General features: G+C 38.7%; 2 protein-coding genes and 1 pseudogene across 2 annotated transcripts; 1 reads left to right on the top strand and 2 right to left on the bottom strand.

The window, feature by feature from the left end:
* Positions 1 to 40,373: 40,373 nt before the first annotated feature.
* On the bottom strand, positions 40,374 to 65,348 carry SEC22B (SEC22 homolog B, vesicle trafficking protein). Its single transcript, XM_077119719.1, has 5 exons — positions 65,121 to 65,348; positions 54,389 to 54,498; positions 51,515 to 51,675; positions 49,361 to 49,507; positions 40,374 to 42,297 (listed from the first exon to the last, which is right to left on the bottom strand). Exons 1-5 carry the CDS (start codon positions 65,193 to 65,195, stop codon positions 42,143 to 42,145), a joined length of 648 nt encoding a protein of 215 aa, XP_076975834.1. The 5' UTR covers positions 65,196 to 65,348; the 3' UTR covers positions 40,374 to 42,142.
* Positions 65,349 to 69,294: 3,946 nt separating this feature from the next.
* LOC143649771 (uncharacterized) lies at positions 69,295 to 118,171 on the top strand. The gene is made up of 2 exons (XM_077119718.1): positions 69,295 to 69,782; positions 115,877 to 118,171. The coding sequence occupies exons 1-2, from the start codon at positions 69,458 to 69,460 to the stop codon at positions 115,888 to 115,890; spliced, it is 339 nt and encodes a 112-aa protein (XP_076975833.1). The 5' UTR covers positions 69,295 to 69,457; the 3' UTR covers positions 115,891 to 118,171.
* LOC143649764 (transmembrane 7 superfamily member 3 pseudogene) lies at positions 104,591 to 113,430 on the bottom strand (annotated as a pseudogene).
* Positions 118,172 to 136,041: the final 17,870 nt, after the last annotated feature.

The following is a 136,041-nucleotide window of genomic DNA, read 5'->3' as shown; positions in this document are numbered from 1 at the left end:
CATCCTGTTATGTAGGATGCCCAGGAGGGGGAGAAAAGAGGACTTAAGTGGTGCTTCATAAATTTATGGTTGTGGGACCAACTTAGAGATTGACTCAAAGTTGTCATGAACAGGCATCCATGGCTTTGGTGGGGAGTGGTGTGTAAGACTGGTATAGATTCTGGAGAGAGCAGTACACTATGTAAAGGAATTAGACAGGCAGGAAATACTCTTGAATGAAGCAACAATGTGGGAGGTATTTGAATGATGTTGGTTTGCTAAAGCTGCCAGAATGCAATACACCAGAAATGGATTGGCTGTTTCAAAGGGAATTTTTTAAGTTACAAATTTACAGTTCTAAGGCCATAAAAATGTTCAAAGTGAGGCATCCAGTAAAAGATACCTTGACTCTGATGAACTCCTGCGGCGCCCAGAGTTCCTCTGTCACATGAGAGGCACCTGGTGGCTGACGTCCTGCTGTCCTTCTCTCCAGGCTTCTGGTTTCAGACGACTCTCTCAGGTACTGCGGGTCCTTCTGGCGTCTCCTGGGGCATCTTCTGTCTACATTTCCAAACGTCTGTATCTCGATTTCATCTCTCTGCTCTCTGTGTCTGCTCTGAGCTCTCTTCAAAAATGTTTCCCTCTTAAAGGATTCCAGTAAGCTGATTAAGAGACGCCTTGATAAAATCATTATTCTCCCCTACATGGGACTGACGGCCAGGGTGTGTTGTCCTGGCAACGTGACACATGACTCCCAGGAATGAGCCCGGCCCTGGCACCGTGGGCTCCACAAAGCCTTCCTGACCAGAAGTGGGGAAAGAAATGTAACAAAATAAAGTATCAGCGGCTATAACAGTTCAAATTGTTGAGAGGCTATTCTGGAGGCTACTCTTATGCAAGATATTATAATTGCCACAGTTTGCCAAAGCTCAACCATCATCCTTCCTGTTAGCCCTGCAGGATACCAGAGCTGTATCTTGAGATCCTACAGAAGTTGCATGTACTAAATTTACTTTTCAGAAACCTAAAAGCTTCAGATGGGACCTAGGCCGGATAGGTCTGGAAACCCAGAGGTGCCAGTGTCTCTAAGAAAACAATCAGTTGTATCACCCTATCCTACATTGTCAAAAACGCTTTTCGGGGAAGAGTAAAATGAGACAAAGTGTCAATGGCTGAGAGATTCCAAACAGAGTCGAGAGGTTATCCTGGAGGTTATTCTTACGCATTAAGTAGCTATCACCTTGTTGTTCAAGATGTAGTGGAGAGGCTGGAGGGAATTGCCTGAAAATGTAGTGCTGTGTTCCAGTAGCCATGTTTCTTGATGATGACTGAACAATGATATAGCTTTCACAATGTGACTCTGTGAATGTGAAAATCTTGTGTCTGATACTCCTTTTAGCTACTATATCAACAGAAGAGTAGAACATATGGAATAAAACTAAATAATAGGGGGAACAAATGTTAAAATAAATTCAGTTTGAAATAGTGGTAAATGAAAGCGAGGGGTAAGGGGTATGGTATGTATAGTTTTTTTTTCTCTATTATCATTTTATTTCTTATTCTGTTGTCTTTTTATTTCTTTTTCTAAATCGATGCAAATGTACTAAGAAATGATGAATATGCAACTATGTGATGATATTAAGAATTACTGATTGTATATGTAGAATGGAATGATATCTAAATGTTTTGTTTGTTAATTTTATTTTAATTAATTAAAAAAAGTTAAAAAAACCAAACAAACCCTTTTCAACAGGATGAAAGTTAGAATGGGCATAACTCAAATATCCCTAAAGATTGGGGGAAGGATCAAAGATGAAGGAGGAATTATAGCAGAGAAGTCAGGATTTAACAAATGAGTATGACTACTAAATGATTCTATTTGTATTTCTTTTTAATCTCCAGTGTCTTGGAGCAGCTAGAAGAATAAACCTGAAATTGTGAAACTGTAACCCATACCAAACTTTGATGTCGGTTCTGTAACTACTTGTTAAAATGTACTTTGAAATATATTGCTTTTTTGTATAGATGTTATATTTCACAATAAAAACTGTTATTAAAAAAAAGACCCACTTTGAATGGGCAGGGTCACATCTCCATGGAAACAACCTAATCAAGAGGACCCCCTAAAGAATAAGTCTGCCCCACAAGATTGGGTTAAAAGAACATGGCTTTTTTTTGGTACATAACAGTTTCAAGCCAGCAGAGACAAGAAAACTGAAACATAATTCTTAGTTGAGATAAAGGAGATTTGTAAAAAATAAAAAGAAAGAAAGAAAGAAAGAAAGAAAGAAAGAAAACTGAAACAAAATAAAGGCAGAGAGCACCACTGCCCACACTGAAGGCTTTGAAAGATAATAACTAATGTTATCCACCCAACACTCTTCTACGCTCCTTAGATATATTACTGCAATCTATCAGACAGGTACTGCTCTTATCTCCATCTTACAGGCAAGTAAACTAAGCCACAAGGCTTGCCCCACACCATATAGTGACCAAGTGATAAAGACAGCTGGAATTTGAAGCTTAAACTCCATTCTATACTAACATTTATTCAGCACTAACTGTGTGCCCAGCTTTACCTTTGTGCACACACCCTTCGATAAAATTTGTGTGTCCACATATTGTATGTGTGTGTGTTGTGTTGTGTTGTGGCATTTATATACTCAGATGCAGTTTACACTGGTCTTTAACATCACAGTATCATCGCCTCTAGTTTTTAGCATGGTTTCCATTAGCTATTACGGAAAGAAAATTGAGCTGGTTTCCATTTCACAGACGGTGGAAGTGGTTTAGAGGAGGTCACTGATGGCAGTAAGGTCTCAGACCAAGGCAGACACATTCGGCTTAAATCAGGATCAGTAACCTCTGTCCCTCCAGCCGGATCCTTACATGGTCTTCCTGCCCTGGGCCCTAGGCCACATTCCAAATTGGGTAATCTGGTACATGCTGCCTGTTTGAAATTCCCCTTGTGGTTTTGCTCACATCTGGTGTTTTTCACTTCTCTTTCTAAACACGTGCTTTGATCCTACTGCTGCTGCAGCAGAAAGTTGTCCATGGCTCCAAGGACCATAGTTAATAAAGTGAGAGGTGAAAGATACTCCTCTCACAGGGCTTCTGAAAATAAACAATCTCACCACTGCTTCGCCATGGTGTGCCTGAAGCTCTTTCCACAAACGCCCCCAATTTAGTAGCTTCTATAGAATCTCTCTGTAGCCTCCAAACCTCTCATGTGCCTGGACTCCTAGCTACCCCCCACGCCCCTCAGCTCCTGTCAAATGCCAAACAGGGTGGAAGTCATACCTGGGCGGGTGGCGAGTGGCTAAGTATCTCCCGTCAGAGCTCAGGGGCCATATTTCCACCGAGAGGACAGCTACATCTATTCATTTCCAGAAAACCTCACCTATGGTGAGCTTTCCTGTTTTATTGATTTCAGCAAACTTTTTTTATCATCCTGCCCCTTACCTTATCTTAGTCAGTCTGTTGCTTAATTATAAAAGTATCTTTCCATTACATTAAAAATTTCAGGGACACTGAGAAGAGGTTAAAAAAAAAAAAAAAACATTATCTGGTCCCTCTTACAGAACCATTACTAATTTGAGGGTTCATTTTCTTCTAAGGCGTATTTTCCTGGAATAGCTGAATAAGGAGAAGCAAAGCAGTCCAGTATTTTTGGAGATGAAGGATTAATCTGAAGTCACAAATAGTTAAATTCAAGGTTCAAGATAATTAATTTACCTCCTGTTGAGATAAGTCAGAGGAAAGACAAAATGCTTTGGTAACATCTACACAAACAGTCTCCAGAAAAGAACATCTTATCACAGCTGTGGAGAGCAAGAGGGATGTTTGGGGCATACCCCACCTTGGGAAGGAAAATCTTCACATGGGCTGTGAAAAGTTATAGTGAGTAAGTTATGTTGCCCTCTCCCATTCTTGTAGGGTTTTAAGAGAAGAAGTGTGGAGGCAGGGTAGACTTCCCATCAGAAGAAATTGTTTTGACTTCCTGGTTATGTTTTCTCCTTTGTCATGTTGGTACACCAGTCCTTTTCACTCACCCCATCAGAGTCCAGCATCCTAAGTATGCTCCATACCCCCACTCCAAACTAATAAATGCTCCCCCAAATGGGTTGTTAACCCTCTTCAACCAACTTTTCCCCAATCAATTGTTCAGCTTTTCTTTGCTGGTCTTCCCAGACCCAAGGCCTCCTGCCAGCTCCCACATGCCATCTCCTCTCTCCACATCCACCCTTACCACACACAGAGACCAATGCTGAGAAGCCTGCAGCATGCTCGGCCGAGTAGCGGCTGTGAAGCTTGTTTTTAGGAACTCAGTGGCCCCCCTAATGAAGCACAGGACACAGGCTATTAGTCCCCCTTGATTTGTTCGGAGCTGCCTTCCCTCCTCTAGGGAGCACCGGCTGATTTACTCTGTGCCAGGCACTAGGAGATTGGTGTGACTATTTCTCAAATTACAGATGAAGAAACTAAAGCACTGTGACTTGTCTATATAATACAATATTGTAGAGAACTGAGAAAATACGTAAAGGGACTGAGAAACGAACAATGCAAAATTATTCATAACTCACCCTCCCTTAAGAGCCGCTGATGACTCTGCATATATTTCCTTTTAGTTCTTTCTATACACACACCCAGATTTGTTTTACAAAGTTGGGATAATTCTATTATATAATATTGCACCTAACTTTCCTTTCTTTTACTTATCATTCTATTGTGAACATTTTCCCAAACAGGTACATTTTTGTCAGGGAAAGGGACTGGAATATGTGCAGGGTGTGGGCGGGAGAGAAAGCCTGAGTGAGGCACCACCATGGGAGCAGCTCAAAGGGTCAGGGGAAAGGAAGGAAAAGAGAAAAACATAGAGAAGGGGCCGGAGCGCTGCCAGAAGGAACACATCATCACAGTTTGCTTCACAGGTTTCTGAGGGCTCCTCAGAAGCATGGATCAGAAGAGGAAACCTGTTCGGACCACCCAGTCTCAGCACCACCACATTTCCTGACCCACGTATCACTTACCTCACCTGGAGCCGACCCCAGAAGGTGGACACAAGAGAAACACACAAGAGGGAGGAAGTGGGGGGAAGCTTTGGGAGGTGAATGTGGAAGATTTGGTCACCTAGGAAGCAATATAATATGATTAAAAGGTCCTACCTAGCGTCAGACAAATATTTTTTCAAATCCTGGCTCTGACATTCGTTTTCTGTGAGATCTTGGGCATATTATTTAGTCTCTTTCAGCTTCTGTTTCCTCATCTGAAAAAGGAACTGATAACAGTACTTATGTATAGGATTTTTGTGAGAATAAAAATGAGGTGGCATATGTAAATACTTAATGAAGAAAGCATTTTTGCTTATTCATTCATTTTTTTCAACAAACATTTATAATCCACTCCTATGTTTCTGGGGCCGTGTGAATTCTAAGCACGCAGTGATAAAGAAAACCCAGGCTCAGTCATTCAGGGAATACAAACCGTGGAGAGAAAGGTAGACATTTAAGCAAGTAAATATACAGTTAATTCTGTAATTATGAATGGTACAATAATTAGGAAGAAAACATTTCTAAGATGGAAATATGGGGAAGCTGATTTTGTTTGGGTGGGGAAGTGGGCATAAGCACTGAGTGAGGGGAAGTGATATTAAACTGAGACCTGAAAGTTGAGCTGGAAATAGTCAGATGAGGCTTGGTGTAGGAGGTAAGAAAGGGTGTCCCAGGTAGAGGGAACAGGACCTAAAAGAATAGAGAGCTCGCTACATTAGAGGAACTGAAAGAAACATCCGTTTACCTTGAATGTAGTGAGCAAGGGAGAAGAGGTCCACATGAGGCTGGAGACACAGGTACCAGATGCTACAGGGAGTGACAAAATCTCTGTGGACGTCTGTGTTTAGACAGTGAGGGGAAGGTGGCAGCCAAAGGAAGACTGTTAAGAGAGGTAGGGAAACGAGGAAATAGAGTCACAGGATACAAGAGGGGGTTAAGAGAGAGAAGATGAGAGGCAGAAAAGAGGGTTTAAAAGTCAAAGCTTTTGAGAGGTTGAAGAGAATAAGGACGAGGAAGGATCAAGGGATTTAGCAAGTAAGCAGTCCCTTGAGAGCCCTGAGATAGCAGGTTCGATGCAATGGTGATAGTGAATGCCGGACTGCACAAGGCTAGGTAGTGATGTGGTGGGGAAGAGAAGGAGGAGAAGGAAGTGAGCACTAATTCTTTTTAGAAGTTTGAAGTATTTTGTCGAAAGAAAAGAGAAAGTTGGGGTGATAGCTAAAGAATTTTTGCTTTATATATTTTTATTTTAGATTGGGGAATTTTTAGCATTTTTCTAGGCTGTGAAGAAGGGTCAGTACACCGCAAGTGAACTCACCGCCTTCCCACCTCCACACGGGACATGACTCCCAGGGGTGTGGACCTTCCTGGCAACATGGGACAGAGATCCTAGAATGAGCTGGGTCTCAGCACCAAGGGATTGAGAAAACCTTCTCGACCTAAAGGCAGAAGAGCGAAATAAGACAAAATAAAGGGTCAATGGCTGAGAGATTCCAAACAGAATCGAGAGGTTATCCTGGAGGTTATTCTTAGCATTAAGTAGATATCACCTTGTTAGCCAAGATGTAGTGGAGAAGCTGGAGGGAACTGCCTGAAAATGTAGACTGTGTTCCAGTAGCCATGTTTCTTGAAGATGATTGTATAATGATATAGCTTTCGCAATGTGACTTTGTGATTGTGAAAACCTTGTGTCTGAGGCTCCTTTTATCTACCTTATGGACAGATGAGTGAAAAATGTGGATTAAAAAAATGTTAAAAAAAATGGGTCAGTAGATAGAGATTGAAGACAGTAAGACAAGATAAGAATGACTCCATTTTCAGGAGATCACATTTCCATAGTATTTTGGCTGCAATTGAAAAGTGGTAGACTCTGGTGTTTAGAAATGGCCACCGACCTAACCAATGAGTTCTCAGTTGTAGATATGGTTAATTGAAAGACTGTATATAGCATCTCCATGTTTGTTTTAATTAAAACTGCAAATCAAAATAGTTGCATTTTAAAATTCTGAATTTTAAGACAATAGGTATTTACAGTAAAATTTCAAGAAATTCATATCCATGCACAATTAAGAATCTTTTCCATTGATGTTTGTGTTATTGTCTTCTTAGTGTAATCTTGGTTTCATTTTTGAACTCAGTAGACTCCTTTCTTGGTTATTACTTAATTTGGATCATTTCTTTGGGCCAAAACTCTCCTAGAGCAGCCCCAGATTTCAGGCCATTTTGGCATCAACCGCTCATTTAAAGTTTTTTAATCTCTTAATTCCCAATTTACTCATTATTTTTTTCTGCCTCAACGGCAGCTGGAAAGACAATGAATCTCTTGGGTTGATAGATTCAAAGAATAAGAAATTTTACCTACCCAGCTTCCTGTACGTTTTCTAGCTCACCACCTCCCTTTTTCCTACAGCAGAACAAAGAGAGAGAACTGATTTTTATTTAGTTACTTATATCAAAGTTAAATAGGCACATAGTTTCAAGAATCAAATCATAGTCCCTTACTCTACGCTGCTCACCCTTCACATATTTCTCACTCCACAGAGGCACTCATTTTTGTAGTCACCAGATCTCTAAATAAAAACCCTTGTTTTACTACTTCCTGGTTTTATTTATTGACTTTCCACTATGGAAGATGGGCAATTAGCTGTCGCCATCTTCCCATATTGCACACGCCACACCCATGGATTTGCAGGCCCTTCATCTCCAACTATACCTACACCATTATTACATTCTACTTGGTGTTTACATTATTATGATCAAATAAATACTGTTCACATTTGTGCTGTGTAATAAAGGAAGATCACTTTTTACTCCTGAAAAGCATTTTGCTTTCTCTGGAATTAACTTATTTGTTTAGTTTTTCTATGCATAGTCACCAATTTAATCCAAACTCTTCTCCAGTTGTTTCAACTTTATCTTCTTGAAGAAAGTTCTCCAGAGCCTTCTGCTGTGCTCCCACCTGGGCTGATTGACCTCTAGGATTGCTGGAACTGTCGTCTTGCAATCTCTTTTCATCATATCCTGGGGATTCCCTTCACTTCTTGTGTCGAATCCTCTGGTTCCTGGATTCCACATCTTCCTCTTTCTTGATTCATTCCATTGTTTTGGTGGAGCACATCCTCTAGTAGCATCCTAAGAAAGGGGACATGGAAGGTGTAGTAAGATGTCATCAGTGTCAGCACCCGTGTCTCTACCTGAGGGCATTCTCTGGACACTGAGGGTTTGCGTATAAAGTGCTGGGAAATTAATCCCTTCCTCTCTGGGAGTAACCCGTTAACTAATGACTGATGAGAGTCAGAGGATCAAAACCCCAGCTGCCTTGGCCCTGAAGTAAGATAATTCTCAGATGCATTTTCTACTCAATTCTCCCAGAGTTCTCTAAAGGAATCAAGTTTCAATGGTCCATGGTAACTTGCCTGTTATATTGGCTTCCTTCTCTTCCTTGTCTCATTTCCCCACTTTCCTACAGGAGGTTCCTGGGATCATCTCCAAATAAAATACTTGTGCTCTTATAGTTTTATTTTCCATTTCTTTCCTCCTTGCTTTACTTTGGTATTTCTGCTATCATATTTAAATTTCTAAGACCTCCTATTTGTGCTCCAAATGTTTATTTTAAATAATAGCATCCTGTTCTTGTTTCATGTATGTGCTATCCCTCTTATTTCTCAGAGGATATGAATAGCTTTTGCAAACATATTCTTCTTCCTTCACAGATTCTGTTGTTTCCAAATATATTTAGGGCATTTCTCTGAGTTATCAAGTGTTTTCTAGAGAAGACTTTCCTAATCTCCTGGCTGGTTGTCAGAGTTCTACAAGCTAAGGGAAGAAGGTGAGGGAGTGTCTCCAAATTTCTAGATATATTTTCACATAACCTTTGTTATTCAATATGATGTGCTTTCATATATGATTCCTCTCCTGTTTTACTGCTGCCACCTCCAGAATAAAATCTTCATTCTTTGGCAATTATGGGCAAAGGGCAGTCCACCTGACTGCAGTGACAGGAAGAGTCTGGGGCCTCATTGGTTTCAACTTTCCCTACTGTTTTTAGCCACACTTTCAGTCCTGTTTCAAAAGTACCTGGTGTCCACCCTCCCCGTCTACGTGGGAATGACTCCCAGGGGCGAGGACCTTCCTGGCCATGGGAGACAGAAATCCTGGAATGAGCTGAGATTCAGTATTGAGGGATTGAGAAAACCCCTAGAATGAGCTGAGACTCAGCATCAGGTGATTGAGAAAACCTTCTTGACCAAAAGGGGGAAGAGTGAAATGAGACAAAATAAAGTGTCAATGGCTGAGAGATTCCAAACAGAGTCGAGAGGTTATCCTGGAGGCTATTCTTACACATTAAATAGATATCACCTTGTTAGTCAAGATGTAATAGAGAGGCTGGAGGGAAGTGTCTGAAAATGTAGAGCTGTGTTCCAGTAGCCATGTTTCTTGAAGACGACTATATGAGGATAAAGCTTTCACAATGTGACTGTGTGATTGTGAAATCCTTGTGTCTGATGCACCTTTTATCTATCTTATCAACAGATGAGTAAAACATATGGAATAAAGATGAATAATAGGGGGAACAAATGTTTAAATAAGTTTAGAGTGAAATGCTGGTGATCGGTGAGGGGGAGGGGTGGGGGTGTGGTATGTATGAATTTTTTTTCTGTTGTCTTTTTATTTATTTTTTTGAATAAATACAAATGTTCCAAGAAATGATCATGATGATGAATATGCAACTATGTGATGATATTGTGAATTACTGATCAAATATGTAGAACGGAATGATCAGAAGTTACGAATGTTTGCGTTTGTTTGGTGTTTTTTTGGTATTTAAAAAAATTTTTAATTAAAAAAAAAAGTACCTGGTGTCACTAATTCCTGAGGATTTGGGCATTCTGAAATGTAAATTAGGTTGTGTTAGCTTTCTAATCTACTGGTTTAGGATTCAACTTTGTCAGGTCTCTTGATTCGGTTACTACTCATTCATCTACTTTCCGCTTTTACAATTGTGCTAGTGTTGTAACTTTCATAGTCTCTTTGTCTTTGTAGTTTATCCTTTAAAACTCCATTTACTAATTTCTTATTTTCTTATATTTGAATAAAGAAACTCTGTAAACATACATAAGAAACTAATAAAGTACTTACTTGTGGACAAGAAAAGGTAGAAACTGGGTCAATGTGACACATGGGTGAGGGAAAGTTTTTCTCTGTGCTTTTTCATATATATATATATATATATTTTTATTTTAGAGCCATGTGAATGTATTACCTAATCAAAACATTGAATTTTGGTCAAGTTCTAGGAGGGAGTGGAGCACAATGCATGTGTTTAATCTGCTGTCTTAACCAGATGTCTCACATGTTATTTTTCTAAATTAGCAGCTTCATTGTTGAGACTATTGAAAAGCTTCCCAACCAAAAGCCTTTCTAAGCAAACCCAGAAGCCATAAGCATAAATATAGACAAAAGTGTCTCCATGTAAATGAAAGATTTCTCCAAGGCCAAAAACCAAAAATAAAATCAGAAGACCAAAAACAAATTAGGAAAAATATTTGAAACACATAAGACAAAGGGCTAGTTTTCTCAAAGTGTGTAGTTCTTACAAAGCAATTTAAAACATACCAAATTTCAAAAGAAAACAACAAAGACATGAAGAGAATTCAAAGTTAGATACATACAAATGGCTTTTAAGTACTTGAAAAATGTTCAAACTCACTCATAATTTAAAGAGTAAAAAATCAAACAGTGAGAAACCATTTTCAAAAATCTGATGAAGCACGGTGTTCATGAGGATTTGAGGAGAAAAGGAATCTAAAACATTCTTAGTAGAGCTAAAAACTTGGTGCAATCTCTTTGTAGTTTGGTAACATCTGTCAAAATTAAAAACTTATATTCTTTGAGCCAGCAACTTCATTGGCAGAAATTTAACATATAAATATTTTTGCAATGTACACTAATGTATATTTACAGGCATACCTTGCTCTATTGATTTTTGCTTTCTTACACTTTGCATGCAGATATTGTTGTTGTGGGGTTATTTTTCCCCACAAATTGAAGGTTTTGGAAGAGGATACCATCTAGGAGTTGCCTTGCTAGAGAGAAGAAATCAATTCTTGGCTTCAAAACTTCAAAGGATAGGCTGGCTCTCTTGTTAGGGGTTAATGCAGCTGGTGACTTTAAATTGAGTCAATGCTCATTTACCATTCTGAAAATCCTAAGACTGTTAAGAATTATGCTAAATATACTCTGCCTGTGCCCTATAAATGAGACAACAAAGACTGGATGACAGCACATCTGTTTACAGCATGGTTTACTGAATATTTTAAGCCCACTGTTGAGACCTACCACTCAAAAAAAAGATTCCTTTCAAAATATTATTGCCCATTGACAATATACCTAGTCACTCAAGAGCTCTAATAGAGATAGATCTTTTCATGCCTGCTAGCACAACAGCCATTCTGCAGTCCATGGATCAAGGAGTAATTCTGACTTTCAAGTCTTATTATTTAACAAATACATTTTGTAAGCTATACGTGCATAGATACTGATTCCTGTAATGCGTGCATAGATAGTGATTCCTTTAATAAATTTTAGCAATATAAGTGGAAAACCTTCTGGAAAGGATTCACCATTCTAGAAGACATTAAGAACATCTCTAATTCTTGGGAGTCAAATGACCTCCTCCCATGAGGTCAAAGTATCAACAGTGACAGAATTTGGAATAAGTTAATTCCAACCCTCATGGACAACTTTTGAGAGGTTTAAGACTTCAGAGGGGGAAGTAACTATACATGGAGTGGAAATAGCAAGAGAACCAGAGTTAAAACTGGAGCCTGAAGATGTGATTGAACTGGTGCAATTTCAATCTCTTATCTCATGATAAAACTTGAATGGATGAGGAGTTGCTTTTTATGGATGTGCAAAGAAAGTGGTTTCGTGAGGGGAGCTGCTCCTGGTTAAGATGCTGTGAACACTGCTGAAATGACAACAAAGAACTTAGAATATGACATAAATATAGTTGATTAAAACAATAGCAGGGTTTGAGAGGATTAACTACAATTTTGAAAAAAGTTCTACTGTGAGTAAAATGCTATCAAACAGCATCATATACTACAGAGAACTCCTTTGTGAAAGAATTGATTGATGCAGCAAACTTTGTTGTCTCATTTTAAGAAATTGCCACAGCCACCCCACCCTTCAGCAGCCACCACCCTGATCAGTCAGCAGCCATCAACATCGAGACAAAATCCTCCACCTGTAAGTAGATTATGATTCGTTGAAGGCTCAAATGATGGTTAACATTTTTTAGCAATAAAGTATTTTTAATTAAGCAATATGCATTTTTTTAGACATAATGCTATTGTATACTTAACAGACCACAGTATAGTAAAAAAGTAACTTTTACCTGCACTGAGAAACCAAAAACAATTCATGTGACTTGCTTTATTGCAATGTTTACTTTATTGCAACAGCCTGGAACTGAACCTGCAATATCTCTGAGTTATACCTATAAGACCTTCATGCACCATTATTTATAGTCACAAGAACTATAAGCAACCCAACTGCTCACAATAAGACACTAGTTACATAGATAACAGTATATTGATTCAATGGGATAATAAGCAGAAAATTGAAAAAGAATGAGGCAGCTTTATATTCACGGGATTATCTCCAACATGTACTGTTAAGTTTAAAAGCAAAGTGAAGAGTAACAGGGCATACGGAATTATTCCATTTGTATGTATGGTCGTTTTTAAAGTGTTTTTAAAAAATTGTGTAGATATGTGTGCATACGTAGAATATCTTGGGGGGGGAATACATAAGAAATTGGCAATTACGGCTACCTCTAGAGAGGGCAACTGTGAAAACGAGGGAAAAGAAAGGAAAGGAGACAGTTTTTAAACCAAGTGCATGTTTCAGAAAATGATGGCTGTGTTAGTTAAGGTAGTTGGATGGTGAACAACTTAAGCCTGGATGCTGATCCTTGCTGCTAGATCCACCACCACTGCAGACTCTCGAGACTGAATGTGGTTATTGCAGTGTTCCACTCTTTAGAACAGATTAAGCAGTCTTTACTATTGGGGGTCACTAGTTTCTAAGTCCAGTCCAAGGTAGATCCTTATGTCTGATAGAGCCTTGGTTATAGCTGCAAGGGAGGCTGGAAAATATGCATCTGATATTTTCAGTTTCTATAGTGGGAGCTTGTCTCTATATCCCATCAGGGCTAACAGACGGAAGAAGTTCCCAAATGTAGAGAGTTTAGATAATTGGGGGACAGGCGGTGGATAGGGGAGGAGGAAAGAAAGAAAGAGGTGGGGAGAAAAGAAGGAAAGAAAGAAAGAAAGAAGGAAGATAGAAAGAACAGAAAGAAAGAGTCAAGGAAAGAAAAGAGGGAGGGAAGAGTGGAGGAAGGGAAAAAAGAAATGTTTCCCCTTAATTTTCACTTTGCTTTGGGGAAGAGTATGGAATTCTTTCTTGTTTCCATCTGACATACTCATTTTCCTCACTGGATTTTGGGCATGCTTTGTTATTCAGAATCATAAGACTTCAGAGTAGAAAAGTCTGTATGGGTCATTTAATTTAATTGTCTTGTTTTATAGTGGAAAAAGCCAAACTCAAGTTAAGTTATATGACTTGCATAATGTTACTCAATGAGAGTTTTCAGAGATGTGATTAGGGCCTCTTATATCCTAGTCCAGGGACCTATTTTCCATAGAATCTTTGTGCATAATCAGTACTTGAGCTAAACTCTAACGAAATATCAAGATGCTGATTTGCTTCTGGTGGAGACTCTTCTTGAACAAACTGGTGCTATTTATTACAAATATTTTGAAATAAACAAATATTTGAATCTGTTATGTACCCCAGAAAAGCCATGTCTTTTTTTCCAGATCCAATCTTGTAGGAGCAGCCACGTTTCTTTACTCCGGATTTAATATTGTAGGGCAGAAACCTTTGATTAGATTGTTTCCATGGAGATTGACCCACTCGGTGGTGGTTTTGACCTTTTGACTAAGTTACTTCCTGGAGGAGCTGCGTGAAGACCCACAGACACTTTGAGGGTAAACCACTGGCATCTGAAGCTGGAAGCAATGTACTGGGAACAAGAACCTGCAGATGCCAGCCACGTGCCTTCCCATGAGACAGACATCAACTTTTCTTGAGTCAAGGTATCTTTCTCTGGATGCCTTAATTTGGACATTTTTATGGCTTAGAACTGTAAACTTGTAACTTAATAAATTCCTTTTTAAAAAGTCGTTCCAGGGTGCATGGATGGTTCCAAGGTAGAATGCTCATCTTTCATGCAGGAGACCCAGGTTCGATTCCCGGACTACGCATCCAAAAAAAAAAGTCATTCCATTTCTGGTATATTGCATTCCAGCAGCGTTTACCAAACTTTGTCTTTAGTCAAAAAATAATTCCTAACCTTCTCAACCGAAAGGGGGAAGAGTGAAATGAGACAAAGTGTCAATGGCTGAGAGATTCCAAACAGAGTCGAGAGGTTATCCTGGAGGTTATTCTTACACATTAAGTAGCTATCACCTTGTTACTCAAGATGTAGTGGAGAGGCTGGAGGGAAATGCCTGAAAATGTAGAGCTGTGTTCCAGTAGCCATGTTTCTTGAGGATGATTGAATAATGATACAGCTTTCACAATGTGACTGTGTGATTGTGAAAACCTTGTGTCTGATGCTCCTTTTATCTACCTTGTCAACAGATGAGTAAAACATATGGAATAAAAATAAATAATAGGGGGAACAAATGTTAAAATAAATTTAGTAGTTTGAAATGCTAGTGATCAATGAAAGGGAGGGGTAAGGTGTATGGTATATATGGACTTTTTTCTGTTGTCTTTTTATTTCTTTTTCTGAATAGATGCAAATGTTCCAGGAAACGATCATGATGATGAATATGCAAATATGTGATGATATTATGAATTACTGATTATATGTGTAGAACAGAATGATCAAAAGTTAAGAATGTTTGCTTTTGTTGTTACTTTTTTTTAATTTAAAATTAATTTAAAAATTTTAAAAAAAGATAATGGGATGAAATATTTAAAGTGCTGAAATAAAATGATTGCCAACCAAAAAATAATAATAATAATTCCTTGCCTACAAATTCTTTTAGAGGCCCGTTCATGCTCTGAAGAACCCTTGAATGTAGGTGAATATTGGTAGTTTTTCATATGAGGATATTTATACTTTGAGTGGCACTGTGAGGCCCACAGGACTCAATACCTACCATTAAGCCTTCCATGGTACATAACACAGACTTTTTCAGGCACTGTGTTTCACGAGGTGCTTACTAAGCTGCCAATAACTTCCTGATTTATAGCCACCTGAAGTCTCAGTTATGCTCTGAGCATGTAGAGTGGAAAAGCAAGTTATAAAATATTATATACTGACACTCACATTTATATATCTGAATAAACATAAATATTTGTGTACATTTATACATAAAAAACTAAAAGTTATCCCCAATCGTTTTAACAATTGATTTTTCCTAGGGAGCAGGGAACAGGAGATGAGGATAGGAATTTTACCATTTTTTAAAAATTCCTTCTATATAGTTTGCTTGTTTTTGATAAACTATTTTAGTAATTACCAAGAAGTTGCTTTTAAAAAAATAGAGAAACACAACTAAGTTCATATAGATGCCAAATTCGTTTACTTAGTGACTGGCCGCTGAATGCTAAATAATGGGTGGGATACAGATCAGAGCACGACACATGCCCTGCCCTCAAGGAGGTTTCTCTCTGGGGCATTGTCTGCAAACACTTGCCATCATGACACTGCATCAGTTAAAAAAAAATGTTGAGCATGCATTCCCAATAATGGTATATGTATTACAAAGTACACATACTCTACTATACTATTTTTAAATATCAATAAGACTGAATTTTCTTAGTATTTTACATTTAAAAATAAATAGAAGCAGTTAATTACATATCTTTGCTCCATATCTGGGTGTTTCAACTTGGGCACCCCACTTTGGAGCCCAGGGTTCCAATAGAAGTATCAAAGAGACACCCCAAAATACTATAACCCAAGAGTGTGAAGAAGTCTCTAATATCTGGGTGAGCAAAGTATTCTCAGAGCATCAAGGAAACATTGCCAGAGTAAAAAAGCTGAGATTATTCTGGCTCCTAAATCTAGCATCCCTGGGCTTGGGCCAGGGATTAATACCAGGCTTGGTTTCCTTGGTTGGAATCTGCATAAAGGCTTGCATGACAAAAAGGTTGCACACGAAGACCCTATCTCACCCCCAAAACACCCATTTCTTGGCACCTCAAACATGTGAAGGCTTAATAAATACCATATGATGTTAGAGACAGACACATCTGACCTATGGCCCAGTGCTACCCTCAACTGTCTACACCCAGTGATGGAATGGGGTGTCATGGAAGTAGATCCAGGAGGCCGGGCTCGAATCCTGGCTCTCTTACTAATTAGTTGTATGATGTAGATATTGAACCTCTTGAGCCTTAATTTACTCATCTGTATAAAGGGGACTATAAATGCCTTCTGAGACTATTAATCTCCAGCATTATGAGTTTTTCACTGTGTTCAGTGCAGTACATGCATCATCTTGGAAATACTCATGGCAATACTATGATGTAGATGCTATGACTAATCCCATTTTGTGAATATGCAAGCTAAGAGTAGTTAATTTTCTTGTATAAGAATAGGGAGGGTGTGCCAGTTTGAAAATATTATGAATCCCAGAAATACCATGTCTTAATTCTGATTCAATCTTGTGGAGGCAGATGTCTCTTTTAATGCTGATTCAATATGTAGGTGGACATTTTTTATTAGATTATCTCCCCAGAGATGTGGCACACCCAAATGTGGGTGTGACCTTTTGATTAGATGGAGATGTGACTCTGTCCATTCAGGGTGGGTTTTGATTAGTTCACTGGAGTCCTTTATAAGGAGAAACACTTTGAAGAAATGTCAGAGCCAACAGAGAGAGCAGATGTAGACGCTTGGAGAACAGCTGTTTCAGACAGCAGAGACATGGATATGTGGAGATGCTTGGAGCCCAGCAGACGTTGCTGTGTGTCTTCTGATGAGATGTTAAGCAAGCCACAACCTGGAGAGAGCCAAGGGAAGCCAGGAGATGAAAGTCAGCCCTGGAGAAGCAAAGTGAGGAATCTCATAGGAACAGGAGGTTGAAAGTAATGGAGACCAGGAGCAAGGGACCAGTGGATGCCAGCCACATGCTTCCCAGCAGATGGCATCAGCCTTTCCTGAATGAAGATAGCCTCTTGTTGGTGCCTTAATTTGGACATTCTCTCAGCCTTAGATCTGTAAACTTGTAATTTATTAAATTCCCTTTATAAAAGCCATTCCATTTCTGGTATATTGAATCCTGACAGCTTAACAAACTAATAGAAAAGGCTAGAAAGTGCAGAGTCAGGGTTCTGAGGCTTGTTGGACTCTAAAGTCCATATTCTATCCATGCTATTCAGCTGCTCACTTCCCAATACTATCTAGAGGAGTAACTACATAGCGTGAACACATTGCATAAACTCCGAAGTACAAGTTACTATTATTATACACAGTGTACAATTTAGTTCTTGTCCTCAAGTCTGAATTCAAAATATGTTTTTCTGCACAGCCCTGAAGTTTCAGCAAAGTAGGATTTGGTTAGAAAGAAAAGACAGTGAAAGAGAACTCTAAAATTAGCTTCCCTGTTTTGAGTCCGTTACAATGGTGTATGGTAATCTGCAGGATCACTAGGTTAGGAAACAGGAGACCAGTTCTGCCCCATATCTACTCTCTGACCTAAGTAAGCATTATTTAACCTGAGTTTCCTCATCTATGAAGGGGCCAAATAAATGAGCTCTAAAGGGTCCTCTTGCCTGCCAATCTTCAAACTCCAATCTCAAAACTCTCTACAATCTGGAGTTTCCCTGCTCTTTGAGAACAAAGTGGGACAGAGACATGCAGGAAGGGAGGTGATCCTCTGGACAGTTAGTTCTACTCAAACAAGGCAGTGAGGGGCGACAGAGAGGGTGGATGTCCACTAAAGCCAGCGCTCCATTGGGATGGGATGGTAATTACAAGGAAACATTGCAGAGAAAGTTTCTGTTGTGGTTGCTCCCTCTGTTTACTTTGGGAAGTTCTGTCATTTTTTAACTGACCCTTCCCAGATGAGATTGTCAGTTTTCAGCTGAGTAAAGTCAGGGCCATGCAACTGCTGGGGTACTTGAATGTCTGTGGCTCAGTTGCTGGAGGGAGGCCAGGGCAGCTGACACCCCCTTCAGGGAAGTGAAGCCAAGGCTTCAAATTTGCTGACGGTGGCCGGTGGCCTACAAACCCAAACATCCTCCACTCCTCTCCCACTGCCTTGGTATAGGGATGGGAATAAAACAAGGGCAGGAGCTTTGCAGTAGAGGCGAAGGCTCTAGCCATTCCCCTTTGTGCTTCTGCTCACAGGGCCCTCTGTGCAAGGTCATAGTTAGGGTCGAGAAGGCATTTTCCCTTCTGATGTCTACTTTTTGTTGTCGCTTTAACAAAACAAAACAGAACCACTTTCCTCCGTGGCTAAAAACTTCACATACTTGATCCAAACCCAAAGGTGAACCATTTGCGTTACTTTTCTTTAGGCTGTTTAAGAGTCAGAGAAAAAGAAATTTCATCTGCTTAGGACTTTTTCTAAATTGTCCAGTTTCTTTTGGCCTCTCGATACCAAAGAGTAGAGCCTTTTTTTCTAAGATTAAAAACATTTGGCCAGCACATCTGAGTAAGGTTGGGCCTATAGTGGGACAAGGAAAGGTGGAATGGCCTGTTTTTTTAATTATGGAATATTAAGCATTCATGGGCCAAGAAGTTATTAAATTCAACCTCTTCATTTTATAGATGAGGAATGAGGTCTAGAGAGGTTGGCATATGCTTGATGTCACACATTCTTTAAGTCAGAGGTGAATCCGGAAAACTCAGGTCTCCTGCTCCCAGCCTAGCACTCTCTACATACATCAAAGTTTAGGGAGGACTTGTTTATTAAAAAATAAAATGTTTATAAATTTTCATAGTCCCTCTATTTGGCATACCCAACTATTTCCATTTTTGCATACTCCCTCTAATTCATATCCACTGGATATGTATGTAGTCTTACTTAGAAAAAAGTAGAATTTAGGTGCTCTATACTGTGTGCCAGGGGTTCACATATATTTTCTCAATTAATTTTGTGTGTGTGGGGGGCGCATGGCCCGGGAATCGAACCCGGGTCTCCCACATGAAAGGCGAGCATTCTACCACTGAACCTTATTTTTTCATTTAATTTTCACAATAGAACTAGGAGGGGGGCATTATTATACCTGTTTTAGTGATGATGAAACCAAGAGGTTAAGCAGACTTGCTCAAGTTCCCACACTAGAAAGTAGTGGAACCAGGTTTCTAACCCAGATCTCTCCGACCCCACAGCTCCCAGACTGTGCACGACACCACACTGCCACAGCCACTGTACACGTCATGGTTTGTATTTTTATTCTTTCCCACTTTCCAAATTACAAGCTATTTTTCATAATTATTACTTTTCTGCCTGTATTCATTCTTTCAACAAATATTCATTAAACAGCTGCTCTCTGCCAGGCACAGTCAAGACACGAGGATATAAAAGTGAAGAAAATGTGCATAAATCACCGCTCCCATAGAGCACAGATTCTAGGGTAAAAATCAGGCAACAACCCAAATAAATAAATTGGATATGTAGCATATCTAAAAATGCTAACAGCAATGAAGAGAAATACAGTGAGGATAGAGGACAGGAAATGCAGGGAGCTAGGGGTTGGGGGAAGATAGCAATTTTACATATGATAGTCAGGTAAAGAAAGTCTCATCTGTGACAGTGGCACAAAGATCTTAAGGTGGTGATGGAACAATGCAAACAGCTATCTGAAATAAGAGAGTTCCAGGCAGAAAGAAGACTGAATGTAAAGTCATTGAGGCAGGAGGAAGCCTGGTGTGTTCAAGAAACAGGAGGCCTGCATGGCCAGATTGGAATATGCAAGAGGGAGAGAAGTATCAGATGAGGGCAGAGAGGCACTAGAAGCCAGACGAGGTAGGGCCTAGGACCAATGTAAAGACTTTGGCTTTAATATGTTTCAGTTTTGTTAAAAGCTGCTGGGATGCAATATACCAGAGATGGAATGTCTTCTAAAAATGGGAATTTATTAAGTTGCAAGTTTAAAGTTCCAAGGCCATGAAAATGTTCAAATGAAGGCAGGGCTATAAAATGTTCAAACTAAGGCATCCAGGTAAAGATATGTTGGTTCAAGAAGGCCGATGACATTTGGGCTTTCTTTCTCAGCTGGAAAGGCATATGGTGAAGTCTGCTAGCTTTCTCTCCAGGTTTCTTCAAAGCTTCCCTGGGGGCATTTTCTTTATGCATCTCCAAAGGTCTCTGGCTTTGTGGGCTTGGTTGGCTCTGGAACCAAAATGGTTTCCTCTTAAAGGGTTCCAGTAAGCAACCCCATGGGTAGAGAATGGGTAGAGACACATCTCCATGGAAACCATCTAATCAATAGTTACCACCCACAATTGGGTGAGTCACATCTCCATGGGAACAATAAAAAAGACCCCACCCAGCAATATTGAATAAGGATTAAAGAACTTAGTTTTTCTGGGGTACAAGACAGTTTCAGATCAGCACAGTGGGGAACCATGGAAGGTTTTGAGTAGAGGGTGGATGCATTTAAAGGAATAGTATGGCTGCTGTGTTGAGAATAGACTGGGGAAGAGGGGTTGTGGTGGAAACCGGAACACCAGTCAGAAGGCCATTGCGATAATGCAGGTGAGGGATGAATGTGACCTGAATCTGGGGTTATAGAGAAGACAGTGGAAAGTGATCCAGTTTAGAGCATATTTTGACAGTGGAGTCTGTAAAATAATCTCTCATCTTTATGTGCCATAATGTCATTTAAAAATGCTCCAATTTTGAGCACACAATAAGAAAGAGATCCTTTAATTCTGTATAGATTATTTTAATGACTGCATATATCCTAGAGTATATTAAGCAGACAATCAAAAGTATTGGCAAAGTCCCCTGATGGAGGGGAGAAAGAATATGGAACTATTAAACCTTGCCATCAGGGAATCCCCTGGTACTATGTAGGTAGTGGAGAAGCTTAGGCTACCTATAGACATGCCTGAGAGTTACTCTGGAGGACCTCTGTTGTTGCTCAGATGTGGCCTCAGTCTCTCTAAACCCAATTCTGCAAGTGAAATCATTGCTTCCCTCCCTCCGTGGAACACATGACATCCAGGAGTGAATGTCTCCCTGGTGATGTGGGGGATCAATCCAGACCTGGCACCGTGGGATCAACAATTCCATCCCGACCAAAAGGGGGAAAAGAAATGTAATTAATAAAGTATCACTGACAGAGAGAGTTCAAATAGATTTGGGAGGCTACTCTGGAGGTTGCTCTTATGCAAGTTTCAGGTAGACCTTGCTACCTATCATAATCTGCCAACCCCCAACCAGGACCATTCCAGCCAATCCTAAAGAACACCTAGGGTAATATATAAGATTCCACAAGGGTTCCATGCACTTCAGTAACTTTCCAGAAACCTATAACTTCCAGATGGGTCCCTGGTACAAATAAGTCCTGAAACTTAGCCCAGCCTTTCCAGAACATCAGCCAGTTCCATTTCCCTACTACATTTTTAGTGACAGACCCTTCCAATATCAAAACTTTAGAATTGTCATAGTCCAAATACACCTAAAGAGAGGGATGGAAAGATCAAAGATGATGGTGGAATTATACAGAGAAGAAAGGATTTAACGAATATGAATGCTGAATCATTAAATTGAAATCTTTTTTAGTCTCTAGTATTTTAGAGCAGCTAGAAGTAAAACATAAAATCATGAAAGTGTAACCCATGTTGTGCTGGTTTGAAATGATGTATGTACCCTAGAAAAGCCATGTTTTAATCTTAATCCCATTTTGTAAAGGCAGCTGTTTCTTCTAATCCTTATTCAGTATTGTATGTTTGAAACTATAATTAGATCATCTCCCTGGAGATGTGATTTAATCAAGAGTGGCTGTTAAACTGGATTAAGTAGAGGCATATCCCCACCCATTTGGGTGGGTCTTGATTAGTTTCTGAAGTCCTATAAAAGAGGAAACATTTTGGAGAAGGAAGGAGATTCAAAGAGAGCAAAGCAGAACGACACAGCCACGAGAAGCAGAGTCCACCAGCCTGCGACCTTTGGAGATGAAGAAGGAAAATGCCTCCCGAGGAGCTTCATGAAACTGAAAGCCAGGAGAAGCTAGCAGATGACACTGTGTTCGTCCTGTGCCCTTCCAGATGAGAGGAACCCTGACCGTGTTCACTATGTGCCTTTCCAGATGAAAGAGAAACTGTGTTCGCCATGTGCCTTTCCACTTGAGAGAAAAACCCTGAACTTCATCAGCCTTCTTGAACCCAGGTATCTTTCCCCGGATACCTTTGATTGGACATTTCTATAGACTTGTTTTTATTGGACATTTTCTCAGCCTTAGAATTGTCAACTAGCAATTTACTAAATTCCCCTTTTAAAAGCCATTCTGTTTCTTGTATATTGCATCCCGGCAGCTAGCAAACGAGAACACATGTCAAACTGTGAAATACGTTCTGTAACTAATTGTGATGCTGTACTTTGAAATTTATAGCTTTTTTTGTATATATATTATTTTCACAAAAAGGGAAGGAAAAAAGTGATTTGATGATAAAAGATATTTAAGCCCTGTAGCCTCCTATATTCTGTAGCAGCTAGAAGGAAAAATATGAGAGGATTGTATGGTAGTCCATGACTAACTCTGGAGTCTGTCCTGTAACTACTTGTTGAAGAGTGCTTTGAAAACTATTGCTTTTTCATTTCTTTGCTTTGTATATATGTTATACTATACAATAAAAAAAGTTTAAAAAATGCTCCAATTTCGGAGATGTAAGTTGTTCTAGCTTGTGCTATTACAAATAATATTCTAATTAACATTCTCAAAATTTTTGCACATCTTATTTCCTTAGGATAAATTATCAGGAACTGGACTACTGCGTCAAAGAATGAGATCATCCTTCTGGTTCTTATTACTTATTACCATATTACACAGTAGGCTCCGTCAGCAATGCATTAGACAAGATATCTTAAGTTTTAAAGACTTAGGATTTCCTCTACTACCCCTGCATCCCTAACCCTCTCTCCCACTGTGGTTTTCTTCTTTCTCTTTCTGCTCCCTCTAGACTTGCAGGATCTTATAAAGGGTAAGATGGACAAGTTTAGGGCTGCCTTGGAGAGAGTAAGAAAAGCAGGGAGGCATTTATTCATTTTTTCTTGTCTTACAGCCCTGAGAAACGGCCAGCTGCTTCTCTTAGCTGGGATGAGAATCTTCTTCGTATGAATCAACAAGCTAACAATATTGCTTATTTAGACACCTGTTTTTCTTCTTTTTCTTCTGGGGAGATCAATGGACTTTACGATTTCAATTATCTTTCACAGTGTCCCCTGGTGCTAAATCAAACTGCTTCCTCAGAACAAACATTCCTCTCACCAGGTTGGGAAGTTTATCAACCTTCTTGGTTCCATCAATTTGGGCCTCTTTTCAGAGGACTCCTGCTCTCCCCAAATGCAAAGTGTGCCTACCAACTCCTCCTTATTCAATTTCGTCCTAGGTATGAAAGAAAGTGTTTTAATCATTTATTAAAAGTGGGGGCTTCCCGTATGAATTTTAGGATCAGCTTGTCAATTTCTGCTGATTCTAAAATTCACATGGAAATGCAAGGAACCCAGAATAGACAAAACAATCTTGAAAAAGGAAAACAAAATTGGTGGACTCAGGCATCCCTATATCAAAACTTGCTACAAAGTTACAGTCATGAAGACAGTATGGTATCAGCAAAAAGACAGACACATAGATGAATACAATAGAATTGGGAGTCCAAAAATGAACTGTAACAGTTATGGTGACTTGATTTTCTATAAAAAAGGCCAAGAGAATTCAGTGGGGAAAGAACAGACTTTTCAGTGAGGTGATGGGACAACTGGATATCCACAAGGAAAAGCATTAATTTGTACTCTTACCTAACACCATACAAAAACTTAACTCATAGTGTCTCACAGACCTAAATATAAAAGCTAAAATTATAAAACTTTTATAAGAACACATGAGAAATGTTTGTGACCTTGGTTAGGCAATGATTTCTTAGATGCAACACCAAAAGCACAAATGATAAAAGAGAAGATTGATAAGTTGAACTTCATCAAATTAAAAAACGTTAGTGCTTCATAGGTCACCATAAAGAAAATGAAAAGATGACCTAAAGAAAGGGAGAAAATATTTGCAAATCATGTATCTGATAAGGGACTTGCACTTGATTGGACTCTTAAAACTCAATAATTAAAAAGTCAAATAACCCAATTTAAAAATGAGCAAAAGATTCAAGTAGACAGTCTTTCCAAAGAAGATATACAAATGTATAATAGGCACCTGAAAAGATTCTCAATATGCAATTCAAAACCACATAAGATATCACTTCTCATCCACTAGAATAGCTATAATAAAAAAGACAGACAATAACAAGTGCTAGCGAAGATGTGGAGAAATTGGAACCCTCATACAAGACTGGTAGAAAGTTTAAATTGTGCAGCCATTTTGGAAAACAGTTTGGTGGTTCTTCAAAATGCTAAGCCCACAATTACCATATGACCCAGAATTCCACTCCCATGTACCTAACGAAGATAAATGGAAAAACTTGTACATGAATGTTCAAAGCAGCTTTATTTATAATGGCCCCAAAATGAAAAAATTCCAAATGTCTACCAACTGATGAATGGATACACAAAATGTGGTATATCCATACAAAGGAATATTATTTGACAATAAAAAGGAGTGAAGTACACATACATACTACAACATTACGCTAAGTGGAAAAAGCCAGTCACAAAAGACCGTATGTTGTTTGAACCCATTTATACAAAATGCCCAGAAAAGGTAAATTATGAATTTGAATTATGAGACAGAAAAGACATCAGTGGTTGCTTAGGAAGGAGAAAGGAAGTGGGTAGTGGAAATTGTAAGTGATTGGTAATGGGTATAAGGTTTCTTTGGGGGATGATGAAAAAGTTCTAAAATGAGATTTGATGATGGTTGCATAATGACAAAAATACTAAAAACCATTGAATTCAAAATTTTAAATTGGTGAGCTTTATAGATATAATTCATATCTCAATGATGTGATTTTTAAAAATTGGGAGTTCTTATTCACTATTAGGAAAAGAAAACACCAGATTGTTTGATTCAGTGCCCATAAAAAAATTTATTCATGTAATACATAAAGGAGCACGAGATGGGATTGGTCTAAGGGGTTTCTAGTGATAGAAGCTGGAAGTGGAGAAGGGCCAGGGAAAGAAGAAGTTGGAATAAGGGATGGAGGAGGGAAGATAAGGAATAGGCAAAAAGTTGCACCCAGAAATGAAGATAGAACTCATTCTAAGATTAGAAAGCCAGGTGGGGAAGGGAGAGAAAACGAGGAAGTAGAGTTTACAGGATATTTTTACTGCGACTGGGTAGGAATTGGGGGTGGTGTCATTCTAAGCAAATATGCAAAGCAAATAACTGAGAGGAGAAAGATTTCACTGATTTGTTGAGTCTACACTGCTGTGTACAGCAGGTGGGAAATATTTGGGAAAATCATGCAAGCACTGTAGCTAATGGAAAAGAATTATGATAACGGTTGCCAAGTTTGTATCAAAGCAAAATTATAATGCAATTCTGCAAATAGTCACAGAAGACAAAAAGTTCACCTTTCCTACAAACAAAGCTGTGAATTAACATTAGGAAAATTTCTACATATCTGCAACTTTGTCTAAGCAAAAATCCATGCATATAATCTTATTTGCATAGTTCCTTACTTATCAAGATGGGTATGTATTTTTCACTCTGGTAACATTTAAATTTCTAAAACTGTTTTCCTTAATTTGAGCTTTTTTTCAGACATGTTGCATTTGAAATGCTTTCATTTTTAATAAGAATTTTAAAATGAAAATATGGGGCAATTTAAAATATATAATACAATAGTAACTTATTACATCTAGTAAACACACATACACATACACACACACACACACACACCACCCCCCGAAGATTCAAAGCTTGTCAAGATACAAATCACACTGTCATTGGCTTCTCCCTCATATGTCTTAGCCCTGCCCACTCAAGAGTCCATCTCTTCCTGACAGTCATGTCATAGAGAAGAGGCAGAGACAAAACAGCTGTGACCAGGGCTTGCTCATCTGTAGTCACTAGATGCCAATGTTATAATAATTAGCATGTGCAAAGGGTCTTGCAGTGTACAAATACTGTGTACACGATTTTAATTTAATTTTGTCTCCATAGGAACACTTATTTTTCAAAATGAAGGAATCGAAGGTTAAGTGACTTGCTTAAGATCTCACTATGCTTCTTCTCCTCAAGCATATAAAACATAGTCAGAGCTCTCTCAACTTATAAACTAAAATCCTGCAACCAATCTGTGTCTCTCCTTTCACATATAAGGTTTTTCTAAGAGGAACTTGTAATTCCAGTCTCTCTCATTTTGCTCTCATTCTGCTAATTTTCCTGGTCTAAAAAAAGTGTGCTAAGTCAAGCCAGAAACTGAAAGATGACACGCAGGGAGCACAGTTGCCCAGCTTCTGCAGCTGGATCATGCTTCGTTGGACACATCTTAGAGGTTTAACAGGAGGAGTGTCTTGGATCACTGAAGAAAGTAGGCAAACTGTGGGCAGGCGATCAGGCTTGGAAAGATTGCAGCATTCCTCTGAACTCATTCTACGGTTACCTTTCTCTTCCCTTTCTCTTGGAAAGAAGGAAGGAAGAAAGGAAGGGAGGGAAGGAGCGAGGGAGAGGGGGTGAGGGGTCTTGGGGGAGGGACTGTTTTAAAACAAACTGTAAATGCCATTCTTCATCTGTTTCTTTAGCTCCCTCCCAACTCACTGCTGTTGGGATAGCTAACACAGGGCAGTTTTACCCATGGCAGCTCCGGCCTTGTGTGAGACTCCAAGGAGGTCTCTCTACTCCAGAATCATTCCCCTCACCTCCAATCACAGTGCCTAAAATTCCTCCATTTAAACTCTGTGAACAACCTAGATCTTGGAAGATTTTCTAGGTTCAAGAGAAGCCGAGCATGACCGAAGGTGGTGAGAGGGTTGTAAGGAAGGGGGCAAACCTCAAGGCACACTTCACCACCTCACAATGCTCCCTCAAATCAGGCCTGGTCACTTATAGGATAGAGCAGTGCAGTGCAGAGGCCAGAGAGTAACTTTCTGGTCTTGGGTACACATTAAGTTCTCTTTCCCCTCCCAGCTGCACTAACAGTATTTCCTGTTCTCTTATCTGAACTGTGAGGCTGGCACTGTGTGGGGACTCAAGTACCCACTTCCAGCCAAGCAAAGCAACCTTTCCTGCAGACTAGGGTGGTCACCTCCATTTTGCTCTGTTCTCTCCAGCTGCAAAATCAGGGCCCAGCTCTCATCTCCTAAGATTCTGAGGTAATGGGCCACTGTAAGGCTCTCTAATTCTAAAGAGTTCCCAAACTCACCAGGGTTTAAAATCTAGACTTGGTGACCACACATTTCCCCCACACTTTTCATCCCCTCCCCCAATAATTCAAACTGCTAAATAATTAGCGTCCCTTTCTATCGCAAAGGCAAATGGGGCCAAATATAGTGTAGGCCATGGGCAAATCATAAAGTAGATGGACTATGCCTTTGATGCTGCCATCTCCTTCCTTTCTCCTTCTCTCCATTGAAGCCAAGGTCAGAAAGAATCTGAAACGTCGTTTATTTCTTAGTGTGAATTTAAACTTCACTAACTCTTAGGGAGGCTTTATCTTTAGTTGTAAAATAAAAAGGTTTTGGTCACTGGTGGAAGTAGCCTTTTGGTCAGGCAGTGAAGGTATTTTGGGGGGCAGCATAGGGACCCTCATCGGGTTAGAAAGCTCTTTACGAACACTCTCATACCCAGGACCTCTGTGCTCACTGAGCTGAACTATGTGGGGAGTTTGAGATGAACAGATTCCAGCCATTCATTTCGGGGTCCTTTCCCCAACCTCTCTCAGGTAGCTTTTCTATCATCACCCAGCTTCTTAGGTCAGTACCTGGTGACACTTAAAGTGATCCAGGAATTCTGTATCAGGGGAAATGGATGGCAGGCTGTGCCAATGACTTAATAAGCTCTGTGGCTTCTTACTCCTCCACAAGGCTCTTCATCAGAGGGTGCGGCTTGGGTCACACTGGGCATTCAGCAGCTTTGTGGTGGGTATTGGTTTGTGCTTCCTCCCCTTCGCTTTCGATTCAATGCTTTCCCGTTGCAGTCTGAGCAGTTCTATTTAACCGCAGCCCCACAGCAGCTACCACTGCATGCAAACTGGATCTACCAAGGGGCAAGTGTAGGGCAACCAGAGAAGAAGAGTTGAGAGGTAAGGAAAGAGAGTGATAAAAGCCAACTGGAAATGAAGAAAAAATCCTAACCTAGAATAACAATGAAGAAAACATTCCAGTATATTTGAAAATATGTTTCAGTTTACATTCAGCTATGATAAAAATCAATCCTGATCTAAGCTCAAATGCATTTTCATTAGAACATACCCTTGGACATATTTTTCAAAGAAATAAAAAAAGTATAGGATGATAAAGGTCTAGTATCCAGAATTTATAAAGAGATTATTCAACTCAACAACAAAAAGACAGCCAACCCAATTACAAAATGGGAAAAAGACTTAAACAGACACCTACCAGAAGAAGAAATACGGATGGCCAAGAGGCACATGAAGAGATGCTCAATGTCCCTGGCCATTAGAGAAATGCAAATCAAAACCACAATGAGATATCATCTCACACCCACCAGAATGGCCATTATCAACAAAACAGAAAATGACAAGTGCTGGAGAGGATGCGGAGAAAGAGGCACACTTATCCACTGTTGGTGGGAATGTCAAAGGGTGCAACCACTGTGGAAGGCAGTTTGGCGGTTCCTCAAAAAGCTGAATATAGAATTGCCATACGACCCAGCAATACCATTGCTAGGTATCTACTCAAAGGACTTAAGGGCAAAGACACAAACGGACATTTGCACACCAATGTTTATAGCAGCGTTATTTACAATTGCAAAGAGATGGAAACAGCCAAAATCTCCATCAACAGAAGAGTGGCTAAACAAACTGTGGTATATACATACGATGGAATATTATGCAGCTTTAAGACAAGATAAACTTATGAACCATGTAATAACATGGATGGACCTAGAGAATATTATGCTGAGTGAATCCAGCCAAAAACTAAAGGACAAATACTGTATGGTCCCACTGATGTGAACGGACATTCGAGAATAAACTTGAAATATGTCATTGGTAACAGAGTTCAGCAGGAGTTAGAAACAGGGTAAGACAATGGGTAATTGAAGCTGAAGGGATACAGACTGTGCAACAGGACTAGATACAAAAACTCAAAAATGGACAGCACAATAATACCTAATTGTAAAGTAATCATGTTAAAATACTGAATGAAGCTGCATCTGAGCTATAGGGTTTTTTTTGTTTTTGTTTGCTTGTTGGTTTGTTTGTTGTTGTTGTTTTTTACTATTACTACTACTTTTATTTCTTTTCTTTATATTAACATTTTATATCTTTTTCTGTTGTGTTGCTAGTTCCTCTAAACCGATGCAAATGTACTAAGAAACAATGATCATGCATCTATGTGATGATGTTAAGAATTACTGAGTGCATATGTAGAATGGTATGATTTCTAAATGTTGTGTTAATTTCTTTTTTTTTTTTTTCCGTTAATAAAAAATAAAAAAATAAAAAATAAAAAAAGTATAGGATGATACAGAGTTAATTCTAGTTTTAATTCAAGAATTAAGAAAAAATTAACTATCTACTGTTCTGATTCAGGAATAAGGTAAATGACAATTTAGGGGTAGAATTTAGTCCAGATAAAAAGGACTGTCATAGTGTTGTAGGCAAAGGAAACAGCATTTGTGAAGGAACTAGAAGCAAGAGAATCAGGATGTGTCTGAAACACTGGCAGCCCAGCATGAGTGGAGTGTGCACTTAAGCAAGTAGGTAGATTCCTGATCATGGGTGCCTTTGAGCTATGTTAAGAAGTTTGGACTCTCTCCTAAGGATAGTGGGAAGCAACTAAAGGATTTTAAATAGAGGGAGTGAACTTATCAGAATTTGTGCTGGCTTGAAACTATTATGTATCCCAGAAAAGTCATGTTCTTTTCATCTTAATCCAATCTTTTGGGGATAGGCCTATTGTTTGGGTATGATCTTTTGGTTCCTGTTGCAGTCTGAGCAGTTCTACTTAACCACAGCCCCACAGCAGCTACCACTGCATGCAAACTGGATCTATCAAGGTGCAAGTGTAGGGCAACCAGAGAGGAATTGAGAGATAAGAAAAGGGAGTGATAAAAGCTGACTGGAAATGAAGAAAAAATGTTTGCTTAGAGATGTGACTCAACCAATTGTGGGTGGGACCTTTTGATTCAATGGAGATGTGACCCTACTCATTCAAGGTGGGTCTTATTCAGTTTACTGGACTTCTTGTAAGTGCTCATGGAGAAAGAGCTCAGAACCGATACAGAGAACAGAGAGACACAAATGTCTGGAGATGCAGGAGGAGGAAGGAGCCGCTTGAACCCAGAAGCCAAGAAAGAAAGACAGTAGACATCGTCATGGGCCATCCCATGTTGCAGAGAAACGCTGATGTGATCAGCCTTTTGAGAGACGTTATCCTCTTGTTGGTGCCTTAATTTGGAATTTTCTCGGCCTTAGAATTATAACTTGTAACTTAATAGATTCCCTTTAAAAAAAAGCCCACCCATTTCTGGTATATTGCATTCTGGCAACATTAGCAAATCAAAATAGAATTGCATTTATAAGAACCTTTTGGGAGCTGTTGGACAATAATCAAAGGGAGAAAAACTGGAAGCAGGAAACCAGCAAAAAGACTTGAAAAAATCCACACAGATGACTAGATCACCTAGGCATAATGGTTATAGTAGGCATGAGAGGTGAATAGATCCAAGATGTATTGGGGAAGTAAATATGACTGGACTTGATTTGTTATTGATTGATAATGTAGGGTGAGCATGAAAGTAATTAAGGATGAATCCCAAGTTTCTGGCTAAAGCAGCTGGGTATATGGGGGCGGGAGTATATATTTGGATAAAGAACACTGGAAGAGGAGGAATTCAGCTGAATAATATGGTTTCAGGAATTTCCAATTGGAGGGGTTCTAGAAGGCAGCTGAATATGTGAGTCTGGAGTTCAGGGGAGGTAGAGATTTGGGAGACACTGGCTTACAGATCCCAACTAAATACATGGAAGGGGTTGAGATTTCTCACAGGGAATTTGTACAGAGAAGAGGAATTGACATAAGACAGAGTCCTGAGGAACACCAACACTTAAGGAGTTAGTGGAGAAAGAGGAGTTTGCAAATAATACATAGAATCCTTGAGAAAGGTCAGAGAAAATAATAGTACATGGAAACCAAAAGAAGATACTAGTATATCAAGGAGGATGTGGTCAATAGCATCAGATGCCACTCAAATACTAAGTGAGATAAAAACTGATGTGTCCATTGGATTTAGTGATATGGGGGAAATTCGTGTCTTTGGTGAAAACCTTTCAGTATACTAGGGTCCAATGCCAGAGTAGACTGGGTTGAAAAGTTAGTTAGAAGTGAACGATTAGAAATAGCAAAGGTAAACAGCTCATTCAGCAAGGTGTACATACTATTCCATCTACCTCAAATGCTCTTCTCTATCTTTGCTACTTGGTAAAATATTGCTCATTTCAGGACAATGAAGTTAAAGTATTTCATAAACAGACAGAAATCTGGAGAATATATTTTTTTTTCAGAGGCAAATGCAGCCAGGGCTGGAAGACAGGAAGTGAGTGACTTATTCTGTGCTCACCAGACAAGAACTTCCAACCAAAAAAGAAGGCCTATATACTCCCTGGTGCCAATGTGGGGGTGTCGGCCTTCATTAAGCCAAGATTATGATGCAATTTTCAAGAACAGGAAGAGGTTTCACTGGAATGGAAAGAGGACTCGCACTGGGGGTGGCAGTGGGAAACAGGGCAATTTTTTCAGAAAAGCAAGGCCAGAAATGAACTGACAGCCTTCTTATCCCATCTCTGGTTGTAATAATGCAGACAGAAAAAGCATCAGATTCAGAATTGGCTCTGCTAGCCCTTCTAGAAAATACACTCTGTGAGTCTTTCCTGTCCTATGGGGCGTCCCCCACCATGAACTTTTCTCTTTAAGCAAAGAGCAACTATTTTGATTACAGATGAGAAAATTAGTCTGTAAATGGGAATAGAGGCTACCAGTCTCACAGAGCCCTGTTGAAGATCAAATGAAAACATGTATGTGAAAGCGCCTTATATGCTATTAAGAATTGTTCAAATGATAGCTGCTGAGGTTATTATGAGGATTCATTGAAGAAAGGTATAAAACCACAAGAATTTTAAGACAAATTTCAATAATGAAACAAAGAACAAGAAAGATTAGATATAGATAATATTTGCTCATGACAGAGGCACTCAATGACAGATATATTTAGACACTTTTGGGAATCATTCTTTGTGTTTATATCTTAAATGAATCAGGCCTGAATGCCTTACTTTCTGTTTACAGAAGGATATTTATTTAAAAACTGGTGCTAAAATCTAAAAATCTGGGTTTAAACAGAAAAACATTGCTCGGGGTTTCTAGTTATATAGGTCAAATAATAAAAATGAGGTTAAACAGCCCAAATTATTTTCTTCAGAGGATACAAAAAGGGCAAAATATTGTTTGAAATGAGTGAATGTTTGTTAAGGTATTTATTACAATGGCATTTGCCTAGGCACATAGTGCCTAAAGACCACAATTTCTTTTGTTATTCTCTTCACAACATTGTTGTTTTCCTGTCAAGGACAACTGAGTTCAACACAGAATTGAGGAAGTGGCAGAGCCTTTGGATTGTAGTTTTGCTGCCCTCTTCTGGGAACAGCCTGAGAAAAGGATCCTAAATACTGCAGTATAACCGGACCAGGGATTCTGCCCCATCAAGAGTAAAATAATCATGAAAGTAGGACTTTAGTTCCCAGAACAGGCTTAACTGACGGATCACAAATTCTTTCCTTGACAATTAGACTACTACTACTACTACTGGTAATAATACAGTGTTCTATAAGGACTCTTTAAGGTTCATAAAATCCTCACAACACACTATTGCATTAAAAAAATTTCTTTTTATTAATTAAAAAAAATTTTTTTAAATATGACAACAAAGAAACACAAACATTCTTAATATATGATCATTCTGTTCTACATATATAATCAGTAATTCACAATATCATCACATAGTTGCATATTCATCATTATGATCATTTCTTAGAACATTTGCATCAGTTCAGAAAAAGAAATAAAAAGACAACAGAAAAAAATTCATACATACCATACCCCTCACCCCTCCCATTCTTTTTTTAAACTTATTTTTTATTTATCATACATAACCACATACAGACATATTCTTATCATATGATCATTACATTCTTGTTATATAATCAATAATTCACACTATCATCACATAGCTGTATATTCATCATGATCATTTCTTAGAGCATCTGCATCACTTCAGAAAAAGCAATAAAAAGAAGACAGAAAAAAATTCATACATATCATACCCCTTACTGCTCCCCTTCACTGATCACCAGGATTTCAATCTACTAAATTTATTTTAATGTTTGTTCCCCCTATTACTTATTTATTTTAAATCCATATGTTTTACTTGTCCGTCGATAAGGTAGACAAAAGGAGCATCAGACACAAGACTCTCACAACCACACAGTCACACTGCGACAACCATATCATCATACAATTATCTTCAAGAAACATGGCTACCAGAGCAGAGCTCCACATTTTCAGGCAGTTCCCTCCAGCCCCTCCACTACATCTTGACTAACAAGGTGATATCTACTAAATGTGTAAGAAAACCTCCAGGATAACCTCTCAACTCTGTTTGGAATCTCTCAGCCACTGACACCACTTCACTCTTCCCCCTTTCGGTCGAGAAGATTTTCTCGATCCCTTGATGCTGAGTCTCAGCTCATTCTAGGATTTCTGTCCCACATTGCCAGGAAGGTCCACACCCCTGGGAGTCATGTCCCACACAGACAAAGGGAGAGTGGTGAGTTTGCGTGTTGTGTTGACTGGAGAGAGGGGCCACATTTGAGCAACAGAAGAGGTTCTCTTGGGGGTGACTCTTAGGCTTAATTTTAAGTAGGTTTAGCCTATCCTTTGTGGGATTAAGTTTCATATGAACAAAACCCAAGATTGGAGGCGCCGCCTATTGTTTTGGCTGTCCTCACTGCTGTGAGAATACCAAGAATTCTCCACTTGGGGAAGTTGAATTTTCCCCCTTTCTCACCATTCCCCCCAGGTGACTCTGCAAATACTTCCCTATTCACTGTTCAAATCGCTCTGGGATTTATCTGGGCATCACTCTGTACATACCTACAAAATCTCATGCCCTACGCAAGGTTCCAAGTACTATGGTGTTTGATTAAGCTGTCCACATAAGCTATATTAGGAAATGCACTAGTCAAAATATAAATGTTGTACCAAATAAACATTTTTTGCTTGTCTCACACATGCGTTAAAAGTTTTAAAATATTAATTACCATCTATTTTCAACACCCTGCATTATTGACATTCCTTTGTTCTTCCTCATGCAGAGACATTTTTAAATTTGCACATTTAGTCACTATCATTATACACTCTAGGCATTCCTAGGTTATACCATCTCAGTCTTTATTGTCTATCTTTCCTTCTGATTTCATTTGTGCCCCCAGCCCTCCTCCCTCTATCATTCTCACATTCAGCTTCATTCAGTGTTCTAACATTATCATATTACAGTAGTATTGTGCTATCCATTTCTGAATTTTTACAATCAGTCCTGTTGCACTTCAGTTTCAATTACCCAATATCTACTGTATTTCTATCTCCTGATGGTCTGTCACCAACCGAAATTCTCCAAGTTCATTCCCTAATGTCAGTTCATATCAATGAGACCATACAGTATTTGTCCTTTTGTTTCTGGCTAATCTCAGCATAATGCCCTTAAGGTCCATCCATGTTGTTGCATGCTTCATGACTTTATTCTTACAGCTGCATAATATTCCATCATATGTATATATCACAGCTTGCTTAGCCACTCGTCTGTTGATGGACATTTTGGCTTTTTCCGTCTCTTGGCAATTGTAAATAATGCTGCTATAAACATTGGTGTGCAAATGTCCATTTGTGTTCTTACCCTCATGTCCTGAGTAGATACCTAGCAACGGTATTGCTGGATCATATGACAATTCTATACTTAGCTTCCTGAGAAACGGCCACATTGTCTTCCACAGTGGTTGTACCATTTGACATTCCCACCAAGTGGATAAGTGTGCCTCTTTCTCCACATCCTCTCCAGCACTTGTCGTTTTCTGTTTTATTGATACTGGCCATTCTGGTGGGTGTGAGATGATATCTCATTGTGGTTTTAAGTTAAGCATCTTTTCATGTGCCTTTTGGCCATTTGTATTTCCTCTTCTGAGAAGTCTGTTCATGTCACACTATTGCATTTTACTTTCTTCTATAAGCCCACTTGAAGTAGATAGAGGAGATGTCATTTTCTTTTTTCAGATGAGGAAACTGAGGTTCATAGTACCTAAATAACTTACCTAAGTGCTACAGCTAGTGAGTGGTGAGCTGGAACTGGAAGCCATACCTTGAATCCCAGCTCACTGCTCTGTCCATTCTCCTTCATAAAACTATCGCTGTATGTAATGTAAATAATTTGTCTCTGTTGCAGTTTCTTATAAATCTCTATCCCCACTTCACTAACATCTATTTTAAAACATTTAATTGTTCAACTTATTAATGAAAATAAATATGCTGCTTTGTGTATGCTTCTAGCAAGGTTACACTCACTGTAATAAAAACATAAAAAACAAATATATCTACATAAATCCTACAAACAAGTGGGTAGTCTAGAATAGTTCTTAAACTTTTGCTTGGGAGCTCTTTACCATCTTTTTCTTTTCTTTTTTTTTTTTTAAGTCTTTAGCAAGCAGAGTTTTGTAACATTAAGTCCTAAGTCTGCAAGTGCGAACTTGAATTTGAGAAAGATGAAAGGAAAAGTAGAGTGTAAAGATGAAAAAAACAAAAAAATTTAAGAAAAACCAATTTGAAAGCCTAAATATTTTTATTATAAAATTCTAAGTGTGCTAATAAATACACTACCTATTAATGCATGATTCATTAAAAGGCATACAATTAGATTTAATCTTCAGTTCTACTTTTATAGGTCTCACTGTATGCACTTGCATATCCATTTCAACAAACCTTACTTCCTATACATTCTGCAAGGGAATAACTGGAGGAAAAATTTTGCAGGTGCAAACTACAGTAAGTTGGTGAAAACCAAAACAGTATCTCTTAACTGTAGCATGGTAAAGTATGTTCTCCCTTATACAGCACATTGGTTAGTGTATTTATCGTGGAATTGGAGTCACTTTTTCAGAGGAAAATCGGTAAGTTAACTGATATGAAAAGCTCATCTAATGTCAACATCTAACATTACCTACATATAAAAGCAACCATACGCATTAAGGCTCCGTGGTCTGCTGACAACATTCCGAGGATGAGATCTGCCAGTCTATTTGACTTTTGAGCTTTTCCTCTAATTTGCCTACAGGCCATAATTTCCTGTTCTTCATCTTCCTTTATCCTTCTGTTGTTTCTGCTCCAAAAAATCTATTTCATTTACTCTATTATCTTTTTTCAGTAAGTTTTTGTTATTCAATGTATTCATCCGTGACATCACACAGAATAACCACAGAGACAAATACACAACTGCAGATAATTTAAACTGGTAAGTTCCATACTAGAAACATGAAGTTGCTGTGGCAGGATAAAATCATAACTTCTTCCAGGTTGGGGGGAAAGAGGATGTAAGAAGTTAGAAAAGCTTTAATCAAGGAGATGGGTCTTTGAAAGATAAGTACAACTCTAACAGGTTTTAAGTTCAAAGGATGGGGATAGACAAAAAAGATATCTTGGAGACAAAGTACAGAATGAGTCAAGGTACAAGGTAAAGTCCTTGATTAGTTAAAGAAAGCTACACAATTTGGTATGCCTGAAGCCAATCACAAGTGATGGGAAAATGGAGTTGAGTCGGGATGAGTAGAATGGAGTCAGATGGTAGATGACAAATATTTGTCTTTAATTCTGTAAGAAATGGGGTGTGATTAGCTCTTTCTGAAGCCCTAAATGTAGTATAGAAGATAAGTTAGATGTGGCTTGCATCTTGAAGAATACTTGCAATGTTTGAAAAATTTTTAAAAGGGATTTCTTAAAGCAGGGGTATATCTATATCAACTGATACGTATTGAATAAAAGCACAAAATCAATACAAGGTAAGACAAGTACAGCCTAAAATTAAAAAGAAAACCACCAGTTGATTCTGAAAATCTCATTTACAGAAGCAAAGATGTATCATTATATTAACCCATAAGTAAAATAAAGAAGAAAGTAAAATAGAAAGGGATAAAAGCGGAGAGAAAAAGGAGGAAAAGAAGAGTATGGGCAAAGAAAACCTAGGAAGGAGGGGAGAAATATAAAAAACCAAGAAAAAACACCCTGCTAAATCCTAAGTGAACCAGTGTAAAAAAATGTTGAACTAATGGTTGACGTCAAATGAAAATGTTAAAAAAAAAAAAAAAAAGGGGAGCAAATAAGAAAAGACATATTGCAAACCAGGATGAAAAACAGCAACCAGGTCACAAGAGCATAAAAGAAAACATAAAGGAATAAACGGGGAAATGATATGGAAGCAATAATAAAGGGATTAAAACAAAGTCGTTAAAAATAAATACTTTCTCAAAAGCATAATAATTTGACAGGACAAAGTCAAATGTCAGTGCTTAACAAAGACATGTTTAATGTTTACATCATTATGTAAGAGTAGGCAGTAAACAAGAGTATAGTAGCTACATGTCAAGCAGCCCTGGATTTGAATCTAAGTACTTTTACTTGCTTGCTGTGTAACCTTGGGCAAACACAGAAAATGGTTATAAGGATTAGAATGAAACATGTACAATGACTAGTATATAGTGTTCAATAAATGAAAGTTGTGATAGCAAAATTAGTCCAGTGTTTATTACTTTATGGAAGTAAAAATTCCAACAATGTTTCTAATCTAAAACATGGATTCTGTTAGAGTACTTCATTTAAACTTTATTAGAACTGAATAAAGTCATTTGTTTAGTCACACATTTTATTAAATCCTATGTATGCAAAAATGACAATCCATTTGCCTTTTTTTTTTTTTTTTTAGAAAGAGGGAGGAAGGGAAGGAAAGACAGAGAAAGAAGGAAGGATGGAAGGAAGGAAGTGAGGAAGAAAGGGAAACATTTTTAAACATTTTCTTGTTTTATTATATTTTGTTTGTTTGTTTGTTTTTTACATGGGCTGGGGCCGGGAATCGAACCGGGGTCCTCCCGCACGGCAGGCAAGCACTCTTGCCCGCTGAGCCACCGCGGCCCGCCCCCCATTTGCCTTTTTACCTTCTTTTGCAAAGTCTCCCTACTGAAGAAAATATGAATTCCAAGATCCTTTAGTGTGACTTTGAGTGAATGAGAATCTTTTGATTCCTAAATGCAAATTCATAGGAAATTATGATTTGATATAAATTTTCTGTACACACAATTTTTCGAGAATACATCTTATCCACAAAGTTAGTTCAATTGTAGAATTGTTTCAATTTGCCATAGCTGGACAGTTTCAAGATTCTGGGATATTCACCTTTGAGTTCCACATCTTAAATTTATCTAGACTGTTAATTGGGGGATCATGAGCCAGTAGGTAGGTCATGTACAGGCTTTTCACAGTCCTTGAATATCCTGAAATCTATGTGATATTTAGTGTGCATGTACATATGGACACTTTTCTGAGGTAAAGGAAAATATATTTCATCAAATTTTCAAAAATTTCCCAAAAAGCTTAAGAATCACTGTTAAGATATTTAAATGACCTGATTTATGTACAATATGGCAAGTATTTCTAAATTTTGGCATGTGAGATTCTTAGCTAACACAGACCATGAAGTTCAGTGGTACAATAACCAGAATAACAGCATATTCACTTCTTAGTGATTCACACAATCTTCAACCCATTGCAAACGAGGTTTGTCCCCACTTCTCTGAAATTACTTCTGCCTTATTAAGTTACTAGTTCTTTAATTCAAAATACATTTGTTGGTATTTTATTTGACCCCTTGGAAGTATGGTAATAGTAGTTAAAAGTGCAAACTGGAATCAAACTGCCTAGGTTCAAACCTTAGCTCTATCACTTTTTAGCTCTATGACTCTGGGCAAATTATTTAACTCTTACGTGCCTCAGAGCAGTATACTTTGTAAAGTTTCTTAATTCATAAAATGGTGTAAACAGCACTTACTTCATAAGGTCAGTATGAAATTAAATAAGCTCCTCACACAAAGAAAACATTATGTGAGTATTAGTTACTATCTGGAAGCTCCGAGCACTCCCTTTTTGAAGTCACTTGAAACCTATCTCTTGTCTTTCATTCTGCTTTTGATGGCTCCTCAGTTTTTTCTTCCTAATTTCAGCTTGTCTAATACCTTTTACAATGGCCAGAATGACCATTTGAAACTATAAATATGATCTACAACTCTTGGCACAGCCATTAGTGTAGTCTAAATTCCTTAGCATGGTAGAAAGTCCCTTCACGACAGTGTACCAGCCTAGTTCTCCATCCTCTTCTCCTTTGCCAAGGCTTAAGTTAATCTGAACCAGGCCATTACAGTTCCCAAAGTGTGCTTCCTTCTCTTAATTCATGTCTTTGCAAATGTCCCTGTCTCCGCCTAGAAGCCCTATTCTCCTGGTCCAGAAAGACTTCCCTTTCCAACTCCATTCCTCAAGCAAATTAGAAGTCCTTCCTTAATGTGCCCCAGTAACACTACAAAGCATATATCATATTCTGTTTTAGATGCCTGTTTTGTTGCTGATACATTTCACCTGGTCAGATACTCTCACTACCTCCTATAAAGAACAGAAGCAGGAGACTTATTATGAGTCTAGTTCTCTCCTCTTTCTACCTCCCTAATCTTAACACCCTCTTGTTCCTTTGTTCATCATTTCTACCCTCCCATTTTAAAAATTAATCTACTGAGATTAGGTAGAACTATATTTGGAAAGGATTTGTGCATAGTAAGTTAACTAGAGAACAAAAATCCACACCGAGGAGAACATTCTAGAAATATTTATTTCGTTGCTGATCATCAGGTTGCAGCATGCAACTCAACAATGTGCTGCCATTCTCCACTCCGACAGAAGCACCAAATGCTATGGTACTGCTACTTAGGATTTCAGCTTTTCAAAGGTTTTTGTTACCAACATCATTACTTAGGGACAAGCCTTTTGGGGACTTAAAAGCACTAATTTTCTCTAAAAAAGTAACTTCATATTTCATGCACAAAACTCCAAAAACAGATTTAGGTCCAAAATGGGGATTTTTTTTTTTATTCTAGTTCTGTAAATCATCAGGAATAAAATAACCATCTCTTTCTGTCTTGTCATAAGGAAACAAGATTTTTTTTTCTCTACCATGAATAAGGACAGTAGCTTTGATGATCCCTTAGAGTTAGAAAATTGCTTACCAAAGATGTCAGAGAAATAAGAATTTGGCTCCTTTTCCTGTATAAGTTAAACAAATATTTTCAGTATTTAAGAGTTACAGGTTATATTATAGACCTTTGCGAAAATATTTAAAAGGCCTATCTCCCCATTTAAAAAAATTCAACCTCAAAAGTAAAAGGAAGTCCCCATCATCCCTGAGCAAAATAGGGAAAAATCATAGGTACTTATATTAGTTAATGGAAGCCATTGTAAATGAGTTATCTATCTAGAATATTCTCAGAATTTATACAAAAATGGCACAGGAATGAGGAGTTCTCAAAGATTTTCTCAGATAAATGTATGTAGTAGTCTGAGTAGTATTTCTGCAAACACTTTAAATTTAATTCACTATAAAGCTAAACCTTTTTCATTTTGAAATTTGAAAATATCCTGGAGGATGTTTTATGGGACATGATACTACTGGGCATAGGGGAATTATGGAGGAGAAACACAGGGGGTGGGGGAAGCAATAGTGGAGAAAGTAACAAAGGGGCCAGACAAAGCTACAGTTGGACCTTTCTTCTCATTAAGCCAGGGACCTGTGACCATACATATGCTATATTCTGTTTTATATTAATATAAACAAGATGCTGAAAAATAAAATTAAGAATGTCCCAACTACTTTTAAGTCTTTTGCTTAAGAAGTAAATGACAATGATTTTAGCTTCCTAATTAAGGAGTGTTATAATATAATTTCAAGGTATCTTAATAGAATTCATTTAATCCTAAAGCAATTGTGCAATAAGCAAAATATCATAAATGGAAAACAAGAGTTAACTTCCTACTGGGCCAATAGACAAGATCTGTGCAGCACAGCAATTAACCTTCACATACTGGAGTTTTGTCCGAAAGGCCATCAAAAACCCAGATTATAGAAAATCACAAATGTCACTAACAAAAGGAATGTTGATTAGAGTCAAAAACTTCCCATAGGGCTGCTTTCTCTAAGGAATTCAGAATGTTGCTAGTACAGGTTGGTTAAAACCAAATCTCACTGATGGCTTCATTTGAGAATGAGAATGCCCCAGTCAGTGCTATTTTTAAAATGTAAAACACTGGGAGGGAAAAAACAAAATAAAACAATTTACTGATCCCTAATAATATCCATGGCTTAGCACCCAGAGAAGGCTTCTGCCCCCAAAAGAGACTTTCTACACTGGGTTAAGCTTCATTAAATGAGGTGTGACCTTTCATTCTCAGGACATGTCTTTTCTTGCAAGGTCTTTAGAGGCAGAAGTTCCACTTGGATTCTAGTACACATCCCTGTGAGCTCAGCTTCCTGAAAACATACACCTGCTGGGTTCTAAGTTATCCTTTCCAGTGACTACATTCACTGGTTCACAGCCACCAGAATCGCACATACACTATTAACATGATGAAAAATACAGCTACTGCTGCAAGTTTGGCATAAGTGGAACGCATGTTCAAGTACTTTGCATCCTGGCGGTATTTCTTGGACAGACTGGACAAATTGTTAGCCTTTGAATCCAATGCTGGCAAAGAAAAGAGCAGGAAAAAGAGAAAACATCGATTAGTATTTTATCAAAAGTACCAAGACAAAAACAAAAGTGAGTGCACTATATCAAATAGGCAGTGAATTATAAAAAACTATTGGCATGAAAGTTTAATTATTATTTTTCAAGTAATATAATGCCTCTTTTCTTCATTATATCAATATGTTTAAACCTCAGGTAAGGGCTGTTTTTTCTTGGGCCCTAATGCACTCTGTTTCAAAAATATGGAAACAAGGGAAGCAAAGAAAAAAAACAGAAGGAAAGGAATACTAAGGACATCAAACTTTTAAAACCCAAAATCCAAACAACCATGAAGCTTAAACTATCATTTTTAAGAGAAAGGTTGCATAACTCATCTTCCTGAAGCAATATAAAATCTATACTATGTTGTTAAATTATCACACCAATTATGCCCAAGAAGCAAAGGCTTTGGCCTCAGACAATTTGGTTCAAATCTCAGTTACACAAACCACGTGATGTTGGTCAAGTCACTTAACCTCTCTAAGACCCAGATTTTCATCAACAAAATGAAGGTAATAACATTGTAAGATGGTAGGTACATGAGAGCACATATAAAGTGGGGACAATGACTATCTATGGTAAACACTTGATAAAATTCATTTATGATAATATTAAAAAAATAATTGTTTTCATCTTCATACTCTTTTAGTGGTCGATATCATATTCTCATATTTTGAAAACTGATAATCTATAAGATAAAATTCACTTAACCAGAAAATTCAATTAACCAGACACTGAGCATTAAGTTTTATCCCCGTGGTGACTGCTAGCAAATTCCTAAGACTAGTAAAGACTAATATGAAGGTAAGTACAAAGACACAGTCAAAACTAATAAAAAGACAAAGCTATCAGAAATTATATATCTCAGACACTGGAATGTTTTTTTATAATAGAATGCCTCTACTTAGTGTAACTAAAATACACTAACAGGTGGTAGAAAATCACCAAATATCTAGTACATAAGTATTTTCTGCAAAGCTTTTTTTTTAACAGACATTTTTCAGGTTTTCATCTTCTTATAATTGCTAACTGAGCACTTAAGGAAATAGCCAGATAGACATAAGTTATATTGGATTAAATATTGGATGTATTTTTGTAACAAGAACGAACTCTCACCATCCTGACCAAAAGGGGAGAAAGAAGCATAACAAATAAGGTACCGGTGGCTGAGAGAGTTGAGGGGCTATGCTAGAGGTCAGCTTTACACAAGCTTCAGTTAAACATTGCTATCTATCAAAACTTGTTAACCCCCAACTGAAACCATTCCAGCCAATCTTAAAGAACACCTAGGGCAATATATAAGATTCTATAAAGGTTCCATGCACTAGGGTAACTTTTCAGAAACCTACAATCTCCAGATGGGTCCCTGGACAAGATAAATCCTGAAACCTAGAGGGGCCAGCCTCTCCAGAACATCACCTAGATCCATCTCCTTACCCCATACTTACTGAAACCCCAATCCTTTCAACATGAAAAAGTTAGAATGGCCATACCCCAAATAGAATGAGAGAAAGATCAAAGTTGATGGTGTAGTTATACAGAGAAAGTAGGGTTTAACAAAAGAATATGATTGTCGAATCATTATATTGATATCTCTTTAAGTCTCCAGTGTCTTAGAGCAGCTAGAAATAAAAACCTAAAATTGTGAAGTTGTAACCCATACCAAACTCTGAAATCTATTCTACAACTAATTGTTGTGCTGTTCTTTGCAATGTATTGCTTTTCTGTATATGCTATTTTTCACAAAAATGTCGACTGTGATGATAAAAAAAAAATTTATTCCTTCTAGCCTCCAATATTCTGCACAGCTAGGAAGAAAAATCTGAGATGATCATATGGTAGCCCATGACAGACTCTGGGATCTGTCCTGTAAATACTTGTTGAAGAGTGCTTTAAAACTACTGCTTTTTTCTTTCTTTGCTTTGTATATGTTATATTATACAATACAAAAAGTTAAAAAAAAAACAAGAACTCTCAGGTGACATAATGGATTCTGATCAAATTTAAATTTTTGAAAAACTATTTTGCAATCTGAATTTGCTTGTTCTTCCTTATAGAATGCTTCTGGAATATTTGGAGTTGCTTAATAGTGACTGGTATTGATTGGGAAATGTGGCATTACGTAATGTCATAGGTATGACGGTCACTTCTAAATTAGCAACTGGTCCTATAAGAAAATAGGAAGGGAATGAGAGACAACCACAGTAATGCTGCTAAAGGAATCTTTCCAGCCAATTTATTAAAATATAAACTCCACTGAAATCCACTGTGGTTTTTAACTACTGCATTCATTGCCATTTCCCCAGGGCCTAGAATAGTTTTCAATAAATATTTACTGAATGAATCTATATCTGACAAGAATAATTAGGCAGAGGAACAGTCTTATTAGACTATACACAATAAACAGTTACAAAAATTCCTCTACATAGGAACATTTTGAAACACATGAAATCATAAAGACAAAGCTACTGACAGGAGAAGTCACTTAGCAAATATTTATGTTACAGGCATCATGCTATGTGCTTGAGGATATGATGATGATCAAAATATACATGATTCTTCCCTCTGTGGAATTTACAGTCTCATACAGGCAACACCTTTGAACGGGGGAAACAAAAGAAAAACATGGCTTAGAGAAACTGGCATGTTTAGGCAGTAAAAAAGGGGGCACAATTTGATCTTGTTGAAAGAACCCACAGGAACTAGTTAAGTCCTAAATGCAAAGTAGATTAGCTCTAAAATGTTAGAAATTAGAAAGAGAAGAGGGAATGAAAGATAGCTTCTTATTGTGATGAAGCTTAAAGAGGAGGAACATGCTCTTTGAAGTTGGCTGATCTCACTGTTCAGAGCTTTTCCCTTTCACTTAGAAGACTACACTCACTCCCTATTAATCCACCTAAAATCAGGAAATCTTTCCTGCTCATCCATTTATCTACTTCCCTCTACACTTCTGTAGCTCTTATTGTCTATATATCCATTTAAAACTCTTAGACACTGAAGAAGGACAAGGATTCTGGAAGCCAACAGATTCTGTTAGGTTTAGCAGTGTGTACTTCTTAAGCCTCTGCTTCTAGATCTGCAAAACTGGTTTGCTACTATACACTTCACATGGAATTACTATGACAATTAATAAAACATATGTAAAGTTCACTTAGTATATTGCCTAGCACAAAGTTCTTGACAGATGTTTGTTCCCTTAAATACTGTCTGTTACTCTGTGAAGATGTTTCTTATCTTTTCAAACAGATCAAGCTACTTACGGGTAGAAAGGTACATTTTTCTAATCAGCACATCAGCTTTGTATTAACCAGCAAAGCACACACAAAAAATCCTTTAAACTGCTGATTAATTAACCAACATATAAATTTTGGATTAAAGAAAAAATCCTTCACTGGTCTACTTTATTCAAGGGAGAAAATGGAAGTCTGTTATGGTGAAAATTTACAGGCTCACTCACCCAAATTTTAATGTTTACAGACTGTGAAGCTATATACTGGGATAACTGCTGACTATTAATATAAGGATTAAACTTGTATTTCATACTATGGGAGAAACCCCATTTACTTTTAAATTATGTAGCAAGGTTGAATTTAAGAAATATTTATTAAAGCACCCTTTTGTGACATTACTGTAAGGGATACAAAAGTAATACATGAAATAGATATGAAATGGGTAAATAGTATCGTTAAAGAACTTATATGTCCACATGAAACTTTTAATGAAATATAATAAATTTATATATATGTACACTCACATGCATGATTATGTGTTAAAAACCATTATGTAGCTAAGTGCTCCAAGAGGTACAGAAGAAATAAATATGAGGTGGGCTGTAATGATCAAGAAAGGCCTATTTTTTTCCTTAATTTTAAAATTAAAAAATATATATAGTAACAAACACAAATATTCTTAACTTATGATCATTCTGTTCTACATATACAATCAGTAATTCACATATCATCACATAGTTGTATATTCATCATCCTGGTCATTTCTTCGAACATTTGCATCAATTCAGAAAAAGAAATAAAGACAACAGAAAAAAATTCATACCTACCATACCCCTTACGCCTCCCTTTCATTGATCACTACCATTTCAATCTAAACTTATTTTGACATGTTCCCCTATTATTTGTTTTTATTCCATATGTTTTACTCATCTATTGATAAGGTAGATAAAAGGAGCATCAGACACAAGGTTTTCACAATCACACAGTCACATTGTGAAACTATATCAGTATACAACAGTCTTTAAGAAACATGGCTACTGGACACAGCTCTGCATTTTCAGGCAGTTCCCTCCAGCCTCACCATTACACCTTGATTAACAAGGTGATATTTATTTAATATATAAGAATAACCTCCAGGATAACCTCTCGACTCTGTTTGGAATCCCTCAGCCATTGACACTTTATTTTGTCTCATTTCACTCTTCCTCCTTTTGGTCCAGAAGGTTTTCTCAATCCCTCGATGCTGAGTCTCAGCTCATTCTAGGATTTTTGTCCCACGTTGCCAGGAAGGTCCACACCCTGGGAGTCATGTCCCACGCAGACAGGAGGAGGGCAGTGAGTTTGCTTGTTGTGTTGGCTGGAGAGAGGCCACATCTGAGCAACCAAAAGGGTTCTCTTGGGTGACTCTTAGGCCTAATTTTAAATGGGCTTGACCTTTCCTTTGTGGGGTTAAGTTTCATATAAACAAACCCCAAGATTGGGGGTTCAGCCTACTGCTTTGGTTGTCCCCACTGTTAGTTAGAATATCAACAATTCAACTTGGGGAAGTTTAACTTTCCCCCTAAGAAAGGCTTTCCTGAAGAGGCAGTCCTTGTCTAGGTTTTAGAGAACAAGTTCAGCATCATGTAAGAATGGACCATTAAGGATGGTGAGGAAGCTGACCTGGCTGAGGTAACATGTCTGCGAACTACGGAGAATGAGGGCCATTTGCGATCTCCTTATTTTCCACTGTATAGAGCTCAATGCCTTGCACATAACAAGCACTTAATAATAATGACTAAGTTGAGATGAACTGGATTTTTTTTTCCAGATTTATGCTTTTTTTTTACACGGGCAGGCTCCGGGAATTGAACCTGGATCTTTGGCATGGCAGCTGAGAACTCTGCCACTGAGTCACCATTGCACCTCCCATTTGATGGATTTTTAAATAATATTTTTATTGAGAAATATCCACACATGTACAGTCCAACCATATTATACAATCAATGGCTCACAATATCATCATTAGCTGTTTGTGTATTCTTCACCACGATCATTTTTAGGACATTTTTATTACTCCAGAAAAAGAAATAAAAAGAAAGAAAAGAACTCATACATCCCATACACCCTAGCCCTTCCTCTCACTGACCTACACAGTATTTCAATTTAGTTAATTTTACCCTTTTCTCCCCCTATTCTTTATTCTTTTTTTTTTTTTAAACTCATTTGTCCATACCCTGGATAAAAGGAGCATCAGACACAATGTTCTCACAATCACACAGTCATGCTGTAAAAGCTATACAAGAATCAAGAATCAAGACTACTGGAAGACAGTTTCAGGTACTTCCCTCTAGCCACTCTAATACACCATAAACTAAAAAGGGATATCTATATAATGTGTAAAAGCAACCTCCAGGATAACCTCTCAACTCTGCTTGAAATCTCTAAGCCACTGAGTCTTTATTTTGTCTCATTTCTCTCTTCCCCATTTTGTCAAGAAGACTTTCTCATTATAATGATGCTGGGTCCCAGCTCATCCCTGGAAGTCAATTCCCACATTGTCAGGGAGATTTATACCCCTAGGAGTCATGTCCCATATAGGAGGGAGGGCAGTGAGTTCACCTGCCAAAGTCGCTTAGAGAGGCCACATCCGAGCAACAAAAGAGGCTCTATGGGGGTGACTCTAAGGCATAATTAGTCTGTCCTTTGTGGGAATAATCTTCACAGGGGTGAGCCCCAAGATTAGTTTACTGAATTGGTGATTCCCACTGCCTGTAAGAATATCAGGAATTCCCCAGATGGGGAAGTTTAATATTTCCTCCTTTCTCCCCATTCCCCAAAGGGGATTTTGCAAATATTTTATTCTCTGCCCAAATTACTCTAGGATGTCTCAGGGCATTACACTAACCTGTACAAACCAACAAGATCTCACACCCTATTCAAGATGCCATGTAATTATGGTGTTCAAGTAAACTGACCATAGAAGTTAAATTAGATAATGTGCTACCCAAAATGTAAATTATGCACCAAATAAACATCTCTCCCTTTGATCCTGCATTGAAGATGAAGTTTGAAAATACGGACCATATCATACTTTACCCAGTATTCTGATTTACCTTAGTCCTATCCAGATCAGCTTCATTCATATCTCTAGATGAAGTCTGATCAGTTTTTCATCTTTTTATACAGTTGCTGAATTGGGTAATGCTGACATTAATAACTTCAGTGTTTTAACTCTGAGTTTCAGGTGTCACATAAATACATGAAGTTTTAGGGAATGACCAGGTTATATACAAATAGTTCAGTATCTCAGAATTAAGAACTATCAGTTACAACTCCTAAATACATGCCACACTGGATTTTTATCTTGTAGTTAAAATTTTTTTAGGTTTTCAGCAAAGGAATACCCTGCTCAAAAAGAAATTTTATAAAAATTGGCTCAACAGCAATAAAGTATCTAAACAACCTACTCAGAAACCACTGCAGTAAATCTCTTGACAACTTCCTCTCATTCTTTTCATTTCCCTTACTTGTGCAAGTGTTTCTGTATGGAATTTACATGATTTTGTAAACATCTTGGAAACAATAGTTGTTTCAGATATATATGATTCCTTTGCACTGTTTCTATTCAATAAAAATTAATCATACTGGGAAAAAAAAGATATACGAAGCCTTCTAAGGTAATCTTTTTGAGACAAATTCTTAACAGTGCAAGATAGAATCTGACAGCATAAAGCGTACCCCAAAATAAGTCTCTTTGTCTCACGAAATGGGAGCTACTTCTTCATAATAATCTTAGTGCATGTAGATACCTGAGAGTGCTTCTCCCCGTTGTAACACTTCTTCAATATTGGCCACCATGATCCTCTGCACATCTTGCAGTTCAGTGTTGATGGAGCCTAGGTTTCTCCTAGCGCGACTGTCAATGTAAAGCTTTTTGGTTTTTTGAATGTAGGTATCTGGAATAAGGAAAAAAGTGGCCATTAACAACTTCTTTATGTCCATCAAAGTACTGAAGTAGGGAATCTGAAGCTATGAGTTTAGTCCTGGATAAAAGGAGCATCAGACACAATGTTCTCATAATCACACAGACGTGCTGTAAAAGCTATAGTTATACAGTATTCTGTACAGCCACTGTTCACGGCTAACCAACAGTACCAAAACCTGGGCTTTGGTTTTTTTATTTGTAAAACGTAAAGACTTAACTAGATGACCATTTAGGAGAAACATTCTTTGCATACCTTTGAATTAGAAGTATCTACTATCAGGATCCTTAAGAGACATTAAGACCCACGACAGCAAGCCTTTCCTGAAAGCAGACACTTCCAAACTGTATTCTAAGGGCCCTTAGGGTTTCATCACTTAATTCTACATACTCCTTGAAAGGAAGAATGCTGGCAACAATCTAGCATCACCACAGCCTAACTTGGCAGAAAAGTTATGCGATCATGAAAAAGTTGAAAAATGTTGCCTGAAAGTATTTTCTTTAACATACATTCCCAATTTCACCCTATTTTTAAACTACAGGTAAGCAAATGTATGAAAGGGAGTCTCTCAAAAATACCACTATAAAACTTTAGTCTCATCCATCGTTAGTCCAGATCTTTATTTCATAAAGCTGTAAGGAGAATGACTTATTACTAAAGATTACATTTTCAACTTTCAGCAAAAATCTTGTTACGTGTGCTGGTTACCTTTCATTTGCCTTTTAAGATCTTCTCTCTACCCTTTTGCATCCTGCTTTCTGCCTTGGGAAGCTGACCTGTATGGACATCCACGGACTCCTTCCTCTGGCAGCCAGTTAGACTTAGCCAATGATGAGCCCCAACGGTTTGGAAGAAGAGCACAGTGTGACATCAGGATATTTATTCCCCTGGCTCCTCCCTGAGAACTTGGACTAGCAATGTCCCTATACCAAAACCTATTATCTCCTCTTAAGTTAGTTTTCTCTATGAATTTTCTCCTTTCAAGTTCCAGAAACTGGTCTTCCTCAGTTCTTTAGGCCTAGTGATGGTAACAACTGCCATGTTACTGGTCCCCAGTTACTATACCTTATGCTTCTTCTACAACTCATTCATACCTTTGTATAAAGTCCCTTAAGCTAATTTATATGCACCCTCTATTTCTTGTATTTCCTGTGCTACCCTGGACTGGACTGTTACTGTCTATAAAAATAAAATTTGAAAAAGACAGACATTATATAAATTAGCTTTTAGAGAGGATTTATAGTTATAAAACACTGGGTTTCTTTTGCTAATTTTTTCCTGTGTCTAAAAATCAAGATGACCCACATAGTTAACAAACCTGAAACACTTCAGAAATTGAAATAGTTAAGCTAATTTTTTTAACTAAAAATTTCAGTGATATAGTCTGACCTTACTTGATCTCACTTCCTGTACACAGGATATTTCCTTTGATTTACTGTCTGACCAGTGATAAGTCACTTTATAATTCCTGTACAAATACGACACCCATGCTCACTACTGGATGTAGTAAATGTCTTTCCCTAATACATCTTCTAGTGCTTCAAAAAAAAAAAAAGTCTTATTCTACCAAAATAAACAAAACTTTATTCCTTCTATTTTCCATATTTTGATCTCCATAAAATGAGCTTTACTGTGTCTGCTAGTATTTGTCTATGTGTTTGTGGACTGGGAGAAAGAACTCAATATTTTTATGCCAATCCAGGAGTTCTTTAGGCACACTCCCTTGCCACATATAACCCTAATGAAAAACAAAACAAGGCAATGAGCAATAAGTTCTATGGGAAAAAAGATCAAAAGACTAGAGAAAGTTACTTTTAAGAAGAAACCCTCATTCATTCAAAAGGACAAAATGAGGCAGAATAGGAAAGAAGGCAGAATCCAAAACCTCAGCAAAAATGTGTCAAGACTCTATTACTGTAACAAATAGCTTCTCTATATTGTTTGCTTCCCCTGACAGAGAACCAGAGGGCAAAGACTTACCAAACTCAATAAAAGAATAAGGTCTAGACACGGTGGGCACCTTCTTTCCATGCTGTTCATCAAACTCCGAGTGCAAATCTTCTAAGTAGGCAAAAGCCAACTTCTTAGGGAAGGCAGCTTCACACAAAACCAAGTAACACACACCCTGCTCAATAATGTAGCTAGAAACAAAAAAAGCAAGAAAAAGTTGTAGAGTATTGGCACCTCCAGCAGTTTAAATTAGACTCTCAGTACCACAAAAACTTTTGAAAATATCTAGTATAAGTCTTTGAGACTTACTAAATCAGAAAGTCAATTTCAAACCACAAATCCTTGGAATCAGAAAGCAAACACCTTTCCATCATTAGAAGTGTTTTCCATAAAGACTATTTAGACATGTTTACTGTAACTGTTTATTACACAATTCTTCAATGAAAATATTTTTATATCTGAAACTATTTCTTGAAAAATCTGAGTCATAACTCCAACCATTCTTTGATTTTGCATGGTAAATCACTACACATATTTAAACTCCTTCCAGCTGCAAAGAAAAACAGTGTATCTGGGAATTTTGTGATTACCTAAAAGTTGGAGGTTAATGCGATAATACTTAGTGGGCACAGAAAACAGTGACTTCAGAGCTGATAACACTCCCTAATTTCGAGGGCAGAACTCTGTACCAACTAAAAACTATCCAACAACAGAACAACCTTCCTTTTGTGATAGGAGCCCCCTGGAACGGGCTATGTGACTATGTGTTGGAAACGTTCTTGGGAAAGAGGTTAGGCTACTCAGTGGTTTTCAAATTTAAGGCCATAATATTATTTCAGCAAAAATTATATTCAGAAGACCAATGTATATAGCAAATAAATTTAGAAGTCATTTAATTTAAGGAGGAACTTAGAGGCCCAAACTATTGCATATACCCCCTTTTCCTCTCTATGTAACTCCTGAGACATCCTAGGGATCCATAGATCATAGTTTAAAGAGCACCATATTATATGGTCTCTCAGGTCCTTTAAAAATATAATAATACTTCTGTCTTATATCTTGCTTGCAATTAACAGGTCTTCTTGCCTTCAGTCTAGGCCATCTTCTATACTGTCATACAGTTTTACTCCTAAAAAGTAAATCTGACAACACCTTACCCTGCTTAAAAACTCCAGGTGTTCCCTAATGTCTATCAAATAAAATCATACTCCTTGGTATAGTATTTGTAGCCCTGTTCATAACAAGTACAGGTTATATTCCATCATATATCCTGATACAGCAAATGGCATGCAGTTCTCCAGCAAGCTAGATTCTTTTACATCTTCACGGACTTCTGTCTATGTCGGTTTTCTTTGTGACTGTTATATTCTTTTATGTACCTGGAGAAATTCTTTTTATTTTCAAATGTGTACAATTCTACTGTAATTTCCTCTGTGAATCTTTTCTGTTTTTCCCTCCCCCTATCTACTTACTTGAAACTTAAGCCCCAACAAATGGGAATGCATTGCTTCCTTCTCTCTACTCCCAAAGCATTTCATTTATATCCTGATTATGGCACATCTTGCCCTAAGGTATTATAATATAGTTGTTTGAGTATGTGTGTCTCTCTCTGTTAAGAGGATAAGCTCATTAAAAGGTATGAATAATAAAGGCAGGACTTAATACAAGGTCAAGGAAACAACAAACTTCAAATAAATATCTTCTGGATAGAAATAAAGGATGGGATGCAACTATGAAGATCCTAAAGGAACCAGGCAGAAGAAAAACTCTTCTTGATTCCATGAGAATCTTCCTAAGTGTTTTTGTTCTTTAATCCATGACAGATACACAAATACTATATATTAAGTGCGTATAATATTTTTGGCACTGCAAATTTGATTTATAGAAAATATTTCAGTAACTGCACAAAGTAATACCTTATGACATTTAATTTGATTTATAGAAAATATTTCAGTAACTGCACAAAGTAATACCTTATGACATTTAATGTCTATCTTTTTCTTATCCGAAAGTCAGGTTTGTTTGGTTTTTTTTTGGTTTGTGTGTTTTGGGGGTTTGTTTATTTTGTTATACTTGTTTGCCTGTTTTTGGTAGGTAGAGGATTGTTTTTTGTTTTTTTTTAATTAAACACAGCAGATTTCTTCTTGGTCAATATTACCTTAGTATCTGCCTTCATTAAATATCAAGGATTATTTAGTTAATTCTTTTTTGTTTGCCTCTGATCCTCCTGTACTCTCTTCCTTTTTAATCCTTACTGTTTCATCATCTGCAAGCTTGATACATACTAAACTTTTAATTCTGATTTGAACATAATTTGAAATCTGATAAAGTTCTTTTCATTTCTCTCTCAGTTGTATGCATTATGTAAAACTGAGAGATTCCCTTAAATTATTTTTTATGATTTTATTTTTCTAAATAATAAATAATACTTACTGGCTATTCCTTATGTGCCAGGAAAGATGCTAAGTGATAAACATGGATTCCCTAGTAATTCTCAGAAAACCCCTGTGATTATTTTCCCTATTTTAGAGAGGAAATTAAAAGTTATTTTAATTTTTATGTGAGAAGTTTTGTGAGTTGATCAAGGTTACACTGTCAGTAAATGTTTGAGCAAGTGTATTAACCTACACATGTCTGGCTCCAAGATGTTCCAAAAGCAAAAAGCTACCTATTATTGCACAATTAGTTCAGCATTCACTAGACTCAGGCTAGCAGGCTAAATTAGTAAGCATATTGAATGAACAAACTAAGCGTTCAGTTTTGTAGATTTAGAACCAGAGAAGAGACTATATCCTAAAAGTCAACTTTTCTCTCTAAAAAAATTATTAGTATTGTAATCAGCTACTACTTATATTATTGCATTTCATAACTAAATGATTGTAAAGAAATCAGAATTATACTCACTGAAAAGTCATGGCTCCTGCTTCCAAGGTACACCTGGTGGGGGACTGTTCATTCAATTTTCGAAAGAGTTGCTTAGCCTGACTCTGGTACTGTTGTAGGTCTCGGCCAGACTGAAACAAGACATCTTTACTTAAGAATTTTCCTCCAAAACAGTTGTATAAATTAGTGAGAAGTATCATCATATTATGAGACCACCACGTAAATAAGATTCGTCATTTATAGGTATTAAGATTGAATATCTCCTACAATGACGTGTTCAATCCTGTGGATATTTGTAGTATACTGAATATATTCATAGCTAAGGTGGAACCAAACCGAATCAAGGAGGGCCTTAATACAGTATGACTGGAGTCCTTATAAGCAAAGGAAATTTGGCTGCAGTAGTTGGAGACAGATGGAGAGAGAGAAGGCCAGGTGATAAAGACAAAAACTGAGTTATGTACTGCAAGTCACCGCCATAATGTTATAGCCTTCAGAGTAAGCATAATCTTGCTGATACCTTGATTTTGGACTTCTAGCCCCAAAACAGTAAGACATAAATTCCTATTGTTTAAGCCAACTAGTCTGTGGTACTTTAATGCAGTAACCCTGGCAAACTAAGACAACAGGTTAACAAGATTAATTTTAACAAAAGAAAGATGGCCTACTTTTAGAGCAAAAAGGAAGACCTAACCCATAGTTCAAGAAAATCACATTAGTTATTTGCTAAGAAACAAAAGTACACAATCCAAACTACATTGAAGGCACTCTTAAATTTCAATTCAGTGCTCCCTCCAATACTAGGTCAGTGCCTACCTCTGAACTTCATTTCACTCGCACATACTGGCATAGAACAGCATTATCGCAGGAGAATATCCTGGTAACAACAGATGAATGAATCTCATTTTCCACTTGACAATCAAGAAGAATCTTCCAAAAAGTGTCACAGTATTGAGTATTTAAGCAAAACTTAATGTGTGTAGCCTTCATTGCAAATTATTATGAACTAGCATTGCAATTAGATAAAATGAATGAGTAAGTATAAAGATTGGAAAGTCAAATATCCTTTACTGCATAAATCTATTTGGTTTCCAAGTTTTATTAGAAAGAGTTTAGATAGCAAGTTTGGATATAGAGGGGCCTTGTGTTGGATATATTTGTTTCTTGAGTTTTCAATCATTAAATAATAGAAATTTAGGCAACATGGAATTCACCCAAAAACTTAACTGAATCAAATCAGTTTCTAATTTGGATAGGAAAAGTCTGGATAGTAAGGAATATAAGTACACAAAAATTAAAACAATAATGACAGAGTTACAGGCAATATTTTCCCAAACAATCTCCAAAGGATTTTACAACTGAAAAAAAAAGAAAAAAGAAAAAGAAAAAGTCTACTGAGGTCAAGAGCAGTTGCATTTCAAATTAAGAAAACCATCTCTCACTGACCTACTAGATCCAAAGGGGAAAAGAAGTACATGAAGGAGAAATGAATATATATCATTTATTTATATGTCAATATTATTCTTATGGTTCCAAATACAAAAAAAAACTTTTACCATCTGATGGGAAGGAATTATTTTATTTTGGAATTATCTATTTTGGACTGAAAGACAGAAAAATCTCCCTTTGGCAGGTGTTTAGTAACTAAATGTTTAAATAGAAAAGTGTTATATTAGGCTCCCCCAGGGACGCAGTCTGAGGTCTAACTTTGAGAAAGTACAAAGTGAAATCTTAAAACTCTAGACAGTGAGATGCTGAGTTACCAGTAAAAACAAGGGAGCAACAATAAAATAGTATGAGTGGCAGATGAGTAAGTGTGCAAGTTAAGGGTAGTAGGATTCCAAGCTATACATAAATTGGTGAATTGGAAATTTCAACATGGCTGCAGGTGAAACAGTATGAGATGAAATCTTAGGCAGAGGCTACTAAATTTGTAAATTTGTGAATTTATCTTGCTTAACAGTTTTCCCATGCCAATAATTTGTTACTACACCATTCATTTGAAAAATATCTCTATATTAACATATGTATGTATTATATGTATATATTTAATAGCACTTTATAACAAACATTATAATATATATTAGTATTTTTAAATTAAATTGTACTGTTAAATATTTCTTCTTGACAGGTCAGCCAGTAAAGGAAAGTGAACATTATCATATGCATTCAGCCAATAAGAGCTAAAGGAGGAAATACCCTACTTTCTCAAATTTGAAAGGCACTTGCCAATCTGTTTGCTACACAAATATCATTATGTGGCATTCTAAAGAAATATGACGTACCACAGTAGACAAAAGGGATGCAAATAATTTTGAAAATGAAGCAATGTGCTAAGAAAGACTATCAGCATAGTTCAGTGATATTCAACCTTCTTTTTTTAAATCTAAATATTCTCCAGAAAACTGGTTCATTCTGCTACTTCTTTTTTTATTGACAAAAAAAACAACATATAAACACGAGCATTCTTAACATATGAACATTCCATACTTGGTGTATAATCAATGAGTCACAATATCATCACATAGTTGTATATTCACCACCATGATCATTTCTTAGAACATTTGTATCACTCTAGGAAAAGAAATAAAAAGAAAAAACTCATACATACCATACCCCTTGCCCCTCCTTCTGAATGATCACTAGTATTTCCATCTACCCAATATATTTTAATCTTTTTTCCTATTTTTTATTTACTTGTAATCTGTATGTCTTACTCATCTGTCCACACAGTAGATAAAAGGAGCAGCAGACACAAGGTTTTCACAATCACACAGTCACACTGCGAAAGCTATATCATTATACATTCATCTTCAAGAAACATGGCTACTGAAACACAGCTCTACAGCTTCAGGCACTTTGCTCTAGCCACTCTAATACATCTTATACTAAAAAGGGGATATCTATATAATGCATAAGAATAACCTCCAGGATAACCTCTTGACTCTGTTTGAAATCTCTCAGACACTTTATTTCGTCTCATTTCTCTCTTCCCCCCTTTGGTCGAGAAAGCTTTCTCAATCCCTTGATGCTAAGTCCCAGCTCATTCTAGGATTTCTGTCCCACGTTGCCAGGAAGGTCCACACCCCTGGGAGTCATGTCCCAAGTAGAGAAGGGGAAGGGCAGTGAGTCTGCTTGCCATATTGGCTGAGAGAGAGAGGCCACATCTGAGCAACAAAAGAGGTTCTCTGGGGGTAACTCTTAGGCCTAGGCTTAGCCTATCCTTTGTGAGGATAAGTTTCACATGAACAAACCCCAAGACTGAGGGCTCGGCCTATTGATTTGGTTGTCCCCACTGCTTATAAGAATATCAGGAATTCTGCAAATGGGGAAGTTGAATTTTCCCTCTTTCCGGCCATTCCCCAAGAAGACTTTGAAAATACTTCTTTATTCACTGTTCAAATCATTCTGGGATTTATCAGGGCATCACATTGGACAAACTTACAAAATCTCATGTCCTATTCAAGGTTCCATGTACTTATGGCATTCAATTAACCTGTCCATATAAGTTATATTAGGAAATGCACTAGTCAAAATATAAATTTTACACCAAATAAACATTTTTTGCTTTAATCTCACACAGAAGTTGAAGTTTTAAAATATGAATGACCATCTATTTTCAACACCCTGCAGATATTCAACCTTTGCTGCAATCTAGAATCACCTGGGGATTAAATAAAACAAAACAAAACACAGATCATGCCTAATCCCCATCCTCAAGCAACTAAATAAGAATGTCTGGAGGAGAGGATCTGACACTGATATTTTAAAAATGAACACAGCCATATGTTCATTTAACATATGTTTTTTAACTGCTGAAGGAAGATGAGCACCTTAAATTGACTAGTTGAAACAGATGGCAAAATTGGCTGTCAGACAGGCACAAATTCCAGAACTTTATAAGATGCATTATAAACATCACTGTAACTTGAGAGAAAGAGACTAACAACTGTATCAGTTAGAAGAAACTATGGCCAAAAGCACTACAATTTCAGGGCTTTGCAAAGGACAAAGCAGTGACTGCCGACGTACAATGTGCTATACTGGGACATATCTACACAGGGCTAGTGCTGGATCAGTTAGCATTACCATTCCTGAATTAACAATCCTGGCACAATCTTTCCGGAAGGCAATTTGGCAATACTTATCAAAAACAGCCTAAAACTTTACATATTATGTTACCCCTAATTCTACATCTTTGAAAATATACATACATATGATTATATGAGTTAATGAAATAAGTACAAATAAACATAAAAATAAAAACCAAATGTTCAGTAATAGGATAGGAGTCTGGTCAAACGGCAAATAGTATATTCATCAATAGAATACTATCTTTTAAAACAATTTGCAAAAATACTCATTATATACTGTTAAGTGAAAAAAAAGTGCAAGTCTTACAATCCTACGCAGTATTTAACAAAACATGTCTACATGTTTGCAAAAAGGTTATACATCAAAATAGCTACCATCTGAGTAGGAACTATAGATAAGGATTACTGTTAATCTTTTGGTTTGTATGTATTTACTGAATTTTCTATAATGAGCATGAATTTTATAATGGAAAAATGTATTCATTCGCCCATTCCTATTTATTGTATGTTTACATCCAGCATATTATATGCAATTCTGGTCTGTGAACGTCAAGAAAAGCAAAATGCCCCATATGTGGGACATGACATCCAAGGATGAAAGTTTTCCTGGTGGCATGGGAGATGAATCTCAGGAATGAGCCTGGCTCTCGCACTGTGGGATCAACAATTCCATCCTGACCAAAAGGGGGAAAAGAAGTGTAACAGAGAAGGTATCAGTGGCTGAGAGAGTTCAAATAGAAGAACTGAGAGGCTACTCGAGAGCTCACTCTTACCCAAGCTTCAGCTGGACATTGCTACCTATCATAGCTTGCCAAATACCAACCAAAACCATTCCTGCCTATCCTAAAAAAACACCTAGGGAAATATATAAGATTCTACAAAGGTCCATACACTAGGGTAACCTTCCAGAAACCTATAACCTCCAGATGGGTCCCTGGACCAGATAAGTCCTAAAATGCAGAGGGGCCAGCCTTTACAGAACATCAATGAGTCCCATCCCCCTATCCCATAACAGCCCCTTCCAACATGAAAAAGTTAGAATGGGCATAGGCCAAATAACCCTAACGCGTAGGTGAAAGATCAAAGGTGATGGTGGAGTTATATAGAGAAGGTAGGATTTAAGAAAAATGAGCATGAGTGCCCAATCATTATATCGATACTTCTTGTAGTCTCCAGTATCTCAGAGCAGCTAGAAGTAAAAATCTAAAATTGTGAAACTGCAATCCATACCAAACTCTGAAATCTGTTCTACAACTAATTGCTGTATGTTGAGATTAAGTGCTTTTTTTGTATATATGTTATTTTATACAAAAAAAGGAAAAAAAAGAGGAGTATAACAAAGAAGACAGGATTTAACAAGTGAGTATGACGGCTGAATCATTACATTGATATTTATTTTGGTCTCCAGTATCTTGGGGGAGCTCTTGGAAGGAAAAACTAAAAATTGTGGAACTGTAACCTGTACCAAACTTTAAAAACTGCTCTATAACTACTTGCTAAAATGTAGTTGGAAATTTATTGCTTTTTGTATATATGTTATATTTCACAATGAAAAAAGTTAAAAAAAAAAAAAAAAAGAAAAGAAAAATAGTATTAGAGAAGATTCTTCAGAAATGGGCAAATGATATTATTGACTGCTCACTTTCTGCCAGGCACTGTTCTAAATGCTTTACCTAATTTAACTATTTAATCTTCACAACTGTCCTATGAAGTAACAGGAATTATTATGCCCATTTTACTGATGAGAAGACAAATTTGCAAAAAAAAACAGTTTACATAAAATAATTCATTTAATCCTCCTAACTATCCTATGAGGTGATTTGTATTATCACAACCATTTTATATTGGAGAAAATAAATGTGCCCAAGAACTCAAGCCTAATAAGGGAAGGGGCCAGGATTTGAAAAAAGGCAATCTGACCCTGGAGGCCCTGCTATACCACCTGTATAACTAAAATGGCTTTATGATAGTATATCTACTTTCTAGGTGATGGCTCACTATTTTTTTTTTTTTTTTTGCACGGGCAGGCACTGGAAAACGAGCCCGGATCTCCGGCATGGCAGGTGAGAACTCTGCCACTGAGCCATCATGGCCTGCCCGATGGCTCACTATTTAATGTTAAATTTAATTAATAAGAAAGGCTCAAGAAACCACATGTCACCTCTAATCCAGAGCTCCCAAAACAATAACCACAGCCTTCTAGACAGATTCTCGATTTGCTTTCTGGACTTATAAAGTCAGAAAGTCAGTCAGTCTGCCTAAAAATAGATGATCTGATTCTGCTTTCTACTTCATCTAGTACAGACACTATGTAAAGATAAGTTATCTGTTAGTAAATCAATAAAGAAGTTATTATTATTGAATGACTGGACAACTTCTGAAACTAATTTGAGGTTCTTCAAAACAATATTTAGAATCTGACTCTATACATTACAAAAGATACAAAGTAGTAATTTGCCACACACCACAATACTTTTCCTCATTACCAAAGACTGCTGAACAACTGTATCAAACGTCATAATTTTCCTGCTCTTTCAAGAATGTTTAGCTAAGCACTTACCATTTTAAATTCCCTGTTGAAATCAACTGCTCAAAGGCCAGCAGCACCAAGAACAACCAACCATCTACCTCTAAAAGCAATTTAAGTTGATTAATCAATCTTCAACAATTGGGAGAGGAATATGCAATTTGAGTAAGTTGATTAATCAGTCTTCAATAATTGCAAGAGGCATGCAATTCTTGGAGCTCCCTGCTGTCTGTTTTGTTAGATCTAATACCTACTTCAAATCTGGACTATCCTCCACAGAGCTGGGGGAAAACAAAACAGAGGGGAATAAAGTTCATTTTAAGTTAGAACAGGAAGTTATATGAAAAAATTGCAAAGCCCATAAAAGGAGAACACACCAGAATGAACCAAGAAAGGAAATAGATAGGACATCAGTTTAAGAAGCGTAGGTTGGAGAAGAAAAACTCATTGTTCTATCTGTCCAAGCTTAGACTTCCAGTTAAACAAAGAGGAAATGTGTATACGATACTCAGTCTCTATCATTTTGTGAATTTTACTCTCTATTTCCTTATCTGAGTATCTGTTAATCTCCAATAGCAGACAGCTTATATAGGGACTGGCACCTAGTAAGCACCTAAAATATGTTATCTATTATTAGTGACAATAACTGGAAGTATACTGAATTACTTGGTATGAACAACTAGGGTACTGAAGTATGAAACTATTTGACTGGGATTTCCATTTCTTCCTGGACTCCTAAGAATTAAATACAATTTTTAACAAATACTAGAATAAGGCAGTTATTCTACCTTATAAGAACTAAGGCTCTACTCTAGAGTCAGGCAGATTTGATAAAAATCCAGTGGTTTTTCAACCAGTTAATTAATTAATTAATTAATTTTTTAATGGGCAGGCACCGGGAATCGAATCCAGGTCTCCAGCATGGCAGGCAAGCATACTGCCACTGTGCCACTGTTGCACTGCCCCAGAGTTTATTTTTATCTGCCAGATAATACGTCTTTGGTTGTCACAACTTGGGGGGGGGGGGTGAGGGGTTTGCTAGGCCACAGATGCTGCTTAACATCATATAACGCACAGGACAGTTCCTCATAACAAAGGATTATCCATCCCAAAATGTCAAAGGTGCCAAGGTTAAGAAACCCTGAGTAAAAATCCAATTATGGTAGTTCTTAGCTGCGTAACTTTATGCAAGTGACTAATCCTCTAAAATCCTTAGAGTTTCGTCAACTATAAATGGATATAACAGTAACCATAATAGTTACTATTCTCACATAGTCGGTATGAGGACTGAATGAAATAATGCATTTATCAGGCTTAGCTCAGTGCTTGATATATATATTACATACAACCATAAAAATAAAGCCTAGGATATTTTTGCAGATATTAAAAGTTTAGAAAAAGTCTATTATTCAAAGTCAAAATTTCTAAAGGATACTACAGAATTACAATCACATAAATATTTTTGTGTGAAATATGTCAATTAAACAAAGTTACCCATCTTGGCAGAGCAATAACAAGTTCAGAATTAAATGAAGACATGCACAATACTAATTCAATTAATTTTTTACTATACTATCAAGGCACAGAGTAGGGGCCCAGCAATATTAAGTGAAGTTTCAAATTGCCCACATTAGAATTCAATGTAACAGTTGGAAAACTGACCAGATATTTTTCTCCTTTGGGAAAACTATTTCTCAGTGAAACTACATATGCTTCAAGAAAAATGTTCCCATACTATCTTCCTTGTTCAAATCAAGTTCTTAGATCCATTTTAACAATTCCACTTCTTCTGAAGAGTGGTCCTACATAATTCTTGTTTAACATATTGGAGAAATAAGAGAAAAACATTTTACAGCTGAAAATTCAGGACAAGTAATAGCTTTCATATTCCATTTCAATGATTAAACTTTGCTTTGCCAAATTCTAGAAAATATTTCACTTAGATGACATGCATTCACATTCTGTATCACTATTCTGTTGAAAGTGAAAGTAAACAAATTTCTAAATCAAAACTAAAAAGGCATATAACTAAATAGTGTAGTTCTTTACTACTAGAACTCACTGTCAGCTTTGATGTCATTTCTTCTGGGAAGACTTTCCTTGTATTTCCAAAACCAATTTAGATGCCTTCTCCACATTCAACTCTAGAACCTTCTTGTTCTACAGCAATTACACTATGTTGTAACTGCTTCTTGGTTATCTGTCCTTTCCACCAGATTGTAAACTCCATAAAGACGGGGACTATGTCGCCAAAGCCCAGATTGCACACCACGCCTGGCATATTTGATGGGCTCAACAGTGGCTTTTTTGGAACAATACATGAATGAGAACTTCAAGATATTTGCAAAACATTTTTCTCTATAACACCTTTTTTAAAGAAAAATTTATTAGAAAAGTTGCAGGCTTACAGAAAAATCATGCAGAAAATACAGCGTTCCCATATACACCTCTCCCACAGTTTTCCTAAATATTAACACATTGCCTTAGGGTGGTACCTTTGTTACAATCAATTAAACAATATTATTATAATTATACTATTAACTATAGTCCATAGTTTACATTAAAATTCACTGTGTTGCACGGTCCTAGTTTTTTTTTGTGGTGGTTGTTTTATGCTGTATGGTGGGGGGGGGTACATATCATTCTTTTTCCATGTGAGTATCCCCTTATTGCAGCACCATTTGCTAAATTTTTGCGTTTGTTTTTTTGTTTGGGAAGTCCATGGGCTGGGGTCTAATGTTTTTTTTTAATTTTTTATTCTAGCAACCTAAAATGTCCCCTTTTAATCATATTCAAATATATAATTCAGTGGTGTTATTTTTGTCCACAGTGTTGTGCTAGAACACCTTTTTAAGTCTCAAGGATTTTTAAAAACTACTTAAGCATATGAGAAAATAAAAGTGAATACTTAAAACAAGTTATTTATAAATTCCATTCTCACTCTCCCTTCTTCAGAGACCTCCTAACTTTGCTCTAGCAAGCTGCTTCACGCCAGAAATTTCTCTTGTGATTCTAAAGCACAAAGCAGTTCCTTTTAAGATGTTTAGAGCTTAAAAAAACTCAATTCAAGAAATTTTTGAGAACTTATTAGGCATAAAGCTGATATTGTAAAAACTATGGGGATGCAACCCATACCAAACTCTGAAATCTGTTCTACAATTAATTGTTCCGATGTACTCTGAAATTTATTGCTTTTATGTCTATCTGTTATTTAAAGAAAAGGAGTAAAGCAGAGAAGACAGGATTTAACAAATAAGCATGACTGCTGAATCATTATATTGATATTTCTGTTGGTCTCCGGCGTCTCGGAGCACCTAGAAGAAAAACCGAAAAACCACGGAACTGGAACGTACACCAAACTTTAAAAGCTGTTCTATAACTACTTGTTAAAATGTACTTGGAAATTTATTGCTTTGTTGTATATATGTTAAATTTCACAATAAAAAAAGTAAAAAAAAAAAAAAAAAAGACTATGGGGAACCCAAAGATGATTAAGATCTGTTGCTCACCCTCTAGGAAATGCAATTTATTGAAAGACAAAGAAGAATTAAAAATAAAGGTACAAGGCGTCCCAAGAATATAGCACAAGAAATTAAATTCCGTCGGGAGGAATTTGATACAGCTGATATGAGAGCTAGTGGCAACTGGTCATAACCTCTAAAGCTGCTGCACCTAACTTCAACAGGTGCCTCTCGCGGCAGTGCTACCTCACCTACTGTCAAGGGCTGTAGCCAGCGAGGTCAAGGATCAAGGGCTCCGATAAACGGGGCTGAAGACCTCAGAGGCTGATTCCCCGCCCCACCCCCGGGACCTGCCCTTCCACAGGTTTACTAGCGGCAGCGATTCACAAGTCCTGAATTTTACAAACTTCCTACGGACTTCCAGGACACTAGGCGACCACAACCAGCGCACCCTACCCCCTGCCCAGAGCGTCCCCCTGACGAGGAACAGGCGACCCAGCATCCACGTCCGCCCTCTCGGAAAGGTCTCCTCCCACAGGTGGCCTCCGCACTGCTAAACCACGACGAGCTCCCAGAGGAGCCCGGGCGCCTGGGCGACCGCAGCCGGGCCCCCGGCCTAGGGAGGGCTCCCGCGGGGCGGGCTCAGGGTCGGGGGCGCCGCACCGGCTCACCTGTTCGTCCTCCTGCATCGAGGCGGCCAGCGGGAGCCCATCCGCCACGCGGGCGATCATCGTTAGTAACACCATCCTCACAGGCCGCGCGGAACCTACACGGGCCGAGACAGCCGCAGGCGTCGTCCCCGCCTTCTCCGCCCGGGGAACAGCTACGCCTCTCCCACGGAGACCAGAACACGGCTGCTCGCGTCTCCGCTTCCCGCTGAGGTGGCCGGAAACGGCCAGGGTTCCCCCACTACCGGTCCTCCGCCCCGGCCCCGGCCGGAAACGCGGCTGCCGACACGATGGTTCCGCGTCTCCCCTCCGCTTTGCACCTCCCCAGACCCCGCCCGCCTCTCCGCGTTCGGCGCCCGCACGGGCCTTGCCCCTTGGGGCGCGCGGACCACAAACAGAATTTACTGTTTCCTGATAAAGAAAAGGCTGGGGAGGGGGCGGAGAAGGTGGCAGGGCGTTAACTGGTACCTTCACGAGGGATAGGTGACAAAAGTGAAAAGCGGGTTACGTCTTTTCGTACTTAATATCTATTTCTAGGCCCAGATTTTTGGCAGGTCTTTGTTTATTCTGTATCCTCAGAGCCTTGAGTCGTTTCTGGTAAGAGGTCAGTACATCTCTGTGGTGTGTGTAAATAAGTTAGAAAAAAAGGACAGGGCCTCAGGAATCCCCCAGTTGAGTCACCCTCCCGAAAGGGATGTCCCTCCACCTTCCGTGCCGGGACGCTGGATGCTGCTGCCGGGGCAAGTGTTCCCCTGTGTGCTTCGGTGTCCCCGTGTCTAAAATGGGATGATATTTTCTGCTTCTCAGGGGGGTTGTGGACAGTGGGTGAGAAAATGTGGGTGCAAGGGTTTTATAACCAAAAAATTATACAAACATATAGTTATTAGTATGCTTATATTAATAACAACTTCTATTTACTAAGGGCTTACAGTGAGTGCTGCAATTAATAGGAATAGTGGTGTGTCCTGTGCATATTAGTTAATTTAACCAAACAACCCAGCAAGGTTCTTTTGCATTAGGTGCCCACTTTGTAGTTAGGGAAAAGCCTCAGAAAGTAATTTTTCTAAGGTCATGCAGTTAGCAGTGATGGGATCAGGGTTTGAGCATAAAGCCTATGCTGAGTATTGATACTATTCTGTATTAATTTCTATCAATAGACAAAAGAGCTTGTGCTGGTTTGAAAGGAAGTATGCCCCCTAAGAAAAGCCATGTTTTAATATAAATTCCATTTCTTAAAGGTAGAATAATCCCTATTCAATGCTGTATATTTGAAACTGTAATGAGATCATCTCCCTGGTTGATGTGATTTAGTCAAGAATGGTTGTTAAACTGGATTAGGGGATGACATGTCTCCACCCATTTGAGTGGGTCTTGATTAGTTTCTGAAGTCCTATAAAAGAGGAAACATTTTGGAGAATGAGAGATTCAGAGAGAGCAGAGAATGCTGCAGCACCATGAAGCGGAGAGTCCATTGCAGATGAAGAAGAAAAGCCGCCTCCCTGGGAGCTTCATGAAACCAGAAGCCAGGAGAGTAAGCTAGCAGATGACGCCGTATTCGCCATGTGCCCTTCCAGCTGAGAGAGAGAAGCCCTGACTGTGTTCGCCATGTGCCTTCTCAACCTGAGAGAGAAACCCTGAACTTCATTGGCCTTCTTGAACCAAGGTATCTTTCCCTGGATGCTTTTGACTGGACTTTTCTATAGACTTGTTGTAATTGGGACATTTTCTCAGCCTTAGAACTGTAAACTTGCAACTCATTAAATTCCCCTTTTTAAAAGCCATTCTATTTCTGGTATATTGCATTCTGACAGCTAGCAAACTAGAACAGAGCTCATGTTTTTTTGTTCCCTTTGCTACTGCCCTACAGTTATTAGGAGACATGAGAGCCTTTGGGGAAGAAGACCCACTAAGACCTCGTGATTGATTCCACCTGAAAGATGCTGGCCTGGGGTGGATAAAACATGGAAACTGAAGGTGCTATTAATGGAAATAATGACGAATTGCACTGGAAGGCAATGCTTATGTAAATGGGAGCCTGGGTTTAGTAGAATCATAGTATCTTACTTTTGGAGTAGCCCATAGATATAAATTGATCTAACTTCCTTTCCTCCCACTCCAAGGACAGTAATAGGGACTTATAATACTATTTTAACTAAAGTATGACTGTCACTCTGCTTACCTCACTGAAACTTCTTTTTAAGTCAACTATGGAGACATTGAGGCACAAAATACTTTGATGATTCCCAGTGACTCAGCAAGTCAGATTTCGGGACCCTCCCTTTGGCAGTGAACCCCAGATGTGTGGTGGAAAAGAGAGTTGTAAAAAAGGATGTGTAAAAAATACTTGGGGCGGGGGGCAACTGTTCAGTTTGCGAATACTCTTCCTTCTCTGGGAATTGCCTTCCTGCCAGTTTTACAGGGATAGCCACTGACAACTATGTTTGTAGCAGATGACCTCGTCCCTATGACCACATTTGATTGGGCCAGGGATAGACGTCTGACCAAAACAGGGCCTGTGAGAGTCTTTGCTTCTTGGAATTTGGATTGAGAAAATGACAGTCTCTAAATAGAACATACTTACCAGAAAAGGACCATGTTTACATCATATGGATCACAGAAGCAGAGAATGAAGAATGTAGCATGCATGCACAGAGAAGCAAATTTGGAGCAAGAGTCCCAGTTTCTTTCCAGTTCCTGGTTCTCAGCTCTTCCCAAGGACCAAGTTTATTCTGCCTCCTGGTTCTGAGACACTGTTGTTTATTTATAATGAATCCTCTATTTAACATAGGCCATTTTGCATTAGTTTTGGTCACAACCGAAGGAAAAAAAAAAACAACTCTCAACTGTTTTTAACTAACACAGGAATGCAGTCACTTGGACCAACCCTTTCTTGGAACAACATCCACACTTGACCCCTTACTTTTTTTTCCCCCTAGACACACTAGATGCTTTCGACACACTTCTGAGTCACTGAAATTATTCCAAGGAGAGAACAGCAGTATTCTCAAGTCACTGGGAAGCCATAAGGAGAAGGTCTGAAACCAAGGATTCAACTACTCAATAATCTCAAACTCTAGAATGAGTGGCTTTTGCTTTTGACTTCAGCATCGCTTCCACCCTGAGGTGTTGCCTTTGAATTTCTGGCCTTTGGTCCTTGGAACCACACGGGACTGTGTGATAATGTCTCACACCTAATCACTATTTCACATTGAAAGAAAAAGAGTATCAACAAACGTTTGTTCAGAAAACTTCAGAATTTATCAAGTTCATGTATATTCTCTTCTTGAAACCTGACAACAACCCTGTCAAGTGGGTGAAATTCAAGAGCCCTTGAATTTTCAAACATTGTTCTAGGGGAGGAAAAAAAAGGAAACAGAAACCTTGAATTTCTATAGCTACAGTTGCCTACAAATTCTTGAAATTTATCAAAGACACTAATACCCATATCTAAATCAGCCTTCATTAAGCTGTTAAACAAGATGAGAATTTCCTTTAAAACACAGGCAGAAGGTTGCAACGACTTTTTTTTATTTATAGACGTTTTTATTGTAAAATATAACATACATACAAAAAGCAACAAATTTCCAAGTACATTTTAACAAATAGTTACAGAACAGATTTTAAACTTTGGTATGGGTTACAGTTCCACTATTTTTCGTTTTTTCTTTTAGCTGCTCCAAGACACTGGAGACCAACAGAAATATCCATATAATGTTTCAGCAGTCATACCTATTTGTTAAATCCTATCTTCGCCGTTATACTCCTCCTCTTTAAATAACATAGACATAAAATAAATTTCAAAGTAGAAATTCGTTGTAGAACAGATTTCCGAGTTTGGTATGGGTTACAGTGCCACGATTATAGGTTTTTACTTCTCGCTGCTCTAAGGTCCTGGAGACTAAGAGCGTCAGTGAAATGAGTCAGCAACCAAACCCGGCCTTCTCCGGGTCGCTCCGCCGTCACCGCTGGCGTCTGGCTCGCAGGGCATCTGGGCCATGCATTCCACCCGAAGGCTGCCACGGAGTACAGGTGGTGTCCGCTCATGAGCCGGTTCCCAAGGGCCTCCCGGCTTTCGGCACGGCCACCGCACAGCGGGCGAGAGTCGCGCAGCACCGCCACCCAGCGCCTAACTCTAGGGCCGACGCCGCGGCCCGCACGAAGGGGGCGCCGGCGGAAACCCGCGGCGAGGCGGCCGCTCGCGCAGCGGGAGAGGTCCGAGGACACGGCTAGGGAAACGGAAAAGGCTTTTCTCAGAAGAGACGCTCTCGGCAGACAAAATGAACAGACGGCCTCTAAACGTGGACTGACCTCCAGCCACATGCACCGCTACAACGTACCGGATGTTAAAATTTCGAAGTGATTTCCTAAGGCCTGCGAGACCATGGCTGCCCCTCGCCATCCACAACGCAAACAGCGGCGACAGCGCCGGCGTCTTCTTCCGAGCGGCAGATACTTCCTTTCCGATTGGTCGCTTTTCATGCCAGTCAGTACCTAAAGCCCCACCTCCCAGGCACGACATTGGCTGCCTCGGAGAACCGGACCCGCCCCCCCTTCCGCCCAGGCGCGGTCTTCAGCCGCCACTTCCGCCCCGCTCGTTCTGCGCGCGCCGTGGTTGGCCTGCGGGCTCCTTCTCAGCTGTCTGGGCCTCGCGGTTGGCGCTCGTGGGTAAGCGCAGTGGGTTTCAGCTAGCCCCCCGATTACGCCCGCCAACCCTGTGAGCCCGTGAAGGCAGGGTCTGTCTTCTTTATTCATGGATTGGCCCACTGTGCTCCGCTGTGGCATCTGCACAGTCGGTCGGGTCACCGAAGTGAGGGTGGAAGGCGGGAGGAAAGAACAGGGCGTCCTTCCGAAGTAGTGGGGAGCCCGACTTGGTGATGACTTCGGTACGCCTCCCGAAGATAGGGAGCTGGGCAGCAGAGCTGTCCACTGCCTTCTAGGAGCTCCCCCGTGGGAATTCCACGGACTCTCTGGTCTCACTGCCTTCACAGGAAAGCCCAAACTCTTCCAGAGCAGAAAAAGCCCTTTTTATCCCGCAGGGTGTAATGTGTAGCGTGCCTGAAACCTAGTAAATGCTCGAGGAACGTTTCTTGAATAAATGATGGAATGAATAGCATGCTTCACAGGTTTGAGGCAATTTGGTCGCATACAGCACGATGCAGTGTGTACACTGCACTAAGAGATGACATAGCCATCACTCTTTCATGCATTTAGTCACTCGACTAATATCTAAGCATTTGTTGTACACCTGGTATGGGCTAGGAATGCCAAGTACTGAGTCACAGAGAGGTGAGCAACAGAAATCTTGCCGTGTTTGCCTGGTTCTGTCTCTCCCATCGCTCTGAACCCGCCCCTCTCCAGCCCTACCCTACACTCTCCCGCTCCCTAGGGTGGAATAATGAAAGCCTTGACTGCGATTTCTTCAAGTCTGAGGATCTGCTCAGGTTCTTCAGCTCTGTAAGCTGTTAAAATGAAATGGCTGCCTGCCCTGCGCATGGTCTGGAGGGACCCCTTTCGGAGAAGGGATTTTCCAAAAGACAGAAGATGGTTGACCTCGGTGCTTCCAGAGAAAGTGGAGCACACCCTACACAGTTGTGTTTAAGCAGCACCTGGTGATCAATTGATTTGGTCCAGCAGGGACGGCTTATCATAAGCATACCATACTAATCAATGTGTATCTGCTCCTCACTTTGTAAGAGCTCCCCTAGGTGAAATAGAAACTTAACGTCAACCGATCAGAACGTTTTCTCCTTTGCATCTACATTTGCCCTGTGTAAGCGTTCCTTTCCACTACTTCAGTGAAGCCCCTTTCACACTTGCAGTTTAACTGCTACTAATGAATCATAAGCTTCTAATTAATATCTTGTCTAATATTTTATTTTAATAAGGCATTTCCCTTTTTCTGTGAGGTCCCAGTAGATTGAGTTGTTCCTAGCAGCCATTATTATTTCCCGATGTTAACTGCTGTTGTCCCAGAAGCTCCCAATGTTGCTTGGTTTCCTTCTTGTAGTCCTCTAAGTCCTGCTTTTACTGGGCCCTTTCTCTCCTACTCATGCTAGTGTTTCAGAAATTAGTTAACAGTTTTCTCTGAGTGATTTTTCTTCCAGTCTTAAGAGTTGGACTGTTCCTTATTACTAGTTCATGTTATCCTTTCTCTTAAAAAAGTTATTACTCTGACTTATTCAGTTTTACCTACCAAAGAACTGAATCCTATATGACAATTAATGTGACAAAATGTGATAAGATGTTGGGGGCACAGCCTAACTGTAAATTAGTACTTTCCTTGAAGTGAATTCTGTACCTTCCAAAGACTCAATTTTTAAAATCAGTCTCTAGTATCAATTATGGATTGAATTATGTACCCCACAAAGATGTATTCAATCCTGACCTTTGGTCCTGTGGGTGTGAACCCATTTGTAAATAGAATCTTTGAAGACCCTATTAAAATGAGGTTAGGAGGTGACAGCTTTTCGCTGACTACATTCAGCCTGTCTGGTAAACTTGTCCAGATTGAATATGCTTTTGCTGCTGTAGCTGGAGGAGCCCCTTCAGTGGGAATTAAAGCTGCAAATGGTGTGGTGTTGGCAGCTGAGAAGAAACAGGTCCATTCTGTATAATGAGCAAAGTGTACACAAAGTGGAAACAATTACCAGACATATAGGTTTGGTGTATAGTGGCATGGGCGCAGGTTACAGAGTGTTTGTGAAACTAGCTCAGCAGTGTTATGTTTTGTGTTGTTTTTATTTTTGATACAATTTTGTTCATATATATTCATACACAATACAATCAGTGCCTCACAGTATCATCATGTCATTGTACATTCATCACCACAATCAATTTTTAACATTTTCATTACACCAACAAAAAAAAGAAAACCCAAAACATCCCCATAACCATCATCTCCCCCATCATTGACCCCTAGCTTTGGTTTGATACATTTGTTACTGTTTATACAAGAATATTAAGATATTTCTGTTGATTACAGCTCATGATTTGCAATAGGTGAAGTTTTCCCATATACCACTGTATTATTAACTCCTTGTAATAGTTCATAACTTTGTTCTAGTTTGTGGATGAAGTTTTTTAGATTTTACTGTTCATCACCACAAGATTTACTGTATTATATAGTCCCATATCTTAACCTCTGGCTTTCCTTCTGGTGCCATGCATATGTCTGAACTTCCCCTATCAACCACATTCTCAAAACAATTGAGCATTGTTAATTATACTCAAAATAATGTGCTAATGTCCCCTCTACCCATTTCCAAACATTTAAGTTCAACCTAGTTACAATTCCTGTACATTATAAGCAACAGCCGCCCATTCTCTAGCCTCGTTCTATCTCCTGGCAGCATATATTCTCTGTTTTATGACATGTGGTTACTATGTTATAATTAATTCATTTAGTGAGATACAATATTTGTTCTTTTTGTCTGATTTATCTCACTTAACTTAGTGTCCTCAAAGTTCATCCACACTGTTTTTTCATCTCTTCTATCGTGCCTTTCATTCCCTTAAGTTCTGTGATTTGTTTTTTCAAACCTTCAAGTTCTTTTTGTTTATCCAATGTCTTTTTTTTATTGTATAGTATAACATATATACAAAGCAAAGAAATAAAAAAAGCAATAGTTTTCAAAGCACTCTTCAACATGTAGTTACAGGACAGACCCCAGAGTTTGTCATGGGCTACCATACCATCCTTTCCGATTTTTCCTTCTAGCTGCTCCAGAATATAGGAGGCTAAAAGGCTTAAAAATTTTTAAATCATCACAATCGACTTTTTTCCTTCTTTTTTTGTGAAAAATAACATATATACAAAAAAGCAATAACTTTCAAAGTGCAGCACCACAATTAGTAGTAGAACATATTTCAGAGTTTGACATGGGTTACAATTCCACAATTTTAAGTTTTTATTTCTAGCTGCTCTAAGATACTGGAGACTAAAAGAGATATCAATTTAATGATTCAGCATTCATATTCATTTGTTAAATCTTCACTGTTAAACTCCACCATCACCTTTGATCTTTCCATCTCCCTCTTTCGAGGTGTTTGGGCTGTGGCCATTCTAACTTTTTCATGTTGGAAGGGTCAGTTACTAATATGGGGTAGGAAGATGGTATTTAGAGATAAGAATGAAGTTGATCATGTTGGGATTAAGGTAATTAAGAACACAGGAGTAAGGAAGAGCTCGTCTATATTTTAGAACCTCAAATACTCTTTGAGACCAAAGGAAGAAAGGTTATTTTGTCCAGAACATAAATTTTCTGCAGCACATAATCAAACTCAACCTTTCTGAATAGATCATTTAAACCATCCAAACCCAGGGAACTCAGAATAAGAATGAGGGCCTTTAATCCTGTATAGCTCAATGTAATGCCTGGATACATCCAAGGGTATATTAAGCAGATATTCAAAAGTATTGGCAAAGCCCCTTGAGGATGGGAGAAAAAATATGGAACTATTAACCTCTACCACTGGGGAAACCCCTAATACTGTGTTGAACATTAGGGACACCCAAATCAATAGGCCAAGCCCTTGAACTCGAGGCTTGCTTTTGTGAAACTTATGTATGTAGTGGAGAAGCTTTGCTACCTATAGGCATGTCTAAATTACTTCTGGAGGACTTCTATTGTTGCTCAGATGTGGTCTCTCTCTAAGCCCAACTCTGCAAGTGAAATCGTTGCCCTCCCCGCTGTGTGAGAGATGACATACAGGGGTGAGAGTCTTTCTGGTGGTGTAGAAGATGACTCCCAGAGATGAAATTAGCCCTGGCATCATGAGATCAACAATACCATCCTGACCAAAAGGGGGAAGAAAGTAAGTGGCTAAGAGAGTTCAAATAGAGTTGAGAGGCTACTCTGGAGGTTGTTCTTATGCAGACTTCAGTTAGACATTGCTACCTATCATAATTTGCCAAACCCCAACCAAAACCATTCCTGCCAATCCTAAAGAATACCTCGGGCATTATATAAGATTCTACGAAGGTCCCATGCACTGAGATAACTTTCCAGAAACCTATAACCAGATGAATTAGTTATAATATAGTAACCACATGTCATAAAATAGAGAATATATGCTAACAGGAGATTATATGCTAACAGAATGAGGCTAGAGAATGGGCCAGATAAGTCCTGAAATACAGAGGGGTCAGCCTCTCCAGAACATCAAGTAGTTCAATCCCCCTATCCCATGTTATCAACAGCCCCTTCCAACATGAAAAAGTTAGAATGTCCATAGTCCAAATACCCCTTAAAAGTGAGAGAAAGATCAAAGTTGACGGTGGGGTTGTACAGAGAAGGCAGGGTTTAACAAATGAGTATGAGTGCTAAATCATTATATTGATATTTCTTTTAGTATCTTAGAGCAGCTAGAAGTAACAACCTAAAATTATGGAATTATAACCCATACCAAAACTGAAATCTGCTCATGCCTCACTCATATGGACTAACTATAATATAAACACTCAGTGAACTGAAGTTGAGAGCGTGGATTATCAGGTTGGGACCTATTTTAAAAGGGTCCTAGATTGTAATCTTTTACAGCAGTCACATATATTCAGGAGTTGTAACTGTTCTTTCTAAATTCTGAGATAATGAGATGTTTCTGGGTGTTCCCAGAAACTTCAGGTATTTGTGTGACACCTGAGACTCAGTGTTGGAGCTCTGAAGCTGTGAAAGTCAGCAGTGCCCCATACAGGAACTGTTCATAAGGTTGGAAGAAGGATCAGGCTTCAACTGGAGATATAAAGGAAGCTGATCTGAATGGGACTGAGGTGGATCAGAGTGCAAAATAAAGAATGATATCCTTATTTTAAAACCTTGGCTTCCATGTGAGACCAATGGGAGAGATGTTTATTTGGTGCAAAATTTTTATTTTGGGTGGCACATTACCTAATTTGACCTGTATGTTCAGTTTAGTTGAACATGAGTGCGTGGAATCTTGATTAGGGCATGGGATCTTGTTGGTTTGACCAGGTTGCTGTGGTGCCCTGATACATCCTAGAATAAAGAAGTGTTTGCAGGGTCTCCTTGGGGAACTGGGGAGAGGGGAGGAGGTGTTCAGCTTCCCCATTCGGAGAATTTCTGATAGACTCCTAGGCAGTGGGGACAACCAAATTAATAGGCTGAGCCCTTGATCTTAAGGTTTACCCCTATGAAACTTATTCCTGCAGCAAATTGGCTAAGCCTACTTAAAGTTATGCCTGGGAGTCACCCTGAGAGAGCCTCTTTTGTTGCTCAAATGTGGCTCGGTGGGACATGACACCCAGAGGTGAAAATCTCCTTGGCAACATGGGACAGAACTCCTGGGATGAGCTGAGACCTGGCATCATGGGATTGAGAAAGCCTTCTTGACCAAAATGGGGAAAAGAGAAGTGAAACAAGATTGAGTTTCGGTGGCTGTGAGATTTCAGGCAGAGTTTAGAGGTTGTTCTTGTGAATTGTATGGATGTCCCTTTTTAGTTTATGATGTATTGGCGTGGCTGGAAGGAAGTGCCTGGGGCTGTTGATCTGTGTTCCAGTGGCTTCATTCTTGAAGACAACTGTGTAGGGATGTAGCTTTTGTGGTGTGACTGTGATTTTGGAGGCCTTGTGTGTGATGCTCATTTTGTCCAGGGTATGGCCAGATGAGTAGAAAATATGGATAGAAAATAAATGGGTAGTTGGGGGGATGAGGCGTGGAATGGGTTGGGTAGATGGACATGATGGTAGTCAGTGGGGGGAGAGGAAGGAGGTGTGGGATGTGTGAGTTTTTTATTTTATTTCTTTTTCTGGAGTGATGTAAATATTCTGGAGGTGCTCATGGTGATGGGTGCTTTGTGGTGATGTTATGGGCCATTAGTTCTGCAACGTATGTTAACTGTATGAAGATTTGTCAGTGAAAGCATCGGAAGAAGGAAAAATATGTATATATTGAATGTATCCTGCAGCAGATTTGAATGGGCAGAAAAAGATTTAGTGAACTAGAAGATAAGATAATTGAAATCTTACAGACAGAAGAACAGACAGAGAAAAGAATGGGAAAAAATTATCAGGGAATTGAATGACAGCACAAAGCACGCAAACATGCATCATGGATATCCCAGAAGGAAAAGAGAAGGGAAAGGGGCTGAAAGGAATATTTGAAGAAATAATGGCCAAAAACTTCCCAGCTCTTATGAAAGACATAAACATACATGTCCATTTTGGGGAAAATGTGGAATAGGATACGTTGAATTCACCTCTGCATTGGAAGAGTTTAGGTTCCAAAAAGAACCCTGCAGGTAGCTTTGGCTTTCAGCTCCCTCAGCTGCACACTTGAGGAACCTGGAAGCCAGTAACCTAGCTTTCTCTGCTCACATACACCATCCCACTAGTGCACAGAGCCTAATGTGCCCCTTTCCAAATGGAGGCCTTGAGCCCTCAGGAGTGCATGTCCACACTGCTTGTGAGAATATCAAGAATCCAACTTGGGGAAGTTTCCCCCTTTCTCACCATTCCCCAAAGGGGACTTTGCAAATACTTTTTTATTCACTGTTCAAATCACTCTGGGATTTATTGGGGCATCACTCTGGACAAATCAACAAAATCTCATGTCCTACGCAAGGTTCCATGTACTTATGGTGTTCAATTAAGCTGTCTGCATAAGTTATATTAGGAAATGCACTAGTCAAAATATAAATTTTGTGCCAAATAAACATTTTTTGCTTTAGTCTCACACGTAAGTTGAAATTTTAAATTATTAATTGCCATCTATTTTCAGCACCCTGCAGTAATGACATTCCTTTGTTCTTCCTCACGCAAAAACAGTTTTAAAATTTAAGTACATGGGATCTTGAATAAGGTGTGAAATCTTGTTGGTTTGTCCAGGTCAGTATGATGTCCCAATATATCTCAGACTAATTTGGGTAGTGATTAAGGAAGTATTTGCAAAATCCATTTGGGGGACTGGGGAGAAAGGAGGAAATATTCAACTTTTTCATTTGGAGAATTTCTGATATTCTCGCAAGCCATGGGGACAACCAAATCAATAGGCTTGATCTTGGGGTTCACCCCTATGAAATTTATTCCTGCAAAAGCTAGGCTAAGCCTACTTAAAATTACACCTAAGAATCACACCTCCCAGGTCAACTCAGCAGGTGAACTCACTGCCCTTCTTCCACATGTGGGACACAACTCCCAGGGGTGTAAATCTCCCTGGCAACATGGGACAGAATTCCTTTGATGAGCCAGAATCTAGCACCATGGAATTAAGAAAGCCTTTTTGACCAAAAGAGGGAAGAGAGAAATGAGACAAAAGAAAGTTTCAGTGACTGAGAGATTTCAGAGTTGAGATGGTGTCCTGGAGGTTATTCTTATGCATTATATGGATATCCTTTTTAGTTTATGGTGTATTGGAGTGGCTGAAACTGTTGAGCTGTGTTTCAGTAGCCTTGATTCTTAAAGATGATTGTATAACTATAAAACTTTTAGTGTGACTGTGCGATTGTGAAAACTTTATATCTGATGCTCCTTTTATCCTGGATATGGACAGATGAGTACAAAAATGAGGATAAAAAAGAAATAAATAATAGATGGGATAAGCAATAAAATAAATTGGGTAGGTTGAAATACTAGTGGTCAATGAGGGGGAGGAGTAAGGGATTTGGGATGTATGAGTTTTTCTTTTTATTTCTTTTTCTGGAGTGTTGCATATGTTCTAAAAATGATCATGTGATGATATTGTGAGCTGTTGATTGTACACCATCAATGTGAGTGAAGATTTGTCAATAAAAATATTAAAAAAAGAAAAGAAAACCCATGAATATTCCAAAGGCGGGATACATAGGATCATATTCTATATTTTAAAAATACTGGCTACCAAAATGTCTATCAACAGATGCATGGCTAAACAAGCTGTGATATATACATATGATGGAATATTATGCTGCTGTAAGACAGAATAAAGTTATGAAGTATGTAATAATATGGATGGACCTTGAGGACATTATGCTGAGTGAGATTAGCCAGAAACAAAAGAACAAATACGGTATGATCTCACTGATATGAACTAACATTACTGAATGATCTTGGAGAATTTCAGTTAAGAACAGAGACCATCAGGAGACAGAAATATGGTAGATAATGGGTAATTGGAGCTGAAGGGATACAGATTGTGCAACAAGACTGATTGTAAAAATTCAGAAATGGGTAACACAATACTACCTAAGTGTACTACAATAATGTTAGTACAATGAATGAAGCTGAATATGAGAATGATAGAGGGAGGAGGGCTGGGGCACAAATGAAATCAGAAGGAAAGATAGACGATAAAGACTGAGATGGTATAATCTAGGAATGCCTAGAGTATACAATGATAGTGACTAAATGTACAAATTTTAAAATGTTTTTGCATGAGGAAGAACAAAAGAATGTCAGTATTGCAGGGAGTTGAAAATAGATGGTAATTCATATTTTAAAACATTAACTTATGTTTGAGACTAAAGCAAAAAATGTTTATTTGGTACAAAATTTATATTTTGACTAGCGCATTTCCTAATATGACTTATGTGGACAGTTTAATTGAACAACATAAGTACATAGAACCTTGAGTAGGACATGAGATTTTGTAGGTTTGTCCAGAGTGATGCCCCAATAAATCCCAGAGTAATTTGAACAGTGAATAGAAAAGTATTTGCAAAGTCCCCTTGGGGGAATGAAGAGAAAGGGTGAAAATTCACCTTCACCATACGGTGAATTCCTGATAGTCTCACAAACAGTGGGGACAACCAAATGAGTAGGCTGAGCCTCAATCTTGGGGTTGTTCCTGTGAAACTTATCCCCACAAAGGATAAACTAAGCCTACTTAAAATTAGGGCTAAGAATCACCCACAGAGAACCTCTTTTGTTGCTCAGATGTGGCCTCTCTCTCCAGCCAACACGACAAGCAAACTCACTGCCCTCTCCCTCTCTACATGAACATGACTCCCAGGGGTGTGGACCTTCCTGGCAACCTGAAACAGAAATCTTAGAATGAACTGGAACTCAGCATCCCTAGAATGAGCTGGGACTCGGCATCAAGGGATTGAGAAACCCTTCTCTATCAAAAGGGGGAAGAGTGAAGTGAGACAAAATAAAGTGTCAATGGCTGAGAGATTCCAAACAGACTTGAGAAGTTATCCTGGAGTTTATTCTTACATTATATAGATATTACCTTTTTAGTTAAGATGTAATGAAGAGGCTGGAGGGAGATGCCTGAAAATGTAGAACTGTGTTCCAGTAGATATTTTTCTTGAAGATGATTGTATAACGATATAGCTTTCGCAATGTGACTTTGTGATTGTGAAAACCTGTGTCTGATGCTCCTTTTATCTACCTTATCAACAGATGACTAAAACATGAATTGAAAAGAAAGAAATAATAGGGGGAAAAATATTAAAATAAATTTAGTAGATTGAAATGCTGGTGATTGGTGAGGGAGAAGGGGAGAGGGAGGGGGTATGGTATGTACGAACTTTTTTCTTTTTATTTCTTTTTCTGGATTGATGCAAATGTTCTGAGAGGTGGTCATGGTGATGAATATACAACTATGTGATGATATTGTGAGTTATTGATTATATACCAAGAATGAAATGATCATATGGTAAGACTGTTCATGTTTGTATGTTTAAAAAATGAATTTAAAAAATTTTATTTTATTAAAAAATTTTTTTTAATGTACTAGCTAACAAATAAATAATATGGGGGATAAAGGGCGTGGAATGTTTTTAGGTGTTCTTTTTCATTTTTATTTTTATTCATATATAATGAATGGAAACGTTCAAAAATTGATTTTGATGATTTATGCACAACTATATAATGATACTGTGAACCACTAATTGTACACTTTGGATGATCATAGGGTATGTGAATATATCTCAATCAAATTTCATGAAAAGAAAGAATTAAGGTGAGGCTGTTATTTTCTATTTGGTGAGGGTGTGTTTATTGATTATTGTTCTCTTGGGAGCAATGAAAGTTGTCTAAAATTGAGTGTTGATGATTGGACAACTAGGTGAGGACAATGTAAGACATGGATCGTTGTTGACTTTGGACATCATACATGATGCCCAATGGATGGAGGTGGCTGATTGGAAAGTAGACTGGTGAACTGTGATGTATACATATGATCAAATATTGTGTGGCTACAGAAAGGAACATAATCATGAGGCATACAAAGAGGTGAATGATCCTGGGTATATTATGTGATGCAAAATAATCCAGAAAAAATATATATAAAATATTGCCTGGTTTCTTTTAGAAAATACTTATAAGAAAATTGGTGCCTAGATTGTAAGCTCTTATAGCAGTCACATTTAATCCAGAGCTGTAATTGTTATTTCTAGATTTTGAGATGCATATATATATATATATTATATATATATATATATATATATATATAAAACCTTGTATTTCTCTGGAACTTTGGGTACTTGTGTGGCACCTAAGACTGAGAGTAGGAGTTCTGCAGATCTGAAATTCAGCATTGCCACATACAGCAATTGTTGAAGAAAACAAAAAAGAGATCAAGCTTCAACTAGAGATAAGAAGTAAGCTGATCTTGATGGGACTAAGGTAAACCAGAATACAGTGGTAAGGAGGCCATTGTCTATATTCTAGAATTTCATCTACTGTATGAGGCCAAAGGAAGAGAGGTTCATTTAGTCAGAAACCTAAATTTTCTGTAGCACATAATCTAACTCAACCTGTCTATTTAACTCAACAAACACATGGAGCCCAGAATGGGAATAAGGGCTTGTAATTCTGTATAGCTTAATGTAATAGCAGATACGTCACTGAGCATGTTGACCAGATGTTTGAAAAGTATTGGCAAAGTCCCTTGAGGGATGGGAGAAAAAAATGGAAATTTTAAGCTTTACTGCTGGAGAAACCACTGATACCTACTCAAACATTAGGGATTCCCAAGTCAGTAGGCCAAGCCTTTGATCTTGAGGTTTGCTCTTGTGAAGATTATTTATGTAGCAGAGAACCTAAGCCTCCATATAGTTATGCCTAAGAATTACTTCCAGAAAGCCTCTTTTGTTGCTTGGATGTGGCCTTTCTCTAAGCTCAGCTCTGCAAGTAAAATCATTACCCTTCTCCCTATGTGGGAGAAAACATCCAGGGGTGAAAATCTCCTTGGCAACGTGAGACATGAATCCCAGGGATGAACCTGGCCCAAACATCATGGGATTGACAATGTCTTCCTGACCAAAAGGGGGGAAAGAGATGTACAAAATGAAATATTAGTGGCTGTGATAGTTTGAATAGACTCAAGAGGCAATGCTAGAGGCTACTCTTATGCAAACTTCTGCTAGATTTTACTATTTACCAGGTGTACTGGTTTGAAAGTATTATGTACCCCAGAAACCCATATTTTAATCTTGATCCTATTTTGTGGGGGCAGCCTTTTCTTTTAATCCTGATTCAGTATTGTAGGGCAGAAACTTTTGATTAGAGTATCTCCATGGAGATGTGGAATGCTCAATTGTGGGTATGACCTTTTGATTAGATGGAGATGTTACAACACCCATTCCAGGTGGGTCTTATTAGTTTACTGGAGTCCTTTAGAAGAGGAAACATTTTGGAGAGAGAAGGGCTAACACAGATAGAAGCCAACACTTGGAGAACAGGCACAGATGTTTGGAGATGCTTGGAGCCCAGCAGATGTCGCCATGATATGTTAAGCAAATCAGAACCTGGAAAGAGCCAAGGGAAGGCCAGAGACATAAGCCACCCCCAGAGAAGCAAAGTGAGGAACCCTGACAGAAACAGAGGCTGAAAGCAATGGAGCCCAGCAGATGTCAGCCACATGACTTCTCAGTTGACAGAGATGTTCTAGACCCACCAGCCTATCTTGAGTGAGGTATCATTCACTGAATGCCTTAGTTTGGGCATTTTTTCATAGTCTTAGAACTGAAAACTTGTAGCATTAAATTTTAAAGCCATCCCATTTCTGGTATTTAGCATTCAGCAACTTAACAAACTAAAAGAGATTTTGGTGCCAGAGAAGTGGGGTGCTGCTGTGATTTGTAAATACCAAACATGTTGGGACAGCTTTTTAAATGAATTAGGGGAAGATTCTGGAAGAATTGTGATATACTTGATAGAGAAGGACTAGGAAGCTTTGAAGAGACTGTTGGTAGATATGTGTACTCTAAAGATACTTCTGATAAGGCCTTATATAGAAATGAGGTACGTGTTTTGCAAACTGGATGGAAGGCAACCCCTGTTTCAAAATGGTAGATAATCTGGCAAAATTGATTGCTGATTTTGGATGGAAGGCAAATTTTAAAAGCCATGAGTTTGGATATTTAGCAGAAGAGATTCCAAATTAAATGTGGAGAGTTTAGCCTGCCTCTCTTGCAGCTTATAATTAAATGTGACAGGAAAGAGATAAGGTAAGAACTGAACTCTTGGGTATAAAGAAACCAGAAATTGATGGTCTAAAAAATTCTGGACTTCCAGAAAAGGAGCCCCAGAGAACAGTGCCCTACATGGATGCAGTCAACATTCTAGAAAAAGCCAGGATTGGAGATAGAGTGATCCAGGATGGATTTGTGGAAAGTCATGTTGCTTGATGGTTATGATCCCAGCATACTGCATAGAAAACACAAGAGTGTTGTGGGATCTGTATAAATGGAAACACTGCCAGTCTGGACTAAAAGGGACAGAAAAGGGACAAATTGAAGGAAAAATAACTTCAGAGTTAGAACCATGGAGGCTAAGGTCTGACAAGAAACTTCGGACCAGAAGAGTGGACACATCCAAACACTTGAAGAGGGTGAGTGTGCTGGTTTGAAAGGATTATGTGCCCTAAAAAAGCCATGTTTTAATGCTGATCCATCTTGTGGAGGCAGCCATTTCTTTTAATCCCTATTCAGCACTGTATATTGGAAACTTGATTAGATTATCTCTGCAAAGATGTGATGCACCTAATTGTGGGTATTAACCTTTGATTAGTGGGAGATGTGACTCCATCCATTTCATGTGGATCTTGATTAGTTTATTGGAATCCTTTAAAAGAGGAAGCATTTTAAAGAGAACCACAGAGCCATGAGAACCACAAGAGGCCATGCAGCCAGAAACTTTGGAGATGAAGAAGGAAAATGCCCCCGGGGAGAGTCATGAAACATGAAGCCTGGAGAAAAAGCTAGCAGATTCCATCAGGTTTGCCATGTGCCTTTCCAGTTAAGAGAGGAACCTGAATTTCATTGGCCTTTCTTGAGTGAAGGTAATCTCTTGTTGGTGTCTTAATTTGGATATTTTTTTTCAATCTACTCAATGTATTTTAACCTTTGTCCCCCATTATTTTTTTATCTTTTATCCATATTTTTTATTCATCTGTCCATACATAGATAAAAGGAGTATCAGACAAGGTTTTCACAATCACACAGTCACATTGCAAAAGCTGTATCATTATACAGTCATCTTCAAGAACATGGCTACTGGAACACAGCTCCACAGATTCAGGTACTTCCCTCTAGTCACTCTAATGCACCTTAAACTAAAAGGGGATATCTATAATGCATAAGAATAACCTCCAGGATAACCTCTCAACTACATTTGAAATCTCTCAGCCACTGACACTTTATTTTGTCTCATTTCTTTCTTCCCCCTTTTGTACAAGAAGCTTTTCTCAATCCCTTGATGCTGAGTCCCAGTTCATCCCAGGATTTTTGTTCCACATTGCCAGGGAAGTTTACACCCCTGGAAGTCATGTTTTGGACAATTTTTGTAGGCTTGCTTTAGTTGGGACATTTTCACAGCCTTAGAACTGTAAACTTGCAACTTAATAAATTCCCCCTTATGAAAGGTGTTCTCTTTCTTTATATCGCAGTCCAGCAGCTAGCAAACTAGAACAGTGAGTTTGTCTCAAATGCAGAGGATGGGTCTTCCACCTCAATATTCTGTAAGAGTTGTGCCCCAGACCTCAGAGAAGTTGGAGTACATTCCTTGGAGATTGGGGAGAGCCTTGCTGCCACCACATTGATCTAAGAGGGTTGAGAGTGTGCCCTGTATATGGCAAAGAGCCCAGGTGTTGCCCCAGGGCTTGGAGAGGGTGGTGCCAAGAAAAAATGGTCTCCCCAGTGTCCTTCAAGGTTGCAGTTCTCACCCCGGCATTTGGAGACAGCTGAACCACTGCATAGGCCCTTGTAGCAGATGGGACTGTTGCTTTGTAAAGCTGCAAGGATAAATGACTCTCAAAAGTTGAAAAAGGGATCAGACTTCAACTAAAGATATGAATGATGCTGATCTGGATAGGACTGAGGTATACTAGAAGACTGAGTAAAGGATGATATCTATATTTTAAAACTTCAACTTCCAGATGAGACTAAAGGGAGAGATGTTTATTTGGTGCAATATGCATATTTTGGGTAGTGCATTTCCTAATTTAACTTTAATGGTCAGTTTAGTTGAACACCATAAGTACATGGAATCTTGAATAGGGAGTGAGGTTTTGTTGGTTTGTCCAGGTTAGTGTGATATCCCGATAAATTCAAGTGATTTGGGCAGTGAATAAAGAAGTATTTGCAAAATCCCCTTGGGGGAATGGGGAGAAAGGAGGGAATACTCGACTTACCCATTTGGAGAATTTCTAATACCCTCACAAGAAGTAGGGACAACCAATTCAATAGGCTGAGCCCTAGATCTTAGGGTTTGCCCCTATGAAACTTATTCCTGCAAAGGATAGGCTAAGCCTATTTAAAATTAGGCCTCAAAGTCACCCCCAGAGAACCTCTTTTGTTGCTCAGATGTGGCCTATCTCTATCTCTCTCAGCTGACACTGTGGGCGAACTCAATGCCCTCCCCCCTTCTACAAGGGACATGATTCCCAGGGGTGTAAACCTCCCTGGCAATGTGGAACAGAAATCCTAGAATGAGCTGGGACTCAGCATCAAGGGATTGAGAGAACCTTAACACTCATTAGATAGAACAGTGAGCATTCTCTGGATTTAGCAGTGCCTCAGGCAAGGACGGAATTAAGGCATGTCTGAAAGACAAAGTAACTAGTCCTGTGAATGGGGATAATTCTCTAAAGGGTGTACCTTCCCCAAGAAAAAGGGGATAGGCCCAGCTCAAGCTGTGGCCCTCCTTCGGGGAATTGAGGCCCGAAGGGCTGCTAACAGACTCGACCTAAGTCCACCCTCTACCTCAACCTCTATCTCAACTACGCTGCTGGCAGGAAGAGGCCTCTAAGAATTAAAGGCACCACATCACTTTATGCTATTGGGAAGCTGCATGCTAGCAAGCACCACATGCTGCACAGTACAGGAAAACGTAGTGTCTGGAGGCTTCAGAGGAAAGTCTGACAACCTGCTGGGTCTCACCCTCAGGGAAACTTGATACTGGTTTCTTGCTGCTCCTGAGATGTGGGCCTATCTTGTCTGGGAAAATCTGATTGGGGTTAAGCATATCTGAAGAGACCTTCCTCAAAAATTTCCATATAAGCAAGGAAAGAAACAGAAAAACAGGAGCTGAAAAACTCTGAACAGTTAAACAGAAGCTATGCTAGAGATCTAGAATAAGGTGAACTGAATGCCAAAGAACAGATAGAGAACAAAGCCAACCAACAAGAAGTCCCTAGGTAAAAGAGTGGAAATGGCCTCCAGAATAAACTAATTGAGGTAATAAAATGCCTAGACACCAGCATAAAATAATGAGTCATACAGGAAAATTGAAGATACAGCCCAGCCAAAGGAACAAACCAACATTTCAAATGAGATATGGGAGTTGAAACAAATAATTCAGGGTGTTCAAAGAGACATGCTAAATCACATCAAAATCAAATCAATGAGTTGAGGTAAGACATGGCAAAAGAGATGAAGGATATAAAGAAGATATTGGGAAAAGAAAAAGAAGAACTCAAAAGTTTGAAAACACAAATGGCAGGACTTCTGGGAATAAAAGACACACTCAGAGAGATTTTAAAACAAACAATGGAGATTTACAACAGCAGATATGAAGTGGCAGAAGAAAGGATTAGTGAACTAGAGGACAGAACATCTGAATTTCTATACACAAAAGAATAGATAGGAAAAAGAATGGAAAATATGAGTAGGATCTAAGGGAGCTGAGTGACAATATGAAGTGAATGATAACTTGTTATTGGTGTCCTAGAAGGAGAGAACGGAAAGGGGGTAGAAAGTCTAATAGAAGAAATAATCACTGAAAATTTCCCATCTCTTATGAAAGACATAGAATTACAGCTCCAAGAAGTGCAGCAACCCCAAACAGAATAGATCCAAATAAACATGCTCAAAGACACTAATCAGATTATCTAATGTCAAAGACAGAGAGAATTCTGAAAGCAGCAAGAGAAAAGCAATCCATCATATACAAGATATATTAGTTTGTTACAGCTGCCAGAATGAAATATATGAGAAATGGAATGGTTTCTATATTGTTATGTTACAAGTTTACACAGTTTGTATTGTTTTGCTAAAGCTACCAGAATGCAATATACCAGAAGTGAAATGGCTTTTATGAAGGGAATTTATTATATTTACAAGTTTACATTTCTAAGGCCAGAAAAATGTCCAAATTAAGGCATCCAGAGAAAGATACCTTTCCTCAAGGAAGACCAATCTGGGAAGGTATCTGGCTGGCATCTGCTGGTCTTTGTTCCTAGTTCATTGCTTCCACTTTTGATGTCACTGGTTTCCTTTCTAAGTGTCTGTGGGCCCTCACTTAGTTCCTGCAGGATGTAACGCTGGGTTCTTGCTTGCTTGGCATCTCATAGGAAGGCACATGGTGACATCTGCTGGGCTCTGCCTGTGTCTAGGCATCTGCTTTCTCTGTTGACACTGGAAGCATTTCCAAACATCTGTATTTGTCAGCTCTGAAGCAACTGCTCTCCAAGTGTCTACACCTGAAGTTTCTCCAAAATGTTTCTCCTTTTGAAGGAGTCTAGTAAACTAATTAAGACTCACCTGGAATGGGTGGAGTCACATCTCCATCTACTCAAAAGGCCACACCCACAACTGAGTGTGCTGCATCTGCACAGAAGTAATCTAAACAAAAGGCCACATCCACAACCAGGTGAGTCACATCTCCATGGAAACAATCTAATCAGAGTTTTCCACCCTAAGCAATAGGTCTGGGACCACAAGATTGGGTCAGGATTAAAACATGGCTTTTCTAGGGTACATAATAGTTTCAAACTGTCACACAAGGGAAGCTCAATAAGACTATATACAGATTTCTCAGCAGAAACCACGGAGATAAAAAGACAGTAGTACAGTATAGTTAAGATTCTGAAGGAGAAAAAACTGCCAACCAAGAATTCTATACCTAGAAAAATGGTCCTTCAAAAATGAGGGGCAAAATATTTTCAGGCAGTCATTGAGAGAGTTTGTGATTAAGAGACCAGTTCTACAAGAAATACTAAAGGGAGCCCAACATGCAGATAGAAAAAGATAGGAGAGAGAGATCTGGAGAAGAGTGTAGAAATGAAGACTATCAGTAAAGGTAAAAAGAGAAAAAAAATAAGATGACATAAAATCCAAAAGATGGAATGGTATAAGAAAATCCTGCCTTTAAAGTAATAACATTAAATGTTAATAGATTAAACTCCCTGTATTGGCTTGTTAAATGCTGCCAGAATGCAATATACCAGAAATGGAATGGCTTTAAAAAGGGTATTTATTAAGTTGCATCTTTACAGTTCTAAGGCCATAAAAATAGCCAAACTAAGGCATCCAGATAGAGATACTTCGACTCCAGAAAGACCAGTGGGCCCAGAACTCCTCTGTCAGCTGGGAAGACACATGTCTGGCTTCTGCTTGGGTCTTTGGCTTCTGTTTTCAAGCAGTTTCCCTGGGGGCATTTACTTTCTACACTTCCAAACATCTGGATCTTTATATTGGCTCTGTCAGTGGTGTCAGTTCTGAAGATTTTTCCAAAATGTTTCCCTCTTAAAGAACTACAGTAAGCAACTCCACCTTGAATAGGTGGAGACACATTTCCATGGAAACCACCTAATCAAAAGGTTCCACCCACAGTTGGGTGGGTCACGTTGCCATGGAAAAAATCTTAATCAGAAAGATCCCACCCAACAATATCAAATCAGGGATTAAAGCACATGGCTTTTATGGGATACACAACAGTTTCAAACTGGCATATTCCATCTGCTGGACCCCAAGAAAAAGACATGTTATTTCCGATATCACAAAGACTTAAACCATTTCAGCAACAATACAGATACAATACAAAATCAGAAACAGTAAAAAATATCATCAAAGTCAGTTACAGGCATGATCTATCCTGAGACAAAAATTCTCCTCTGCCTGTGGACCTGTGAAACTAAGAACAAATTATCTATGGACAATATACAAAGGAGGGACCATCATAGGATACATGTTCCTATTCCCATAGGGAGAAATTGGAAGAAACACAGGGGACACCAGACCCAAACAGACCCAAACCTTCAGGGCAAATTTCATTAGATTTCCAAGTTTGAAAATCATTTATCATTAGGGCTTTAGAAAGTGGCAGTCCCAACCTTTCCAAGGGCCTATGCAGTGGCTTTGCTCTCTGAAAATGCTGCAGTGAGGGTTGCAAAACTGGGATTGTTGTGATGACCAACTTTTTCTCAGCTCCACTCTCTCCAAACATCAGGGCAGCACCCAGGCTCTCTGATATCTCTGGGGGCATATGCACAACTCAGCCAGGCTCCCCCCAATCCCCACTTCATGTGCACCACCCTCTCCAAGACCTGGAGCACACAAACTCTTACAGAGCATAGAAGTGGAAGGCCTGCCCTCTGCTTCCAGGGCAACCTCACTCACTCTATGAGTATGGGTGGTTCACCTCTCCTGGCTTGAGATTTCCTGGCTCCAGCCAGACCTTAACTACCATGGTTCTGTCATTGAAGTCATTTTTTCCCCTTCAATATATTCCTTTTTTGTCCCTCTGTGCTGGTTTGAAAGGAAGTATGCCCCCTAGAAAAGCCATGTTTTAATCAAAATCCCATTTCATAAAGGTAGAATAATCCCTATTCAATACTGTATGTTTGAAACTATAATCAGATATCTCTCTGGATGATGTGATTTAGCCAAGAGTGGTTGTTAAACTGGATTAGGTGATGACATGTCTTCACCCATTTGGGTGGGTCTCTTGATTGGTTTATTGGAGTCCTATAAAAGAGGAAATGTTTTGGAGATTGAGATTCAGAGACATAGAAAATACTGCAGCACTACGAAGCAGCGAGTTTGCCAGCCAGCACCTTTGGAGATGAAGAAAGAAAACGCCTCCCAGGGAGCTTCATGAAACCAGAAGCCAAGAGAGAAAGCTAGCAGATGATGCCGTGTTCACCACATGCCCTTCCAGCTGAGAGAGAAGCCCTGACTGTGTTCACCATGTGCCTTTTCACTTGAGAGAGAAACCCTGAACTCCATTGGCCTTCCTGAACCAAGGTATCTTTCCCTGGATGGATGCCTTTGATTGGACATTTCTATAGGCTTGTTTTAATTGGGACATTTTCTCAGCCTTAGAACTGTAAACTAGCAACTTATTAAATTCCCCTTGTTAACAGCCAGTCCATTTCTGGTATGTTGCATTCTGGCAGCTAGCAAACTAGAGCACCCTCTTAGTCCAGAATGTCAGTGGTTCTGTTTATACAGATCCTGCAGTGCTCTTTTTGGTTTTCTATGCAGTAACAGGGATCATAACCATCAGACAATAGGACTTTCCACAAGACATTTCTGGATAACTCCTTCTCCAATCCTTGCATATCCTGTAATGACTGACTGCTTCCATGCTTGGATAAATCCTCACATGGGGCCCTATACACTGGGGTCTCACTTTCTGGAACTCCAGAATTTTCCTGACCAATTTCTGTTTTCCTGTACCCAAGAGTCCAATACCCAATTTAACTCTTTCCTGTCCCATTTTACTTTAATCTGCAAGGAGCAGCCAGATACATTTTCCACATTTAGTTTGGAAATTCCTTCAGTAAAGTATCCCAGCATGTGGCTTTTAAATTCTGCCTTCCATTCAAAACAAGTAGTCAATTTTGCCAAATTCTTTGCCACTTTAGAACAAGGATCACCTTCCTTCCAGTTTGCAATAACACATGCATCATTTCTGTCTAAAAACTCATTGGAAGTATCTTTAGAGTCCATATATCTACCAACAGTCTCTTCAAAGCATTTAGGCCTTCTCTATCAAGGTCCTCACAACTCTTCCAGAATTTTCCCCTTACTCATTTAAAAAGTTGTTCCAACATGTTTGGTATTTGCAAACCGCTGCACCCCACTTCTCTAGTACCAAAGTCTGTATTGGTTTGGTAAATGCTGCTGGGATTCAATATACCAGAAATGGAATGGCCTTTAAAAAAGGAATTTATTAAGTTGCAAGTTCACAGCGTTAAGGTCATAAAAATGTCCAAACTAAGACGTCCAGAGAAAGATACTTTGACTCAAGAGAGGCCAGTGGATCCAGAACATCTCCATCAGCTGGAAAAGCACATGGCTCACATCTGCTGGAGTCTTTGGTTTCTGGTATTAAACAGCTTCCCCTTGGGCATTTACTTTCTGCATCTCCAAACGTCTGGATTTCATATTGGTTCTGTCAGTGGTTGGCTCTGAAGCTTTATCTAAACTGGTTCCCTTTTAAAGAACTCTCCAGTAAGCAACCCCACCTTGAATGGGTAGAGACACATCTCCATGGAAACCACCTAATCAAAAGGTCTCACCCACAGTTGGACCAGTCACATCTCCATGGAAACTACTTAATCAAAATGATCCCACCCAATAATATTGAGTTAGGATTTAAAAACATGGCTTTTCTGGGGTACACAATAGTTTCAAACTGGCGCGCTCCCTAATCAAAAGACATAGATTAGCAGAATGAATTTAAAAACAAGACACATCTTTTATGCTATCTACAAGAGACTCACTTTATTCCCAAGGACAAAAATAGATCAAAAGTGAAAGGTTGGAAAAGATATTTCACCAAGCAGCAACCAGAAATGAGCAGTGGTAATTGAACTAATATCTGACAAATTAGATTTCAAATGTGAAACAGTTAAGAGACAAAAAAACACACTATGTATCAATGAAAGGAACAATCCATCAAGAAGACATAACAATCCTAACTATTTTTGCCCTGAGCCAAAATGCCCCAAAATACATGAGGAGAACAATGACAACACTGAAGGAAAAAGTCTACAACCGTTGGAGACTTCATTTCACCACTCTTATCTGGATAGAATATCTAGAGAGAGGATCAATAAGGAAAAAGATTTTGAAAAATACAATAAATGAACTAGACTTAAACATCTACAAAACATTACACAACAGCAGGATACATATTTTTCTTAAGTACTCATGGATCATTCTCAAGGAGAGACCATATGTTGGGTCACAAAGCAAGTCTCAATAAATTTAAAAAGATTGAAATGATACAAAACAGGTTCTTGGATCATCATGGAATGAAGTTGGAGGTCAATAACAGGTAGAGGGCCAGAAAATTCACAATTATATGAAAGCTAAACAGGCACTTTTTTTTAATTTTTAATTTTTTAAAAATATGTAACAACATACATGCATGGGCATTCTTACCATATGATCATTCCATTCTTGATATATAATCAGTGCTTCAAAATAGCATCACATAGTTGTGTATTTATCACCATGGTAATCTCTTAGAACATTTGCATCTATTCAGAAAAAGAAATAAAAAGAAAAAACACACATGCATGCCATACCCCTTGCCCCTCCCTCTCATTGACTGCTAATATTTCCTTCTACCCAATATATTTTAGCCTTTGTTTCCCCTATTTTTTCTACACCCCTTTCCACTCCTTTTCATTGATCACTAGCATTTCAATCTACCAAATTTATTTTAACATTTGTTCCCCCTATTATTTATTTATTTTTAATCCATATGTTTTACTAATCTGTCCATATTGTAGATAAAAGGAGCATCAGACAAGGTTTTCACAAGTAGAAAGTCACATTGTGAAACTATCTATATCATTATATAGTTATCTTCAAGAAACATGGCTACTAGAACACAGCTCTACAATTTCAGGCACTTCCCTCTAGCCACTTTAATACACCTTAAACTAAAAAGGCGATATCTATATAATGCATAAGAATAACCTCCAGGATAACCTCTTGACTCTGTTGAAATATCACAGCCATTGACACTTTATTTTGTCTCATTTCTCTCTTCCCCCTTTTGGTCGAGAAAGTTTTCTCAATCCCTTGATGCTGAGTCCCACTCATTCTAGGATTTCTGCCCCATGTTGCCAAGAAGGTTTACTCTCCTGGGAGTTATGTCCCACGTAGAGAGGGAGAGGGCATTGAATTTGCTTGTCGTGTTGCCTGAGAGAGAGAAGCCATATCTGAGCAACAAAAGAGGTTCTCTGGGGGTAATTCTTAAGCCTAATTTTAAGTAAGCTTACCCTATCCTTTGTGGGGTTAAGTTTCATATGAACAAATCCCAAGAGGACTTGACCTTTTGCTTTGGTTGATCCCACTGCTTGTGAGAATATCAAGAATTCTCCACATGGGGAAGTTGAATTTTCACCCTTTCTCTTCATTCCCCCAAGGGGACTTTGCAAATACCTTTCTATTCATTGTTCAGATCACTCTGGGATTTATCGGGGCATCACTCTGGACAAACCTACAAAATCTCATGTCCTACTCAAGTTTCCATGTACTTATGGTGTTCAATTAAACCATCCACATAAGTTATATTAGGAAATGCACTAGTCAAAATATAAATTTTGTACCAAACAAACATTTTTTGCTTTAATCTCACACATAAATTAAAGTTTTAAAATATGAATTACCATCTATTTTCAACCTACAAAATCTCATTCCCTATTCAAGATTACATGTACTTATGCTGTTCAATTAAGCTGTCCATATATTAGGAAATGCGCTAGTCAAAATATAAATTTTGTACCAAGTAAACATTTTTTGCTTTAGTTTTACACATAAGTTAAAGTTTTAAGATATGAATTACCATCTAGTTTCAGCACCCTGCAATATTAACATTCCTTTGTTCTTCCTCATGCAAAAACATTTTTAAATTCGTACATTTAGTCACTATCATTGTACACTCTAGGAATTCCTAGATTATACCATCTCAGTCTTTATCGTCTATCTTTCCTTCTGATTTCATTTGTGCCCCAGCCCTCCTCCCTCTATCATTCTCACATTCAGCTTCATTCATTGTACTAACATTATTGTAGTACACTTAGGTAGTATTGTGCTACCCAATTCTGAATTTTTACCATCAGTCTTGTTGCACAATCTGTATTCCTTCAGCTCTAATTACCCAATATCTACCCTATTTCTGTCTCCTGATGGTCTCTGTTCTTAACTGAAATTCTCCAAGTTCATTCACTAATGTTAGTTCATGTCAGTTAGACTATACAGAATTTGTTCTTTTGTTTCTGGCTAATCTCACTCAGCATAATGTCCTCAAGGTTCATCCATGTTGTTACATCATAACTTTATTCTGTTTTACAGCAGCATAATATTCCATCATATTATATATCACAGCTTGTAAACAAGACGAATGTAGCCACTTGTCTGTTGATAGACATTTTGGCTGTTTCCATCTCTTGACAATTGTAAGTAACGCTGCTATGAACATTGGTGTGTAAATGTCCAGAACAGACACTTCTTACCAACCAGTGAGTTAAGGAAGAAAGTGCAAGAGGAAATCAGCAAGTATCTTGAGGCAAATGAAAATGAAAGCACAATATATCAAAACTTATGGGATGCAGGAAAGGTAGTGCTCAGAGGGAAATTTATTGCCCTAAATGCCTATATTAAAAAAGAAGAGGGCAACGCAATGGTGGCTCAGTGTCAGAATTCTTGTCTGCCATGCCGGAGACCAGGTTCGATTCCTGGAGCCTGCCCATGCAAAAGAAGAAGAAGAAGGGGGGAAGGGGAGGGGGAGAGGAAGCAAAAAATCAAGGAATTAACAGTTCACTTGGAAGAACTAGAGAACTAATCCCCAAAGCAAAGAGAAGGAATGAAATAATGAAGATTACAGCAGAAATAAATGAACTAGAAGATATGAAAACAACAGAGAATATCAACAAAACCAGACCTTGGTTCTTTGAGAAAATCAACAAAATCAGTGGACCCTTAGCTAGGCTGACAAAAAAAGAGATAGGATGCAAATAAATAGAATCAGAAATGGGAAAGGGGACATAACCAATGACCCTAGAGAATAAAGGAGGTAATGAGAGGATACTGTGAGCAACTATATGCTAATAAACTAGATAAGGTAGGTGAAATGAACAACTTCCCAGAAAAGCATGAACAACCAACATTGACTAGAGAAGAAATAGACTACTTCAACAAACCAATTACAAGTAAAGAGATTGAATCAGTCATCAAGAGGCTCCCCCAAAAGAAAAATCCAGGACCAGATGGCTTCACATGTGAATTCTACCAAACATTCAAGAAAGAATTAGTACTAATCCTACTCAAACTCTTAGAGGAGGGAAATCTATCTAACTCATTCTGTGTAGTCAACATCATCCTAATACTGAAACCAGACAAAGATACTACAAGAAAAGAGAATTACTGACCAGTCTCTTCAATGAAATCCTCAACAAAATCCTTGCAAATCTAACTTCATGGAATCTGAGTGCCAATCAATAGTAAATAATAAGTTCAATAAAACAACATCCCAATAATTAGATGAGTATGATTATTAGTGCTCTAGTATGACCTTAAAAGATTGGCCAATAATCTTTTTGCATTATCTTAAAACTTTGGATAATTTTTCTTAACATCAAGAGTTACCAAAATCTCAGAGATTCTGATGTAAGATTCTGGAGTGATGCAGTAATCTGAATTTTAAACAGGCATTCTAGGTGATTCTGATGCAAATGGTTTCTATTCTTTGAGAGAGACTGTACATAGTAGCTAGAGCTATATTTGGGATTACTGATTTCTCTCTAGTTCAGAGGCCTTTTTAATACTAAGAAATGGAAAAGTTGATGGGTTTCTTAACTGAGTAAAGACCAGTGGTCTCCGTTTAACCCATTAGGTTGTCTCATGACTTCTTTGAAGCTCATATTCCATATCTAAGTACTAAGTCTCTTACCTTAAAGGAAACAAAACAATTTATCAAGGAGACTAAGCACATTCCAGAGACAGGCACTTCCAAGTACAGCTGATTTCAGTTGCTTTCTTCTTTAAAAAATAAAAAAGGTGAAAGTTATTCATTCACCTTCAGATAAATGACCAAATAACCAACTCTGAAAGTACGAGGCCATTCCTTAGTTCATGTATTAAATAAACACCAGTGCTTAATCATGCCTGGCATAAAGCAAGTGCTTAATGAATGTTACTAACTATACCTATAAAATATTCTGAATCATTAATTCATTAATTCCACCCACATTGAGTATTTTATGCCAGGTGTGCTGCCAGGTATTTTTTTTTTAACACTTACCTTCTAATGTAGTTATTTAATTATTAAGTACATATTGAGGGGTTGCAAAGGTAGTTCAGTGGTAGAATTCTCACCTGCCACATGAGAGACCTGGATTTGATTCCTGACCCATGAACTTCCCCTAAAAACAAACAAAAACAGCAAGGAAACAAAAATTCAACAAATGGTACCACAATAACAGGATACTCACATGGAAAAAGAATGAAATGTGACTCTTGACATACAGCATACAAAAAAAATTATTGACATATTGTATGCCAAGTGCTTTGTAAGATGTAAGATGAAAAAATTTTTCTTTTTGTTTACTAATGTTGACAGAATGCAATATACCAGAAATGGTTTGGCCTTTACAAAAGGGATTTATTAGGTTACAAATTTACAATACTAAGGCCATGAAAATATCCAGATTAAGGCACCAAAAAGAGATACCTTCTCCCAAGAAAGTCTGATTCCAAAGTTTCTCTGTCACATAAGAAGGTACATGGTAATGTCTGCTGTTCTTCTGTTCGGGCTTCTAGGTTCAAAAGGCTCTCTCAACTCCTTCTGTATTTCCAGACATCTGTTTCTGTGTCAGCCCTCCAAGCATCTAAACTCTTTGCTTTCTGTGTCAACTCTTTTAAGGACTGCATTAAACTAATTAAGATGCACTTTGTATGGGTAGAGGCACATCTCCATCTAATCAAATGGTCACACCTACTATCTAGTTTGCTGGCTGCTGGAATGCAATATATGAGAAACAGAATGGCTTTTAAAAAGAGGAATTTAGTAAGTTGCCAGTTTACAGTTCTAAGGCCGAGAAAATGTCCCAATTAAATCAAGTCTATAGAAATGTCCAATCAAAGGCATCCAGGGAACGATACATTGGTTCAAGAAGGCCAATGAAGTTCGAGGTTTCTCTCTCATGTGAAAAGGCACATGATGAACACAGAGTTTCTCTCTCATCTAGAAAGGCACCTGATGAACACAAGGTTCCTCCCTCATCTGGAAGGCACATGGTGAACATGGCCTCATCTGCTAGCTTCTTCTCCTAGCTTCTTGCTTCATGAAGCTCCCCGGGAGGTATTTTCCTTTTTGATCTCCAAAGGTCGCAGGCTGGTGGACTCTGCTTCTCGTGGCTATGTCGTTCTGCTCTGCTTTCTCTGAATCTCCTATTTTCCAAAATGTTTCCTCTTTTAAAGGACCCTAGAAACTAATCAAGACCCACCCAAATGGGTGGAGACATGCTGTCACCTAATCCAGTTTAACAACCACTCTTGATTAAATCACATCTCCAGGGAGATTATCTGATTACAGTTTCAAACATACAGTATTGAATAGGAATTATTCTACCTTTATGAAGTGGCATTTAGATTAAAACATGGCTTTTCTAGGGGACATACATCCTTTCAAACCAGCACACCTACAATTGGGTGGGTCACATTTCCATGGAAACAACCTAATCAAAAGATCACAACCTATTGGTCTTCCCCCCCAAATTGGATTAAGATTAAAAGAACATGTTTTTTTCTGAAAACATAACAGTTTCAAACCAGTGCAGAGGTGATCCTTATGCTCAAGAAGTTTAGAGTCTATTTGGAGAAGACAAATGAAAGAATCTACAACTATGGTGGGGTATTGGTTTGAAAGTGTTTTGTACCCCCAGAAAAGCCATGTACTTCTAATTCAATTTAGGGGGGGCAGACCTATTGCCGAGTATACACATGCGTCTATGGAGATGTGACCCACCTAGTTGTGGGTGGGACCTTTTAATTACATGGAGCTGTGACCCCATCCATTCAAGGTGGGTTTTAATTAAAAGAGCAGAAACAGACATTTGGGGATGCACACAGAAAATGCACCAGGAGACACCGGAAGTACCCACAGAACCTAAGAAAGGACTTTGAACCCAGAAGCCCGGAAAGAAGGACACAGATGTTGCCATGTGCCATCCTTTGTGACAGAGATATTCTGGACATGATTGACTTTTCTTTTTTCAAAATAGGTATTTATTATAAAAAAATTATGGAAACTGGATTTTTATTATACACAATTTAGGATCATGAAAAATTCTTTAAAATGTGCATCTTCCCTTCAAAATAGCATTCTTCTTTTACAGTCATAGAAGGCAGTGCATTTTTTTATTTTTTAATTTTTTGATACACCAACATACAAGCACATACATTCTTAACATACAAGTATTCCATATATGGTGTATAATCAATGGCTCACAATATCATCACATAGTCGTATATTCATCACCATGATCATTTTTTGAGAACATTTGCATCACTCCAGAAAAAGAAATAAAAAGAAGAAAGAAAAACTCATACATACCATAACCCTTACCCCTCTCTCTCATTGACCATTAGTATTTCCATCTATCCAATATATATATATTTTAATTTTAACATTTATTTCCCCTATTATTTATTTATTTTTTAATACATATGTTTTACTCATCTGTCTATACCATAGATAAAAGGAGCATCAGACACAAGGTTTTCACAATCACACAATCACCTTTGGAATGCTATATCATTGCACAATCATCTTCAAAAAACATGGCTACTGGTACACAGCTCTAGAGTTTCTGGCACCTCCCTCTAGCCTAATACACCTTAATCTAAAAAGGAGATATCTATATAAAGCATAAGAATAACCTCCAGGATAACCTCTTGACTAAGTTTGAAGTCTCTCAGCCACTGACACTGTATTTTGCCTCATTTCCCTTTTTCTCCTTTTGGTCAAGAACGCTTTCTCAATTCCTTGATGCTGAGTCCCAGCTCATTCTAGGATTTCTGTCCCACATTGCCAGGGAGGTTTTCACCCCTCGGAGTCATGGCCCACGTAGAGAGAGGGGGAGGGTGGTGAGTTTGCTTGCCATGTTGGCTGAAAGAGAGATAGGCCACATCTGAGCAACAAAAGAGGTTCTCTGGGGGTGATAGTTAAGCTAAGTTAAATTTTTCCCCTTTCTTGCCATTCCCCCAAAGGAATTTTGCAAATACTTCTTTATTCACTGTTCCAGTCATTCTGGGATTTATCAGGGCATCACACTGAACAAACCTACAAAATCTCATTCCCTATTCAAGGTTCCATGTACTATATTTACTATATTTGACTATACTTAGCTTCCTGAGGAAACATCAAAATGGCCTTCTGCAGTGGTTGTACCATTTTACATTCCCACCAACAGTAGATAAGTGTGCCTCTTTCTCCACATCCTCTCCAGCACTTGTTGCTTTCTGTTTTATTGATAATGGCCATTCCGGTGAGTGTGAGATGATAGCTCATTGTGATTTTAATCTGCATTTCCCTTATAGCCAGGGAAGTTGAATATCTTTTCATATGCCTTTTAGCCATTTCTATTTCCTATTCTGAGAAGTGTCTGTTCATGTCTTTTGCCCATTTTGTAATTGGGTTGTTTGTCTTTTTGTTGTTGAGTTGAACAACCTCTTTATATATTCTGGATAGTAGACCCTTATCTGATACATCGTTTCCAAATATTTACTCCCATTGTGTAGGCTGTCTTTTTACTTTCTTTACAAAGTTCTTTGATACACAAAAGTGTTTAATTTTGAGGATTTCCATTTATCTATTTCTTTCTTCAGTGCTCATGCTTTGGGTGTAAGATCTAGGAAACTGCTCCTATTATAAGATTCACAAGATATTTCCCTATATTTTCTTCTAAAAGTTTTATAGTCTTAGATATAATGTTTATGTCTTTGATGCATTTTGAGTTAATTTTTATATAGGGTGTGAGATATGGATCCTCTTTCATTCTTTTGCATATGGATATCCAGTTCTCCAAGCACCATTTATTGAAGAGACTGTTCTGTCCCAGGTGAGTTGGCTTGACTGCCTTATCAAAGATCAATTGTCCATGGATGAGAGGGCCTATATCTGAACACTCTATTTGATTCCATTGGTCAGTATACCTTTCTTTATGCCAGTACCTTAGTGTTTTGACTACTGTAGCTTCATAATATGCCTTAAAGTCGTGTAGTATGAGACCTCCAACTTCATTTTTCTTTCTCAGGATATTTTTAGCTATTCAGGGCACCCTGCCCTTCCAGATAAATTTGATAATTGTTTTTCTATTTCTGAAAAGTAAGTTTTTGGGATTTTAATTGGTATTGCATTGAATCTATAAATCAATTTTGGAAGAATTGACATCTTAACTATATTTAGTCTTCCAATCCATTAACACAGTATGCCCTTCCATTTATTTATGTCTTTTGTGATTTCTTTTAGCAATTTCTTGTAGTTTTCTTTGTATAGGTCTTTTGTATCATTAGTTAAATTTATTCCTAAATATTTTATTCTTTTGGTTGCTATTGTGAATGGATTTTTTTCCTTGATTCCCCCCTCAGATTGCACATTACTAGTGTGTAGAAACACTACAGATTTTTGAGTGTTAATCTTGTAACCTGCCACTTTGCTGTACTCATTTATTAGCTCTAGTGATTTTGCTGTGGATTTTTTGGGGTTTTCGATATATAGTTTCATATCATTTGCAAACAGAGTTTTGCTTCTTCCTTTCCAATTTTGATGCCTTGTATTTCTTTTTCTTATCTAATTTCTCTGACTAGAACTTCCAATGCAGTGTTGAATAACAATGGTGACAGTGGACATCTGGTTCCTGATCTTAGGGAGAAAGCTTTCAGTTTTTCCCCATTGAAGATGATGCTAGCTGTGGGTTTTTCATATATTCCCTTTATCATGTTGAGGAAGTTCTCTTCTATTCTATTTCTTTGAAGTGTTTTCATCAAGAAAGGATGCTGAATTTTGTCAAATGCCTTTTCTGCATCTATGGAGATGATCATTTGGTTTTTCTGCTTTGACTTTTTGATATGGTATATTACATTAATTGATTTTCTTATGTTGAAACATCCTTGCATACCTGGGATGAATCCTACTTGGTCATGGTGTATAATTCTTTTAATTGCTACTGGACTCGATTTGCAAGACTTTTGTTGAGGAATTTTGCATCTATATTCATTAGAGAGATTGGTCTGTAATTTTCTTTTCTTGTAGTATCTTTGTCTGGCTTTGGTATGAGGGTGATGTTGGTTTCATAGAATGAGTTAGGTAGTCTTTCCTCCTCTCCAATTTTTTTGAAGAGTTTGAGCAGGATTGGTACTAATTCTTCCTTGAATGTTTGGTAGAATTCACATGTGAATCCATCTGGTCCTGGACTTTTCTTTTCTGGGAACTTTTTAATGACTAGTTCAATTTCTTTACTTGTGATTGGTTTGTTGAGGTCGTCTATTTCTTCTTGAGTCAATATGGATTGTTCATACCTTTTTAGGAAGTTGTCCATTTCATCTACGTTGTCTAGTTTATTAGCTTAAAGTTGTTTATAGTATCTTCTTATTACCTCCTTTATTTCTGCAGGGTCAGTAGTTATGTCTCCTCTTCCATATCTGATTTTATTTCTTTGCATCCTCTCTCTTCTTTTTTTCAACCTTGCTAAGGGTCCATCAATCTTATTGATTTACTCATAGAACCAACTTCTGGTTTTGTTGATTTTCTCAATTGTCTTCATGTTCTCAATTTCATTTATTTCTGCTCTAATCTTCATTATTTCTTTCCTTTTGTTTCTTTGGGGTTAGTTTGCTGTCCTTTCTCTAGTTCTTCCAAGTGAACAGTTAATTCCTCAATTTTTATGCTTTCTTCTTTTTTGATGTACGCATTTAGGGCAATAAATTTCCCTCTTAGCACTGCCTTTGCTGCATTTCATAATTTTTGATATGTTGTGTTTCCATTTTCATTTGCTTTGAAATATTTACAGATTTCTCTTATAATTTCTTCCTTGACCCACTGGTTGTCTAAGAGTGTGTTGTTGAGCCTCTATATATTTGTGAATTTTCTGGCCCTCTGCCTATGATTGATTTCCAACTTCATTCCTTTATGATCCAATAAGATGTTTTGTATGATTTCAATCTTTTAAATTTATTGAGACTTGGTTTGTGACCCAGCATATGGCCTATCATTGAGAATAATCTGTGAGCACTTAAGGAAAAGCTGCATCTTGCTGTTGTGGGATGTAATGTTCTATAAATGTCTGTTAAGTCTAGTTCATTTATTGAATTATTCAAATTCTCTGTTTCTTTAGTGATCTCTGTCTAGATGTTCTGTCCATTGATAGGAGCAGGGAATTGGAGTCTCCAACTATTATGGTAGATGTGTCTATTTCTCTTTTCAGTGTTTACCTCATGTATTTTGGAGCACTTTGGCTCAGTGCATAAATATTTATGATTGTTATGTCTTCTTGTTGAATTGTTCCTTTTATTAATATATAGTGTCCTTCTTTTTCTCTTTTAATTGTTTTGCATTTGAAGTCTAATTTGTTGGATATTTTCTGATTGTTGTTTGAATGAAATGCATTTTCTTAACCTTTCACTTTCAACCTATGTTTATCCTTGGTTCTAAAATGCATCTCCTGTAGACAGCATAGAGATGGGTCCTGTTTTTTAATCCATTCTGCCAGTCTATGTCTTTTGATCAGGGGAGTTTAATCCATTAACATTTAGTGTTATTACTGTAAGGACAGTACTCTCTTCTGCTATTTTGCGTTTTGAATTTTACACATCATATCTAATTTTTCTTCTTTTTACCTTTACTGTAGTCTTCATTTCTACACTTTTCTCCATACCTCTCTCTCTTGTCTTTTTGCATTTGTCTCCAATGTCCCCTTTAGTACTTCTTGCAGAGTAGGTCTCTTGGTCACAAATTCTCTCAGTGACTTTTTGTCTGAAAATGTTTTAATTTCCCCCTAATTTTTGAAGGCCAACTTTGCTGGATATAGAATTCTTGGTTGGCAGTTTTTCTCTTTTAGTATCTTAAATATATCATTTTAAAAAATCAGTTTTTTTTTTCTTTTTCTGTCAGCCCTGCTCCCTCTGCACCGGGGCAAAACCCAGCAAGTTCAGCTTTTACTTGAGGTTCAGCTGAGCTGGGGGGGGGGGGGGGCGTGGGTGTCTATCTTTAGTAGTCAGAATTTTTGAATTAATTCCGCAATTGGAGGTTGGTTGAGCTCAGCCCCTTGCTCTTAGTAAAATCTCTTTCCTTTCCCCTCTGGGAACCAGCATGTGGGGAAGGAGCACTGGCCTCCATGGCTTGGGGGCTAACCATTGTGGGTGGGATCACAGCTGGTCCAGCTTGTCCAGACTGGTGTATGTTGTGTGTCTGGTCACTGATGTGGCCCCTGTACTGTTCCTAGCTATTTACTAGATGCTCTGAAGGATGAATTAAATTCCACACCTTACTAAGCTACCATCTTGGACCTCCTCTTGGCAGTACATTTTGATGGTACATAAAATAACTCACAAACATCCCATATAGCTCTGTTAGAATGTACAAAGATATGGTAAAAGCCAGAGTACCTATGTTGGAGTGGCTGTGTAAGAAGCTATTGGAGATGCTAGGGTTACTAAAAAATGTTAAAGTTGCAAAGAGGAAGCAGGTACCTGGCTAGAACTGTGGAACAAAGGGAACCAAGTGCCCAGGATTCAAAATTAATGAGATTTACATAAATTATACAAATTTTGAATCTATACTTAGGCTAACATCCTGCACTTGTGGTTAACTAAGTCCTGCTTCTTTGCTTAAGAGCACAGGCTCAGTAGCCCCCAAAATGTCCATAATGTGACCCCTGTTTTATTAGCAAAGTAAAAGATAAAGCTAGAGATGAAGATTTTCCATCAGTTTTGAGCATGCAATGTTATGAAATAGTATGTAGTTAACATAGGATTCTATGATTCTAAGAACATATTCATTAATTAATAGTCAACAGATAATTGTAGATGTAAGTAATGCTAACTTTATGCAAAACACTTGACTCCAAGATATAAGCCAAGAAAGGGCTAATCAGGGGATTCTGACATCTGAATAGGGCTGGACATTTGCCTCTGCAGATGCAAATAAACGTTTTGAATCTCCTACTTATGTTGTGGTTCTTCTAACCTAGAGCAGTCACTGTTGGCTTTCCTAAGATGCTGTTGGTTTTCCAACCTAACACCTACAGTGAACTAAGAAGGGCATTCTTAATTCATTCTTTTTGAAGTTGTGCAAATGGTAAGGACTACAGAATAGAGAGCAAATGTACACAATATGTATAATTTTTCAAAGCAAAAATGATCAATTATGTATTGTTTCATTTTGTTGCAACCTTCCCAAAATATTTGTTAAAGTAAAAGTTGATGATTTTTCAGTAACCTGAAACTTAAAATCTGTTGTACCTTGAAAAAAATCCTAAAAATCAGCCTCAGTTAAACAGTGGTTAACTCACATATGTGTATGCAACTACCACAATCAACCTCAATGTCATTCAGGCATGACCTACTCAAATTCAAGGTAGAACTAGGATATAGGCTGTGACAATTAAGAAAAAAGGCTGCAGATAACAAGTATATAGCCTAGGGTGTCCAGCTGCTTTCTGGGGGTGGAGAAAAGGAGCTCAAAACTGAGGGCACTCTCCTCACAGAATCCAAGATCTTGATTGAAGACAGATCCATTTAATAGACTGCCTCCTTTCTACTTCCTCCATATCACTTTAAGCCACAGCTGGTACAATGGCGTCAGACAGAAGATAAATTATTAAAAATGGTATTTTACACTATTGCTAAAAACAGCCAATTTAGCACATAAAGATGAAATATAACACTTAAAACTGCCTCCTCCCCAAGTTTGAACAGAATCCAGTGAGAAAAGTGGTCAAGGATGTGGTAAAAAAAAAAATATATATATATATATATATATATATATATATATCAGCATTCTGCAAGAGAATCATGTTGTTATTTTTAATGATTTTTTTAAAAAATCTATTTAAAAGATTAATTTATCATATTAATTAGATTATCAATAGAATTAATTGATCAAAAGATAATTTCTCCTCTGAAATAAGGAAATACTTCCCTACCATTAACTTCTTGGTCATCTCTCTCTCTCTCTCTCTCTTTCTCTCTCTCTCTTTCACACACACAGATACATACACACATAATTTTTCTGGCATGCCCTTATCATATAGCAATAGAGACCATAACACAGATGAGTATGCCTGTGCTTTCATTAGACTATTACCAGAGATTACTGAAACAGTATGGGCATAACCACCACAGCTGATATGGTGCTCAGATTGTACTCCAAGATCACACTGACTAAGGCCTTTATCATCTGCAGAAACAAGGGTGTTCTGTCTTCAGCTGGTTGTTTTTTCTGGAAGAACACTCTGATCTGGGTTAATTAGCTATGGGCTTCTCTCTCAATGGAGGGGTGTGGTAGCTATAGTCCAGGATGTTTGTTACTCTGCGCTCTCTCTCTTGTTTCCATAGTACGTGTGAGGAAAGAAACATGGTCAAACTCTTTCTCTTCGAACCCTTAATGAAATTCCATTTATAGTCAGCATCCCTCATACTGCTAGGATAATAAAGTTATTCTTAGGCAGTCCACGGTAACTACTGGAATGATAATAGCTATACAATTGAAAGTCACCCAAAGCTCACCATCATCATAAAAATCTTCAGGTTTCCCAACAGAGTGAAGAAAGCCATTGATGAGATAAGGACTCCAGGACTAGTCCCATACTCAGCATGCAAAGTGTGAGGAGTCCAAATTGCTAGCAAATGGCTAACAAGAAAATTTCACTAATGTTTCCAGCAATGGCTGTTAGAATCAGATGAACATCATACTTAATAGATGTCAGTCTTGTAATCAGTATAGAAGAGAAGAATCCCATGAAGATAAAGCCTATGAAGAATAATTCTGTTTTCCAGAATCTGTCTAAAGAAACAAGTGAAGAGACCAAGGAGGGCAAAAAATGTGAACACTTTGGTAGCTACTCTTCAAGGGGGAAAACAGTTGTCCTCCATTGCTTCAAGGCTGCAAGCACATGTGTGAGCAGGAACATAACCAGCAGATGTATCTAGTAATGGGTTACAAACAATGACATTACAAATTATACCTTGTTCCTGCTGGGGGGAGAAGTTAATGCTTGTCTAATCATTAGCTGTTAGAGTAAATACCTGGATGACACTGACTTTCACCTGAGACACCTCAGCCATCCTCTGCAGATGCTTCAGCAAGACCTTCTCAGTGAGGTCATTCTGTGGTAGAAAATACTGATAGGCATCGTATTGCAACCTCCACCTAGAGTACTGGTCTGTCCCAACGTCACATGGTGGGAGGCCTTTGCCTCTCACATAGTCCAGGTTTACTGGGGCAAATTTGATCAACATTTCAAAGAAATTATACTCCAGATAAATGTTGGGATCAATATCTAAATCAAACTCCAAATTACAGCCTCCAGGAAGTGTATCTCTTTTTGAGTAAGAGAGTGAAACAGTCATGGTTTGAACTGGTTCAGCATCTAAAGCCTTCAAGTACCAAGTACCATACTCTGCTCTGGTCTAAGAAAACCAGACCTTTGTCAGTGCCTGTTCTTGAGTTACTGGGAAGGAGATCCTTCACTGGAGTTCCTGATGGTCTTGGCTGCCATTCCCCATTTCTATGCCAGCACTGCAAGTACCAACAGCCAAAGGGATTCCATAGCAGCCCAGGCCTAGCCAAGCAAATGACAAGGTTGGGGAGGGGATGTGAGTGGGAACTCCAGAAGAGGGGACCCACAGCCTTGCCTACACTCCCCTGGGGTGCTCATGACTGATGCCAATGCCTACTAGGTGCACATTCCAGACATCTGCCAGCCCAACAGTCAGTGGACCATGGCCCAGAGATCTGCCTTTCTTGAGAAAAGTATCCTCTTGTTGATGCCTTAATTTGGACATATTCATGGCCTTAGAGCTGTAAACTTGTAACTTAATAAATTCTCTTCGTAAAAGCCGATCCATTTCTGATATATTGCATTCCAGTATCTTTAGCAAACCAAAACAGCTGGTGTGGGTTAAATGATAAGAGATATGGTCTGGATGCTATGAAGGCAGAGAGATGAACCATCTTCACCAAGGTCAGGGATCAGGAAAGGCTTCCCTGAGTAGGTAACACCTGGACTGCTTTTTAAAGGGCAAGTGGGTGTTAACTAGATGAAGGTGTAGAAAATCCTTCTAGGTAGAGAAAACAAGAAGTGTTGAGCAATGAGGTATGGAAGACGCCAATTAGACTAAGAGAAGTAGATGTAGCCTACAATGGTTAGAATGAGGGTATGTGGGCATATAGGATGGAAAAAAGATATCCATGGAAGAGGAGGACAGAAAAAATGGTAGAAGCCATTCAAGAAAATTCTCAAATGCTAATCTAAGTGCTAGAACATTAGCCTAAAGCTCCAAGGAGCCACTGAATGATTTTAAGGAGATGGGTATTTCAAAAGAGGTCTCTGGTAGTATGGAGGAAAGTCTGGAGATGGACGTGAATGAGGCAGTTGGAATCAATGTGGGAGGGACCACTTAAAAATACAGTTATAAAAAGTAGAATTAAACACTGGATGTGGTAGATGAATGAGAGAAGTTAGTCCTTGATGACTTCAAGGTCTGAGACTTGGGAAGCTGGATGGGTTGTGGGGCCCAGGTCCTCCCTCCATATTAATAAGTTACTGGACAAATTTAAAAAATGTTTTTGCATGAGGAAGAATGTAGGAATGTCATTACTGCAGGGTGTTGAAAATAGATAGTAATTAATATTTTAAAAATTTAACTTATGTGTGAGACTAAAACAAAAAAATTTTATTTGGTACAAAATTTATAATTTGACTGGTGCATTTCCTAATATAACTTGGTGGACAGTTTAATTGAACACCATAAGTACATGGAACCTTGAGTAGAGCATGAGATTTTGTAGGTTTGTCAAGAGTGATGCCCCGATAAATCCCAGAGTGATTTGAACAGTGAATAGAAAGGTATTTGCAAAGTCCCCTTGGGGGAATGTGAGAAAGGGGAAAAATTCAACTTCCCCAAGTTGAATTCTTGATATTCTCACAAGCAGTGGGGACAACCAAAGCAATAAGCTGAGCCCTCAATCTTGGGGTTTGTTCATATGAAACTTAACCCCACAAAGGATAGGTCAAGCCTCCTTAAAAGTAGGCCTAAGAGTCACCCCCAAGAGAACCTCTTTTGTTGCTCAGATGTGGCCTCTCTCCAGCCAACACAACAAGCAAACTCACTGCCCTCCCCCTGTCTACGTGGGACATGACTTCCAGGGGTGTGGATCTTCCTGGCAACATGCGACAGAAATCCTAGAATGAGCTGAGACTCAGCATCAAGGGATTGAGAAAACCTTCTCAACCAAAAGGGTGAAGAGTGAAATGAGACAAAATTTAGTGTCAATGGCTGAGAGACTCCAAACAGAGTTGAGAGGTTATCCTGGCGGTTATTCTTACACATTAAATAGGTATCATCTTGTTAGTTAAGATGTAATGGAGAGACTGGAGGGAATTTCCTGAAAATGTAGAGCTGTATTCCAGTAGCCATGTTTCTTGAAGATGGTTGTATAATGATATAGCTTTCACAATGTGACTGTGTGATTGTGAAAACCTAGTGTCTGATGCTCCTTTTATGTACCTTATCAACAGACGAGTAAAACAAATGTAATAAAAATAAATAATAGGGGGAACAAATGTTAAAATATGTTTAGATTGAAATACTAGTGATCAATGAAAGGGAGGGGTAAGGGGTATGGTATGCATGAATTTTTTTCTGTTGTTTTTTTATTTCTTTTTCTGAATTGATGCAAATGTTTTAAGAAATTATCATGATCATGAATATGCAACTGTGTGATGATATTATGAATTACTGATTATATATGTAGAATAGAATGATCATAATAAAAAAAAAAAGACTTCCAGGAAGATGGCAGAATAGGATAGGTTGAATTAACCCCTGCTCCAAAGAACAGCTACAGAAGGGACAGAAAAAAGACCAGGACGGTGATTCCAGGGTGTAAGTGACTTGAGTTCTACACTACATAGGGAAGCCCTGGTTGAAAAAGCAGAATTGAGATTCAGAGAACCAGATACCAGCCAACAAGTGCAAACAGCCTCATGCATCCATTTCCAGATGGAGACCTGGAGCCATCAGCAGTGCATGGACAGGGAGATGGGGACAAGGAAATACCAGCATGGAGCCCCTGACCCATACATATACCTGCACCACAACATGTCACTAGACTGTTATGACCCTCCTTATGCCCCATATCCTGCTCCATACCCACCCCACAAATATAAAGCTTCAGATTACTGAAGGAAATCAACATCCAAAGTAACCCTATCAAGGTATTTACATGTCATGAAGAAAACAGAAGATCACTAAACATATAGAAAATGCAGACAGATACAGGCCAGTCTAATGACCTAATTAAAACACCAGAGGAGACAAAGACTTTGGAACAACTAATCAAAGATGTTCATGTAACTTTACTAAATAAAATCAGTGGGATGGCTAATGATATAAAGGAGATCAAGAAGACCCTAGAAGAGGAGTTTGAAAGAATAAAAAGAAAAATAGTAGATATCACAGAAATTAAAGATGCTGTAGACCAAATAAAAAATATACTCGAGACACACAATAGCAGACCTGTAGAGGGAGAAGAAGGAATAGCAAAGTAGAGCACAGAACAACTTAGTCAGGTTGGGATTAATGTAATTCAAAATACAGGAGTAAAAAAGACATTGCCTATATTTTAGAACTTCACCTACTTTTTGAGACCAACGGAGGAAAGTTTTATTATGTCCAGAACCTAGGTTTTCTGTAGCATGTAATCTAACTCAACTTGTCTGGATAGATCATTTAAGTGATCCAGCACATAGAGCCCAGAATAAGAATGAGGGCCTTTAATCCTGTATAGTTTAATGTAATACCTGTGTAAATCCCAGAGTATGTTAAGCAGATAATCAAAAATATTGGCAAAGTCCCTTAGGGGATGGGAGAAGAAATATGGAACTATTAAACTTTACCACTGGGGAAACCTTGGATACTGTGCCAAGCATTAAGGACACCCAAATCAATAGGCCAAGCTCTTGATCTTGAGGCTTGCTCTTCTGAGGCTTATGTATGTAGGGAAGAAGCTTAGCCTACCTATAGATGTGCCTAAGAATCACCTCTGGAGGACCTCTTTTTGCTCAGATGTGGCCTCTCTCCCTTTCCCTCTCCCTCTCCCTCCCCCTCCCCCCCTCCCCTTCCCCTCCCTCTCCCTCTCCCTCTCTCTTTCTCTCTCTCTCTCTCTCTCTCTCTCTCCCCATCTCTGCAGGTGAAACAATTGCCTTTCCCCCTATGTGGGACATGGCATCCAGGGATGAATGTCTCCCTGGTGGCATGGGAGATGACCCCCAGGGATAAGCCTGGCCCTGGCACTATGGGATCAACAACGCCATCCTGACCAAAAGGCTGAAAAAAACTGTAACAAGTAAGATATCAGTGGCTGAGAGAGTTCAAATAGAGTTGAGAGGTTACACTGGAGGTCACTCTTATGCATGCTTCAGCTGGACATCACTACCTATCATAACTTGCCCAACAAAAAACATTCCTGCCAATCCTAAAGAATACCTAAAGTGTTATATAAGATTCTACAAAGGTTCCATGCACTAGGGTAACTCTCCAAAACCTACAACCTCCAGATGGTTTCCCTGGACCAGATAAGTCCTGAAATGCAGAGGGGCCAGCCCTTTCAGAACATCAAGTAGTTCCATTCCCTATCCCATATTATCAACAGCCCCTTCCAACATGAAAAAGTTAGAATGGGCATAGCCCAAGTACTCCCCCAAAGAGTGGGAGAAAAATCAAAGGTGATGGTTGGGTTTAAGAAATGAGTAAGAGTACTGAATCATTATATTGATACTTCTTCTAGCCTCCGATACCTTAGAGCAGCTAGAAATAAAAACTTAAAATTGTAACCCATACCAAACTCTGAAATCTGTTCTACAACTAATTGCTGCAATGTTCTTTGAAATTTATTGCTTTTATGTATATATGTTTTTTAGAGAGGAGGAATGTAACAGAGCAGATAAGATTTAACAAATGAGTATGACTGCTGAATCATTATATTGATATTTCTGTTGTCTCCAGTGCCTTGGAGAAGCTAGAAGAAAAAACAAAAAGCATGGGAATGTAACCCATACCAAACTCTAAAATCTGTTCTAAAATTACTTGCTAAAATGTACTTGGAAATTTATTGCTTTTTTGTATATGTTATATTTCACAATTAAAAAATAAAAAAAAAGAATGTTACTGCACATAGCTACCTACATTGACCAGGAGAGAAATTAAAGTTCATCTGATCTCAGGGTGGTGCTGGTGGAAGAATGCATAGATGGTATCATAAACAAAGCATTAAAACTCCCCTCCATTGATCACTGTTGATAACAAACCTCCAACACCCTGTGTTGGAAGCCTGCTGAAAGTCTGTTTTCACATCCTTGTCATAAATGCTTATAAGCCTTTGCACTGCCTTCACCCCCTTTGCAGAACTCTAACTTCTATTTCCCAACTGGCCACCATCAGGAAGAATTTTCTCCTATTCATAGGTCCCAATAAAATTCATGTGTACCTCCATGCCTGATGTGTCTTTTGGTCTTAGAGCTGCTCTAACCCAAGGCCCCAAAGAGCTGGGTTGAAACAATTGGCGAGCTAGTCAGGAGACCTAACAGCCACCAGCCTTAGCAGGCATGAATCTTGGAAGGAAGACTCCATGGGGGATATCCCAAACTGGTCTCTATCATCATCTAGGCTGTCTTCCTAGATGAATGGGGACCACTGCAAGAGTATGGGTAATGCCTGAGGACTCTGGTGAGGTTGCTGACTGTTTTGCAGCAGATAGCAGGCCAAATAGCAGTGGTCATAGCATGGCCCGTATGAGGAGTCCTGCAAATGGCTACCAGGCTGAACAAGTGGTGAAAGCCACTGCTTGATATTGGAAGAACTAAAAGAAGCCTCAGGCTCAATGTTTTCTTACCTTGAATGTTGGAAATGGGCAATTAATTGCAACAAACTGCAATACCTTGGCTGCCCTGTCAAATTCTTAGATGTTGTAGGGTTGACTAAGACAAAATTATTCCTTCCATAATAATTGATAAGGTACAATGTTTGCCTATGCTGAATATGCCAAAACAACTGATAACTTTCTTGGAGTTGTTGATGATATTGGAAATCTTTTGTTCCTCACTTAACCCAAATGTTAAAACCATTGTATAGGGTGGTGTGACAGCGACTCAGTGGCAGAATTCTTACCTACCATGCTGGAGACATGACAAAAAAAAAAAAGACACAAAAAAACCCTTTGTATATACTGTATTAGTTTGTTAATACTGCTAGAACGCAATATACCAGATATGGAATGGTTTTTAAAAGGGAATTTATTAAGTTACAAGTTTATAGTTCTAAGGCCATAAAAATGCCCAAATTAAAACATCCAGAGAAAGATTCCTTGACTCAAGAAAAGCCAGTGTCTGTCACGTGAGAAGGGACGTGACTGACATCTGCTGGTCCTTGTTCCCAGTTCTGTTGATTCCAGCTTCTGATGCCAGTGGTTTCTTCTGTAAGCATCTGTGGCCCTTCACTTAGCTCCTCTGGGACACATCTCTGGGTTCTGGCTTGCTTAGCATCTCATGGGAAGGCACATGATGATGTCTGCTGGGCTCTGAATCTCCAAACATACGTGTCTAGGCATCTCCGTCAGTTCTGAAGCAACTGTTTCTCCTGGGGCTTCTGCATTTCCAAATGTCTGTGTCTGTGCCTGTATCTCTCTGACAGCACTCCAAACATCTGTCTGTCTTTCTGTGGGCTCTGAGCTCTCTCCAAAATGTTCTCCTTATTAAAGGACTCCAGGTAAACAAATCAAGACACACCTTAAGTGGGTGGAGTCACATCCCCATCTAATCAAAAGGTCACACCCACAACTGGGTGTGTCATATTCTCCATGGAAACAATCCAATCAAAGTTTCCACCCTAAATATCATGTCTGACCCCACAAGATTGGCTAAGGAAGAAAACATTGTTTTTCTGGGGTACATAATTTCAAACCAGCACATATGCTAATTAAAAAAAGGTCATACTTAGTAATGGGACGACCTTTAGCAGGCTGCTTTTGAAAAGCAAAAATGGGTGACAGTGCAAGCACAAGCACTCGGTGACATATATCCAGACTTGTCCTGTAAATTAGATGTTTCCAGCGCTTATATTGGCTATGGGTGGGGTCTGTGGCAGAGGCAACGTTCTAAATGAGTGCCCCTTGGCTTTTGGTCACAAATATGGAAAGGGACAGAGCTAAGATACAGCCCCCTGGAAAAGCAATTGTGTGCTGCATGTAGTGTGCTATTGCAAGTAGAGGGACTGATCCAAAGATGCCGAGTCACCGGGAAAATGGCCATCCCTATTCAGAGACGGCTAACCAAAACAGCTTCTAAGCCACACTCTGGCAGTGCCCAAGTGAGCATGCTGACAAAATGGAAAGCCTACTTCTACAGCACAACATTGTCAATACAACCCTTTGAGTGCAGAAACACATGAGATTCTCAGATGAGTGTACTATATAGAAAATTCAACAGCTAAAGCCACTGTACCTGGAATAGCTGTTGCAGTGCCCACAATAGGAGGCACAGGTATCATTCCTGAATCTGCTTGGTACGCTGATTGGTCTGCAAGTGAGCAGCCTCCCACATGGGCAGCTGTGGCAGCACAATCCAGTACTGACACTTTATGGTGGGAGACTGACATTATGTAAAGAAGTCAATGGACCAGGCTAAGAGCAGTATGTGCATGAACCAGGAAATGCACTAAATATCTGTACCAACAGTGGGGCTGTTTACAAAGGCCTTAGTACTTGGATGGCAACCTGGCAGCAGGAACAATGGACAGTAATAGGTTGCCCCCTCTGTGTATAAGAATTGTAGGAAGAAATCTGAGTTCAAAAGTTCCAGCTGCCAATCATGTGCCGGCAGCCAGTGGACATCACTAGAGTACCTTCATGCTCCCTACATAGACCATACAGGTTACCACCAGATGAGACACATCAGCCAGTCACAAATCCCAGTGACCCAGTAGCAAGTGGCTACATTGGCCCCCTTCCACTCTTGGAGGGGGTGAGGTATGCTTCAGCTGCTGTGGACATGGCTACAGGACTATTAGCTTTCCTGATGGGGAAAGTTAATCAATGGGCCACTTTCCAATGTTTGGAGAAAGTGAGTGGTCTGTATGGAGTGCCCACAAATAGAGAGTGATTGGGTGACCCCTGTCACTGGACAGATATCCCAATCCTGGGCCATGGATCAGGACAACCTGTGAGCCTTCCATCTGTCCTACAATCCCACAGCACTAATCTTATTGAAAGGATGAATGGTTTGTTAAAGGAACAGTTAAAAGATGATGAGGTCCTTGTAACAGTGAACTAAAAAATTCTATCAGACTTAACTCACTTCAATGCAAGGTGGTTTCTGCAGCCCCAACTCCTATTGAATGCTAAGGGAAGGACCCATGAAGGCTCTGAGAAGACAAATTAAAGGGCCAACTGCTTTACAGCCTAAAAGGGGAAATAATAATAATTGGTTGTTGCCTATGCCTTAGATAATAGAAATAGGGGAAAATCAGGTCCTTTAGCCTTAGTGCTGGCCTATGTAGCCACACTGGTTGGGAATCTTAAGCCCATGAGGAATAGGAATCACCCAAAATATTGTAATCTCACACACAAAAAAAGTCTATTAAAAATTTTAGCACCAATCTGGGGCCTCATATTCCCATAGGAACCTTATTTATAACTATATGGACCCTTTTTATGCCTAGACTAAAAATTAATATCAGATTAGAGAACTCTCAAAATTTGCATGGGGAGAATAGCTGGTATTTAAAATCTCCCCATAATGTTCCTCTGCTTGGTACCTTATTATCAACAAATGCAACTCTAGCATGTATATTGTTAAATTGTTAGCAGACAAAAGTGGTGGGTTCTTTTGCCTGATGTACTCATATAACTAATTTCTGAGACACTGGAGTTTCAAAGAGTTACTCTAACTCCTAGTAATTGGGAAATTGTTTAATTCCCTTTCTTGGCCATGGCAGCATCTCTTTGTGGGGTTATTATCTCTGTGTGTGGGGACTCTTAGTGCTCTATTGTCTCTTGTAGGCAGTATCTGCTCTATGGTCAATGTGATTTGCTGCATGGGGGTGGATTATAGAGATCCAGGGCCCAGGCCCTTTTTCCATATTAAGAATAAATTAAGCTACACTGGCTCAAGAAGAAATAGAAGATCTCAACGAACTAATTACAAGTAAAGAGATTCAACCTGTCATCAAAAATCTTCCTATGAAAAAGCCCAGGGCCAGATGGCTTCACAGGAGAATTTTATTAAACATTCCAAAAAGAATTTTTTGCTCAAACTTTTCCAAACAATTGAGTAAAAAGGAATACTACCTAACTCATTTTATGCAGCTATCATCACTTCAACACCCAAACTGGGTGAAGATGCTTTAAGAAAGAAAAACTACAGGCCAATCTCCCTAATAAACATAAATGCAAAAATTCTCAAAAAGAAACTACTAGTAACTCAAGTTCAATAACACATTAAAAGAATTATATACCATGACCAAGTGGAGTTTATACTAAGAATGCAAGGATGGTTCAACACAAGAAAATCAATTAATGTAATACAGCACATTAACGAATCAAAAGGGAAAAATCACATGATCATCTTGATGCTTAAAAAGCATTCAACAAAATTCACCATACTTTTCTGATTTAAAAAAAAAACACTTCAAAAGTTAGGAATCAAAAGTAACTTTCTCAATATGATAAAGGGCATATATGTAAAATCCATAGCCAGCATTGTACTCAATTGTGAGAGACAGACTGCCCTCTCCCTAGGATCAGGAGTGAGACAAGGATGCTCTCTATCATCACTATTATTCAACATTGTGTTAGAAGTTCTAGCTAGAGCAATTGGGAAGGAAAAAGAAATAAAAGGCATCCAAATTGGAAAGGAAGAAGTAAAACTTTCATTATTTGCAGATGGCATGGTACTGTACTTAGAAAATCCTAAGAAATCTACAACAAAGTTATGTGAGCCAATAAACAACTTCAGCAAGGCAGCAGGATATAAAATTAATGTGTTTCTATACACAAGCAATGGCCTAACTGAGGAGACAATTAAGGAAAAAATCCATTCAAAATAGCAACCAAAAGAATAGAGTATCTAGGAATGAATTTAATTAGGGATGTAAACAACCTGTACCCAGAAAACTACATAACATTGCTAAAAGAAATCAAAGGAGATCTAAATAGGTGGAAGGACATTCCCTACTCATGGATAGGAAGGTTAAATGTAGTTAAGTTGTGAATTCTACTCAAATTGATCTATAGAATCAACGCAGTACCAATCAAAATTCTAACAACGTACTTTGTATCTTTCTTTTGCATGGGCAGGCACTGGAAATTGAACCTGGGTCTCCAGCGTGGCAGGCGAGAACTCTGCCTGCTGCCACCATGGCCTGCCCTCCCACAACCTACTATGAAGACTTGGAAAAGCTAGTTACCAAAATCATCTGGAAGGCAAAGAGACCCTGAATTGTGAGAAGCATCCTGAAAAGAAGAATGAAATGATAGGATTAACACTCCTTGATTTTAAAACCTATTAGAAAGCCATAGTGGTCAAAACAGCATAGTACTGGCACAAAGATAGAAGTATTGACCGATGGTATTGAATTGAGAGCACAGAGATAGACCACCAAACCTATGATCAACTGATCTTTGATAAGACCTCCAAATCCACTGAACTGGGATAAAATAGTTTTTTCAATAAATGGACATGGGAGAACATCAATATCCAGAAGAATAAAAGAGACCCCTACCTTACACCATATACAAAAATTAGCTAAAAAAAAAATTAACTCAAAGTGGATTAAATACCTAAATATAAGAACCAGTCCCATAAAGCTCCTAAAAGAAAATGTAGGGAAACCTCTTCAAGACCTAGTGATTGGAGGTAGCTTCCTAAACTTTACACCCAAAGCACAAGCAACAAGAAAAAATAAATAAATGGGAACTCCTCAAAATCAGATGCTTTCATGCCTCAAAAGACTTTGTCAAAAAGGTGAAGAGGTAGCCAACTCAATGAGAGAAAATATTTGAAAACCATATATCAGACAAAGGCTTGATATCCTGTATACATAAAGATATCATACAACTCAACCACAAAAGAACCATCAACCCAATTATAAAGTGGGCTACAGATAGGAATAGAAATTTTTCTGATGAGCAAATACAGAGGGCTAAAAAAGCACATGAAGAGATGCTCAATCTCATTAGCTACAAGGAAAATGCAGATCAAGACTACAATAAGATACCACCTCATACCTATAAGAATGGCTGCTATTAAACAAACATAAAACCACAAATGTTGGAGAGGATGTAGAGAAATTGGGACACTTATGCATTGCTGGTGGGACTGTATAATTGCTTAGCCAATATGGATGACAGTTTGGTGGTTCCTTGGGAAACTAAATATTGAGTTGCCCTCTGACCTGGCAATACTAGTACTCAGTACATACCCAGAAGAGCTGAAAGCAGTGACACAAACTGACATTTGCACACCGATGTTCATAGCAGCATTATTGACAACTGCCAAAAGATGGAAACAATTCAAATGCTCATCAACAGATTAGTGGATTAACATGTGATGGAATATTATGCAGCAGTAAGATGAAATGACATCCTGAAGCACATGACAAGATAGATAAGCCTTGAGGGCATAATGCTGAGTGAAATAAGCCAGATATAAAAGGATAGATACTATAGGACTCCACTTCTATTACCATGGTAAAGATGAAGGTAAAAAAAAAAAAAGGCTTATAATCAGAATATAGGTGACCTAGAGATGCAGGGAACTGTTAGCTAATGAGGCTGAACTTAAATATAAGGGAATTAAAAAAAGTGAAGGCAGTTTACTAGTGGGTCTATAAATAATATTGCCATATTGAAGGTGAACATGTTTCCTACTGATTAACACTACAATTATAAATAAGTTTTTGCATGAACTGCTGCAAAGGTATGAATCTTGTATAAAGAGAATATAAGTTTACTGTTAGGTGGAAAAATGATAATGCATGCTATGGGCTATGTTTAACAGGAAAACATCAACAGTACCACTGGAACACCAGGAGTAAATAATGGGGAGAGGGCCAAGAGTTAAGGGGAGGTTTGATTTTTCTATTTGGTAAGGGTACGTTTATTGATTATCTTTCTCTTGGGAACAATAGAGTCATAAATTTGCAAGTGTTGATGGACTGTTGACTTTGGACATTATAGATAGTGTCCAAAGAATGGAGATGGTTGAAGGATTCACTGACTGAGAGGTAGATTGACGAACGGTGGTGCATACATATGATCAAATACTGTGCTGCTACAAAAAGGAATGAAGGACTTCCAGAGAAGATGGCGGCTTAGTAAGACGCGCGGGTCTTAGTTCCTCCTCCAGAACAGCAACTAAAGAAACAGAAACAATACGAAACAGCTCCCGGAGCCACGACAGAGACCAAAAAGACAGCGTACCCCATTCTGGAACGGCTGAACGGGCAGGGAGAATCCGCTGCGGTGAGATACCCGAGGGGCGTGCGTTTTCCCGGCCGGGGCGGCTGGCGACTGGGGTCCCCTCCATGCACGTGGCTCCCCGGTCTGACTGGGAACGTTGGATAGCGGGGCCCTCCCGCCACGCTTGGCATCTCGGGCCAGCTGGGCAATTTGGACCGGCACCCCCCAAGCCGCGGTGGCCGGCGACCCCCCTCCACGCGCGGTTTCCCGGGCCAACTGCGAGATTCGGATTGACAAGTTAAAGGAGCCACAGCATCTTTTACTGGTGGGACCCGCAGACAGACGAGCGCCACGAGCGCCACCTACTGGGCAGGAAAAGAAAAACAGAGCCCAGAGATTTCACAGAAAAACCTTTCAACCAGCCGGGTCCCACACCCAGGGAAATCTGATCAAATGCCCAGACACCAGGAGAAAATAACAGATGATGCTTGGAAAATTGAAGATATGGCCCAGTCAAAGGAACAAACCAATAGTTCAAATGAGATACAGGAGCTGAGACAACTAATGCTGAATATACGAACAGAAATGGAAAACCTCTTCAAAAACCAAATCAATAAATTGAGGGAGGACATGAAGAAGACATGGGCTGAACAAAAAGAAGAAATAGAAAATCTGAAAAAACAAATCACAGAACTTATGGGAGTGAAGGACAAAGAAGAAAAAATGGAAAAAACAATGGATACCTACAATGGTAGATCTAAAGAGACAGAAGCTACAATTAGTGAACTGGAGGATGGAACATCTGAATTCCAAAAAGAAACAGAAGCTATAGGGAAAAGAATGGAAAAACTTGAGCAGGGGATCAGGGAACTGAATGACAATATGAAGCGCACAAATATACGTGTTGTGGGTGTCCCAGAAGGAGAAGAGAAGGGAAAAGGAGGAGAAAAACTAATGGAAGAAATTATCACTGAAAATTTCCCAACTCTTATGAAAGACCTAAATTTACAGATCCAAGAAGTGCAGTGCTCCCCAAAGAGAATAGACCCAAATAGGTGTTCTCCAAGACACTTACTAGTTAGAATGTCAGAGGTCAAAGAGAAAGAGAGGATCTTGAAAGCAGCAAGAGAAAAACAATCTGTCACATACAAGGGAAACCCAATAAGACTATGTGTAGATTTCTCAGCAGAAACCATGGAAGCTAGAAGACAGTGGGATGATATATTTAAATTACTAAAAGAGAAAAACTGCCAACCAAGACTTCTATATCCAGCAAAATTGTCCTTCAAAAATGAAGGAGAAATTTAAACATTTATAGACAAAAAGTCACTGAGAGAATTTGTGACCAAGAGACCAGCTCTGCAAGAAATACTAAAGGGAGCACTAGAATCAGATACGAAAAGACAGAAGAGAGAGGTATGGAGTAAAGTGTAGAAAGAAGGAAAATCAGATATGATATATATAATACAAAAGCCAAAATGGTAGAGGAAAATATTATCCAAACAGTAATAACACTAAAAGTTAATGGACTGAATTTCCCGATGAAAAGACATAGACTGGCAGAATGGATTACGACCCAGCAATACCACTGCTAGGTATCTACTCAAAGGACTTAAGGGCAAAGACACAGACGGACATTTGCACACCAGTGTTTATAGCAGCATTATCTACAATTGCAAAGAGATGGAAACAGCCAAAATGTCCATCAACAGACGAGTGGCTAAACAAACTGTGGCATATACCTACGATGGAATATTATGCAGCTTTAAGACAGACTAAACTTATGAAGCATGTAATAACATGGATGGACCTAGAGAACATTATGCTGAGTGAGTCTAGCCAAAAATTAAAGGACAAATACTGTATGGTCCCACTGAGGTGAACCGACATTCGAGAATCAGCTTGGAATATATCATTGGTAACAGAGACCAGCAGGAGTTAGAAACAGGGTAAGATAATGGGTAATTGGAGCTGAAGGGATACAGACTGTGCAACAGGACTAGATACAAAAACTCAAAAATGGACAGCACAATAATACCTAAGTGTAATGTAACTAGGTTGGAACACTGAATGAAGCTGCACCTGAAATATAGTTTTTTTTTTGTTTGTTTGTATCTTTTGTTTTTGTTTTTTTCTTTTTCCTTTTTATATATATATATTTTTTTTATTATTATTATTATTTTAATTCTCTTCTCTATATTAACATTCTATATCTTTTTCTGCTGTTTTGCTAGTTCTTTTCCTAAATCGATGCAAATGTACTAAGAAATGATGATCATACATCTATGTGATGATACTAAGAATTACTGAGTGCATGTGTAGAATGGAATGATTTCTAAATGTTGTGTTAATTTCTTTTCTTTTTTTTGATTAATAAAAAAAAATTTTTTTAAATATCTTTTTACTAGATTCCAAAAAAAAAAAAAAAGGAATGAAGTTGTGAGGCATGCAACAATGTGAATGAACATGTGGGACCTTTGGTGTCCCACATGTTAAGTCAGAAACAAAAGAGCGAATATTGTATGGTCTCATTTAGAAAATACTTATAAGAAAACAGGGGCCTAGACTGTAAGCTTTTATAGCAGACACATTTAGTCTGGAGTAGTAATTGTTATTTCTGGATTTTGAGAGGCTGTTTTATATATGTATAACCTGGTATTTAGAGATAACAGTGAAGCCAATAATGTCAGGATTAAGGTAATTCAGAATACAGGGGTAAGGAAGACATTGTCTGTATTTTAGAATCTCATCTACTCTTTGAGATCAAAGGAAGAAAGTTTTATTTTGTCCAGAACCTGAATTTTCTGTAGCCATAATCTAACTCAACTTGTCTGGATAGATCATTTAAATGATCCAAACATTTGGGGCCCAGAATAAGAATGAGGGCCTTTAATCCTGTAGAGCTTAATGTAAAGGCCTGGATAAATCCCAGAGTATATTAAGCAGATAATGAAAAAGTATTGGCAAAGTCCTTTGCGGATGGGAGAAAAAATATGGAACTACTAAACTTTACCACCAGGGAAACCCCCTGATACTCTGTCAAACATTAGGGACTCCCAAATCAATAGGCCAAGCTCTTGCTCTTGTGAAGCTTATGGAGAAGCTTAGACTACCTATAGGCATGCCTAAGAGTTACTTCTGGAGGACCTCTTTTGTTACTCAGATGTGGCCTCTCTCTCTGTAAGCCCAACTCTGCAAGTGAAATTATTGCCTTCCCCCTATATGGGACATAGTATCCAGGGGTGAGAGACTTTCTGGCAGCATGGGAGATGACTCCCAGGGATGAGCCTGGCCCTGTCACTGTGAGATTAACAATGCCATCCTGACCAAAAGGGGGGAAAGAAGTGTAACAAATAAGGTATCAGTGGCTAAGAGAGTTCAAATAGAGTTGAGAGGCTCCCTCTGGAGGTCAGTCCTTCACAAAGTTCGTTTACACATTGCCTATCATAGTTTTTCAAATCCCAAACAAAATCATTCCTGCCAATCCTAAAGAACACCTACTGCAATATATAAGATTCTACAAAGGTTGCATGCATTAGGGTAACTTTCCAGAAACCTACAACCTCCAGATGGGTCCCTGAACAAGATAAGCCCTGAAACCTAGAGGGGCCAGCCTCTCCAGAACATAAGCTAGGTCCACCTCCCTACCCCATATTATCGACAGCCCCTTCCGATATGAAAAAGTGAGAATGGGCATAGCCCAAATACCCCTGAAGAGAGAGAAAGATCATAGGTGATGGAGAGTTATACAGAGAAGATAGGGTTTAAACAAATGACTGGGAGTGCTGAATCATTACATTGATATTTCCATTAGTCTCCAGTAGCTTAGAAGTAAAACCTGAAATTGTGGAATTGTAACCCATACCAAACTCTGAAATCTGTACTACAATTAATTGTTGTGATGTGGTTTGAAATTTATTGCTTTTTGTATATATGTTATTTTTCACAAAAAAGAAAAAAAAGTCAATTGTGATGATAAAAAAAAAGAAAAAATATATAGAAAGAAAAAGTTACTGCACGTATCCATGTACAACGACCAGAACAGAAATTAAATGTCATCAGATCTCCTGGAGGGTGGGGATGGTGGTGAAAGAATGTGTAGATGGTGTCGTAAACAAGGCATTAAAACTCCCCTCCACTGATCACTGTTGATTACAAACCTCCAACCTACCCCCGGCACCCCGTGTCAGAAGACCTGCTGAAAGTCCTGTTTTCACACCCCTGTCATAACCCTTATAAGCCCTTGTACTTCCCCTGCCCCCCATCCCCTTCCCCTTTGCAGAGCTCTAACTCACATTTCCCTACCAGTTGCCATTGGGAAGAATCTTCTGTTGTAAATCTCAATAAAATTCACGTACAGCACCATGCCTGATGTGTCCTTTTGTCTCTGGGCTGCCTCGACCCAAGCTCTCCATGAACTGGGTTGGAACAGATGGACAACCCTGGGAGTTTAAAAACCAGGACTGAGCAGCCAATTCGAGAGGAAGGATGAGTTCAGCTTTGCTCAAACTGAGTCAATCAATAATGGCGGCAATTGCCTGTGAATCAGGGAGTCAGGGGCACCCAACTACAAAGATAACTCTTGCTCCTCTGCAGGCCTGTGCTATATAGAATAGTGTAGCAGAATTATTCTTTGTTGGATACTCTCTAGTCATCATTCTAGAGGATTTATATGGAATATACGAAAATTGTTTTCAGCATGAAAATTTAGAGGAGGATTTATTTGAGTTATAAATTCATTTTTTTAAAGATGAAAAAACAACAACAACAATCCCTTGACTTGGTGGTAGTTATCAAATCATAAAGTTTACAGTGAGTTCTTCATTAAAAACGGCCATCAGAAAGTCTTAGCTGAAAGGATAATTGGAGTTGTTTAGAGGAAAGTGGTTGACCCTAATTAAAGGGATAATTGAAAGGAAAGGAGAGTCTTAAAGAAAAAGGCAGGATTGAAAGACAAAAAGACAAGACTAACCAACAAATTGGAGAAGTGGCAGGTCTGAGCGAATAACAGAAAAATCTGGATAAATACATAGGAGGATGACATATCTGGGCTGGGGAGGAGAAACGCAATGACCTGGAAAACACAGAGAGAGGGCGTGGGAAAAAAAAAACTCATTTGAGGTTGGTAATTGAGGAAGGTGACATTGGAGCAGATAGGAGGAGAAAAAGCGTGGCATCAGGGAATGGAGAGTTCTCCATATTGAAGTAGTGGGTGAAGAGAGAATGGGGAGGTGACAGCAGAGCGTAAACCGGCAGCGGCGGGTATTTGCCGGAACAGGACGAAAGCAATCTGGGCGGAGCAGGTGGCGGAGGCAGAGGCGGAGGCAGAGAAGACTGGATCGGTCAAGGTGTCCACCACTACGGGGCAACTGAAGTGGATGCTCAGCCACTCCCAGAGGACGCGCCCAGGCAGTGCAGGAAGCCCGTAGGAAAACCAGGCAGGGACAGTAAATAGGACGGGGGCAGCCGGTCCCGGGAAATCCATGAAAAGTGCAGACTGCGGGTCCTGTTGCGGTCAATGCAACCGCGGCTGCTGCTGCCGGGCGTCCCGCTGGGCGCACCGCGCGCCTCGTTGGTGCGCGGACGCGGCGCGAGCCCCGCAGTCCCCGCGACAGCCCTCAGGCGGGGAACAGCGGCGTCCGGAGCCGGCTGGGAGCTGGGCGGCGGCGGCGGCCGAAGACGAAGAGGAAGCCGCGGCGGCCGCACCCTGGATTAGGTGAGGGAATCCTGGAAACCGGGAGGCTCGGGCCGCGCCCGCATGGCGCGTGTGGTGCGCTGGGCAGGAAAACTGTGCGGAGGCCGGGCCCGGAGGCCGGAGAACTGGGCGCTTGGGAGGGATTGACGCCGAGTGACAGTCGCTTGGCATAGGTTGGAACAGGGTTGGTGATGGGGCCTGTGCGGGGATGGGAGGGAGGACGGGCAGGGGGGAGTTGCTAGGAAATGAAGGTGTGGCGCTGGGTCATCCAGGACTAAAGCTTGGAAACCTGGTCTTTCTAAGGCTTTCGTTGGTGTGGAGACACCCTCTTTGTGGCTGGAAGTGAGGGTGAGGATTATGATTGTTAGGTCGCTCCAAAGGAGAGACGAGTACGGGATTCAGAAGGCATGCCTGTATTGAAGCTTTAGGGACAGGAAAAGAAGATAAAGGACAAGGAAATGTGCAGGTCTATGCAATAAAACGCACACACTGCCTTCTCTTGCACCGTGTTCTTTTTGGGGTATTTTTCTTAGAGCCAGACGGCAGGGCGGAGACTGGCGATGGCTCTTCCTTGGCTACCCCCTTTCTCCTGCAGAGCTGGAGCCCTGCCTGTCAGCTGGATCTGAGGCCATGCAGGACAAGCATCACTTAAACCCATTCTCTTCCTTTGCTTTGGCTTGGAAGACTGCGCAGATTGGCTCAAATTTTCTTCATGTAGCAGCAGCAGGATGAAAATTTGCCATACAATCAATTTTCTGGAGAAGAGACAGATTGCATTGCTACTTGCTTCTCAATGAGCGTTTTCTTGTCCTAGTATTTTTAGCCTATTCTTTCCAGGAAGCTAGTACTCAAAAATCAAATTACCAGGCAACTGTGATTTTGTTCTCCAAGCTGCCTTCAACTAACTGGGATCTTTACTTAATTTCTCTGGGGTCTCAGTTTTCTGTGCATAAAATCAGGACTTGGATTGAAAGAATTCAAAACTAAATAGTCAATGGATCTGTTTTCTGTGTTCACCACGCTGCTTTATTTGTAAACTATGAAACTTAGCCTATTCACAATTGTATTTATTCAACACACGATACACTGTATATATGACAAAACTGAGTCAAATTTATTCAGTTAGCTGTGCCTAAAAGAATAATGTCTCTATTAAGAAAAACATAATAAAGGAAGTATTCATTATTTGATTTTTTATGAAGCAAAATTTTAGCACAAACATACTTTTCTTTATACATGTGTATTTATGGTGTGTTGAATATTTTTCCTAGACTACTTTTGAATTTTTTTAAAAGACTGGCATAAAGAAATTTAATCTGAGGATATGCTTATCATTTCAAAGATTCTTAACCAATACTGAGGTGAATCCTTTCTATCTGGAAAGAAGACTTACTATTGCAAAATTTAAAATGCCTCATGACTTCTTATGATAAGGGTATGTATTTTCTTCGTTTGGTAACAAGATGCTTGTATGATTTGTATTTGATTCTCTAAATTGTGATATAATTTTTTAAGTGGATGACAAGCTTTCATTATTTCCTCAATAGGAATAATGACAAACTACATCTAGAGTTCCATATAATGATGAGTATTGAAATGTTTATAATGAAATCGTTTCAGGCACTTTGCTGAAGTTGGTGCAACTCTGAACTTCACTGAAAAATCATTTCACCTGGAATGTGCAGAATACCTTTTAAAACACAGCCGTCCTAACTATAGTATAACAGGGTTATAAGTCACAGAACTGGAGGTTTCTGCTTGGGGTTGGTGTTTTGCTATCCAAGTTTCTGACTCCCAGTCAACTAAAGAATGGAAAAAAGCAGCTCTGCACATTATCCATACTCAATTTAACTCAGTGTTGCTTGTTGAGCACGTTCTGTGGGGGCCATTATAACTCTGGACACAAAACTACCCTCAGCTCAGTAATCTCCAGTTTTAGACTATATTCCTCTAACTATGTACCGAGTTCCATACCATACTGAGGGTGTTCTAGTGTGCTAGCTGCCAGAACGCAACATACCAGAAACAGAATGGCTCTTAAAAGGGGAATTTAATAAGTTCCTAGTTTACAGTTCTAAGGCCAAAAAGATGTCCCAGTTAAAGCAAGTCTATAGAAATGTCCAATCTAAGGTATCCAGGGAAAGACACCTTGATTCAAGAAGGCCAATGAAGTTCAGAGTTTCTCTCTCAAGTGAAAAGCTACACAGTGAACACAGTCAGGGTTTCTCTCTCAAGTGGAAAGGCACGTGGTGAACATTGTCAGGGTTTCTGTCTCGGCTAGAAGGGCACATGGTGAACACAGTGTCATCTGCTAGCTTCCTCTCCAGCTCCCTGGGAGGTATTTTCCTTCTTCATTTCCAAAGGTCACTGGCTGGTTCTCTCTGCTTCCTGTGGCTGTGTCGTTCTTCTCTGCTCTTTCTGAATCTCTCATTCTCCAAAATGTTTCCTCTTTTATAGGACTTCAGAAACTTATCAAAACCCACCCAATTGGGTGGAGACGTGCCTCCACTTAACCCACCTTAGCAACCACTCTTGATTAAATCACATCTCCAGGGAGATGATCTAATTACAGTTTCAAGCATACAATACTGAATAGGGATTAGAAGAAACGGTTGCCTTTACCAAATGGGATTAGGGTTAAAATTTGGCTTTTCTAGGGTACGTATATCCTTTCAAACTGGCACAGAGGTATAACAGAAAAATTAAGTGTGGGATAAAAGAAGAATCTCTCCTGGAAAAATTGCTTACTTTTTCTTTTTCTGTTGGTACTTTGAAGATGCTGCTCCATGGTCTTTTTTGTTTTGACTTGGTTTTCCACTGTCTTTTAACTTGCAGATTTTCTGATGAGAAGTCTTCTGTCATTATAATCTTTGTTCCTCTGTTAATGTGTCTTTTCTTCCTAAATGCTCTTCAGATTTTCCTTTTTCACCAATCTTAGGCATTTTGATTACAATGCACCTTGGTGTGGTTACCTTCATGGTTATTGTGCTTTAGATTTGCTGAGTTTATTGGATGTGTGAGTTCATAGTTTTCATTAGGGTTGGAACATTTTCAACCATTGTTTTTTCAAAAAAACCTTTTTGCGACTCCCTTTTGTCTTCTTTCCATTGAGAACTCCAATTGCATTATTTATCTTAGAGCACTTGAATTTGACCTGGAGCTCACTGATGCTTAGTTCAATTATTTTCAGTCTTTTTTCTCTTTGTTTTATTTTGGGTAGTTCTACTGCTATGTCTTCGTGTTTACCAACCTTCTCTTCTCTAGTGCTTAATCTGCTATCAATACTACCCAGTGTATTTTTCTTCTCAGACACTGTATTTTTCATCTCTGAAACTTTTGGGTTTTTTTTAATATAACTTCCACGTTTTTTATTTAACATAACCAATCTTGTTTCTACCTTTATGAATATATGGAATGTTATAATAACCGTTTTAATCTAACATCTGTGTCAGTTCTGAGTATGTTACAAGTGAGTGATTTTTCTCTTTATTATGGGTAGTATTTTCCTGCTTCTTTACATGCCTGGTAATATTTGATTAGATGTCACACTCTGAACATTTAACCATTCGGAGCTGAATATTTTTTTGTATTCCTATAAGTGTTCTTGAGTTTTATTCTGGGACATTGTTAAGTTGTTTGGTAAGAATTTGATTTTTTGGGTCTTATTTTTAAGCTTTGTTAGGAAAAGCCAAAGCCATATTTTGTATAGGGTTAATTTTCTCCACTACTGAGGTGATACCTTTCTGAGTACTGCGCTCAATACCCTGTAAATTATGACATTTTTCCATTTTGGTTAACGAGAAAAAAAGTATTTCCAGCCTTATGAGAGTGAAGAGGACTGTTCCTTTGGATCTCTCTTCTTACCTCAGTCTTAGTGGTTCCCCCACCCCCATGCTGTATTCAGCTAAATCATCAAAGGGGATCTCTGCAGATCTTTAGAATTTTCTCTCCTTTTTGGTACCCCACCCTATAATCTCTAGCAGTCTTGTCCTTCTCAAATCCCTTGCCAGGTTTCCTCCATCAGGCTCTGCTTGGATTCCCTGACTTGGCAGAACATCCTGTAAACTTTCTCAGGCGGTCACATCGGGCTGTCATATCTAACAAAACCGAGTCATGCCGTCTAACTATGGCTTGCTGTGTTTGTTTCCCTTCTCTAAATGAGGACCACTGCCCTCATTGCCTAATGTCCAGTGTCTGAAAACTGTTGTTTCATATGTTTGTCTTTTTTTTTTTTTTGGTTCTGTCTATTGTCTGGGAGCAGAAGTGACTCTCTTTTACTTCATGGTTCTCAACGCTGGCTATTCATTATTATTGCCTGAGGAAGGTTTTTTAAAAACTGATGTACAGTTCTCATTTCTGGCCGATTAAATCGTACTCTTTCAGATTGAGGCCCTAGTAACAGTGTTCTTTAAAGGCGCTCTAGGTTTTCTCATGTACAGTGGGATTGAAGAGCCATTGTGTTAAAGAAACTATTGAATTTTTAAACTACTCTGAGGGACTTTTATGTTCTGTTACTCTAATCAAGACATGAAGGGGGCTGGACTTTTCAATTGTTGCTGTTTTGTAGGCTGTGGAGCTACAGAAAGCTTTAAATCGTGTTGCTGACATAATTCATCTCTGGTTTAGAGCTGTAAGTGTAGCAGTGATGTGGGACATGGTTGAAGAGACAGGAGGACCCCTGAAAAGTTGTTGTATGTGGCTCAGGACAAGAGATGATGATGGCTTGCTTGAATTTGTGCAGTGGTGGTGGGATGGTGGGAAGGGGAGAGATCTGAGAATTTCTGAGGTATAATTGATGGCATTTGTTGATCAACTGATTGTGGAAAACGGGGGAGAGGGAGCAAGCAAGTGTTACTTTCAAATTTCTAGGCCAATCACAGAATGATTAGTAATATCGTTAACTGAGGTAGGTAAGACGGCAAGGGAAGCAGATCTCAGGACGCTGAGAGAATTACTTCAGTTTGGAACACCCAAGAGGACATGCCTGAGCTCTAGATTCCTTTGTAGCAGGGGAGAAAAAAACACTTAAGAACATAAGTTTTGAGTGTACTCTATGATTTTGAGCAGACATATCTTTTGCTTTTATTTGGTTTAGGTTGATAATAAAATACTTTTATTTTTTGAGCATACGTGAAATGATAACAGGATAAAGTAAATGTCTTCTAGATGGCAAGATATAAAGCCAGGGATTATGGCAGACATCTGTTTTTTTGTTGTTGGTAGTGGTAGTTTTTTTTCTTTTTTTCTTTTTTACAGTAGGGGCATGGCATTCATTTCTTCTTTCTTTGGGCAATGACACATCTCTTTTTGGGAACTTTCATTTTCAGTATTGTTTATGGTCTTGGTTGAAAGGTCAGTGAAGGTACCCTGCCCTCCCATATCTAATTGATGGTTATGAGGCCCATGGTAGAGCAAACCAGCTTTCTTCTTGGACATCGCATCTTCAGTGGAGCAACATCAAAGTAGAAAACATGAATGGGGCCAATTGGTCTCTTCTTGCTATGTGGATCCCTATTGCTTACCTGATTCCTGACTCTGCTAAGGCTTTAGAGCCTTTAGCTATCCCTTAGATTCTGTAGATCTCTGTCTACTAGTAAAGCCTTTTTTAAAAAAATTAATTTAGTCAGAGTTAGTTCCGTTATTTTTTCAAAAGGTATGTATGCAGTGCCAGGCACAACTGTGGTTGCTACAACAGAATGTAGAATAAGTTCTTGGATAAAGGCTCTATTCCCACATGCTTAAGTTTAACGAAGTTGTAGGGGGACTGGTGAAGGTATAGATGGCAAATAAGCAAGTATATATAAAAATAGAGTGATTTAAGATATTAATGAGGTTAATCAAGAAAATGAAATAGAATCGTAGGTTACAGAGGGACTGAGGGGTGAGGGTGTGAGAATTGCAATTGCAAAACTTCTGAAAAAGGTGTAAGTTTAGTGTGTCTCAGGACAGAAGGAAGACCCAGTGTATGGGGCATGACAAACAAGGGAGAGTGGCAGAAGGTGAGGGTAAAGAGGTGAGCTGGAACCAGGTCACGCAACCCTTATACACACCGTAAGACTCGGATTTTATTCTAAAGAGATTGGAAAGCGAGGAAGGGTTTGAAGAGTAGTGCAATATGATCTGGAAAATGTTTAAAAATATCACTCTGCCATTGAGAACAAAGTTCAGGAGGCCAAAAGTAGAAGCAAAAAAAAAGCCACTTTGTAGGCTGTTGCAACAATCCAAACAGATTCAAAACATATTTAGGGCCGACAGGATTTGCTGGTGTGTGGGATAAGAAGAATGAAATGAAAGAGGAAGTTTCATACGTCTTTTAAAATATAATCCTGCCCTTTAGCCACAGGAATTAGTTCAGGGTTGGACACTTGACACAAATTAGTCCAAACTCAGCGTTTTGGTGGATGTGAACTTGGGGGAGAATGTAGACTGGGGCAGATAACTTAGTCAATCACTGCTTCTTGGCAGATACTGAAGACAAAATCAACAAAGAAATTAACTGAGAAATGGAAATAAGTCCGTTGTTTGAGTCTCTGTGTTAAGCTGTGTTTGAAACCTCTGGTTGAGGTTTTGTGCTTACCCCTAGTGAAGGTGTGATTAACCTCATTATGGTAATGGTGGTGGTTACGTGGCCGGACAGAGGGATGGAGGTCACTTGCAATGGAGAGAAGGCGGCATAAGATAAACAACATTTTCACAGAGGGTAGCACCTGGTGACCAAAAGGTGGTGTTCACGGTGAGAGTGCTTGTGGTTGTAGTGTAGATATCTGCCTCAGGACATTCCAACCTCTTCTTCGAGTCGACTGTTCTCTCAGTCTTATTTTCTAGATCAGCCTCATAAATGTAGGAGCTTTGAACTGGATCTCACAGGAATTTCACAGAGAATTCTGTAGTGTTCTTAGATTACTTATATGCCGTAGGGTGGCATTATCATTCTTATCATCATCATTATTATATTTATAACTTGCATTATTAATAATATTTATTGGGTATTTTCTGTGTGCCAGGCACTATCTTAAGGTTTTATAAACAAAGTTTCATTGACCCTAACTGTAATTCTGTGAGAAAGGTGCTATCACTATACCCATTTTTGTAGAAAGGTTTAGTAACTTGACAATTATGAAGTAGAAAAGTGGTGCTTAATTGACAAGTGGTAAATTCCTGTTTTGTGTGCATTAGTGTAATTAATTTGAGCTCATCTTGTATGTTTTTAATCCTTTCAAAGACTCTAGATTTGCTTTTATTTAAAAAAAACATTAAAAATATCAAAAAGAACAAAACAAAAGCTTTGGAGAAAACTTCAGAAAAAATGGTCTGGTCTCTAAATTAGCATAATAAATGTGAAAATGTGATTCTATTAGGATAGTAAGCTGGAGTATTAAAATCTGACTTTGTGAAGATCTGCCTTCTAATTCATATGTCAAAACCCATGAAGGTCATCCCAGAGAAATGAATGACCTGCTTAAAACAAGGAAATATAGCTGGACATGACCAAGAACCTCTCAAAAAGAATCAGAGAGCTCCCTATCCAGGTTAATAAAAATGGATGAATTGCACATTTCAAAGGAGAATCTGGATTTAAAGTGAGCTGGGCTCATTGCCCAGAACAATAAGAACATGCATTCGCAGGATGGGGAGATTTTACCCGCTGTGTTTGTGGTCGTGCACACCCACAACTCACCCTATAGCATTAGCTCAGATGAAGCAGAACCAATGAAAGAAATGTTACCATGGACAAGTGCCCTTAGTGTACGAGTCGAAACAGTGCCATATTTTAGCATCCTTTAGTCTCCATCCATTCCAACCTGTAACAACTTCTTTTCTCTTTATTGCTATGTAAACCATGACTTTGAAATCTCCAAATAAAGAATGCATTTAAAATTTACAGCTTTGTTGGAATCTCAACAAGAAAGGTTTTTGTACATTGTACATATCATCTAAAAGAAAAAAGAAATTCTTGCTAATAATTAAAAGCACATCTGAGTGAATTTCCGGGGAAGATGATGGAGTAGGAAGTTACAGGACTCACTTCTACAAAAGCAGTAAGTGAACAGGCAGAACTGTCTCAAGCAATTATTCCCAAGAGCGAGGTGGTAGGACATGGCCAAGCATCAATGATGGCTTTGGTTGGTGAATTTAAATCTCTGGGTCCCAGCTCTGAGCAGCTGTTTTAGCCCACAGAACCGCTATGGCCATTGTTTAAACCCTGCCGTAACCGGGAGAAGGTGGTGGGCTTTCAGAAATACCGGGCCTCGCGAGGGCTGTGGGGAAAAGTTTGCTGAAGAGCACCATTTGCTGCAGCTTTAGGGCGCCATCAAAAAGGCTTTTCGCATCCTGCCTGACTCCAGGCCTTGGGCCCTTTGCAACTGGTCTGCACTTATGAGTCCCTGGCCCTGTTTTGGCTGGGAAATATTAACTCGGAAAAACCCCCTGGAGAATGACCCTCCTCCTAGAATATGCCCTCTAGGCAAAGCAGCCAGAGAAAACAAAAGGAGAGTAATAATAATAATAGAGGAGAAACAAAATCAAAACAGAACAGATTAAGATTAGTGGAGAAGGGACAGAGAACAGGAAGCTTTCTCCTGGGGGTGAAACAATTTCTCAAGTGACTCAATCCTGAAAATTCTGCCGCCTTCCTAGACATCTCCAAAGAACATCGAATGTGATAACCCCAGGTGACCTTCGACGTGGCAGGTAAGACCATTTTAAAATTAATAGTAGAGCCACTTACTCTGTTTTGACCAATCACTCAGGCCCATCATCCCTGCAACCCTGTTCCATAGTAGCGGTAAGTAGAAAGTCTGAAGCCAGGACCATCACTCAGCCCCTCCTTTGTTGAATTAGCAGCATACTTTAAAATCATCAATTCTTAGTAGAACTAGAATGCCCCACCCCTTCTAAAAAGATCTTTTTCCTCCTTGGGGGCCACCTTAAGACTAATCAACCCAGCTCGTGTTTACCCCTTTAGTTACCCTAAGGCCCCTACTAAATTAGCATCCCAGAGAAAATCCAAATAAACCTGTCTGAATAGGATAAAGCATCCCAGGGCGAGTCCGTGAATAACCCCTGACTGCATGCATGTTTTCAGTCCTGAATTTTATTTATTTTTATTTTTTTACATGGGCAGGCACTGGGAACCAAACCCTGGTCTCTGGCATGGCAGACAAAAATTCTGCCACTGAGCCACTGTCACACCACCCAGTCCTAAATTTTAAAAACCCATTTTTGTATCCCACTTCACCCTAACTCTCAAAACCTATAGGCTGTTAAATAGGAGAAAATTTAAAAATAATATTTACATCCTACTCACTTAAACAGTACTTTCCCAAGGATTTCAAAATAATCCCTATATCTTTAAAAATGCCTTAGCAGCAGACCTTACTGATTTCCAGCTGCCTCAAAGTACCATCTTACAATATATTAACATATTCATAATATAAGTGCATTTTGTTTGTTGTAATCATTACTAACTGAATGGATTTAGGAAGTTTTAGAAAGTTTTAAAAAGTGAATTTTTTTAATCACTACTGACTACAAGTCCTGAATGGATGTGGAAAGTTGTGGAGAATTTAAGAAAGTAAGTTTTGTTTGTAGTCACTGCTGACTAAAAGAATTTATAGAGTTTATAGAAATAAATTCTGTTCTAGTCAATGTTGCTCTCTGTTAAACAGCTCTTAATGAGGATATAAAAAGTTTTTCTTAACCATCTGAGCACTCTGTCTAAAAGATGAAAATTTATATCATATCAGAATAATATCCCTGTTAATGTTTATGTCAACCTTACCATCTTTTATTTCAAAAAGCAAGTCTTCCTATTCTTAAGGAAAACTGTCAAAAAGGATTTGTTCTTTCTCCTTGTAAAAGTGAGGTGCTAAAATAATTTAACATATTTAAAATTACAACTTCCTTCCTCTGTTAAGTTAAATTTGCCTGAGTAAAATATTCATATATTTAAAAATCCTAAAAGTGTAACAAAGTTCTCGCTGTCCACGTTATATCCTAATATGAATGGTATAATATTTAAACAATCAAATTTACTTATCAGTTACACTACTTTACCCTAAGGCTTCACTAAAAATACAGTTGGTCAGCTACAAGTCAGAACTTAATCTTCAACAACAACAAAAAAACTTTAAAGGAAAAACAAGGCAAGTATACAGACTGTGTTTTACCTGCTAATAACCCAACCGTCATAAATGTGTGTTCTAGTTTGCTAGCTGCCAGAATGCAATACATCAGAAATGGAATGGCTTATAAAAGAGGAATTTAATGAGTTGCTAGTTTACAGTTCTAAGGCTGAGAAAATGCCCCAATTAAAACAAGTCTATAGAAATATCCCATCAAAGGCATCCAGAGAAAGATAGCCTGGTTCAAGAAGGCCAGTGAAGTTCAGGATCTCTCTCTCTCATCTGGAAGGGCACATAATAAACACGGTCAGGTTCCTCTCTCAGTAGGAAGGGCACATGGTGAACACGGCGTCATCTGCTAGCTTTCTCTCCTGGCCTCCTATTTCGTGAAGCTCCCCGGGAATTTTTTTCCTTTTTCATCCGGGAGATGTTTTCCTTCTTCATCTCCAAAGGTCCCTGGCTCATTGACTCTCTGCTTCATGGTGCTGTAGCATTCTCTGCTCTCTCCGAATCTCCTTCATTCTCCAAAATGTTTCCTCTTTTATAGGACTCCAGAAACTTATCAAGATCTGCCCAAATGGGTGGAGACATGTTGTCACCTAATCCAGTTTAACATCCACTCTTTATTAAACCACACCCCCAGGGAGATGATCTGATTACAGATTCAAACATATAGTATTGAATAAGGATTATTCTACCTTTATGAAATGGGATTTAGATTAAAACATGGCTTTTCTAGGGAACATACATCCTTTCAAACTAGCACAACATGTAAAGGTAAAATAAGACAAAACTTCTGCTATAATTGGTAAATAACAACCCCAATATGAAACAACTATCAACTGTTTTTATTTCTAAAAGTAAATTCATTTAAAATGCTTATAAAAATTAAAGCTTACTCCTAACTTTGAACTGTTATTTCTAAATTCCAAAATGCTTCCCCCTTTGTATAACCTATTATTTCCCTAAGACATTAAGCATCTGAATGACCCTAAAACCCAAAACTGATGTTCTCCAGCTCTAAAAGTCAGCATTACTCCATACAGCAACCATTAAAAATCTGTAAATTTTCTGCAGCACCCTATCTAATTTAACCTGCTAGTATTTGCAAATTCCCTTGAAGGACTAAAAGAAAAATGATTAAAATTCCCCACCTGGGGAATTCTTGCTATTCTCTTAAACAATAAGAGCTCCCAATTTAAGAAACCAAACTAGAGTGAATCCAAAACCCTATCCCCAGGGATTTTTGCACAGAAAGCAAAACTAATTGCCCTCACCTGAGCTTCTAGGAAAAAGGGAAAAGGCTATGCCTTCCTAGTCCTGCATACTCATGCAACAGTGTAGAAAGAGCAAAACTTTCTTCCATTAAACACCATAAAAAAATACACACTCTCTTAAGTGCCAGGCTTTCACCACCAACAACAACAACAAAAAAACAGTGGTAATTCATTGGCCTGGTCATAAAAAAATAATAATAATACATCTTTGATAGGAATAACCAGCCTGACATGGCAGCAATGCCACAAACCAATCAATCAAGCCCCTTCCAAGCCTCATTCCTGTACCCCTTAACTTACCACATGTACCCTCTTATTCCCAAGTTAAGCAGGAATGAGCTGCCCAGCTAACATTCACTCTTGGACATGAAAGAGAGCCATTTTCTTCTTTTCCCCAGTCTCACTTGGCTAATACATCTCCTGAGCCTGCTCATTTCTATTCCCCTCTTGTTATTAATTGGCCCTTCCTATTAATCAGCCCTCTCTTACTATTAATTGGCCTTTGTATAAAAATCACCAAATTTATTTCTTCCAGATTAGAAATCTTTCACATAAAACGAAGGTTGATGCAAAGATTTTCAGCCGTTCTAACCACCCCTCTGGACTTCTTCCCTCTCAACTTAAATGAGATAACCAGAGAGTTCTGCACCCCATCAGGCAGGGCCTATACCCCCAGAAGCATCTGCAGAAGACAGACCCTCATTTCTCAACACCCCTTAAGATTAAGGGGTGAGAACTCTTTGAGAGGGAATTTGAGGAAGACTAGAACAGGGAGGGGGAGAGAAAAAAATGTGAAGGAGCTCTTGTACAAGAATGATTAATCAAGATCAGGAGGGCCTGTGCCCACCACAGACACCCTACCTGGGGGCAGCCCACTTACAGGAAACACCCAGTGGCTACTGAGCCATGTAGAGTCAAACAACTCCCACCTGATTGAATCACCTGCAGAGAAGGGAGACCAGCTGA

Source organism: Tamandua tetradactyla, chromosome 11, assembly GCF_023851605.1.
Source record: "Tamandua tetradactyla isolate mTamTet1 chromosome 11, mTamTet1.pri, whole genome shotgun sequence".
Lineage (NCBI taxonomy): Eukaryota > Metazoa > Chordata > Mammalia > Pilosa > Myrmecophagidae > Tamandua > Tamandua tetradactyla.
The sequence above is the reverse complement of the archived record's forward strand: the minus strand, read 5'-3'. Positions and strand labels throughout refer to the sequence as shown.

Bases quoted from the DNA above. Each gene is read 5' to 3' on its own strand.
- SEC22B (XM_077119719.1), bottom strand. From the start codon at position 65,195: ATGGTGTTACTAACGATGATCGCCCGCGTGGCGGATGGGCTCCCGCTG. The intron at 51,676-54,388 runs GTGAGTATAATT...TTTTGTTTCTAG, and splicing joins GCAGGAGCCATGACTTTTCA to CTACATTATTGAGCAGGGTG. The intron at 42,298-49,360 runs GTATCTACATGC...TTTCTTTGCCAG, and splicing joins ACGGGGAGAAGCACTCTCAG to CATTGGATTCAAAGGCTAAC.
- LOC143649771 (XM_077119718.1), top strand. From the start codon at position 69,458: ATGTTAAAATTTCGAAGTGATTTCCTAAGGCCTGCGAGACCATGGCTG.